Source organism: Culex quinquefasciatus, chromosome 2, assembly GCF_015732765.1.
Source record: "Culex quinquefasciatus strain JHB chromosome 2, VPISU_Cqui_1.0_pri_paternal, whole genome shotgun sequence".
NCBI lineage: Eukaryota > Metazoa > Arthropoda > Insecta > Diptera > Culicidae > Culex > Culex quinquefasciatus.
This window is the reverse complement of record NC_051862.1, coordinates 106,409,511-106,549,998: the sequence shown is the minus strand read 5'-3', so window position 1 is coordinate 106,549,998 and position 140,488 is coordinate 106,409,511. Positions and strand designations below refer to the sequence as shown.

The following is a 140,488-nucleotide window of genomic DNA, read 5'->3' as shown; positions in this document are numbered from 1 at the left end:
TTTAAATTTAAATTTTAAATTTAAATTTTAAATTTAAATTTAAATTCTTAAATTTAAATTTTAAATTTAAATTTTAAATTCTTAAATTCTTAAATTCTTAAATTCTTAAATTTAAATTTTAAATTCTTAAATTTAAATTTAAATTTAAATTTTAAATTTTAAATTTTAAATTTAAATTTAAATTCTTAAATTTTAAATTTTAAATTTAAATTTAAATTTAAATTCTTAAATTTAAATTTAAATTTAAATTCTTAAATTCTTAAATTCTTAAATTTAAATTCTTAAATTCTTAAATTTTAAATTTAAATTTTAAATTCTTAAATTTTAAATTTAAATTTAAATTTTAAATCTAAATTTAAATTTAAATTCTTAAATTTTAAATTCTAAATTTAAATTTTTAAATTTTAAATTCTTAAATTCTAAATTTAAATTTAAATTTAAATTTTAAATTCTTAAATTTTAAATTCTTAAATTTTAAATTTTAAATTCTTAAATTTAAATTTAAATTTTAAATTTTAAATTCTTAAATTTAAATTCTTAAATTTTAAATTTAAATTCTTAAATTCTTAAATTTAAATTCTTAAATTTAAATTTTTAAATTTTAAATTTAAATTCTTAAATTTTAAATTCTTAAATTTAAATTTAAATTCTTAAATTTAAATTCTTAAATTTAAATTTAAATTCTTAAATTTTAAATTCTTAAATTCTTAAATTTAAATTTTAAATTCTTAAATTCTTAAATTTTAAATTCTTAAATTTAAATTTTAAATTTTAAATTCTTAAATTCTTAAATTTTAAATTCTTAAATTCTTAAATTCTTAAATTTAAATTTAAATTCTTAAATTCTTAAATTTAAATTTTAAATTTTTAAATTTTAAATTTTAAATTTAAATTCTTAAATTTAAATTTTAAATTCTTAAATTTAAATTTTAAATTTAAATTTAAATTCTTAAATTTTAAATTTAAATTCTAAATTCTTAAATTCTTAAATTTTAAATTTAAATTCTTAAATTCTAAATTTAAATTTAAATTTTAAATTCTTAAATTCTTAAATTTAAATTTAAATTTAAATTTAAATTCTTAAATTTAAATTTAAATTTAAATTTAAATTTTAAATTTAAATTTAAATTTAAATTTAAATTTTAAATTCTTAAATTCTTAAATTCTTAAATTCTTAAATTCTTAAATTTAAATTCTTAAATTCTTAAATTTTAAATTTTAAATTTAAATTTAAATTCTTAAATTTAAATTTAAATTTAAATTTTTAAATTCTTAAATTTAAATTCTTAAATTCTTAAATCTTAAATTCTTAAATTCTAAATTCTTAAATCTTAAATTCTTAAATTCTTAAATTCTTAAATTTAAATTTTAAATTCTTAAATTCAAATTTTAAATTCTAAATTTTAAATTTAAATTTTAAATTCTTAAATTTAAATTTAAATTTAAATTTAAATTTTAAATTTTAAATTCTTAAATTCTTAAATTCTTAAATTTTAAATTCTTAAATTTCTTAAATTTAAATTTTAAATTTTAAATTTTAAATTCTTAAATTTAAATTTTAAATTCTTAAATTTTAAATTTAAATTTAAATTCTTAAATTTAAATTTTAAATTCTAAATTTAAATTCTTAAATTTTAAATTCTTAAATTTAAATTTAAATTCTTAAATTTTAAATTTAAATTCTTAAATTCTTAAATTCTTAAATTTAAATTTTAAATTCTTAAATTTTAAATTCTTAAATTTTAAATTCTTAAATTTTAAATTCTTAAATTTAAATTTTAAATTTAAATTTTAAATTCTAAATTTAAAATTTAAATTTAAATTTTAAATTCTTAAATTCTTAAATTCTTAAATTTTAAATTCTTAAATTTAAATTCTTAAATTCTTAAATTCTTAAATTCTTAAATTCTTAAATTTTAAATTCTTAAATTTAAATTTAAATTTTAAATTTTAAATTTAAATTTAAATTCTTAAATTCTTAAATTTAAATTTAAATTTAAATTCTTAAATTTAAATTTAAATTTAAATTCTTAAATTTTAAATTTAAATTTTAAATTTTAAATTTAAATTTTAAATTCTTAAATTCTTAAATTCTTAAATTCTTAAATTCTTAAATTCTTAAATTTTAAATTCTTAAATTTTAAATTCTTAAATTTTAAATTCTTAAATTCTTAAATTCTTAAATTTTAAATTTTAAATTCTTAAATTCTTAAATTTTAAATTTTAAATTTTAAATTTAAATTCTTAAATTCTTAAATTTTAAATTCTTAAATTTTAAATTCTTAAATTCTTAAATTCTTAAATTCTTAAATTCTTAAATTCTTAAATTTTAAATTTTAAATTCTTAAATTCTAAATTTAAATTTAAATTCTAAATTTTAAATTCATAAATTCTTAAATTCTTAAATTTAAATTCTTAAATTCTTAAATTCTTAAATTTAAATTCTTAAATTCTTAAATTTAAATTCTTAAATTCTTAAATTCTTAAATTCTTAAATTCTTAAATTCTTAAATTCTTAAATTCTTAAATTCTTAAATTCTTCAATTCTTAAATTCTTAAATTCTTAAATTCTTAAATTCTTAAATTCTTAAATTCTTAAATTCTTAAATTCCAGGGTTGTTACGGACGGCGCGGATCGCGCGGATGGCGCGTTTCGCGCGGATAGCGTGGATCCACTATGGGGTTTCAGGCGGTCATAAATCGAAAAACCGACATACTCTAATTATTTTTTTGGTATTTTTTTTTCGAAAATAAACATTCTAACTAAGACAAATCCGGAGTTTGAAAGTTGTAGGTTCAAAATTCATTGAATTGCAGACCTTCAAAGGCGAAAATGGTAAGAAAAAACATGTTTTTTGACAAAAAAAATGATTATTTTTCATAGTTGTACTGTGTAGCTGTTTATGTATTTTTTCCTGCATCATTATATATATTCAGAAAGGTAATTGATTAAACTTTTCAATGACATTTTACAAAACACACTTTTACAGGCTAAAAAAAATAATTAAAATCAAAAAACATGGATTTTTCTTCAAAATTTAGTTTTTTTTTCAACTTTGTTAATGGAGTACTTTTTTGTGTGCATTTGTGCGATCTGAAAATTTTGCAGCTTAAAATTTGAACCATGTCCTAACTTGTCTCCAAATTTCAAAGTGCACTTATGTGCACTTTTTGAGTTATGCCATTTTGAACATTTTGATTCATGCAAGAAAATTAATGATTTCGCGTATACGCTTGGCTAAAATCACATTATTTACCTGCGGAGGCAGAAATTACGTACCTGCTTTGTATGTTTAGAAATTGATTTGATATTCATGACTTTGTTGGTACTTAGGTACGTTTAATAAAATTAGAAATTCCTATTCTAAGTATTTTACAGAAACGATTCGTCGAATATTCATATCAGTTCGTTGTTGTGTTCTTTTGGCCGGGGGTCTTCAAAGAGAGGTGGATTTTAACTCAAGAAAAAGGGGAGGGAGATTGAACGTAAATCAGAAACTTTAACATAACGTCATGATTCGAAATCCGGACACTTAGTAGCATATCATTTTTGTTATAGCTGGAAAAAAACATGTAATAAGTTGGAAATGTAGAAATATCATCAGGATGTAGTATAAACAGTCAGTTTCAAGAAAATGCATTCAAAATATGTCTTTTCAAACAATTTTTCATCAGAATTTCAAAATTAAGATGACTTGTTGTGCTTCGAATCCCGGACACTGATAAAAGATGATTCGAAATCCGGACACATTTGCTTCGAATTCCGGACACTCGATTTTACTTATGAATCGCACAAATTTGGACTGAAATGTTAGTGAATGGCATTCTTTAGGTTTCAAATAAGCTGTTAACATCAAAACAATCGATAGTTTATATAAAAATTTGCTAGAATTTAAGGAAATCGTAACCATAAATTTCTGCTTTACCTTCCCGGTGCTTCGAACGCCTATGAAATATTTCAAGTGAAATGTTTCGCATTTTTGGTAAACTTATAATTTTATTGCATTTAATTGTTTTGGCATTAACTACAGCGTTCAAACAAACTTTAAATGAAAGTTGATGTTGGAGTTCATCAAATAACACAGTTTTGACATTCATAACGCGAACTTATATCCAAATAATTGATAAAACAAGATGAAGTGTCCGGGTTTCGAAGCGTCCGGGAATTCGAATCATGACGTTAGCATAAACCGCCATTCCGTGCATCAAATACACAGAGCAAGAAAAATTCACCACTTTAATGCATGTGGTCTCAAATATATGAAAAAATCGAAAATTAAACTTTTTTTTTGGAAAAATATCAAAATTCATTTGTCTTCATTTTACTAAGTACAAACAACACAAAAAAGTCACAAAAAAGCAAAAAAAATATTTTTGGCCGCTCGCTTATATGGAAATACCCCATAGTGTGTTGGTGCTTCTTCCGGATCGGTCTGGAGGAAGGTGCCGGTTGTTTACGGCCAGGAATCGTCGCAGATTTCGTGTCACCGTCGTCGTTTGTTTTGGTGAGTTTGTGTTGGTGCTTCTTCCGGGTCGGTCTGGAGGAAGGTGCCAGTGCGTTTGGGTGTTTACGTCGCAGATTCCGTGCCGCCGTCGACATTTGTATTGGTGAGTTTGTGTTGGTGCTTCTTCCGGATCGGTTTGGAGGAAGGTGCCGGGTGTTAACGTCCAGGAATCGTCGCAGATTCCGCGCCGCCGTCGTCGTTTATTTTGGTGAGTTTGTGTTGGTGCTTCTTCCGGATCGGTCTGGAGGAAGGTGCCGGTTGTTTACGGCCAGGAATCGTCGCAGATTTCGTGTCACCGTCGTCGTTTGTTTTGGTGAGTTTGTGTTGGTGCTTCTTCCGGGTCGGTCTGGAGGAAGGTGCCAGTGCGTTTGGGTGTTTACGTCGCAGATTCCGTGCCGCCGTCGACATTTGTATTGGTGAGTTTGTGTTGGTGCTTCTTCCGGATCGGTTTGGAGGAAGGTGCCGGTTGTTTACGGCCAGGAATCGTCGCAGATTTCGTGTCACCGTCGTCGTTTGTTTTGGTGAGTTTGTGTTGGTGCTTCTTCCGGGTCGGTCTGGAGGAAGGTGCCAGTGCGTTTGGGTGTTTACGTCGCAGATTCCGTGCTGCCGTCGACGTTTGTATTGGTGAGTTTGTGTTAGTGCTTCTTCCGGACTGGTTTGGAAGAAGAGTCCGGGTGTTTTGGCCACTTGCGCATCCAAGAATCCTTAAAAAGTGGTGCTTTTTTGGTTAAGTTTGGAGGAAGTTGCCTGTCGAGTTTTGGGGTTTGAACAGTTCACGAAGAATCTGATGTACGAACCATTTATTTCAGGATAGTTGGTTAGTCGGGATGGTTTGATTATCGTACTTATTCATCCAAAATATAATGAAAAATGGAATTTTTCAACAAACGTAAAAAAAAAAATAATAATAACTAATAAATTAAATAATTATGTTGGTTTATTTCAAATTTTTTGGACAATCTGAATCAATATGATAGAAGCTTCGAAACAATTTGTAAAGTTCTTCTGGCATATATTGATATTTGAACCATTATTTGTAATACATTATATAATTTTTTATTATTTTCATTGTATTGATTATACCCATATTCCATATATTTCAAACGCCTAACCCCCCAAAAAAAAATACTAACCCCTCTCACCTCCTCAAACCCCTTGCCAACCTCCTGTGGCCGAATGGTTAAGGGTTTCGCCTCATAAGCGGAAAGTCATGGGTTCTTCTCAGGGTGGCAGCCTTAGGTTTAAGTTCAGAGGTATAGCAGCAACCGTATGAGTATAAAACGGTTGCTTCACGTGCTCTTCTAGCATGCGATCGATCTTGGGATATTCCTTTGCGCCTCTTCCCAAAATACTTTCCTCGTGTATTCGCATGTAAATAATGCCCAGCCGATCGGTATTGCACTGCAGTCCAGTCGCATTGTCCAGATCAAAGCAAAGGGAACACCGCAAGAGTAGCACCGCAAAAAGACAATTGTCTTTACAAGACCCCGCGCGGCAAAATAATAGCTGCTGGGAAGAGCTTGAAAAATGACACGAAAAAATTGTCACCGCGGTTCTAGCGATACATAGCGCACAAGGCACAAGGAATGGAGTTTACAGCATCTGGATGAAACAGCACTTTTCCTCTCAATAGGAACTGTGTTATAGATCTGGAAATGCTTAACAACAGTAAAATGGGTAACACGATACAATAGTCCTTGTAATCAGGATTCCGTGTCTTAATACTCAAACAGAAAAAAAACCCCTCTCAAAAAAAATATCCCAGGGCCTTCATATATTTTATGGACTGGATGAGGGAGTCGTGGATCGCCTGGCCCAAGTCACATGAGTGTCATTGTCTATTTAATCATATCATAACAAATGGTTGGATAGAGAATGATAAGCTTTTAAGGTCCTTAAGATATAAGTCGGTTACTAACCGAACCGTCTCAGTTGAAACATACATACATACATACATACATACAAAACCAGAACTAATAAATTCCTAAAATATTTTTTTTTAATTCTCTGAGTGTTATCAAATTGGCTTGGTGAGAAGCATTCCTTGATGGCCCCTCTCGCGTAACACGCATCACTTTTCGGTTTCTGGATTGACACCGCAACAGTTAAGAGTCCTAATGACAATTTTAAATATCATTAAACATAATTATCAACTCAACTTTACAGCTCCTCAGAACAAACGACTCTTGGGAAATGCCAAAGCCAACGTGGAAAAAGCAGCCGCTATAACTGTGCAAAATTTGTTTATTCGGATCTAATCACCATTAGTCGACGTCTATTTCCACTTTTAGATAAGTTTTGTTTTCTTAAGAATATGACACTTTGTAAAAAAAACGTTTTTTTTTTTTTTTTGCAGGTGGATATTTCATGTGGGATAATATCTCAAGGATTTCAACTGGTGAAACTTCGTGTGGGAAGGTAGCTACTGCTTGCAGCATTTTTTTTTTGGTAAGTACACAGCAAAAAATCCGATGGTTAAATTGCAGGCACATCACCATTATGAAAAAAGTAATTTAACATTACACTTTGCATGTACATTTTTTGGAAACACAAAAAAGGTGCCACCTATGGGATTCAAACCCAACATTAACAGTATGGACTGGCGCCTTAGCCCGATCGCAATCAGACAGATGAAGAATTAAAAGGATAAAAGAATCTATGAGCTTGACATATCGGTCAAGTAGATTTCCCATACTGATGGGCTACATATGTCAGGGTGTAATATTACATAAAATTTCATAAAATAATGCAAAATATATTTTACAACCAGGCTTTTTACACGCAGTCAGATTAATACTTTTTTTGCTGTGTAAATTGTATGGTATCTTGTTTTCATTATTTCATTGAATTATCCTCCTATTTGGACTCAATATTGTACTGACGATGAATAACGTCTTACTCGAAGGTGCTGGGGTACCACTTCGCAGAAAACAGTGCTTCAGATTTCAAACGCTGATATTTCGGTCCAGACGAATCTAAAATGCACGTATTATGCATTCGGTTCAAATTTGTCAGAATTTTCCATCAAACTTCCTACAATCTTACAAATTTTTGTCCAACATTGTTCCCTTCTCTCTGCTTTAAGTGTTGAAACAATTCAGTTGGAATGCATACAATTTTAAAGCGAAGTTGGCTTTAAGCAAACACATAATTTAATATCTAGTTATATCAGTGCTTTCACTTTTTGTATATTATAAAAGAAATGGCTAAATCCTAAGTCGTACAATTTATGCAAAATTAATTTACTCTGGCTTAAATAATTTTCCGATTTCTGCTTCTCCAAATTTGTCGACTGCAAATCGTGAAAAAGGTTTGATTCCGCCTGACTTAGCAGCTCTGCTGAAATTATTTTCAATCTTGTGCAATGTTTAAAAACAAATAATTAATTGAATAATTATTGAATTCCAACGATATAACTTAAGGTAAAACGGGAAAGCAGCGCCATATTGATACCACGACTAGCATTTTTGGAAGCACCTTTAAAGAAAACACCGTAACTTAAACATGTTCTGTCTGTTGCAGACGCTAAATAGGTCGATAGCGAGCAACCTGTCGAGTTCAGACATTTATTAAAGTTGAACAAAAGTTGTCCAAGAACTGGCGTTCCGTCTAACCTTAAAGTAATATTTGCTAAAAAACCAACCCGGGTCCTTAGAGCGATCAAGCAGTTGGCCGCTAACTGATTGCCGCCCACAAAGTACCCTGAAAGTCATGAAAAAAATATTCGTTTGAATCATATGTTTTATTTACGTTCTCTGAAATGGATGACAGTTCAATACCTATGCTTCCACTTTCTCAGCCACAAATTACACATTTTTTAATGCAATAATACACATTCTTTCGTAAAATTCAACATTTTTGCGGTAAATTTCATCATTTTTTTAGGTAAATTTCATCATTATTTGAGGTAAATTTCATCATTTTCTGATGAAAATTCATCATTTTTTAAGGTAAAATTTATCATTTTTTTGCCACAATATCTGTCACCATTTCCTGATGAATATTACCATCATTTTTTTTTCTGTGTAGGAGTCCGAAGGCTTGAATGGGAAGGGCACCCAAACCTCTTTCTACTCCAAGGAACCTTCCACCCCAGGGTTCGAACTGACGACCTTTGGATTGCGAGTCCAACCGCCGCCAGCGATGCCACCGGAGCAGGCTTGGTTTGGTGTATTGTTTGTCTTTATAGCAGGGAGAGGACTCCCATACCTGGAACGACTTAACGGCCTAACAACAACCAATGCCGGGACCGACGTTTTACTTCCTCATCCGATAGAATGTTGGAGCAGATGGGAATCGAACCCAGAATCATCCGCTTACAAAGCGGACAGCGTAACCATTCGGCTAAGCCTGCTTCAATAAAACCTTAATTAAACTTGGTTGTGGCTAGTTGGTTTAAAAATGTTACTTGGGCCCAAGTAACATTTTAGGCTTTATGAAAGTTGTCACAACTGCTATAAAACCTATCAGCCAAAACCAACAAAAACCACGTAGTCGTAACAAACTCCGCAGAACCTCGATACACCCCACTTAAAACCCAAAAGGACCTCCGCAAAAGGTTGTTACGGCATATTTATAAAACCAACATAGGAGTTCAATGGTTGACTGCCAATGAGCTGCTTCTCCGTTATTGACAGATCAGCTGTAGTTAAACAATGAATCAAAAATGATCAGTGGGAGCCAACCATCCGCCCGGTCATGGAAATTTCTAGCAGAGTTGGTTCTGCTAGAACCCTGCTAGAATTATGCTAGCAGGCCTGCCGGAATCCTTTAAGAATTTTACCGAAAAATTCTCACAGAGCGAAATCTGTAAGAATTTTGTTAGAATTTTGCTAGAAAACTCTTACAGGGCGAAATCTGTCAGATTTGTGTTAGAATTTTGCTAGAATGTTCAAGCAGAAAAAATATCTGTCGAAAATGACGTCATTTTCGCAAACGTTTATCGTGTTTTCACCGGTCATCTTTCTTTCTTTCGGAGGTTTTTCTAAAAGACGGATGTTTTTTTTTTTTTTATTTCTCGTGCCACATTATTCTGGAACAAGGTAAGTTGATGAAAATGTGAAAAAGGTCTCTAAGAAACACCCAGCAACTGGAGAGTATAAAAGATTTCTAAGGTGACTAAAATAATTCAACGGATAATCCGGAAATAACACCGCAATACTCCAGTTTCTTAAGTTATGTTCTTCTACAAGGATTTTCGTGAAATTATTTAAAGGAACCGTCTTGGGCGCTTACTGAAAGAAATTTTACTTCCACCTCTTGGGAAACCTTGCAAAAACAAGTAACAAAATACTGTTTTTTTTTCTTTATTGTCACAGGTTTTCGATGGTGTTGCGTTGCAAGCAGGAAAATGGCCGGATTTCAACCCCAAATAGACTTCCCAGATATGAAGGCAGAATCAGGATTGCCTTCATTCGAGAAAACCAGATAGCGGAAAGTGATGAATACACCGCTACGAAGAGGAAAAATATGAAGCTGTGGTGTGATGAAATGATAAAAAATGAGTAGTGTAATCATACATATGGGTCATTCCTTCCCAAGTGACCACGCGTCCAACATCGACCTTCACCAAATCCGCTCAAATTTGGCATGGGGGTTGTTTTTGCCCCAAAAACAAAGAATCCAAAGTTTGGTGACATTTGGTCCACCCCCGCGCCCGTGGCACCCCCCTCTTTTTCTGAGATTTTTGAAAAACCTCATTTTTAAAATGCATTTTGCTAAGAGAAAAGTATACAAAAAGTGAACTTTTGGGTATGCATATTTGAAGATTTTTTGACGTAGAATCGAATGGCGTACTCAAAATTTACGTACAGTGTTGCCAGATATGAAAATTTTGCGCTTTAAGTTTTAAAATGCATTTTTAACCCATTGGACGAGCACTTACGGGAAAACTGACAATTGCATTCGATTGCTGAGAGTTTTTTACATTAAATTCAATCAAAACCTCAGGGTAAAATGAATATTTCTTGAGATATCACATTTTTAAGTTGGAAAGCTCTGTATTGCACAGCAAATTACTTAACCATCAATTTTCAACAGTACATTGCGTGAGAGCATAGTAGGCCTTGAAATTTGAATATTATTTTTTTCAATTTCTTAACGGAAGCAAGTGAATGTCCCAAAATTGAATTTATGTATGTATGTATTGTATGTATGTATGTATTTGTGTATGTATGTATTGTATGTATGCATTTGAACCCCCGTCTTGGCAGGACTTGGCGTGGTTCACGGATATAAGAAAATGGCAAAATGTTTAATTTCGAGCGCATCAACCGGAATTTTCTAGTTGAATGTCCCCAGAAGCTAGCCTGAAAATATGAGCTTATTTGGTTAGGGTTGGTGGGTCCAATTTTTACCTGAAGTTAGAATGGAACTTTAATTAATTTACTATGGGGAATTTTCACTTTTAACATCTTCTTCGACAAAGTTTCCCAAAACGCTATCAAATTTTCTTATTGTCAAAATTCTCAAAGATTTTGATCCGGGGAACAACTTTGTTGAACATCGCAAAGCGCTAGGAATTGATCTCAAAAATATATAGGTTGATTTTTTTGAGCTTGTATGTATGTATGTATGTATGTATGATCCCCATACCCGCAGGCAACTTGGTCCTGGAACACATGTGAGCGCTAGGTGAACAATTCGATCATCTTTTACTCCGTAATCTGTACACCCACGTGCATAAGTTTTTTTGCACGAATTTTAATGCTACAAATACCGGCGCATAGATCAAAATGGTTTCCCTCTTCCCGCCCCAAGCGCCGGAAATTTGTAGCGGATGTAGGGACACTTTGCATAGACGCCCTTGCTCCCATCACGTCACTGAGGGTATGGAGCGACGAGAAATTAATAAGCATGCCCCCCTAGTCGAACCTTCATTAGAGAAGCAGGCAATCCACAACTCACAGCGAACGACCAAGGGAACACCCTACCGCGTATATAGTAAGATTGGCGTGGTTGGTCTTTAATGAGTTGTAAATATGTTAGAATATATGAAGAGTTGCCTGAATTAAAATGGAAAGCTCTCACCAAGTGAAATAGTCTTCATGTTTTGTTGAACATCGAATCTTGCTAAAACTTAGTGCACCGAAAAAACTTCTGCAAACTTGTTTTCTTGAGTTGCTAAAATGGATAGAAAACAGCATCAAAAACAACAAAAAATAAAATAAAATGAAGCAGGAAGACATAGTTTTGCACATAATAAAGAATGAACATTTTGAGGAAATCAACATTTGGTACAAAAAAAAAATATATAAAAATATGACAGCATACTTAATTCCTAAGTAGAATAAACTGAAATACTTAAGCATCATCATCAAAAATTAATAAAATAATAAGATACAAAAAGGATATATTAATTTAAGCAAAATGAAGATTTTTTAGTCGTTCATTAGTACAAAGATGGATAGGAAAAGAAATTATTTACAAAAAGGAATAGCAAAAGTTTTCATAGTTTTATAATCAGAAACTTTGAACAGATTTTTTTTTTAAACCATAAAAATCATCAAACATAAAACACATTTAAAAAACCTCAATTAGTTCTTAAATTTTTGATGAATTCATCAAGCAGCATATAGTTTCTGAATTAATTACTCGGTGTATTTTTAATATTTATTTTTAATATAAAAAAACCAAATCGAAGTAATCATGATTTTCTCTACTGTCACTAATATTCTTAAATTTATATTGATTGTGTAAATATCATTTTTCAATTTAGAAAATCTATGCAATTAAAAAAAAGGCATATTTTTTGTGAAAGGGTGTAACTTGAACTTGTTCTTATTCATTTTAATCAACAATATTAAAAAAAAAACAGAACAAATTTTGAATTTAAGAATTATTTTCGTTTGAATTAAGTTTAATTTTCATTCATTAACGTCAATTCAATTCACTTAAGGATCATTGCACTTTTATTAAAATTCAAGCACAATGTTTTTGAGCAAAATAAAATTACATGAGAAAAGGAACAAACTCACCGGAAAGGTTCAACACATGCAATCCCAATTTTCAATTCTAGGGAGAAAAGAAGCAGATTTGGACTCCCTTTCTAGATTTTTTTCTTGATGATGCCAATGGAATTCCTACAATCCGAAGCGCTGCGATGGAGACGGGGTAGGGAATCTTGATCTTCCTGAGATCTTCTCGAACTTAAACCACAATTTCGTCAAATCCATGCATCTCCAGCACAACGAAGTCTTGATTCAGGAACAAATCCAGAATCCCAGAACAGGAACAATCACTTTCCGAAAACTGAACTATACAATTCAAGGAACGGGTTTTAAAACGCGGAAGGGCCAGATCTTTTTTAACCAAAAACACGAAAAAACTCAAAATTTTCAGAAATATGACGCGAGCTGAAAAATATACGTCTTTCTAGGTTGATTTTTTTGAGCTTGTTTTTAAATTTTGCCAAAAAAAACTCCAAAAAATCCTTCAGGTAAAAATTGGACCCACCAACCCTAACCAAATAAGCTCATATTTTCAGGCTAGCTTCTGGGGACATACAACTAGAAAATTCCGGTTGATGCGCTCGAAATTAAACATTTTGTCATTTTCTTATATCCGTGAACCACGCCAAGTCCTGCCAAGACGGGGGTTCAAATGCATACATACAATACATACATACACAAATACATACATACATACAATACATACATACATAAATTCAATTTTGGGACATTCACTTGCTTCCGTTAAGAAATTGAAAAATAATATTCAAATTTCAAGGCCTACTATGCTCTCACGCAATGTACTGTTGAAAATTGATGGTTAAGTAAAACATTTTGCTGTGCAATACAGAGCTTTCCAACTTAAAATGTGATATCTCAAGAAATATTCATTTTACCCTGAGGTTTTGATTGAATTTAATGTAAAAACTCTCAGCAATCGAATGCAATTGTCAGTTTTCCCGTAAGTGCTCGTCCAATGGGTTAAAAATGCATTTTAAAACTTAAAGCGCAAAATTTTCATATCTGGCAACACTGTACGTAAATTTTGAGTACGCCATTCGATTCTACGTCAAAAATCTTCAAATATGCATACCCAAAAGTTCACTTTTGTATACTTTTCTCTTAGCAAAATGCATTTTAAAATGAGGTTTTTCAAAAATCTCAGAAAAAGAGGGGGGTGCCACGGGCGCGGGGGTGGACCAAATGTCACCAAACTTTGGATTCTTTGTTTTTGGGGCAAAAACAACCCCCATGCCAAATTTGAGCGGGTTTGGTGAAGGTCGATGTTGGACGCGTGGTCACTTGGGAAGGAATGACCCATATTTATAAATAATAAAATATTGCACACTTTGCACCAAATTCTCTCCCTGTGCAAATCATAACTGCCCACAAAATATTGTGGTTTTTGAAATAAATCGAAATAACAGCGCGAGTGTTTTTCATCTCGCGAAGCAATTTTCTGTTGTTTCTTTTCTGAGTGTACCTCGAATGTCACACGCGAAACCAAAACAAAATTTCGCCGCGGCACCAAACTGAAATGTCGCCAGTTGAGCTGCGACAAGACTTGCGCCGCGTCTTACACGGAGCATGGAATCGATCACGAAAATCTACCGGAAATCGTTCTGCGAGCGTGGATTCGATCATCCGGATCTAGGTCGTGCGAGCTGTCAGTTATGGTCAAGGTACATAGAAAATTATGGTATGCCAGATATTGTAGTGATATCATGTAAATTCTATCATACTTTTTTATGTGTTTTAAAGGGGCTGAATTTATTAACTATGAATTTATTTATGGTCATATTAAAATGTTTTCAAAAAGTTGTTTTTTTCCTCCATCATTTCCAACTGATTGAATTTCGCAAAATTGAAACCACATTTAACGCAGATCACGGCCATCAAGAATCTGAAACAAATCCAGATTTGATTCACAAATTACAAAAGACTAAACAAAATTAAAATAACTCACAAAACAACGATTTTTTCAAATAATTTCTTTGGTTGGTTTAGAATTCTAGAGTTTTTTTTGATTAGGTCCTATAAACATATGAAAGACAATAGTTTATTGGTCCTTTTCAAAAAAAAACTCTGGAATTGTCAATCTGAAAAGCTCAAAGCTAACTCGAACCCGGTAAACACACGAAGCTTGACATATCAACAAAGCAACAAATCTGACAACTTCCAATTTATAAGTATAAAAATTCATTAAGAGGCTAATAAAATTTAAAAAATACGTTGAAAAAATATATTTTGATTTGAAAATCTGCCATACCATGAGCGTTTAAAGCCTTGAAACGCTGGTGCAATTTTGACAGTTTGAGCTGGTGTGAAAACGGCAACAGAGCTCGCACCACACAGATCCGGATGGACCATTTCATGATGTCTAGCTTGGGAGGACAATTACGGCGCTTTTGATTTTCAAATTGGTGGCTGGGTCTTCCTATTTTGACTCTATAGAGCTTATTCAATCGACACCCGCAACATCCCGCATCGGCAAAACTCTCCCACAACGAACCGGATTGAGGTCCCTCGACAATGAGGCCACTTATTTTTGTTTTATTCAGACGGAAATCCAACGGTAATCAGCAACTTAACCAAGACTTTTTCCCTTCTACGTCTTTTCCTGAAGTTGGAAACTGACTGAACTTCATAAATTACCCCAAATGAAACAGTTCTAGTGGTAGTAGAACTAAAAACCAAGATATTAAACAATTATTTAATCTAAAGCCACAGACAACGATGTGGGGCAACGATGTTTTTCGATCAGTTCGATGAACTGGTATGTAGTCCGTGAGAGAGAAAGAGTAAGAATGATTTTGTTTTTGATCGAAACTTCGGTGGTCATTCTGTCTCTTTTTTTCGTGGTTGCGAATTTTCGGGTGGAACTGTCAAACGAGTTTTTTTGGTTAGCAAACACTTTTTTTTGCATTTTCTGGTAAGTTTGGCAAAGGAATGTTTCAATTCCAATCGAAAAATCAATGTTTTCTGTGTTCGTTTCAGTATTCCGGAGAAAACGGTAGGAAAAGACCGGAACTGACCCTGGATCCGATCGCCTACAGAGGCTGCAGGACGAAGTGCGGATTTCTCCTGGTGCTTTCGGATCAAGAACTATGTCAAAGTCACGGCCGGAACCGGCGGCGGAATCTGACGATTCGAACCTGATCTAAGCGTTCTAAGTAGTTTAAGCCAGTTTAAATTTAACAATCTAATTTTAATGTAAGTGCACTTTTTTTGTCGTTTCAGTGCAGCAGGGGCTCCGACCAAGATACCGACTTTGACATAAACACCACGGTTCCAGCCGGGTGCGCACCAATGACGGCATGACCAGAGATTGGGGTGACAGGGAACCGGAATTGAGGCACGAGGCAGCGAAGAAAGTTTACTTGGTGCTGCCATTTCCTGAAGTAGCTTTTCTATGGCTTCCGGAGCAACAGGATGGTGGTTCCGGAGGAACTGGACACAGGAGACGTGACTCAGCTGTTGGGACAGCGTTGACATTGAGAGCAGCTTGAATCGACAAATGTTGTTATGATCGAAGGTGGCGGCAGGACGCCCTACCAGAACAGTTTACCGGTGTAGAGAAGCGTCCAGGTGACTAATGGCCGTGGCCGGTCCAGCAGACTGACAACCTATCAGCGTTGACCAACGGTAAATGATGAATTATTGATCTTTTATGATATGATCACAATTACTTATTTTTTGCTAACCTTTTCTTTCACAGAATTGTCCAGTTTTGGAATTCCTGTTCATGCATTCCGGCTTGTGTGGGATGGATTTGGCCTAGTACAACCCGATCGATACTTCGTTCCTGATCACCTGGACCACCTGGGAGGTGACCGAAAGGCAGCCGGAGGCAGAACTCAATGCTGCAGGAAAAAAAGTAAAAATGTCTCTTGAAGAAAACAAAAGTCGGCTCTTAATTAGTGTTCGGTCCCTTGATCCGGCCAATCCGCTGAACACGAAAGCGCAGAAACTTTTGGTGCAGCCAGATCAACACCGCAAGCAAATAGGAATAAAACGACTGTCACCATTCTACTACGTAGATCGAACGACCAGGGATGGGACGTCAAAAGTGACCGCAAAAAAAGTCCCGCTCAAAACTGACCCCACGAATAGTCCAAAAAATGAACAGGAAGTTGATCTCAACCCGGAACCGTTGGTCGCTCAGGAAAATGTTGAGGTTGCCCAGCTTTGAGGTTCCGGCGAGGATCGCCAAAAGTCGTATAATGTATAGTATCGTATAGTCAAGGATGATAAGACGACACGAGCAATGCTGAGCCGTAGGCGTTCCGGAAGCCGACCTGGACATTCACAAAAAGCGCAATCGCTTCAGTTTGAATTCGCCGCAAGGCAAGGCGGCGGAGGCAAATACGAGCCAGTAGCAGACCTGCAAGTCTGTGTTCTGAAGCGCACAAAACCTGTACCTGTACGCTCTGTAACCTGTCGACAAACTGACCTTGCCCGCGCGCCGGTGTAAAGTGGACGCACTTCCGGAACAGTTAACCGGTGTCGAAAAGCGTCCGGTTGACTGATGGCTGTGACCGGTCCAGCGGGCAGAGAAGTCACCAGTCTTGGCCAGCGGTAAATAATAAATTGAAAAAGCGGTAAATAATAAATGATAATACGATCACATTGCTTAATTTACCATTTTATTTCACAGTTTTTTTTAGTTGTGGCCCGGTTTAATCTGGAAATGGTTCGCTGGATGACCTTGACCTTGTACATGTCCTGAAATTGTCGATCAACTAGAATCTGCCGGCTACGAAATGTTCCAGTGTGGCCAACCTGCAGAAAACGACAAAGTTTCGTTTGGAGCGGTCAGTTGAACGCAAAAAGTTATTCCGCAAAAGTGACCGGTATCTTCGATGCTTAAGAAATGGTCACTGGGACCAAGACCGAAAACGATGATTGGATTGGACGGCGGAACAACAACGAACCGGACACTGGTGTGCGATTGGCTCGTAGGTGGCACAGCGTAGGACCAGTCGATAGCAGAGGAATCGGTACGGTCCACGATAGTGGCGAGATGGACACAAGCAATGCGTCGGCCACAAGGAGACCGGAAGCTGATCCGGCTGGCGTGAACATGCGCAAGATGAACGATCCATGCGGCCGACTCTAGTAGCGTCCCTGATGTCAGCGAATCCGTTGAGATGACTTCAAACACCAAAAATCAGGTAGCGGCCAATATGAGCTAGCAGTAGCCAAGCGAGTCAGTGTTCGGTATGAACGGTCCTAACAAGAACTAAGCGGTCCAAGGCCCTCAACAGCAGTAAGCTCCGTTACCGCCCCAGTCCCGTGCGCTGATGTCACAGTCCATGTGTTGTGGCAGCTGAGACGCAGGTGGAAGTTCCGGATCGCCACCGCTTCCGTCGGATGGTCTACCTTGGCCGGAACCAATAACGACGACCTGGAAAATGCGAACCAACAGTGTCGGCGGAAAAAATACCGAGTTTCAGCGGCAGCACGGCGGCACTAAACTTTTCGCCGACGAAGTCGGGTGGTAAATATCGTGACTCGTACAAACGAGGCTGTCGCGGACATCCTGAACAAACGCAACTTCCAAGGTTGGCCACCCGGCTGCAGCGAAACCAGCACCGGGATCACGACGACCATCGGCGGAACTCTTTGTCGGCACGGCTCTCGATGCATTCAGGTATTCCGACGCCTGAACAAGCAAATCCCAGCATAGCCACCATGGAACCGGTTACCGGTGCTGATCAAGAACGTCCGCAGTGGCTTGTCCAACTCGAAAAGAAGCTGCGCATGCTGCAGCCGTACTTCAGCCTCCGTTTGTTCCTTACGTTGATAATCAACCGGTCAACCTGGTGCGATAGATCGACCAGGCCATCGAAACGGAGATACCAAATAGGGCGTTGTTCTGTGAAACCGACCCCGCTGGACGTCGGTCCATCCAACGGTCCAGGAGCCAAGGAATCGTCGGTGTCGTTACGCAGAACAGCAAGGCTTCGTGCCTTGCAAAGTACTTCCGTTTCGCCCAAAGCGGCACCGGTCGCCTCCCGGCGCATGGCACCTTCTACGATAGTCGAGGATCTGATAAGGACAGAGGCGGTGCGTAATTAAGGAGTGCCGGAAGCCGATCTGTCCGACATCTACATTCTCGGCTGTCTTAACGGTATGGAGCACGAATAGTTTAAATCTGGGTCGACCCCAGAACAAACCCAGAATCGTTATCCGCGAGAACGATGCAAACCCGTCAGCATCCTCAAGACGGAAAATCCGGAACCATTCAGAACCAAAACTGGTCCGACAAATCAGTACGAGACAATCGTGCCAAAAAATGCCGACCAGCCACAATCTCCACCATCACTTGAACACCAGCAAGCCCACAAAGATTACTCCAACCACAGAAGAACCGGAACCCCGGCTTCAGGAAGAACCAGCCTCACCACCTGCAACACACAATTTTGTGCCGCTCAACGCACCTGCCTCCGTTCCAGATACTCCTCGATGTACAACTCAGTGGCTCGGAGAAGGAGAAGAACCACCATGGCATGGAAAAGGTACTTAGAAGGAAAATACTAATGTAAAATTCCTCCTCAAAATTGTTTTTTTTTTATTTCCACTCTTTCCAGAACCGAACCGAACTCCAACTCAGACGCCACGATACTGGTCTGAAACGTTGCCGCCCGTCCTCACCGGGACCACCTCGCATTAGGCGCAAAAGCAGTCTGCGGAATCGGTGTCACTGAAGGAAAGGAATCATTACTTCAAGGAGGACGAACACAACGGAACGCTCCAGCGGTCACTGGCATGATCTACTGCGATAAGGTGGACGAAAACTCTATTTCTGCAACGATCTCGAGCTGGTCTGCACCCAATCCGAGCAACGCCGCCACCGCAGGTGACAGCCAATCGGCCAACCACCAACGCTAGCGCCACAAATCGGTGGGGGAACTCTAGCAGCAACAGCTTTTGCAGTGCTCCAAGCCTGGCGGCAAACAGCCACACCGGACGACCACGTTCCTGCAGCGCCATTAAGTTCTCTCGGAACGACCGCTACGCGTTCTCTTTCTGGTCCAGATCAACCGGAACCTGTTCCGCTGTACCCAGAGCTTTTCCTCGAAGACCGTCCTGTCGCAGATAGGGCGGCAATGTTGGCAGAATTTGAATAATTCGCAAATGAGCACCAAAATGTTGTAGAGAAATTGCATGTGACCATTCGAAATATTAGTGCAGTTATTCTAATGTAGCTGATGAAAAATTTTAGGAAGAGAAGCCATGTTTAATAGCATTAATTTGTAGCCCGTTGATTCTCGAGTAGGAACCTCGCAATACAGAGCGCCAAGGTGGTGCGTTGAGCGGGCATGTTGATTTAATTTGATTGTTTGTGGCTCGCTGAGTAGGTTAGAGTCGAGTCAGTTGAAGGTTGGGTCGGCAAGGTGTAGTGAGGTTGCACAATCCTGACCTATGTTGGGTCGATTGTGATCAGACATCGTGCCGGAGGAATTGTCTTGTCAGGTGGAACTGGAGTTAAATTTCATACCGAAAAATTTGGATAAGGAAATTGCGTGTGTTTTTTTTGCGGGATTTGTTGACATATATATTGTAACTATTGGATTATGGAAACAAAAATGAGAATTGTCGATAGATTTTTCAAGCTATATTGCAAATGACACAGCACACAAGAATTTAACTACAGTTATCCTAGTTTCAGACGTGCACGCTCTGCCCTAGCACTTCAAATATAGCACTCACACCAAGTTCAAAGCATGCTGCTCTAGCCCAGTGCCAGTGCTATTATTTAGCACTCCCATTTAGCACTCATAGGATTTATTCCATTTTTAGGGGCTTTTTTTTTCAAGCAAATTTGATCACCGGCTGATTGGAATCTATTACAAATGTAACATACCTTTTTCCAGATTTTTCCATAACAATTAAATCTCACGGCACGGAATTGAAATTCAAATTCTATACCCATTCAAATGCCAGCCAGGCCACGTCCTTTTAGGTTTCCAAGGCACCTGGAACTGTTTTCGGGTACTTTGCAACGATTAGCTTCATTATTCTATGCAAACTGTTATTTTGATTCCTGGACAATAACCTGCGTTGATTAAAAATATTGTTACGCTTTTCACTAAAAGCAAAAAAAAAGTTTACCTTGAGGGGATCAGAACCATGGATCTTCTGCTTACATTCCTTGAACACAAGCACTGCACCAAATCTACAGATAAATGTGATTGTTGTTAGATCCATCACATTCTACACAATGATGACAGCAAATTTTAAATCAACTAATGAAAAATCAACTTGGTTAGCATTTTTGTTTGAGTGCCAGGGCGAGTGCTATGATTGAAAGCGCAGTGCTAACCGTTCAAATAGCACGCGTGCTAACCGCGTGCAGCGCCAATGCATGTCTGCCTCTTGGCTTGAACTATCAGTCGCATTCTAGGTCGCATTCAAAAAGTAAAATTCAATTTTTTTTGATTTTTTTTTTCATCAAAACATATTGCAAACAAGTACCGCGCGACGAAACGTCAAACGCCACTTTCCGTTTCTGTTACTTTTCAGCTGCGTACCGCTTAAGATAAATCTTTTCGTAACCCTTTCATTTGCCGTTTCTTGGGCGTTTTTTTTAAATGGAGATTTGCGTTCCTTCCGATCTGCATACCAGACTTATATTGAAAATTTTGAACTTTCTACGAATATTCTCCAACGCGAACTTTTAATCCAACGAACGATCTTTTTAAATCTTGAGTATTTTTCTTTGTGTGTAGGTTTTCCTTCAGTTCCCGCTTGGGGCCACAATCAGCGGGTTGTTCAACGGCGGCTGCTTCCGGGACTTTTCATCGAGTTTGTCCATACGGGAGATTTACTGAAAGATAATTAGGTTTAGAAGGAGTTTAGGATTTGGGATGATTGACTGCTTACCGGAACTACGGCGACCGTGAAGGAGAACTTGACCTTGTTAATTCCGCCGCTCTACTTTTTAGAGGAAGACGAGTTGCCTGGCTGCAGGAAGGACAGCCGAGCGATTGAAGAGGAGGATTGACGCGGTCACCCGGGGTGGTTCCGGTTGGTGGTGCTGGTAGCGATCTACGACGTCCGGGGCACATCTTCTTCTCGCACTCGAATTCTGGTGCGACGTGGAGATCAGCGGCATTACCAAGCGCAGCCTGTGACGCATCGTATCTCCAAGAATCGACTTGGCAGCTCGTCATCCGTTCGGCGTCGTATGCAGCATACGGTGCCGCCAAAGAGGAGCTCAGTCGGCAAAAGTAGTTCCCATCTTCAACGAGCAAGGTCGCAGCCAACGCGAATGGCTCCCTCATGCTGTGCATAATCCGCCTAGACCGCGGCCAGATCAAGGTAAAATCGAATCGTTCATTGATCATCTTCCGCCTTGGCCGGCTCCAACGCCCGCTTTCTGCTCTCCCGCCCAAACCTTCAACAAAATTGGAGGAGGGAGAGAGGATGTGCAATCGATTTCCAACGCAAAAAGTTTGCCCCGACATTTCGATGAGTGGAAACGTCCACTCACAACAACGAATCTGCGGTATCGTCGGTTCCAAGCTGCAGCCGCACCGTTTCCAGTATCTCCAACTGCGGAACAAGCTTCAGCACCCCGTGCGTATCCCCTGCCTCACAGCTTCAACAACAATCCACGTCATCATCAATTTTGTGTATGAGCGCGGTACGAGAGTGGTCAGAGTTTGGCCCGGTATCGGAACCGGATTAGGCGCGCACAACACAATAAAAGAACTTAGTTAGGAACTAAAACGTGTATTTACTACGACAGGCGAAATGGTAATGAATAACATAAACAATAGCACTGACAGATTGCGAGCATACATTTATGCGCTGTCACGCACCACAGGGTGATAGTCTGGCCAGCACTCGTGAGCCAGCGGCGTGCGAGGGGCGAGACACCTCGCACAATTCTTCTGTCCACAACATCTCCCCTCTTAAGTCAGCTGGCGGCTGTCAAGCGATCATGCGCTGGATGAGCGCCAAGGTGAGCGAACCAGCTGCGGAGTGACGGATGACTTCGACGAACTCGCTAGGAACCGTGAAGCCGGAGAAGATGTTGATGCTGACGTGAATAGTTGTTGAAGAAGCGATGCAGGGGACGCGCACGGAGTGTTGAAGCTTGCTCCGCTGTTGAAAATGCTGGAAACGATGCGGCTGCAGCTTGGAACCGACGATGCCGCAGAACATCTTGCTGGTTCAGTGGTGCCACACGATCGGGTTCAGCGCGGTTTCGTTGTTGTGAGCGGACGTCTCCACCCATCGAAATGGTGGGGCAAACTTTTTGCGTTCTCGTTGCGTTGTAAATCGATTGCACATCCTCTCTCCCTCCTCGAATTTTGTTGAAGATTTGCGTGGGAGAGCAGAACGCGGGCGTTAGAGGCGGCCAAGGCGGAAGATCAATGAACGTTTCGATTTTACCTTGATCTGGCCGCGGTCCACGGCTGATGATGCACAGCATGAGGGAGCCATTCGTGTTGGCTGCGACCTTGCTCGTTGAAGATGGGAACTGCTTTTGCCGACTGAGCTCCTCTTTGGCGGCACCGTATGCTGCATACGACGCCGGACGCATGACGAGCTGCCCCCGAGGCTGGCCGATGACGTCGACGGAAGTGCTGTTCTTCGCTATGGTCGACGCTGGAGCTTCGGTGATCTGGCAGCTGAACGGGTTCGCAGGCTTGGGCTGGAACCGCTGGCCGAAACTGTCCGCTCCGTCTTGCTTGGGGACATGGACGATGAATCGGCGATGGTGAACGTCGCTGGTGACGTCACTGATTGTCTCACCTGCTGATTGTGGACCGTCTTCGGAAGCTGCTGGGGCTCGCTTCGGCGATGCTGGAGCCTGGCTTACGGTCTGCTGCAAGGTGGAGATGCTGCTGGTAACGCTGCTGTGAGGTTCGCTTGGCTGGCACAGGTGACAGGACCCTTGGTCGCAGCGGGTGGACGGCATAACCTCAACTTGTTACTGTGGCTCGGGCACAGGCTGGATGATGGGAGAAGATGGCGCGGCCGCCATCGCGCTTTGCATGGCCGAAAGCGCTTGCTGAAACTGCAGTTGCTGCTGGATCAATTGCTTCATCAGCTGCGAGAAGCGGATCATCATTTCGCCAGAGGAGAGCTGGGATGGACTTGCTGCGGCGCCGGAGTGCTGGAGAGCTGTCCCCGGCAGATGAATCGACGGCGGTTTTGCTCCGAAGTGCCCCGAGCCGGCTGACAAGAATCCGCGCACCTGGTGTTGGTCGGGGGCGCCGTTGTATGGTGGCTGCTGCGGAACACGACCCGAGCCGACGGAAAACGGTCCGTCCATTGGCTGCTGCAGCTGGAGGTTCGCCTGGCCACCATGCGGAGAACCGATTGATCGCAAATTGACCGAATAAGAGCCCATTTTGTTTCGCTCCTCCTCGCGTGGATTGACTGGAGTGGAATGATTCCACTACAGTACCGGACTCGTCGCCACTTTTGTGTATGAGCGCGGTACGAGAGTGGTCAGAGTTTGGCCCGGTATCGGAACCGGATTAAGCGCGCACAACACAATAAAAGAACTTAGTTAGGAACTAAACCGTGTATTTACTACGACAGGCGAAATGGTAATGAATAACATAAACAATAGCACTGACAGATTGCGAGCATACATTTATGCGCTGTCACGCATCACAGGGTGACAGTCTGGCCAGCACTCGTGAGCCAGTGGCGTGCGAGGGGCGAGACACCTCGCACAATTCTTCTGTCCACAACAATCAACATTATCTCCGGCTTCACGGTTCCTAGCGAGTTCGTCGAAGTCATCCGTCACTCCGCAGCTGGTTCGCTCACCTTGGCGCTCATCCAGCGCATGATCGCTTGACAGGTTCGACTGCCGCCAGCTGACTTAAGAGGAGAGATGTTGTGAACAGAAGAATTGTGCGAGGTGTCTCGCCCCTCCACACCGCTGGCGCACGCGTGCTGGCCAGTCTATCACCCCGTGATGCGTGACAGCACATAAATGCATGCTCGCAATCTGTCATTGCTCTTGTTTATAAGTATCATTACCATTTCACCCTTCGTAATCAATGCACGTATTTGAGTACCTAACTAGTTCTTTTATTGTGTTGTGCGCGCCTAATCCGGTTCGATACCGGGCCAAACCCTGACCACTCTCGTACCGCACTCATACACTGAACTAACAAAAACCTTCTGCTCTTCTGCTTCGGTACAGCAGGATCGTCCACGGCAGGTGGATTGAATTCGTCCAGTTGGCAGAGGCAGCCGACCGACTGCGGGCCGGGAGCGGTCATCGATTGCATCTTCTGACCAATGTGGAATATCAATAACAGAGGAGGATTACTTTTCTCCTCCGTCTGGTTTTGCACCTTCCGGATTGTCTGGAAGAGGCAAAAACAAAGGGGAAAACTTCTTCCTGCAACATCCGAATTGTCTGGACGTTGCAAAATACATATGTTGGAGGAGGAAGTTTACTATTTGCTTCCGGACAATCCGGAAGGTGCAAAACCGACGGAGAAAAATAATCCGCAAGGTGCATAATTATTTTTGAACCTTTCAGACAACCCGAAACTAGATCCGGTAAGTTTTGAAAAGCATTTTACAAGACCTTACCTGTAACGAACTGGACTGGCCGCAAAACTTGGAAGACTGTGACAAAAATGACAAGTTCAATTTACTCTAATACCCCGTTCGCACGGGCGAGTTATAACCGGTTATAAGACCAAAAGTGGTTATAACTCTTAAAACCGGCTATAACTCTGGTTTTGCCCATTTTTTGAAATTAAATATGTCTTTATTGAACTTTCTTATAATAATTACATTTCTTTTAAATGCGAGGGGAATGTCACTCCGCGAGAACACAAAAACGCACGAAAACGAGCTCGAAAAGCATCAACGCTACTCATCGTACCGAGTTTTCACATAACGCCACCAGAAAGTAAGTTATCGCAAGTTAACGCGCGTTAAAGCGAGTTAAAGCGGTCAGCGTCTGCTCGATTTTCGAACCAAACCAAATCGATTTTGCAACCCTGCCCTCATTTTCGAGTAGTTTTTTTTCGGGTTTGGCAACCTGTTCTTTGTTTTGATTATTTTCCTGCAGTTTTCGTAAATAAACAGCAATCTGTGAGTTTCATTTTTTTTTGCCCGCTCGGTGGCGAAACCGCTGCAGGTCCCGAGTCCGAGGTACGAGGAGATGTTTGAACCGATGGCAGGTCCTGAGAATCCGGGTTTGACGGAGCAGATGCGGGAGCCGAAGAATATTCTTCAGGGTTTGTGGAGGCGGAACATATTAGTGACTTTCAATTTGAGAACCAGCGAAAGGCGGTCCACAGTTACTATGGGACGCGTTTGATCCGTTGGTGGAGGAAGGACCTAGTGGAGGTGGTGGGGCACGTGCAGGCCGCGTACGACACGAACGGGAAGACGGTGTTTGAATCTTCTATAGCGAATCGGGCGGGGGATAAGAGAAAAAGGTTGAAAATCGACGATCCGGAAGAAGTTGATGGAGTTTTTGGACTGTGAGGCGAGGACGAGGAACTTGTGTCGAGGCCGAGCGGGTTGTGATCGAAGAGATGATGGCCACGAAGCAGCGCCGGAACCGCATGACTGAGGATAAGCCGAACGAGTACATGCTGCACAACAAGGACTTGGAAACTATCTTGTGCGATCGTTTCTGCATCGCCGCACGATGTCGTAGTCAATCTGGGCCGATGTGGTGCCCCGAACAGTGCTTCCTGCTAGTGGCGGGAACGTCCGACGTCCGATTAGATCTTTGGGTGAGTAGAATCAACAAAATATAATGGGATAAGAAACCTCAAATTTTCTTCTCTTACAGTGGGGCACCTGCAGTAGCGACTTCGTCCAGGAGTATGAACGACATCTGGGCGCGGTAAACTCGATCACCTTCAACGACTAAAACCAGCTCTTGACGACCTCCGACGACGGCATGGCTTGGCGTCGGCAAAGTCTACATCTGTTTCACGAAAAGTACGAGCAGCTGAGTGCCTACGTAAGCTGGTCCGAATCCACCTGGAGGTTTTACTGGTTAAATTCTGGTTCTTTAGCAGACCAACAGTATCGCCGTGTGCTGATTCTTGAGTTTCTCTTGCTCCTCGCGGATACGAATAGTTTCGTGGAGGGAGGTCCACTGTTGAATCTGGACCGCGAGGACAGCATCGCCTATGCTGGCGGAGTTCTTCAAGGACGGGCAACTCCAAGCTGAACATTCCCGAGCCCGACCCCATCGAAGGGACTCTTCCGCGCGGTGCCCGAGCAGGGGTAAATAACACGGGAATACCAAATTTTGGTATTACTTGAGCAAATAACAGCGACCAAAATGTGCCCTTGGTTGCCCAGTAATAGATGGTAAAATACCATGAAATCATACCAAAGTCTTGTATGTGGAAGGGCACAACAATACCAAACCATGTTATTCCAAGGGTAAAATAATACCTCAAAATAAAACCATTTCAATACCAAGTTGAGGTCTTCTGAATTTTTGAACATTGCTTGAATACCAAAACTTGGTATTGCCATGGTTTAATTTTTAGGTATTCCCGCGCCCTTGGAAAATCATATTTTGGTATTCCTGTGGTCTTCCACATACATGATTTTGGTATGATTTGATGGTATTTTACCATCTATTACTGGGCAACCAAGATCACGTTTTGGTCGCTGATATTTGCACAAGTAATACCAAAATTTGGTATTTTCATACCGTTTTTAGTGCAGCAGTTGCAGTTAGTGAAAAAACGGAAATGATCCATATGCAACAGCCAAATCTACTCACCTGATGATTCCATGTTGTTCTTAGTGATATTCTTCACCACACCGAATGCATTTGTCATTGATGAACGGCCTGTGCATGAAGTTCTTGAAGATTCTGAAAAATAACAAGATTGAAAAATAAGTGTTATTAAAATGAAACTGGATTGAAATTAACCAAAATTCAATAATCTTTCGATTGACTCGTTTTTCAAAGTATTTGGTTTTTTTTCAAGTCATTTTAGCGCAAAATTTATTATCTTGTCCAAATTGGTAAAAAAATCCCATAGTTTCAGAGAAAATTGATAAAACATTGTAATACCAAAAGAATACCAAAATGTGCCATCCTGACTTAGAAAATTTTCCACAATTTCAAGTAATTTCTGTAGGGGGTATATCAAAAATGTTTAAAATCAAGTTTGAAATTTCCGGTTTTCAATGAAAGCATTCGCTTTGAGACATCATTTTAGTGCAAAATTAATTATTTTGTCAAAATTGGTCAAAATTTTCCCATAGTTTCAGAGGAATTTGATAAAACACTTTAATACCAAAATAATACCAAAATGTGCCATCCTGACTTAGAAAATTTTCCACAATTTCAAGTCATTTCTGTAGGGGGTATATCAAAAATGTTTAAAATCAAGTTTGAAATTTCCGGTTTTCAATGAAAGCATTCGCTTTGAGACATCATTTTAGTGCAAAATTAATTATTTTGTCAAAATTGGTCAAAATTTTCCTATAGTTTCAGAGGAATTTGATAAAACACTGTAATACCAAAAGAATACCAATATGTGGTGTTCGACCATTGACAAATTCTGCAATTTTGCAATATCAAAACAATACCTTTAATTGGTATGATAGCACATTTTGCTCTTGCATAATCCTTAAGACAAATTTTAAAGGGTCCAGGAATACCAAAATTTGGTATTGATACCAGAGAAAGGTATTATTACGCATTTCCCTTGTTATTTACCCATGCTCGGGTGAAGTGACCGGTTACGATTGGTTCAACATGATACCCAAAAAGATGAATCACCGACACAAGTCCTAAGGTCTGCAAAGTGCTGCTGCTGTTCCGTCTGCACCAGATCAACAACCACCATCTTCAAGCTGAACATGGCCACCAAGAAAATGCTGCGCATCGCCGATCCGTACTTCACTTACGGCTTCTTCTCACTCTAGTCGATCCGCGACCAGGTCTAAAAGCGTGACTCCGTCAAGCACCGACATTGCTGCATCACAATCAAGGCCAAGATCGAGCGCTGAACGCACTCAACCAGCTGGGCAGCATTCAGAGAAAGATCAACATTCGCGCACTGGTCCCACCCCGCGGCACATTTGTCCCGCAGCCTCCTTAGTTCGATATGATTTTGTACAATTAATTGAATAAAATCCTGTTTTTCTGTTGACACTGTTTATTTCACTTTACCTTAAGATTTATTTATGCATTTAGCTCAAGCAGGATTCACCGCCGCTGTTGGACGCAACTGCGACGGTCTCCGGAACAACGGGAGCCTGTGCCGGCTGCAGTCGATGCTGTCCTCCGAGCTGGGAAACGCGCCCCTATGCGTTGTAGTTGTTCACGGCCAGTCTCTCAATCATGCCGTCCTCTAGGTGAAGAAAAAACAATTTGAGCTAAAACTAAAGTAAGAATAGTGTTTGACTTACCAACACCATGTAGCAGGTCGACGGCTTTAGCTCTGAGAGATTCCGGCCGGCTCCGATTAACACAAAAACAGATGTTCGAACGCTTCGCCCTGATTTTCACAGCCAGCTCAAGGATCTCATTGGCCACTTTCTGGTTGCCACCACTGTTCTCCTCTGGCCTTTCGATTCCTGGCAAACACTTCGTGGCCGATCCTGGTCAATCCTTTTTGCAAACTCCCACACTGAAAAGGTGTCTCCACCACGAAATCGACGAAAGACCGATCCGTCTCGAATCGCTGGAACAGGAACCCTTCGCAGGCGCAGGAAACGGTTCCGACAGATGATCTGTCTCCATCAGTTTTGCTCTCCCCTGGTTCATCGTCGTACAGCTCCGTTGGCAGGCTCTTCGCACCCAACACCGGCCCGGTACACGCCCGTTTTCATTAATGGAACAGTCCCGAAGTTGCAATCTTTGAAGCCGAATATTGGTTCCTACTTTTAGGGACCAACTATCCGTCCGGTGACGGAGAAAAATTTAGCAAAACAAACTGCTCGATTAATTTGACAACGAGAACTGTCATTTGCTCTTGACAGTTCTCGCTGTCAAAAAAATCGAGCAGTGTGATGCGAGAACGCAAGAAAATTTAAGCCAAAAAGCAAGTTATCGCGGTTAACGCGCGTTAAAGCAAGTTAAAGCGGAAAGGTGAAAGTGAACGCTGAAAAGGTTTGAAAAGGAAGCTTTATCGCTCGGTTAGCGCAGAAGTGACGTCCTCCTCGTTTAAATGCTAAGTGCTATGGCCTAATGCTCTTCATCTTTGTTGTATTTTTCGTCTTATTATTAACTGATAACATTTATTTTATTTACTTCAAATTGTTTTACATTATTGCATTGAATCGAATACATTTGGGTAAAAAAGTAAAAAAAAAATCACTTTAACAACTAATCCTAACTTAAAACTAAAAAAATAAATTCATTGAAATATTCAAAATCATTAGAACAAGTAAACTACGAAATGTATTTTAAGATAAATGCTCCAAACGTTCTTACTTGTTCCTGGCGAGTTTTGCAACCACGCAGTGTTGTTGTCATCTCGATGAAAATGTTCAGAAGTTCTTGTGGTGAAAACAGGTCACTACTGCCTTCACCCGTTGATGCTGGTTGGTTTTCCCTCGGTTGCTGACTGAAGCCTGGAGGTGTTCAACGGCAATGGCTGCAGATTTGGAACCACTCGAACAGATCCTGCTCCTGGTAACGAATCAAAATCAAAATCAAATTATTCGCTCTACAGCATTGCCTTGGCGTTCTCGATTGCGAGATTCCTACTCGAAACTAGGTGTCCGAAGGCTTGATTGTTGAGGCAATTGCAAACCTCTTTTTACACCTTAGCTTCCATCCACCCCGGGATTCGAACTGACGACCGTTGGATTGTTAGTCAAACTGCCTACCAGCGACTCCACCGAGACATGACCCAGGGAGACGACTCCTACACCTGGACTGAGCTAACGACCTAACCTTTTTTAGGTTAGTCCGGGACCAACATTTACTTCCCTTCCGACGGAAGGCGTGATCAGACAAATCTCGTCTCGAAAAATGCCACCGGGACCGTCTGGGATCGAACCCAGGCCGCACTGGTCCCACCCCGCGGCACATTTGTCCCGCAGCCTCCTTAGTTCGATATGATTTTGTGCAATTAATTGAATAAAATCCTGTTTTTCTGTTGACACTGTTTATGGCGTGATCAGACAAATCTCGTCTCGAAAAATGCCACCGGGACCGTCTGGGATCGAACCCAGGCCGACTGGGTGAGAGGCAATCACGCTTACCCCTACACCACGGTCCCGCCAAAGCAGAAAAATCCACGTCCGTGTATGCTGGTGGTGTTTTGCGACTATTTGGTTGGTGCCTCGTCGTCGCTTGCTGCCGAATTTTTACAAACTCAGCTCGTTTTGGGCAGCTTCGATTCTTGGTAGAATGGTCGCCGCCGCAATTGAAGCATTTAGCTTCGATGTTCTCGTTGATTGTTTCGCATGCTTGAGTTTTGTGCTCACCTCCGCAGGTTGCACAACGACTCTTGATGAAACAGTTCCTTCCACCATGTCCAAACTGCAAGCAGTTCGAACATTGTGTCACGTCACGGTGCACTGGACGATAACGTTCCCAAGTCACGATGATGTTGAAAATCCTTTCTGGTAGGTAGCAGAATTTAGAGTCCATCAGCACACAAGCGAATGGAAGCTCGTAAAGCACCAGATTTGATAAATCCGGTCAGCCACTTTCGCACCGAATCCGATGACGATGTTTTCACAAAAATGGGTGGCAACTTTTCCCGTCGTTCAAATTCTTCCTTCTCGCTCACGTCCACAGGGAGGGTAGCGAACTGGTTTCCAGACGAATTTTGAGCGTCCTTGCTCAAACTGCCTGGCCTTGCAGGTAGCGCTTCGGCATTCTTTAGCTTCTTCAAATCTGCCGATCCTGCTGGTGAGGACCGCCTCTTTTTCTTGCCGTGAGGCATTTTTTGCACTTTTAAAGCACTTTTCAGGAGCTAATATTCAGGAGTACCTCACTGATCGGTGGTCCACAAGGGAGTGAGGTTTTGCCCATACAACGAGCTGTCAGATTAAAACTGGTTTTAAGAGTTATAACCAAGTTAAAACTGCTCGAAAAGGGAACTCGAGTACTTGAAAACTCATAGTAGCCTTTGGAAAAAATAGCAAAACTTTTGACATTGACAGGAATAAAACAACTTTTTTTTCTCTGTTTATTCGTAAAAATACGCCAGCGTATCGGAACCTATCGGAACGTCCCAATTCTATAGAGCGGACGGAGCGCCATGGCAAGGAACTTGGGATTGAAATAATTGGTTTGATTTATTTTAGTTTTTTGGTTAAGCTAATCAGTTTGATAGCATTTTTTTGATTCGATACGCACTTGCAGATTTTACCCTGGAATTTATCGATATAACTCGCGGATTCAGCGCAAATCCATTCTAGAGTCTGGTTGATTAACAAAACGTGGTGACCATTTCTGATTCCCAACAATGGCTAGCACCTGAAGCTTGAGGTCGGCGTTTCCTGGGGCGTCTCGCACGGTCCAATGACTTGAGGATTTGGCGCATCCTGGCGGAAACGACTGGGACCTCTGGCTCACGTGCTTTAGCGGGGCACGCTATGTACTCGATGCTTTACTGCTGTTGCTGGTGACTCACGCCGACGCCGACGCCGACGCAGACTACGATGCTGGCCGATACTCGCGATCACGTGTGCTGATCTGCTACGGTTGCTTCTGGGCAGGCTCTCAGGCCGCTTGGCACAAACGCTACACGTCTGCAGAACTCCTACGCTTAGGAGATTTGACGCGTCTCCTACGGACGACTCACCTGCCGATCTACGTCGGATTACTTGCCAATGATGCGGTTTGGAAACCAATGGCTCACGTGCGTTGGCGGGTACGCTACGGATTCGTGCGTCGAGCTATAGTTGCGGCTACATGTCGCGAGTCGATCGCCGGATAGGTTGGATGCTGACGAACGTCGATAGTGGTCCAGTGGCTCAAGATCGAAGACGAAGACCTCTACGGACAATACCACGTGGCCGTGGGGACGGCTCAGCGGACCGTCGATGCTGGTTTTGTTTCTCGTCGGCAATCGATTCCCGTGGCTCGGAGGAGATAGTGTCGCGTCCTACGGACTCTCTGCGGACCCTGGCGGACGTGCACGGTTCATTAGCTGGTCGGTTCTGATAGGCCAAGGCCAAGTTCTACTCGCAAGGTGCCCTGGTTGCTAAACACTAAGCGGAAAACTGAGAGAGTTTTGCCGGTTCATCAACCCAGAGAAGGATCACATTTTAACAACTCAGAGTAGGTACGTGGATTCCGGTACCTTGCAGCTGACGAAAGGCGCGGATTTTGTTTGCTGTCCTCTATCGCACCGTTCTGGCTGATTCCTACAAGGAAGAGCACAAGCAGAAGGAATCGGAGCGCGGAAATACTGCACAAGCGCAATAACTTAAGAAATAGCAGTTGGTGAGTTTAAAAAAATCGATTTTGCTTTGCAGTTTTTAATAAACAACACTTCAGATATTTGAACAAAAGCCCGTTCGAGAGGAGTTACGAATCGCACTCAAGTTACTCAGGCGCGCTCAAAGAAGCACCGCCGGAAGTGACCCGCCAAAAATGAAATAGCAAACGGAGCACCAACATCGGCATTATCGATCAGGTTCGAAATGACGACCCTGATTATATCACCCTGATTGAGGAGGATCTTATGGACTACAAACCGTGAAAATCGGTCAACTGTTCCTTTATATCGTTCAAATGTATGTTTGCCTCCGGTGACCGGTTCCCAGGTTCTCCGGTGGCCACATCCGAAGATCATATTTGGCAAATTCCTGAAACCACTCTTGCGACATATCAAACTTCATGTTTTTAAAAGATGAGTGTATAACTCATGTCCCCATCCAGAATCAAGAAGTTTGATACGTCGCATGACTAGTTTACGCTGTTTCCTATTGCGGTTCCGGATGTGGCCACCGGAGATCGGTGGAACCGGTTCCGATGGGTCCTATGGTAATTAATATTAATCTAGGATTGTTTTGCATGCCTATTCATGGTAGAAGAAAGCTTATCAGTTCACAATTGGATAAATCTGACACTTTTTCCAAAAATCCGGATCTTCCGGTGGCCTGTACTCCGGCCACCGGTGCGTGCAGTGCGATTTTTCATCGGATTATTGTTCCTGGTGCAAAAACGAAGCTTTTGGTGTATAGCAATCGATGGTTTGCGCGAAATCATGTTGCGGTAATTTTTTGGGTCCTTTTTTCCCACTGTGCATTGGAGGATGACGTCAGAACAGCAGCGTTCGAGTCGTTCTGCCCCTAGATTTGCCCCTAGATACTAGGTACTAAATAGCACCCTCAAGGATCTGTTTCTAAATAAGGTCTCCCGGTAGGGGTCGGGTCAATCGGCAGAAAACCGATCGGCAGAATGCCGAATGGCAGAATGCCAAATGGCAGAAAATCATATGGCAGAAAGGACAAATAGCAGAATAAGTCAAATGGCAGAATATTAAATGGCGGAAAAGGTCAATCAGCAGAAAATTAAAAGGCAGAAAATAAATTGGCAGAATAAGTCAAAGAGCCGAAAAATCAAAAGGCAGAAAAATCAAAAGGCAGAAAAATTAAAAAGCAGAATAGTTAAATGGCAGAACAGCCAAATGGCAGAATAATCAAATGGCAGAAAATTAATTAGCAGAAAATTAAATGGCAGAAAGTTGATCAGCAGAAAAATAAATAGCAGAAAATTAAATGGCAGAAAATTAAACGGCAGAATAGTTAGTTGGCAGAATAGTCAAATGGCAGAATAGTCAAATGGCAGAACAGCCAAATGGCAGAATAATCAAATGGCGGAATAATTAATTAGCAGAAGAGTTGAATGGCAGAATAGTTAAATGGCAGAATTTCAAATGGCAGAATAAATAATTCACAGGAAAGTTGAATGGCAGAATAGTCAAACGGCAGAATAGTCCAATGGCAGAACAGTCAAATGGCAGAATAGTCAAATGGCAGAATAGTCAAATGGCAGAATTCACTTGATTTAATATTAATAGTACGTTCGTTTAAAATGCCGGTGCGGCACTAAGTGCCGCACTCGTCGGTGCCAGTTTTGATTCAATCGAACGTCATTTGTCAGTGTGCGTGGAACTCGCATGAAACTGAAAAAATATCGAGTGCGGCACTAGAGTTTCAGTTCCAAGATGGCAGCGAAACTCGTGCGGAACTAGCGCGAGTTTTTCAAAGAAACACTTTGCTTATATTGTAACTTCAGTGTTTATTCAACATAAACAGTTTATCAAGTTTATCAAACAGTTCATGCAATAAAAGTAATAATTTTTAATAAATTGTACTGTTTAACATTTAGAGTCTTTTTGAATAGGTCCTTTAAACAAAAAAACTATGAACCGATGGAGGTTATGTTACACATGACCAGTCTGCCCAAGAACTATGCAAGAAGCATGTTGAAATGGTGGCAAATTTTCGATTCGGACAGTGCATGTGTTTAAATGGGGAGAAAGACCGCAATGTAGTAACGCCCCTTTCAAATGTTGCTCCAGCCAGCCCAGTCACGAAATATTCTAGCAGAGCTGGTTCTGCTAAAACCCTGCTAGAACGGTGGAGCATTTCTGCTAGAATGCTGTAAGAATTTCCAGCTTTGTTAGAACTGTGCTAGATCGTCGTAACTGGGAGATTTCTACCACTTGAAGCAGTGTATGCACTTGGTAAGAAACCAGTCAAGGGAAATTTCAAATGGGCTACAACAGCAGCGAAAGCAAGCCAGAGATGGTGTAGAAAACCCCCCAAAAAATCGCTTCGTTGTTCTGCTGTTCGTAAAAATGTTTTTTGACTCCTTTCCTTTTCGAGCTGCATACTGGCCCTGTGTCCTAAATAGTTCCTTAGTAACTTTTTTAAAATGGCGTAACCGAGGGGGACGTCACTCCGCGATAACACACTAAAACGCACAAAAACGAGCTCGAAAAGCATCAACGCTTCTCATCGTGCCGAGTTTTCACATAACGCCACCTTAAAGCAAGTTATCGCATGTTAACGCGCGTTAAAGCGAGTTAAAGCGGCCAGCGTCTGCTCGACTTTTGAACCAACCGAATCGATCTTGCAACCTTGCTGTCTTAAGTCGAGTAGTTTTTGATCGGGTTTGGCAACTCGGTATTTGTTTTGGTTTATTTTTCCTGCAGTTTCAGGAAAAATAAACAAAGCAATCTGCGAGTTTTATTTTCCCCCCTCGGTGACGAAATCGCTGCTGGTTTGTGCCGCTACGCTGGTGGTCCCCACGGAGCAGGTGAAATCGTCTCGTATTGTGGTGCAGATGCGGTCGCCGAAGAATATGCCGACAGGGTTTGTTGAGGTGAACGGGAACGGACGGGTGGACGACATGGAAGGGAAGACGGAAAATCTTCTGACTGCAAACTCAAGGAGAAGGTAAGATTTCGAGGGCAAGATTTTTTGAGCGGTCGAGTTTAGGATTTTAATTGTTACCGTCCCCCCAGTGTATCGCCGAAATGTTCGCCAAGCAGCTAACGAATTTCTTCAAGGGCTCGAGAACCATCGCCTTGGCCAGGGAACTGCTGATGCGGCTAAAGATCAGCAATGACGATGAGCGTAGCATAATCCGGGGGCGCGGCGGATTCGAAATGGACTCCGAGAGCGTTGAAACGCTGGACGAGGAAGAGGTGGACGTGGATACAGAATGCCTTCCGGTCCTGCCAAAAAATTCATCCGCGAACGTACGTGTAGCGCGACCTAACCGTAATAAGCAGCGACTGTCGGTCCGGAAGTTCAAGATTTCAAGTTCCTCAGCAGCTGTTCCACAGTGACAAGAACAAGAAGGAGGTGCTCAACGAACCAGGAAGAGTTAGCAGAATGGGAGGCAGGAGGAGGCTGAATGCGTCGCGGTTTGGAGATTCGGGACCAGCTGCAGGATTGCAACGAGTCGATCAAAAAGCTGACCGTGGAAAGTTCATGAAATCCATTCTGGAAGGGCAATCTGGAGTTGATCGAGTAGTATGAAATAAATCAAATAATATATTTAAATTTATGGTTTATTGTCTTCCGGAGGATCATCCTGCTCCACTTTTCGTTTCTTGGCGTGGGACTTGTGGAACTTGTTGACCCGGAGCACGGAATTGTCCCGCTTGAAGGCATATTCCGCACTATGATTGACGAGTGACTTGGCCAACAGGTGTTTATCGATGGATTCCTTCCACATATGGTCCATTATTACGTTGCACGTAGAACACATCAAATCTTTGCTGTCCAGATCGACGTGATGCGTCCCTTCCGGATTTTGCATGACCCACCTAAATGACACGAAACCCTCGTCGGTGTACTTTTCACCTCCTCCCCTTCTTCACGATCCTCGACCAACGAAAGTTGCTTCTTGATCTTCCCCGACGGCTTCGATTCTTCTTTTGTTTAGCGAGTGGAAGAACGACTTAACTCCTTGTTGGCCGCGATCAGCAGGTTCAGCAACGTGGCCGAGTTATTGATTTGTAACCGCGACGGTCTCTGGAACAACTGCGGCTTCTATTCTGTACCGGCTGCAGTCGAGCTGGCCGCGTTGCATGTTTCTATCGGCGATTTGTTGTTGTTGCCCGCGCCAGAAGCTTAATCACGCCGTTCTGTTGGACAGGTTTGAAATAACTAGAGTTAAAACTCGAGTAAGCCACTTCACGATCAAAACTCACCAACAGCAGGTTGCGAAGATCGGTTTGGTTAGCGGCTGCAGCTCAGATTAGCGGGCTTTTACAGGTGTCGGGCCAGGTGGTACGATTTTAAACGTTTCGTCAATGTTGATCTCCGCAATGCAAACTCCGGGATCCGTTTCTGCAGGTTGAACCTGTTGCCAAAGTCATCATCCAACAAGGTTGGCCGTTTCAAGTCTCTGAAACATGACCCTTGAAGGCAGCTGCAAATGTTTCCTGGTACACCGCTCCTTTTCTGGTTTAAACTTTTGTTTCTTTACGAAAAGTTGGCAGGAGATTTTATTTTTCAAGAAAAAGCAAAACAAACTGCTCGAATGATTTGACAACGAGATCTGTCATTTGCTGTTGACAGTTCTCGCTGTCAAAAAAATCGAGCAGTCTGATGCGTGAACGCAAGAAAAGGTAAAGCAAAAAGCGAGTTAACGCGGTTATCGCGCGTTAAAGCGGAAAAGCAAAAGTTAGCGCTGCAAAGGTATGAAAAGGAAGCTTTATCGCTCGGTCAACGCGAGAGTGACACCCCCCTCGGGCGTAACCATTAATGTAAACAAACAGTCTATCCCACTTGCTCTGGTGACAGTTATCGTTGTGTAAGAGTGAAATAGAGTTATCTACGTGCGTATGTATTGCGTATTTGAACACGAAGGGTTTTTAGGTTAAAATTTGTACCCACCAGCAAAAACAAAGTGTGCGTGAGATCGGGCTTAGAAAGCTTAGATTTTGTTTATACTATTTTCGAGTAGATCAATCGCCTGTAAAAACCAACCGGACCCTAAGATGAAAGTTTTCGTGAGTTGCGCGTATTCACCGACAGATGGCTAGTGGGCCTCGTCGGAGTCCGTCCATCAAATACGCAACTCAAAATTTGCATAGGAAACTTTTTTTTCGTAACGGCTTTTGCGGCACGCTCACTTGAACTGTTCTAGGCTAATATTTGAACGTGGCGTATTTCTAAACAAGTTTTTCAAGAAAATTGTTCCAGAATGCTTATTTTGTCATTTTAAACCAAAACAAAGCAAAAACTATATTTATTCAAACTATTCGCCATTTTCAAAAGTTTGGCTAGATAATATCGAAGGCCGCCATCTTAGGCCCACTGGGCCCACAAAACGGGGTACGCTCAGTTTGTATGGGAGCTGTCAACATGCTCCCGGGTTGGTAAAAACCAGCTGTTTACCACGTGCACCACCACAGCTGATTTTGACAAACGAATCATTCTACTCATCATTCTACGAATCATTTACACATCATTCTACAGTTTTTTTAAAGGGTCCTCTAAGCGATTGTGTTTCATATGTTTGTAGGAGAGTTGTTTACATTGCGTGCTCTTTTTTTTGTTTTTTGTTCTTCTCGGAACGACAAAAAACGACTTGCGACAAGATATTACGATCACGTGTGTGTGTGTGTGTGTGTGTGTGTGTGTGTGTGTGTTATTCTCTAAATGTTTCTGGTTCTTTCCTCTCCTACCTCAATCCATTTCCTACTCAACCACTCAAGAATCTACTAACGCGCCAACTGCTGCCGGATGACCGATTATGTTCCGGCGTGACGTGCACCAGGTCCGAATCCGATCACGGGAAACTGAACCAGCACCCCGCCGGTTCTAGAAACTGTTGTGGCCAGAATCTTACCGTTTCTTCCGGCACGTGATGATCTTCCGGATACCGGAGCGTTGGCCGATTCTTGCTGTCGGGTTACTTGCATGCACGGCCACTTCTGCGAGGCACTAACTTCAGGCGCAGCTCGATACCACGTACCGTCGTAAACTGTGAACTTTCCGACGAACTTGCCAACAACGATGCGCTGCGCTGACTTTGATAATCTAATTCTGTTAACTGTTTCTTCTGACGCAATGGCCAATCCAAGCACTTTTTTCCTCTTCTCCTCCCTCTCGTTCCGAAATCCGTCATGTTCCATCGTAGGTCTTGAGGTGACGTTCGAATTGGGGTGATTGGGGACGGGATCGAGTGCCTCTCACAGGCCGGGTATTAGGTAGGCGGGTGCGGAAACTTTATAGGCAGAAGTAAACAAATCCACTTTTTTTTATCTTCTTCCTTCTTCCTTTTCCTCTGACAGTTCAGCTGTCAACCTTCAACAGGGCTGTGCGCTATTCGCCTGTACTACCCAATTTCAAGTCCTAACAGGGGTTTTTTGAGAAGAACCAAACATGTTACCCTTTTTTTGCTTACGTACAGTGCAATTCAAAACAAAAACAAAATTACTCACTAAATCAACTGGCACGAGTAGGTTCGGAAGACGTTAAAACAGTTTCTTGAAGCTATTTAGACTTTGATTTTGCTGACTATTGTATTGAGCTAATAAAATCAATTTAAACTACATACTTTGTGCTCTCAACTATTCCGAAACTGTGAAACTGATTTACGATGCATAGTAAGTGAATATGGAAATGCCAAGAATGTGAATAAATACAGTGAAGTAATTAGTTTAGTGGTGTATTATATTTTTAGTGAATTCAAGAACAACAATGTTGTATAAAAGAAAAGAACAAAATGAGATTCAACATCGACCCATAAAGCAGCAACAACAGTCAAATCGCCTTCTCGGATTGGTCTTTGTGTTGATCATCACTGCCTGTAATCGCGACTGTCTCACTTCCCAAATGGCTGGCAACTGAGTTCAGGTACCTGAGTGGCTTCGAGAGCTTGTAGGTCGCACAAACTTGGCGTAGATTATGGTCTTTGTTTGCTTGTTTCGCTTTGCGGTTAGGTTGTAGAAAGGCTTGGGTCACCAGAACGCGACCTTCCGCAGATTTCTGCTCCAGCCTGAGAGCCTCAACAAGTTTCCATACACGGACCCGCTTAATGTTGATCAGTTTGGACATCCTGGAATGCCACGACTCATGATTGTTAGTCGTCCGTGGTATTCCCCTCATGACGTTGTCGTGCACACTCCACAACTCAGGATCGAATGTCGGACCGATGATACGGCTTCCGTCGCTCGCAGGCCTTCCCAACACGTACACGTGTTCTACGTATTGCATCCAGGGGAGCAGGGGCGCAGGAGTTACCTTCTTGAGTTCCGCGAAGGCTGTGGAGACAAACAAAAATTAGAAAATGCAAATATGGACGGCAAAATATTAATTTACCTGCCGGTATGTCGTTAGGTGGGAGGAAAGCAAGTGCCTGAACAAGCTTGAAGTGATGGTTTAAGACTCCTTTTCTGTCCGGCAGCTTGGCGCAACCCAATGCCACATACTTCCTGCGCAAGGATTGCGTTAGGTGGAAAAAGCATAAGCTGTGCTTGGCCTTGGGGAACGTCGTCCTAAAGCTGTTTACCATGCCGAGCTCGAAATCGGTCAGCACCTGTCTGGGTTGCAATTTAACGCGGTACTTGTCGGCGATGAAAAGAAGTTCTGTCAGTACGGCTGTATAAAGTTCCTGACTTTTACTCGTCATGAAGACGTATACTGCCGGCGTGGTCGTTTGGTGAAGAGGAGGGATACTGCCGTGGATGCTGAATAGCTGGGAAAGTAATGGAGAAACATTGAAAGTCCCGTCGGCGGTCCAAAATCGGGCTTCGGACAGTCCCTCGATGTCACTCTTCGTTGTGAAAATGTAAGCCCTGTCCCCAGTCGACGACTCTGCATATCCTTGATAAAATTTTTCCCCGTCGATCGACAGCTTGAGCGTTTCCGGCACTTCAAACTCCTCAATAGTTTTCGGGTCGGCCTCAGGAGCGGGCCGTGATCGCTTCACCAGCAATGTCTGGGCATTCTTCGAAACTCGAGTTTGAACACGGCTGGGAAACTTTGCTGCAACAGCTGCCAGGAGTTTCGCCGGAGGGTCCATGTTTACTTTCGTCATCTCTTTCACGGTGTTTCGAAGATCATGTTCCAGCACAGCATCCGGGTCAGGCAGATGTGTATGTTGCGGCAGTGTCGTGGCAACATGTCTATGTGTTCCATTGCAACGGGTGACCAGGCGCCCTGGACATTTGTACTGATCACCGCCGACGTGCTTGCGCATCCGGCACTCCCAATACACCTTATCTTTGACCTGAAATGAAACGTAAAACTGTTAAGTTAACAACGCTAATGCATACCCCGTACTAAGAATAGGCTTATATTTATATTTGCTTCTTATTTTTTCTTTAAAAACAAAGCTGAAATGTTTTTTTCTGTTAAACATTTTTCGTTTTTCGTTAAAAGGCACCTTAATTCGATAAACAACAACTTTACTTTACTTAAATGAACGTTATTTTATTTTACGGGAAATTAACGCCTTTCATCGTTTTTACATTTTTACACCTTCATTGAATTATTATTTTTGTAGATAACAGCCCTTATTGTTGAGTACTTTCGCCTCAAAACGTAATAATGCATGCAAAACATTTGTTCCAATATTAAGAAAATCAAAAATCTTTGGTAAACCCAAAGCCAAATATAGAGTTTCCTTTGAAAAGGAGCCCGGACAGAACGGTACAGTGGAATTGAATGTAGAAACAATGAATTAACAACGGAATTTTGATTTGGTGATTTTTCGGACTTAGCCAAATTTTGCTGATTTATGACTTACTTCGAAATTCGCTAAGTTCCAGTCTGAGTGTAAAAGAAAAAGTTTTGGTCGGCGAAGGAGACGGATTGGTCGAGATGGATCACAAACGGTCCTAGACGTCAACTGACAGCGCAAAGGGGAGAAGAAAAAGAGACGGATTGCATTTCGGTAAGTATAGTCGAAAATTACCATGGTTCCGGGTGTACCGGCCACGGAATCGACTCCGGAAGGATTCCTGCGCATAAGGGGCATGATGATTTTTGGCCGTCCGGGTGGTTTTTACCGGTTCACTAATCATCCGCAAGGCCAAAATGCATTCTCCCCTCTTGCGCAGGGAAGTCCTTCCGGATGGTCACAAAAACCATCCGCTAGGAGTTCCCAGCGCAAGTGGGATGATGCTTCTTGGTCTACCGGATCGTTTAGCTGGTTCCGTGACCATCCGGAAAGTGTTCCCTGCGCAAGAGGGAGGAGGTGTTTTTTGGCTTTCCGGATGGTTTTTGCCGATTCCTGTTCAAGAGGGAGAATACATTTGGCATTCCGGAAGGATTTTACTGGTTCTGTGACCTTCTGGAAGAAGCTCTCTGCGCAAGAGGGAGAATATTTTTGGCCTTCCGGATGGTTTTTGCTGATTCCGTGACCATCCAGAAGGAGTTTCCTGCGCAATAGGAAGGATGCCTTTTACCGGTTCCGTGGCCATTGAGGTATTGAGTTGGTCTCCTGGATGTTAATTTTTGTTGGGGAAAGCTGTTGTGTTAAATTTAATAAACATTAAACATACTTTTCTCCTACTTTTTCTTCATGCACAGCACCCTTTTATGGCACCTGGTGTTTAGAGCAGCGGCAGAAGTGGTACGATTGTGGCGGGGATTACGCCGTTGGTCATTCCTACGACGAAGTACGCTTCATGGACCGTGGAGAACACCGCTACCGTACACCCAGGACGGACAATCTCCGGAGGAAGAATACGACAACGACGGCGCAGCGGAAGGGTGACTACGTGCCAAGCGAATCGCGCCGGCTGCCGGTGCACGCCCTCACCAAGGAGCACTACACCGAGAACAAGCGGAACATCTTTAGGTTAGTGACATTATATATCTTCGTTGGTCGGTTTTTTTCATGTCCCTTTTGAAATTCTAGATTCCTCAAAGAAAAACGCAAACGCCAGGCCAAGGATGCCGTGATGTTCTGGATGACCTTTCCGGCGCGGAATCCCTGGATGAAGTTGAGTTTGATTCGTACCTGGATCGGCTGTGCGTGCCGGGAAGAAGCGGAAGAAAACGCCACCGATTTGGGCAACTAGAGTGACTTTATGAACGAGTCGGCGAATGCAAAGACGAGGCCGATCGTAAGCTAGACATGGGATTCGAGAGCCACCAGAAGAGTCGCAACGAGTGCTAATGATAACATTGTGAAAGAATTTGCTTTGAAATATATACTTATGTGTAAAATTAGGTACTTGTTTTTATTTATTCTTAGCAAAAATTAAACTTCATTATTGAACAGCATTTTTCATTGTGAAATTTACAGCAAAAATCGTTGTTAAAGCACTGTTGATCAACGTTTAAAATCGAGAAATTCAACATCAAAACAACAGCAAAATCCACTGTTTCTCATACAAAAAACGTTACTTAATCCACCTTTAGGTGGTTTGTGCCTTCCTCTCATTTATAGAGTAATTCCAACCCCCGTAAAGTGTCCACATGGTTTACGGATCTCCCTAACGTGACCGCAGCACCTAAGAGGTCCTAATAATAAAAATAAGTGATGAGTAAAAACAGACTACCTACAGACTTTTTGTCAAGATTATACAGACACCGCCTTTGAGGAAAATGGCATCCCTCTAGCGATCAGACCCGACAATTTGAGGTTATGTAAATTCAGACCATTTTTTAAACAGCTTGTAATTCTAGATAGGTAAGTCAGATCTTAAAAACTCTTAATCCACCTTAATCTATTGCAAATTGTGAAATTTATATGCAGCAGTTTTTTAAGCATAACTTTTGATGTGCTTTACTAAATCTTATAAATTTCAATAGGGACTTATGGGACCCCAAGACGAATCGAATGAAACCATCAAAATTGGCTCAGTCAGTGACAAGATACTCCAGTGACATTGATTCGGTACACATGTCTACATACAGCCAAACACACAGACATTTGCTCAGCTGATGATTCTGAGTCGATATGTATAAATGACGGTATGTCTGGAGGTCTAATTGGGTACTGAAGCCCTATGTCAATTTTTATGTACAACGATGAAAAACACGATTAAAAACCATTTCTGATCATTTTTTTTTTTTTCATTTTAATGCCAAATTTTTTTTTTTGACAAGACAACATTTTTTTGATGGATCAACTATGGTCCCCTTGGAACGAGCTGTCAAGTAGGAGCTTTTCCGTCAAGAAGAACCGCGAGGTTAATTTTTCAAAATTGATTTAAAAATCCAATTTAAACTCTTTGTGGTCGTACAATGGGTCATTGTACTCAGAAAAAGTAAGCTTTATCGCTGTAAACAATAATATCAGCAATCTATGCATCATTTTAGGACCCAATTAAAGAGTTCATTTTTCGAGTGATTTTATAGCCTTTCCTCAGTAAGGTGAGGAAGGTAAAAACATCGTTGTTATTACGCTTTACCACCCCACTTTTGACAATGTAAAACGTTGTTGATCAACATAATTCACTATTAAAACGATGTTAGTAGCAAACAATGTTGTTCTGTAACATCCACTGTCACCTTTTGTTCGGGAGGTGAACGGTCAACTTGAAAAAATGTGTAATGCACCGGTTCGAGGGATAATTCAGGTTTTGAGTGTAGCTTGTAAACAAAACATTCTGCCATACTTAAATTAGAGTTGGCTTTGAAGACTACACTGTAACTGAAAATCTTTGCTGAGTTCGTTTTCGCACTTTTTCATACGATTTTCAGTTCGACTGCGATTACACTTTTTGTGTAATCGCAGTCGAACTGAAAATCGGCAAAAACAACTCAGCAAAGTGCATTTTCAGTTACAGTGTAGCGAAAACCAAACCAAAATGGGTAAATAGAAATAATCATGTACCGATGTAAACAAATCGCGTTTTTTCGACTCCTGGATTTTTGTGAGGTTTAGAGATAAGAGATGAGGTATTTTGGCATATAAGTTCCGCAAAAACAAAACTGTCGGTATTTTTCTATTTCAGAATACCACGCAGCATAAGGTTAGAGTCTGGCGGAATTCGTCACTATTGTGCGCAGCTATCAAATGCCTTAAAAGGCACAGTTAACGCAATTTGTGATAAGTTGTAAATCGAGTTATAAAGAGAAATAAAATATAAAATTTGCTTTGCAAAACTCACCGCCTTATCCTTCACGTATAGGAAACCATTCAAGAACAGCATCGTCTTGCCGTGACTTGTTTTCAACACGACCGGAAGTGATGATTGGTTTGAGCGACGGCGCCGGGTTCGATCCGTACTTTCGGGTTCTCCGTTGTTCGATGCTTCACTCCCGGATTGTTCTATCGAGTGTGAGCTGCGGCGCTGGTCATTGCTTGGCGGTGTGCGGACTCCGTATTTCTCCCGTTCCAAGCTGTTGCTCTCTCCTCCAGAAGACCCTGTGGCCCCGTCATCATCAGAATCCGAAACGACGTTGATTCCACGGCCGGCGGAGGCCTTCTTCTGGCGGGCTTGTGCCACGTGGTTCTTGCTGTTCTGCTGTTGGCTGCTCTCTCCTCCAGAAGACCCTGTGGCCCCGTCTTCCGAAACGACGTTGATTCCAAGGCCGGCGGAGGCCTTCTTCTGGCGGGCTTGTGCCACGTGGTTCTTGTGGTTCTGCTGTTGGCTGCTCTCTCCTCCAGAAGACCCTGTGGCCCCGTCATCATCAGAATCCGGAACGGCGTTGATTCCACGGCCGGCGGAGGCCTTCTTCTGGCGGGCTTGTGCCACGTGGTTCTTGCTGTTCTGCTGTTGGCTGCTCTCTCCTCCAGAAGACCCTGTGGCCCCGTCTTCCGAAACGACGTTGATTCCAAGGCCGGCGGAGGCCTTCTTCTGGCGGGCTTGTGCCACGTGGTTCTTGTGGTTCTGCTGTTGGCTGCTCTCTCCTCCAGAAGACCCTGTGGCCCCGTCATCATCAGAATCCGGAACGGCGTTGATTCCACGGCCGGCGGAGGCCTTCTTCTGGCGGGCTTGTGCCACGCGGTTCCTGGACTTCTGCTGCTTGCTGCTCATTCCTCCAGATGATTCTGTGGCCCCGTCATCATCAGAATCCGAAACGGCGATGATTCTACGGTAGGCGGAGGCCTTCTTCTGGCGGTCTTTTGCCACGCGGTTCCTGGACTTCTGCTGCTTGCTGCTCATTCCTCCAGATGACTCTGTGGCCCCGTCATCATCAGAATCCGAAACGGCGATGATTCCACGGCCGGAAGTTTCGCGACCACTGTTCGCTTCCGGTTCCTCGTCACAGCCATAAGCAACAGCCTCCGGGGTGTGGCTTTCCGCTGCTGGTCTCTCCATGCTCCAGTTTCTTCTTGAAATGTGTTCGGAATTTCCGCTCTCTTCCGAACTCATTCTGGCGTGTCTTCGGTAGAAATTTTTGAACTTGAATGATTCTAAAAAAATCGCTAGCAAAAATGGCGCACTGTTCACAGTTGATAAAAGACAAAAGAAAGATGGTGCTCTTTGCACAATAGACTGGCAAAGGGAGCGTTCTTTGATTACGTAACACAGTATAGCAAAAATGGTGAACTGTTCACAGTTGATAAAGACAAAAGAAAGATGGTGCTCTTTGCACAATAGACTGGCAAAGGGAGCGTTCTTTGACTACGTAACACAGTATAGCAAAAATGTTGATAAGAGACAAAAGACAGATGGCGCTCATAGAGTTATCTAAGCCCAATCTCACGCACACTAGCTTACCATTTGTTTTTGCTGGCGGGTACAAATTTTAACCTAGAAATCCATCGTGTACGTACACGCAATACATGCACACGTAGATAACTCTATTACACAATCTACTGGCAAAGGAGCGTTCTTTGATATTGTAACACAGTTACGGGATCTGTTACGAAATGTTACGAAAATAGCCCTCTGAGTAATGTAACGACGAGAAAAGTGAAATGTACGTTTGAACATAAAAATCTATAAATTTAAAATTTATGAATTTAAGAATTTAAAATTTAAGAATTTAAGAATTTAAGAATTTAAGAATTTAAAATTTAAGAATTTAAATTTAAGAATTTAAGAATTTAAGAATTTAAGAATTTGAGAATTTAACAATTTAAGAATTTAAGAATTTAAATTTAAGAATTTAAAATTTAAATTTAAATTTAAAATTTAAATTTAAGAATTTAAGAATTTAAATTTAGAATTTAAAATTTAAGAATTTAAGAATTTAAATTTAAGAATTTAGAATTTAAATTTAAGAATTTAAATTTAGAATTTAAGAATTTAGAATTTAAGAATTTAAGAATTTAAAATTTAAAATTTAAATTTAAAATTTAAAATTTAAATTTAAGAATTTAAATTTAAGAATTTAAGAATTTAAGAATTTAAAATTTAAGAATTTAAGAATTTAAGAATTTAAAATTTAAGAATTTAAGAATTTAAGAATTTAAATTTAAAATTTAAATTTAAAATTTAAATTTAAAATTTAAAATTTAAGAATTTAAGAATTTAAAATTTAAATTTAAAATTTAGAATTTAAAATTTTAAATTCTTAAATTTTAAATTTAAATTATTCTTAAGAATTTAGAATTTAGAATTTAAATTAAAAATTCTTAGAATTAAATTCTTAAATTCTAAATTCTTAAATTTAAGAATTAAATTCTTAAATTAAGATTTAAATTTAAATTCTTAAGAATTCTTAAATTTAAGTTTAAATTTAAATTTAAATTTAAATTTAAATTTAAATTCTTAAATTTAGAATTCTTAAATTCTTAAATTAATTCTTAAATTTAAATTCTTAAATTTAAATTTAAATTCTTAAATTCTTAAATTCTTAAATTTTAAATTTAAATTCTTAATATAATTTAAATTTAAATTAAGTAAATTCTTAATTAAATATTAAATTCTAAATTCTTAAATTTAAATTCTTAAATTCTTAAATTATTAAATTCTTAAATTCTTAAATTCTTAAATTCTTAAATTCTTAAATTCTTAAATTCTTAAATTCTCAAATTTAAATTCTTAAATTCTTAAATTCTTAAATTCTTAAATTCTTAAATTCTTAAATTCTTAAATTCTTAAATTCTTAAATTCTTAAATTCTTAAATTCTTAAATTCTTAAATTCTTAAAAATTCTTAAATTCTTAAATTCTTAAATTCTTAAATTCTTAAATTCTTAAATTCTTAAATTCTTAAATTCTTAAATTCTTAAATTCTGAAATTCTTAAATTCTTAAATTCTTAAATTCTTAAATTCTTAAATTCTTAAATTCTTAAATTCTTAAATTCTTAAATTCTTAAATTCTTAAATTCTTAAATTCTTAAATTCTTAAATTCTTAAATTCTTAAATTCTTAAATTCTTAAATTCTTAAATTCTGAAATTCTGAAATTCTGAAATTCTTAAATTCTTAAATTCTGAAATTCTTAAGTTCTTAAATTCTTAAGTTCTTAAATTGTTAAATTCTCAAATTCTTAGATTCTTAAATTCTTAAATTCTGAAATTCTTAGATTCTTAAATTCTTAAATTCTTAAATTCTTAAATTCTTAAATTCTTAAATTCTTAAATTCTTAAATTCTTAAATTCTTAAATTCTTAAATTCTTAAATCCTTAAATTCTTAAATTCTTAAATTCTTAAATTCTTAAATTCTTAAATTCTTAAATTCTTAAATTCTTAAATTCTTAAATTCTTAAAGATTCTTAAATTCTTAAATTCTTAAATTCTTAAATTCTTAAATTCTTAAATTCTTAAATTCTTAAATTCTTAAATTCTTAAATTCTTAAATTCTTAAATTCTTAAATTCTTAAATTCTTAAATTCTTAAATTCTTAAATTCTTAAATTCTTAAATTCTTAAATTCTGAAATTCTGAAATTCCTAAATTCTTAAATTCTTAAATTCTTAAATTCTTAAATTCTTAAATTCATAAATTCTTAAATTCTTAAATTCTTAAATTCTTAAATTCTTAAATTCTTAAATTCTTAAATTCTTAAATTCTAGAATTCTTAAATTCTTAAATTCTTAAATTCTTATATTCTTAAATTCTTAAATTCTTAAATTCTTAAATTCTTAAATTCTAAAATTCTTAAATTCTTAAATTCTTAAATTCTTAAATTCTTAAATTCTTAAATTCTTAAATTCTTAAATTCTTAAATTCTTAAATTCTTAAATTCTTAAATTCTTAAATTCTTAAATTCTTAAATTCTTAAATTCTTAAATTCTTAAATTCTGAAATTCTTAAGTTCTTAAATTGTTAAATTCTCAAATTGGGTTCTAAGCCCTATGTCAATTTTTATGTACAACGGTAAAAAACACGATTAAAAACCATTTCTGATCACTTTTTTTCATTTTAATGCAAATTTTTTTTTTTGACTAGACAACATTTTTTCGATGGATCAACTATGGTCCCCTTGGAACAAGCTGTCAAGTAGGAGCTTTTCTGTCAAGAAGGACCGCGAGGTTAATTTTTCGAAATTGATTTAAAAATCCATTTTAAACTCTTTGTGGTGGTTTAAAGGGTCATTTTACTCAGAAAAAGTAAGCTTTATCGCTGTAAACAATAATATTAGCAATCTAAGCTTCATTTTAGGACCCAATTCTTAGATTCTTAAATTCTTAAATTCTTAAATTCTTAAATTCTTAAATTCTTAAATTCTTGAATTCTTAAATTCTTAAATTCTTAAATTCTTAAATTCTTAAATTCTTAAATTCTTAAATTCTTAAATTCTTAAATTCTTAAATTCTTAAATTCTTAAATTCTTAAATTCTTAAATTCTTAAATTCTTAAATTCTTAAATTCTTAAATTCTTAAATTCATAAATTCTTAAATTTATAGATTTTTTATGTTCAAACGTACATTTCACTTTTCTCGTCGTTACATTACTCAGAGGGCTATTTTCGTAACATTTCGTAACAGATCCCGTAACTGTGTTACAATATCAAAGAACTCCCTTTGCCAGTAGATTGTGTAATAGAGTTATCTACGTGTGCATGTATTGCGTGTACGTACACGATGGATTTCTAGGTTAAAATTTGTACCCGCCAGCAAAAACAAATGGTAAGCTAGTGTGCGTGAGATTGGGCTTAGATAACTCTATGAGCGCCATCTGTCTTTTGTCTCTTATCAACATTTTTGCTATACTGTGTTACGTAGTCAAAGAACGCTCCCTTTGCCAGTCTATTGTGCAAAGAGCACCATCTTTCTTTTGTCTTTTATCAACTGTGAACAGTTCACCATTTTTGCTATACTGTGTTACGTAATCAAAGAACGCTCCCTTTGCCAGTCTATTGTGCAAAGAGCACCATCTTTCTTTTGTCTTTTATCAACTGTGAACAGTGCGCCATTTTGCTAGCGATTTTTAGAATCATTCAAGTTCAAAAATTTCTACCGAAGACACGCCAGAATGAGTTCGGAAGAGGCGGAAATTCGAACACATTTCAAGAAGAAACTGGAGCATGGAGAGACCAGCAGCGGAAAGCCACACCCCGGAGGCTGTTGCTTATGGCTGTGACGAGGAACCGGAAGCGAACAGTGGTCGCGAAACTTCCGGCCGTGGAATCATCGCCGTTTCGGATTCTGATGATGACGGGGCCACAGAGTCATCTGGAGGAATGAGCAGCAAGCAGCAGAAGTCCAGGAACCGCGTGGCAAAAGACCGCCAGAAGAAGGCCTCCGCCTACCGTAGAATCATCGCCGTTTCGGATTCTGATGATGACGGGGCCACAGAATCATCTGGAGGAATGAGCAGCAAGCAGCAGAAGTCCAGGAACCGCGTGGCACAAGCCCGCCAGAAGAAGGCCTCCGCCGGCCGTGGAATCAACGCCGTTCCGGATTCTGATGATGACGGGGCCACAGGGTCTTCTGGAGGAGAGAGCAGCCAACAGCAGAACCACAAGAACCACGTGGCACAAGCCCGCCAGAAGAAGGCCTCCGCCGGCCTTGGAATCAACGTCGTTTCGGAAGACGGGGCCACAGGGTCTTCTGGAGGAGAGAGCAGCCAACAGCAGAACAGCAAGAACCACGTGGCACAAGCCCGCCAGAAGAAGGCCTCCGCCGGCCGTGGAATCAACGCCGTTCCGGATTCTGATGATGACGGGGCCACAGGGTCTTCTGGAGGAGAGCAGCCAACAGCAGAACCACAAGAACCACGTGGCACAAGCCCGCCAGAAGAAGGCCTCCGCCGGCCTTGGAATCAACGTCGTTTCGGAAGACGGGGCCACAGGGTCTTCTGGAGGAGAGAGCAGCCAACAGCAGAACCACAAGAACCACGTGGCACAAGCCCGCCAGAAGAAGGCCTCCGCCGGCCTTGGAATCAACGTCGTTTCGGAAGACGGGGCCACAGGGTCTTCTGGAGGAGAGAGCAGCCAACAGCAGAACAGCAAGAACCACAAGCCCGCCAGAAGAAGGCCTCCGCCGGCCGTGGAATCAACGTCGTTTCGGATTCTGATGATGACGGGGCCACAGGGTCTTCTGGAGGAGAGAGCAACAGCTTGGAACGGGAGAAATACGGAGTCCGCACACCGCCAAGCAATGACCAGCGCCGCAGCTCACACTCGATAGAACAATCCGGGAGTGAAGCATCGAACAACGGAGAACCCGAAAGTACGGATCGAACCCGGCGCCGTCGCTCAAACCAATCATCACTTCCGGTCGTGTTGAAAACAAGTCACGGCAAGACGATGCTGTTCTTGAATGGTTTCCTATACGTGAAGGATAAGGCGGTGAGTTTTGCAAAGCAAATTTTATATTTTATTTCTCTTTATAACTCGATTTACAACTTATCACAAATTGCGTTAACTGTGCCTTTTTAAGGCATTTGATAGCTGCGCACAATAGTGACGAATTCCGCCAGACTCTAACCTTATGCTGCGTGGTATTCTGAAATAGAAAAATACCGACAGTTTTGTTTTTTGCGGAACTTATATGCCAAAAATACCTCATCTCTTATCTCTAAACCTCACAAAAATCCAGGAGTCGAAAAAAAACGCGATTTGTTTACATCGGTACATGATTATTTCTATTTACCCATGGTTTGGTTTCGCTACACTGTAACTGAAAATCGCACTTTGCTGAGTTCGTTTCGCACTTTTCATACGATTTTCAGTTCGACTGCGATTACACAAAAGTGTAATCGCAGTCGAACTGAAAAAATCGTATGAAAAAGTGCGAAAACGAACTCAGCAAAGTGCGATTTTCAGTTACAGTGTAGTCTTCAAAGCCAACCAGCCGTCCCCTAACATGACAGTTTTCGTGAGTTGCGCGTATTCACCGACAGATGGCGAGTGAGCCTAGTCGGAGTCCGCCCAATAAATACGCAACTCAAAATTTGCATGGAAAACTTTTTTTTCGTAACGGCTTTCGCGGCCCGCTCACTTCAACTGTTCTAGACTAATATTTGAACGTGGCGTATCTCTAAACAAGTTTTTTAAGAAAATGATTCTAGACTGTATATTTTGTCGATTTAAACTGAAACAAGGCAAACACTTTATTTATTTAAACTATTCGCCATTTTCAAAAGTTTGGCTAGATAATATCGAAGGCCGCCATCTTAGGCCCACTGGGCCCACAAAAAGGGGTACGCTCAGTTTGTATGGGAGCTGTCAACATGCTCCCGGGCTGAAGCCAACTCTAATTTAAGTATGGCAGAATGTTTTGTTTACAAGCTACACTCAAAACCTGAATTATCCCTCGAACCGGTGCATTACACATTTTTTCAAGTTGACCGTTCACCTCCCGAACAAAAGGTGACAGTGGATGTTACAGAACAACATTGTTTGCTACTAACATCGTTTTAATAGTGAATTATGTTGATCAACAACGTTTTACATTGTCAAAAGTGGGGTGGTAAAGCGTAATAACAACGATGTTTTACCTTCCTCACCTTACTGAGGAAAGGCTATAAAATCACTCGAAAAATGAACTCTTTAATTGGGTCCTAAAATGATGCATAGATTGCTGATATTATTGTTTACAGCGATAAAGCTTACTTTTTCTGAGTACAATGACCCATTGTACGACCATAAAGAGTTTAAATTGGATTTTTAAATCAATTTTGAAAAATTAACCTCGCGGTTCTTCTTGACGGAAAAGCTCCTACTTGACAGCTCGTTCCAAGGGGACCATAGTTGATCCATCAAAAAAATGTTGTCTTGTCAAAAAAAAAAATTTGGCATTAAAATGAAAAAAAAATGATCAGAAATGGTTTTTAATCGTGTTTTTCATCGTTGTACATAAAAATTGACATAGGGCTTCAGTACCCAATTAGACCTCCAGACATACCGTCATTTATACATATCGACTCAGAATCATCAGCTGAGCAAATGTCTGTGTGTTTGGCTGTATGTAGACATGTGTACCGAATCAATGTCACTGGAGTATCTTGTCACTGACTGAGCCAATTTTGATGGTTTCATTCGATTCGTCTTGGGGTCCCATAAGTCCCTATTGAAATTTATAAGATTTAGTAAAGCACATCAAAAGTTATGCTTAAAAAACTGCTGCATATAAATTTCACAATTTGCAATAGATTAAGGTGGATTAAGAGTTTTTAAGATCTGACTTACCTATCTAGAATTACAAGCTGTTTAAAAATGGTCTGAATTTACATAACCTCAAATTGTCGGGTCTGATCGCTAGAGGATGCCATTTTCCTCAAAGGCGGTGTCTGTATAATCTTGACAAAAAGTCTGTAGGTAGTCTGTTTTTACTCATCACTTATTTTTATTATTAGGACCTCTTAGGTGCTGCGGTCACGTTAGGGAGATCCGTAAACCATGTGGACACTTTACGGGGTTGGAATTACTCTATAAATGAGAGGAAGGCACAAACCACCTAAAGGTGGATTAAGTAACGTTTTTGTATGAGAAACAGTGGATTTTGCTGTTGTTTTGATGTTGAATTTCTCGATTTTAAACGTTGATCAACAGTGCTTTAACAACGATTTTGCTGTAAATTTCACAATGAAAAATGCTGTTCAATAATGAAGTTTAATTTTTGCTAAGAATAAATAAAAACAAGTACCTAATTTTACACATAAGTATATATTTCAAAGCAAATTCTTTCACAATGTTATCATTAGCACTCGTTGCGACTCTTCTGGTGGCTCTCGAATCCCATGTCTAGCTTACGATCGGCCTCGTCTTTGCATTCGCCGACTCGTTCATAAAGTCACTCTAGTTGCCCAAATCGGTGGCGTTTTCTTCCGCTTCTTCCCGGCACGCACAGCCGATCCAGGTACGAATCAAACTCAACTTCATCCAGGGATTCCGCGCCGGAAAGGTCATCCAGAACATCACGGCATCCTTGGCCTGGCGTTTGCGTTTTCTTTGAGGAATCTAGAATTTCAAAAGGGACATGAAAAAACCGACCAACGAAGATATATAATGTCACTAACCTAAAGATGTTCCGCTTGTTCTCGGTGTAGTGCTCCTTGGTGAGGGCGTGCACCGGCAGCCGGCGCGATTCGCTTGGCACGTAGTCACCCTTCCGCTGCGCCGTCGTTGTCGTATTCTTCCTCCGGAGATTGTCCGTCCTGGGTGTACGGTAGCGGTGTTCTCCACGGTCCATGAAGCGTACTTCGTCGTAGGAATGACCAACGGCGTAATCCCCGCCACAATCGTACCACTTCTGCCGCTGCTCTAAACACCAGGTGCCATAAAAGGGTGCTGTGCATGAAGAAAAAGTAGGAGAAAAGTATGTTTAATGTTTATTAAATTTAACACAACAGCTTTCCCCAACAAAAATTAACATCCAGGAGACCAACTCAATACCTCAATGGCCACGGAACCGGTAAAAGGCATCCTTCCTATTGCGCAGGAAACTCCTTCTGGATGGTCACGGAATCAGCAAAAACCATCCGGAAGGCCAAAAATATTCTCCCTCTTGCGCAGAGAGCTTCTTCCAGAAGGTCACAGAACCAGTAAAATCCTTCCGGAATGCCAAATGTATTCTCCCTCTTGAACAGGAATCGGCAAAAACCATCCGGAAAGCCAAAAAACACCTCCTCCCTCTTGCGCAGGGAACACTTTCCGGATGGTCACGGAACCAGCTAAACGATCCGGTAGACCAAGAAGCATCATCCCACTTGCGCTGGGAACTCCTAGCGGATGGTTTTGTGACCATCCGGAAGGACTTCCTGCGCAAGAGGAGAATGCATTTTGGCCTTGCGGATGATTAGTGAACCGGTAAAAACCACCCGGACGGCCAAAATCATCATGCCCCTTATGCGCAGGAATCCTTCCGGAGTCGATTCCGTGGCCGGTACACCCGGAACCATGGTAATTTTCGACTATACTTACCGAAATGCAATCCGTCTCTTTTTCTTCTCCCCTTTGCGCTGTCAGTTGACGTCTAGGACCGTTTGTGATCCATCTCGACCAATCCGTCTCCTTCGCCGACCAAAACTTTTTCTTTTACACTCAGACTGGAACTTAGCGAATTTCGAAGTAAGTCATAAATCAGCAAAATTTGGCTAAGTCCGAAAAATCACCAAATCAAAATTCCGTTGTTAATTCATTGTTTCTACATTCAATTCCACTGTACCGTTCTGTCCGGGCTCCTTTTCAAAGGAAACTCTATATTTGGCTTTGGGTTTACCAAAGATTTTTGATTTTCTTAATATTGGAACAAATGTTTTGCATGCATTATTACGTTTTGAGGCGAAAGTACTCAACAATAAGGGCTGTTATCTACAAAAAAATAATAATTCAATGAAGGTGTAAAAAATGTAAAAACGATGAAAGGCGTTAATTTCCCGTAAAATAAAATAACGTTCATTTAAGTAAAGTAAAGTTGTTGTTTATCGAATTAAGGTGCCTTTTAACGAAAAACGAAAAATGTTTAACAGAAAAAAAAAACATTTCAGCTTTGTTTTTAAAGAAAAAATAAGAAGCAAATATAAATATAAGCCTATTCTTAGTACGGGGTATGCATTAGCGTTGTTAACTTAACAGTTTTACGTTTCATTTCAGGTCAAAGATAAGGTGTATTGGGAGTGCCGGATGCGCAAGCACGTCGGCGGTGATCAGTACAAATGTCCAGGGCGCCTGGTCACCCGTTGCAATGGAACACATAGACATGTTGCCACGACACTGCCGCAACATACACATCTGCCTGACCCGGATGCTGTGCTGGAACATGATCTTCGAAACACCGTGAAAGAGATGACGAAAGTAAACATGGACCCTCCGGCGAAACTCCTGGCAGCTGTTGCAGCAAAGTTTCCCAGCCGTGTTCAAACTCGAGTTTCGAAGAATGCCCAGACATTGCTGGTGAAGCGATCACGGCCCGCTCCTGAGGCCGACCCGAAAACTATTGAGGAGTTTGAAGTGCCGGAAACGCTCAAGCTGTCGATCGACGGGAAAAATTTTATCAAGGATATGCAGAGTCGTCGACTGGGGACAGGGCTTACATTTTCACAACGAAGAGTGACATCGAGGGACTGTCCGAAGCCCGATTTTGGACCGCCGACGGGACTTTCAATGTTTCTCCATTACTTTCCCAGCTATTCAGCATCCACGGCAGTATCCCTCCTCTTCACCAAACGACCACGCCGGCAGTATACGTCTTCATGACGAGTAAAAGTCAGGAACTTTATACAGCCGTACTGACAGAACTTCTTTTCATCGCCGACAAGTACCGCGTTAAATTGCAACCCAGACAGGTGCTGACCGATTTCGAGCTCGGCATGGTAAACAGCTTTAGGACGACGTTCCCCAAGGCCAAGCACAGCTTATGCTTTTTCCACCTAACGCAATCCTTGCGCAGGAAGTATGTGGCATTGGGTTGCGCCAAGCTGCCGGACAGAAAAGGAGTCTTAAACCATCACTTCAAGCTTGTTCAGGCACTTGCTTTCCTCCCACCTAACGACATACCGGCAGGTAAATTAATATTTTGCCGTCCATATTTGCATTTTCTAATTTTTGTTTGTCTCCACAGCCTTCGCGGAACTCAAGAAGGTAACTCCTGCGCCCCTGCTCCCTGGATGCAATACGTAGAACACGTGTACGTGTTGGGAAGGCCTGCGAGCGACGGAAGCCGTATCATCGGTCCGACATTCGATCCTGAGTTGTGGAGTGTGCACGACAACGTCATGAGGGAATACCACGGACGACTAACAATCATGAGTCGTGGCATTCCAGGATGTCCAAACTGATCAACATTAAGCGGGTCCGTGTATGGAAACTTGTTGAGGCTCTCAGGCTGGAGCAGAAATCTGCGGAAGGTCGCGTTCTGGTGACCCAAGCCTTTCTACAACCTAACCGCAAAGCGAAACAAGCAAACAAAGACCATAATCTACGCCAAGTTTGTGCGACCTACAAGCTCTCGAAGCCACTCAGGTACCTGAACTCAGTTGCCAGTCATTTGGGAAGTGAGACAGTCGCGATTACAGGCAGTGATGATCAACACAAAGACCAATCCGAGAAGGCGATTTGACTGTTGTTGCTGCTTTATGGGTCGATGTTGAATCTCATTTTGTTCTTTTCTTTTATACAACATTGTTGTTCTTGAATTCACTAAAAATATAATACACCACTAAACTAATTACTTCACTGTATTTATTCACATTCTTGGCATTTCCATATTCACTTACTATGCATCGTAAATCAGTTTCACAGTTTCGGAATAGTTGAGAGCACAAAGTATGTAGTTTAAATTGATTTTATTAGCTCAATACAATAGTCAGCAAAATCAAAGTCTAAATAGCTTCAAGAAACTGTTTTAACGTCTTCCGAACCTACTCGTGCCAGTTGATTTAGTGAGTAATTTTGTTTTTGTTTTGAATTGCACTGTACGTAAGCAAAAAAAGGGTAACATGTTTGGTTCTTCTCAAAAAACCCCTGTTAGGACTTGAAATTGGGTAGTACAGGCGAATAGCGCACAGCCCTGTTGAAGGTTGACAGCTGAACTGTCAGAGGAAAAGGAAGAAGGAAGAAGATAAAAAAAAGTGGATTTGTTTACTTCTGCCTATAAAGTTTCCGCACCCGCCTACCTAATACCCGGCCTGTGAGAGGCACTCGATCCCGTCCCCAATCACCCCAATTCGAACGTCACCTCAAGACCTACGATGGAACATGACGGATTTCGGAACGAGAGGGAGGAGAAGAGGAAAAAAAAAGTGCTTGGATTGGCCATTGCGTCAGAAGAAACAGTTAACAGAATTAGATTATCAAAGTCAGCGCAGCGCATCGTTGTTGGCAAGTTCGTCGGAAAGTTCACAGTTTACGACGGTACGTGGTATCGAGCTGCGCCTGAAGTTAGTGCCTCGCAGAAGTGGCCGTGCATGCAAGTAACCCGACAGCAAGAATCGGCCAACGCTCCGGTATCCGGAAGATCATCACGTGCCGGAAGAAACGGTAAGATTCTGGCCACAACAGTTTCTAGAACCGGCGGGGTGCTGGTTCAGTTTCCCGTGATCGGATTCGGACCTGGTGCACGTCACGCCGGAACATAATCGGTCATCCGGCAGCAGTTGGCGCGTTAGTAGATTCTTGAGTGGTTGAGTAGGAAATGGATTGAGGTAGGAGAGGAAAGAACCAGAAACATTTAGAGAATAACACACACACACACACACACACACACACACACACACACACACACACACGTGATCGTAATATCTTGTCGCAAGTCGTTTTTTGTCGTTCCGAGAAGAACAAAAAACAAAAAAAAGAGCACGCAATGTAAACAACTCTCCTACAAACATATGAAACACAATCGCTTAGAGGACCCTTTAAAAAAACTGTAGAATGATGTGTAAATGATTCGTAGAATGATGAGTAGAATGATTCGTTTGTCAAAATCAGCTGTGGTGGTGCACGTGGTAAACAGCTGGTTTTTACCAACCCGGGAGCATGTTGACAGCTCCCATACAAACTGAGCGTACCCCGTTTTGTGGGCCCAGTGGGCCTAAGATGGCGGCCTTCGATATTATCTAGCCAAACTTTTGAAAATGGCGAATAGTTTGAATAAATATAGTTTTTGCTTTGTTTTGGTTTAAAATGACAAAATAAGCATTCTGGAACAATTTTCTTGAAAAACTTGTTTAGAAATACGCCACGTTCAAATATTAGCCTAGAACAGTTCAAGTGAGCGTGCCGCAAAAGCCGTTACGAAAAAAAAGTTTCCTATGCAAATTTTGAGTTGCGTATTTGATGGACGGACTCCGACGAGGCCCACTAGCCATCTGTCGGTGAATACGCGCAACTCACGAAAACTTTCATCTTAGGGTCCGGTTGGTTTTTACAGGCGATTGATCTACTCGAAAATAGTATAAACAAAATCTAAGCTTTCTAAGCCCGATCTCACGCACACTTTGTTTTTGCTGGTGGGTACAAATTTTAACCTAAAAACCCTTCGTGTTCAAATACGCAATACATACGCACGTAGATAACTCTATTTCACTCTTACACAACGATAACTGTCACCAGAGCAAGTGGGATAGACTGTTTGTTTACATTAATGGTTACGCCCGAGGGGGGGTGTCACTCTCGCGTTGACCGAGCGATAAAGCTTCCTTTTCATACCTTTGCAGCGCTAACTTTTGCTTTTCCGCTTTAACGCGCGATAACCGCGTTAACTCGCTTTTTGCTTTACCTTTTCTTGCGTTCACGCATCAGACTGCTCGATTTTTTTTGACAGCGAGAACTGTCAACAGCAAATGACAGATCTCGTTGTCAAATCATTCGAGCAGTTTGTTTTGCTTTTTTTTTTCTTGAAAAATAAAATCTCCTGCCAACTTTTCGTAAAGAAACAAAAGTTTAAACCAGAAAAGGAGCGGTGTACCAGGAAACATTTGCAGCTGCCTTCAAGGGTCATGTTTCAGAGACTTGAAACGGCCAACCTTGTTGGATGATGACTTTGGCAACAGGTTCAACCTGCAGAAACGGATCCCGGAGTTTGCATTGCGGAGATCAACATTGACGAAACGTTTAAAATCGTACCACCTGGCCCGACACCTGTAAAAGCCCGCTAATCTGAGCTGCAGCCGCTAACCAAACCGATCTTCGCAACCTGCTGTTGGTGAGTTTTGATCGTGAAGTGGCTTACTCGAGTTTTAACTCTAGTTATTTCAAACCTGTCCAACAGAACGGCGTGATTAAGCTTCTGGCGCGGGCAACAACAACAAATCGCCGATAGAAACATGCAACGCGGCCAGCTCGACTGCAGCCGGTACAGAATAGAAGCCGCAGTTGTTCCAGAGACCGTCGCGGTTACAAATCAATAACTCGGCCACGTTGCTGAACCTGCTGATCGCGGCCAACAAGGAGTTAAGTCGTTCTTCCACTCGCTAAACAAAAGAAGAATCGAAGCCGTCGGGGAAGATCAAGAAGCAACTTTCGTTGGTCGAGGATCGTGAAGAAGGGAGGAGGTGAAAAGTACACCGACGAGGGTTTCGTGTCATTTAGGTGGGTCATGCAAAATCCGGAAGGGACGCATCACGTCGATCTGGACAGCAAAGATTTGATGTGTTCTACGTGCAACGTAATAATGGACCATATGTGGAAGGAATCCATCGATAAACACCTGTTGGCCAAGTCACTCGTCAATCATAGTGCGGAATATGCCTTCAAGCGGGACAATTCCGTGCTCCGGGTCAACAAGTTCCACAAGTCCCACGCCAAGAAACGAAAAGTGGAGCAGGATGATCCTCCGGAAGACAATAAACCATAAATTTAAATATATTATTTGATTTATTTCATACTACTCGATCAACTCCAGATTGCCCTTCCAGAATGGATTTCATGAACTTTCCACGGTCAGCTTTTTGATCGACTCGTTGCAATCCTGCAGCTGGTCCCGAATCTCCAAACCGCGACGCATTCAGCCTCCTCCTGCCTCCCATTCTGCTAACTCTTCCTGGTTCGTTGAGCACCTCCTTCTTGTTCTTGTCACTGTGGAACAGCTGCTGAGGAACTTGAAATCTTGAACTTCCGGACCGACAGTCGCTGCTTATTACGGTTAGGTCGCGCTACACGTACGTTCGCGGATGATTTTTTTGGCAGGACCGGAAGGCATTCTGTATCCACGTCCACCTCTTCCTCGTCCAGCGTTTCAACGCTCTCGGAGTCCATTTCGAATCCGCCGCGCCCCCGGATTATGCTACGCTCATCGTCATTGCTGATCTTTAGCCGCATCAGCAGTTCCCTGGCCAAGGCGATGGTTCTCGAGCCCTTGAAGAAATTCGTTAGCTGCTTGGCGAACATTTCGGCGATACACTGGGGGGACGGTAACAATTAAAATCCTAAACTCGACCGCTCAAAAAAATCTTGCCCTCGAAATCTTACCTTCTCCTTGAGTTTGCAGTCAGAAGATTTTCCGTCTTCCCTTCCATGTCGTCCACCCGTCCGTTCCCGTTCACCTCAACAAACCCTGTCGGCATATTCTTCGGCGACCGCATCTGCACCACAAAACGAGACGATTTCACCTGCTCCGTGGGGACCACCAGCGTAGCGGCACAAACCAGCAGCGATTTCGTCACCGAGGGGGGAAAATAAAACTCGCAGATTGCTTTGTTTATTTTTCCTGAAACTGCAGGAAAAATAAACCAAAACAAATACCGAGTTGCCAAACCCGATCAAAAACTACTCGACTTAAGACAGCAAGGTTGCAAGATCGATTCGGTTGGTTCAAAGTCGAGCAGACGCTGGCCGCTTTAACTCGCTTTAACGCGCGTTAACATGCGATAACTTGCTTTAAGGTGGCGTTATGTGAAAACTCGGCACGATGAGAAGCGTTGATGCTTTTCGAGCTCGTTTTTGTGCGTTTTAGTGTGTTATCGCGGAGTGACGTCCCCCTCGGTTACGCCATTTTAAAAAGTTACTAAGGAACTATTTAGGACACAGGGCCAGTATGCAGCTCGAAAAGGAAAGGAGTCAAAAAACATTTTTACGAACAGCAGAACAACGAAGCGATTTTTTGGGGGGTTTTCTACACCATCTCTGGCTTGCTTTCGCTGCTGTTGTAGCCCATTTGAAATTTTCCTTGACTGGTTTCTTACCAAGTGCATACACTGCTTCAAGTGGTAGAAATCTCCCAGTTACGACGATCTAGCACAGTTCTAACAAAGCTGGAAATTCTTACAGCATTCTAGCAGAAATGCTCCACCGTTCTAGCAGGGTTTTAGCAGAACCAGCTCTGCTAGAATATTTCGTGACTGGGCTGGCTGGAGCAACATTTGAAAGGGGCGTTACTACATTGCGGTCTTTCTCCCAATTTAAACACATGCACTGTCCGAATCGAAAATTTGCCACCATTTCAACATGCTTCTTGCATAGTTCTTGGGCAGACTGGTCATGTGTAACATAACCTCCATCGGTTCATAGTTTTTTTTTTGTTTAAAGGACCTATTCAAAAAGACTCTAAATGTTAAACAGTACAATTTATTAAAAATTATTACTTTTATTGCATGAACTGTTTGATAAACTTGATAAACTGTTTATGTTGAATAAACACTGAAGTTACAATATAAGCAAAGTGTTTCTTTGAAAAAACTCGCGCTAGTTCCGCACGAGTTTCGCTGCCATCTTGGAACTGAAACTCTAGTGCCGCACTCGATATTTTTTCAGTTTCATGCGAGTTCCACGCACACTGACAAATGACGTTCGATTGAATCAAAACTGGCACCGACGAGTGCGGCACTTAGTGCCGCACCGGCATTTTAAACGAACGTACTATTAATATTAAATCAAGTGAATTCTGCCATTTGACTATTCTGCCATTTGACTATTCTGCCATTTGACTGTTCTGCCATTGGACTATTCTGCCGTTTGACTATTCTGCCATTCAACTTTCCTGTGAATTATTTATTCTGCCATTTGAAATTCTGCCATTTAACTATTCTGCCATTCAACTCTTCTGCTAATTAATTATTCCGCCATTTGATTATTCTGCCATTTGGCTGTTCTGCCATTTGACTATTCTGCCATTTGACTATTCTGCCAACTAACTATTCTGCCGTTTAATTTTCTGCCATTTAATTTTCTGCTATTTATTTTTTCTGCTGATCAACTTTCTGCCATTTAATTTTCTGCTAATTAATTTTCTGCCATTTGATTATTCTGCCATTTGGCTGTTCTGCCATTTAACTATTCTGCTTTTTAATTTTTCTGCCTGTTGGTTTTTCTGCCTTTTGATTTTTCGGCTTCTTAATTTTCTGCTCATTGACCCTTTCTGCCGATTGACCTTTTCTGCCATATTATATTCTGCCATTTGACCTTTTCTGCCATTTATCATTCGGCCATTTATTTTTCTGCCGATTGAAATTTCTGCCATTTGGCATTCTGCCATTCGGCATTCTGCCGTTCGGTTTTCTGCCGATTGACCCGACCCCCTCCCGGTACGTCCAAGGTTGGCCAAAAGCACTGCCTGCCAGCGCCGACCGTGACCTCAAGAGGTTCCACAACCAAAGCGACTCGCTCATGACCCTGCAAGGGTGCATCCTGTTCTGCTACCGTTTCATGGTACCTTCTGACCTACACAAGCAACGTCTTGAACAACTCCACCAAGGCCACTCTGGAATCGACGGCGTGAAAGCTTTGGCTCACATTTATGTGTACTGACCTTCGCTGATTACATGCGAACGTGTCCACACTGTGCCGCTGCTGCCAAGGCACCGGCACACGCCCCTCTGGTTTTCTGGCCAAAATCAACATGTCCATGTCGACTACGCCGAACTGATCGACGGCGAGTACTTTCTGCTGGTCTTACTCCAAGTGGCGCCGGATTATAAGCTTTGCAACGATTACCATCCTTGAAGCTTGTTCGCAAATCTGAAGAGGCTGGTATCGGATAACGGAATCCACTTTACCGAGTTCGCGTAGTTCTGCGTCAAGAACGATAACAGCCACGTCACCACTGCCCCGTTTCACCCCAAGTTCAACGGTCAGGCAGAACGTTTTGTCGATAAACACGTTCATGTGCGCAGATCTGAATGATCCGGCTTCAACGTGATTTCTTCAAAAGTAAAATCCCAGTTGGTGATCAACTTTGAACCTCCGGAGTCAGCAGACCAACTCCAACCGGCCGACAATCTAAAGCTCAGTCAAAATACATTGAACTTATAAAAAATAAATTTTAATGTACCTACCATCCTACCCTAACCCGGGAGCAAAAAACCCAAAAAAAAATCTGGCCCTCATGGTTCACCGGAAAGAGTGGCCATGATGGTCAAGAAATCCGCATCACCGAAAAATATAGAAAATAAATGACAACACAGAACATTCAAAGCCTTCTATGAACTGTAAAAATAGTTAAAACCGTTAAAACCACTCGCGCCCGTGCGAACGTTTCGGTTTTAACTTGGTTATAACTTATAACCATTTCATTAAAACCGGCTATAACTCGCCCGTGCCAACGGGGTATAACTTCAGTTCAGCATTTGAGCTTTCCCACTCAGCGCGTTCCGTTTGAATTCCGTTTAGAATTCCGCTTGAGCGAAAAAAGTTCGATTCGAATTCTAAACAGTGTTCGTTTTAGATTCTAAACCGCATTCCGTTTCAAACGCAACAACCGGTTCCGTTTGAGTTTTCGCCGCAAATCGGTTCAAGCGGAATTCAAACGGAATCGAAACGGAATTGACGGGTTGGTTTTGACAGCTTCTTCTTCTTCTTCTTCTTGTTTTTGCTTTCTGGTTTCTTTTTTGTTTTGGTTGAACCGTAATTCAACAATAATTAAAAATCTAATGGTTTTTGTTTCAAGCGCTTTTTATATAATTTTTTAACAAAATTAAGACTCCCCACTCCACTCCACCGTGAATCCCCATTTTTTTAATTTTTAAAAATTCACATCTTTTACAAAACAAAATTTACAATTCATAAGGCCTAGAAGTGTAACCGATGCTGCAATCGATACCGCACCCGTGAGCAACCGAATCGCCGACGTCAGCTGGCCGCGTCGTCGTGAATTATGCCGGATAGCACACGCTGAGGATCGTGGAATCTCTGAACGCCGCGTTCCTCTTAGCCTTACTCGGCAGTTTTCTAAAAATCATGAAAATATTCCTCAGAACTTGAGGGGGATTGATAACCACAAATTACTCACCGAACTTCATCCGTAGAAAATGGGTCGCCCCTTTTCATCGAATCTGTTAGAAGAGCGGACTCCTTTGCAATTGCCGGTGCCATGTCGACGTCGTTTGTGGCCGCCGAGTTACCGCCGTCTGTTTGTTTGGTCCACACGCGGATGATCGTGGCCGTTCGTCTCCGATTTTTTGTGATCGTCGACTCCCTCAGTGGGTGCGGACACATGTTGATGTCGCAATAGTATTTTTGCAAGCGGACTCTTTGAAATTTCCGAAAAAAAAACTGTTTAAAAACTATTCTGACTGCGTTCGCGAAAAATTTCAGGATAAAACACGTTTGACTTGGCTTTGTATAAGGTCGCCTCACTCACACACCCAAAGAAAACCCGTTTCGGCGAAATGTCACCGAAGTTCTGTCATACACCAGCAGATGTCGCCCTGGTGCAAAAATGGCTCAAACGGAATTGAAGCGGAGTCCATCCGGAGATTCCGTTTAGAATATTTCGAAGCAATTTTCGAAGCGGAATTCGAAGCGGAATGAACCCGTCAAGCGGAGAACGGTTTGATTGGGTTCGTTTGAGTGAAAAATCCACTCATACCCAGTCACGACGTTCTAGCAGGATTCTAGCAGAGTTCTCACAGAGCTGGATATTCTTACAGCATTCTAGCAGAAATGTTCCACCGTTCTAGCAGGATTCTGGCAGAACCGACAATCTAAAGCTCAGTCAAAATACATTGAACTTATAAAAAATAAATTTTAATGTACCTACCATCCTACCCTAACCCGGGAGCAAAAAACCCAAAAAAAAATCTGGCCCTCATGGTTCACCGGAAAGAGTGGCCATGATGGTCAAGAAATCCGCATCACCGAAAAATATAGAAAATAAATGACAACACAGAACATTCAAAGCCTTCTATGAACTGTAAAAATAGTTAAAACCGTTAAAACCACTCGCGCCCGTGCGAACGTTTCGGTTTTAACTTGGTTATAACTTATAACCATTTCATTAAAACCGGCTATAACTCGCCCGTGCCAACGGGTATAACTTCAGTTCAGCATTTGAGCTTTCCCACTCAGCGCGTTCCGTTTGAATTCCGTTTAGAATTCCGCTTGAGCGAAAAAAGTTCGATTCGAATTCTAAACAGTGTTCGTTTTAGATTCTAAACCGCATTCCGTTTCAAACGCAACAACCGGTTCCGTTTGAGTTTTCGCCGCAAATCGGTTCAAGCGGAATTCAAACGGAATCGAAACGGAATTGACGGGTTGGTTTTGACAGCTTCTTCTTCTTCTTCTTCTTGTTTTTGCTTTCTGGTTTCTTTTTTGTTTTGGTTGAACCGTAATTCAACAATAATTAAAAATCTAATGGTTTTTGTTTCAAGCGCTTTTTATATAATTTTTAACAAAATTAAGACTCCCACTCCACTCCACCGTGAATCCCCATTTTTTTAATTTTTAAAAATTCACATCTTTTACAAAACAAAATTTACAATTCATAAGGCCTAGAAGTGTAACCGATGCTGCAATCGATACCGCACCCGTGAGCAACCGAATCGCCGACGTCAGCTGGCCGCGTCGTCGTGAATTATGCCGGATAGCACACGCTGAGGATCGTGGAATCTCTGAACGCCGCGTTCCTCTTAGCCTTACTCGGCAGTTTTCTAAAAATCATGAAAAATATTCCTCAGAACTTGAGGGGGGATTGATAACCACAAATTACTCACCGAACTTCATCCGTAGAAAATGGGTCGCCCCTTTTCATCGAATCTGTTAGAAGAGCGGACTCCTTTGCAATTGCCGGTGCCATGTCGACGTCGTTTGTGGCCGCCGAGTTACCGCCGTCTGTTTGTTTGGTCCACACGCGGATGATCGTGGCCGTTCGTCTCCGATTTTTTGTGATCGTCGACTCCCTCAGTGGGTGCGGACACATGTTGATGTCGCAATAGTATTTTTGCAAGCGGACTCTTTGAAATTTCCGAAAAAAAAACTGTTTAAAAACTATTCTGACTGCGTTCGCGAAAAATTTCAGGATAAAACACGTTTGACTTGGCTTTGTATAAGGTCGCCTCACTCACACACCCAAAGAAAACCCGTTTCGGCGAAATGTCACCGAAGTTCTGTCATACACCAGCAGATGTCGCCCTGGTGCAAAAATGGCTCAAACGGAATTGAAGCGGAGTCCATCCGGAGATTCCGTTTAGAATATTTCGAAGCAATTTTCGAAGCGGAATTCGAAGCGGAATGAACCCGTCAAGCGGAGAACGGTTTGATTGGGTTCGTTTGAGTGAAAAATCCACTCATACCCAGTCACGACGTTCTAGCAGGATTCTAGCAGAGTTCTCACAGAGCTGGATATTCTTACAGCATTCTAGCAGAAATGTTCCACCGTTCTAGCAGGATTCTGGCAGAACCAGCTCTGCTAGAATATTTCGTGACTGGGTAATCAAGTCCAGAAAACCACACGCTTACCAAATCGTACTCGCGCATCTTGCGGTTGTCCTCGGCCGAGGTCACATCCAGCTCCAGGCTTCGGCGGCTCGAACGGGCCATGACACGAGATCGGCCCGCAGTGACAGTGCCGGAACACCTTCACCGTGTGGTCCATGCTACAGGTCATGACGGTTTCGCCGGCCACCTCCCGACACGTCTCCGGCATCTGGGGGCCCTGCTGGTGAAACTTCAGGATGCAGCGCAGCTCCTCCTCCGAGGCGTGATGAACGCTGGTCGGACCGTTCGGCTGCTGGAACATGCTTAAGCTACCCGCCGAACCGGTGCAAATGTGCGCTGGAAATTTTGGAAGATGTTAAAATGATCCTTGGACAATTGAGTTGATAAAACTTACTGCGCCGGTACGCGGACGTAAATCCCCAGTCGATCTGCCGACCCTGAGTCTACGTTTCGAACCGCAGGAAGTCGATGCGGCCGCTGAGCCGGGCCGCCACAACCTTGTCCCCAGTCAGCTTGATGTTGGTGACCCCGTTGTTGGGGTGTGCTCCGTCTCGTAGATGCCCTGAAACAAACGCACCTCAGTTAGCTGCCAACACGACTTGAGATCTACGAGCTTACCTTCAAGTTGCCGGTGGTGCCGTCCCAGAACTCGAGCCGCCCGTCGGCGCACCCGATCACGATGAGATTATCCAGAAAGTCCAGACACCAGATCGGCGAGGTTTGGTAGGATTTCTTGCGCGCCGTACTGCTGCTAGGTCGTTGGAACGTTTCTTCGTTGCGGTTTTGTCGCAGCTGCACGGTGGTCGCATCGTGTTTAGACCGGAAGACGAGAGGAAGCGGTTTCGGAGCTCCGCTCACAATCCGGCATTGCTGAGTCGTTTCTGTGAGTTCGCCGGATCGCTGGTAAACACCTTCACGTACTGTGCCTGTGCCGCAAAGTCAAAGAGGGACGGATCCTTGCCGGATTTCGGTTCTTGGCTTTGTTTGGACTGGTGAAGTTGAACTGAAGCTTCTTTTTCAGGCTGTAGGCCTGTAGGTTCGGGGTAGATTTCCTGCATTCTGGTGATGTTCGTGTTGGAAGGTTTGCCTTTGATCAGCACAGGTCCCGTTGGCGATCGTTGGCCCTCCTTGCGTTGCATGTCAAAGTAGTTGTTACGGTGGATTTCCGCCATCAGTTCGCCATTCGTCACGTCCCAAATTTTAAAGTGACCTTGTAAACAGGAACTGTTCCCTGACGCGGTGGTTGTTGACCTGGATGGCAACGCCTTCCAAGACGCGATGTTGCTAATTTGGTTCCTGCTCGTTTTCACTGTCCGCGGTCCAGCTGGCTCGCTACTCGGCGTAGTTCCGGGTGCACATACAGCGGTACAGCATCACCAACAGTTACGTGACCATGGTGCGGTGCGACTCGTTCCGTTGACCAGCTTGCCGCCGAACTGTGAGGGGTTGAAAATTTTAGGTTTTATTTTGTGGAAGTTTATGATGGCGACTCACCCCAAAGCACGTTCCCGTTGGTCGCTTCAACCACTTGGGTGGTCGCTTCAGATCGTTGCAGGTGAACTGCGGCTGTCCTGCGAACGGGTGAACCGGCTCGTGCCCGATGCTGTCCATTCCGGGGAACGTGTCTAGATTGTGTGCGGTAGATGTTTTTTCCGGGATTGTCCGAGTTGACCTGAAAACAAAAGGTTAGTTACAGATAAGCTTTATCAAGAATAAGTTTCACCAGTTTGAGGGTTGTCTAATCCGGAACGCGTACTTGGTAGGGACGAGGGATCCATCGCAGCTGGTGATAAAATTAATACGAAAGGACGGGACGGTTCAGCGAACCCCGTCGCAAACCTGTGATGCGGCGATGTTGTCGTTCGGGCCTGTCTGGCCCAAGGCACATTCATGCTGGAATCGAAAAGATCTTCGGGAAGTGAGTCTTGCAGAGTATTCGTATTTTTCTGAAATATTCTGAAATAAAAGTCAAACTTAGTTTAAACCATAAAAATCCATCCAACGCCTATCCGATAGCTCTTCCCATCTTTGCCGAAACCTGTCCACCGTTGGAAAGAATTCTCTTGCTAAACCGGCGGAAGGCAATTCATCCACCGGTGGACGGATTCCTCTTGAAAACCCTTGTCCAGTAATCCGTCCGCCGGTGGACGGAACCTTTTCGCCAACTTCGGCTGGTAATCCGTCCACCGGCAGACGGATTCCTCTAGCAAAACCACGGCACCGGTGGACGGAACCTTTTCGCCAACATTGGCAGGTAATCCGTCCACCGGCAGACGGATTCCTCTAGCAAAACCTTGTGCCAAGGGGCAGGAAACTCCAAGTATAATTAGTCAATTTAAGTATACTTACGTTATTTTAATATACTTGTTAATATACTAACGAAATTCGAATCACGAGACCACCTTAACTTTACGCTTCTTGGCTTTGACAGTTCGGTTCGTTCGTTTGCTTGCCTGTGTTTATGTTTACGTTGAGCACGAGGCTGAGCATTAAAATTTTCATGAGGTGGCAGTTTTTTAGTTTAGTTTATCATACATTTAAAGCTGAAAATTGAATAAAAACGACATGGTTCACATGATAGAACCACCATTCGATCACCCAGCTGTAGCCAGACAGCATATCCCCTTTTTTTAAAGTCCGAAAAGGGCAATTCCTCGGCCTGTGACCTATAGGTACTAAATCGCAGCAGCTTTTTGCCTCGCGGGTTCCGGGTCAAGTTAATCGAGAATTTATTCTAGAATGTTTCCAAAACCCTTGAAGAAATTTGGCACAACCCGCCGGTTCTGTCGTTTCTTCTATTTGGCAGAAACCTCATCCGACTCGTCCAAATACGATCAAAAACTTGATCCCAAACCTCCCAGCTCCAAAAAACGGTCGTGTAAAGATCCTTCATCTTTTTTACAAATACTTTGTCCCAAAAGTAAGGTCCCCTACTTCAGTAACCCACGACGGATTCCTCCTTATAATGTACTCTAAGCTCTCCTCTCGGCAGCACCAAACTGGCCTGCCGGTCCATTGAGTGATCAATCGCTTCATGCATAATTCCGTGCAACTGGTGCAATCTTCTGCACCAAACTCATTCCCGCAACGGGTCCGCACAGTCCCCGTATCCGCGCATAATCTGCGATAATATCATTGAAAAATATCAAAGTGTAATCGCCAAAAGCCCCCTCCAAGCCAACGAAAGTCACCACTCCGGGAGAGCTTTGAAACCGGATGTAAGTTTGGCGCTGCCCTGAAGAATAAGAGGGGATTTTCGATTAATTTATTCCAGAATGATTCTCAAGCCCTGGAGGAACTATTTCTCAACTTGCCGGTTCCGTCGATTTGTTGGTTAGGTTTGGCAGAAACCAAAATAAACAAAAAAAAAGTTGTGACATTTCTAGACGTCACCCCGACGTTTTTTTAAAAGATGATTCATGTTAGGGTGGAAGAGCGTAAGTATACTAACATTATTTAAGTATACTTATTAATATACTTAGGTAAAGTTCTAAGAGTTTCCAGCCCCTTGCCTTGTGCCGTGTTCCGTCCACCGGTGGACGGAACCTTTTCGCCATTATTGGAAGGCAATCCGTCCACCGGCGGACGGATTCCTCTTGCAAAACCTTGTCCAGTAATCCGTCCGCCGGTGGACGGAACCTTTTCGCCAACTTCGGCTGGTAATCCGTCCACCGGCAGACGGATTCCTCTAGCAAAACCTTGTGCCGTGTTCCGTCCACCGGTGGACGGAACCTTTTCGCCATTTTTGGAAGGCAATCCGTCCACCGGTGGACGGATTCCTCTTGCAAAACCTTGTGCCGTGATCCGTCCACCGGTGGACGGAACCTTTTCGCCAACATTGGCAGGTAATCCGTCCACCGATGGACGGATTCCTCTTGCGTCATTGGCAGGTAATCCGTCCACCGGCGGACGGATTCCTCTTGTAAAACCTTTTCTCCAGCATTGGCAGGCAATCCGTCTACCGGCGGACGGATTCCTCTTGCAAAACCTTTTCGCCAACATCGGTAGGTAATCCGTCCACCGGTGGACAGATTCCTCTTGCAAAACCTTGTCCAGTACCAGTCCAGACCGACCCTTTTCGCCACAAAAAATCCGTCCGTTTTACTTACCTGAAATCCAACTCCTAACTCCGGAGCACAAAAAATAACTAAACAAAAACATTTAGGACGAAACGTTTCAAACGAATTTCAAAAAATTCGCTAAGTCCAAAATCGCACTTTTGGGAGTTCGCTTAACTGAACTCGGTTTTTGGTAATTTTCACAGTTTTTCGAGTTCGCGAAATCACACTTTTTTGAGTTCGTTTAACCCTTTCAGGCCTGAATTTTCAAAAAAATATTTTTTTAGTCAATGATGGGAAAATGATTCTTATGACCATACGAAAATTATAGGCTAGTTTTGAAAATTTTGATATTTGGGTCATATATGACCCATCAGGCTCAAAAGGGTTAAGCGAACTGTCAAAAGTGCGATTTCTGAACTCCCAAAAGTGCGATTTTCAGTAACCGTGCACTAATTTTCAGTTCGAGATCTAAACTTGATTTTGAGTGAATTTGAACTTGATTTTGAGTATCTCCAGCTGACTGTGTATCAGTCGTTTTGAACACGCGCTCGATTCAATCCTTAACTTGCCAAAAACATTGCGATGATTGAAGGATATGTGAGTACTGAAACCTGTTTTTTTTGTGTCAATTTTATATGAATCAGTTAATTTTAGCAAAAAAAGTCATCTAAGCTGCCACGAATGAGTTCAAAAAATCGAGTGGCAAAAAAAAACAGTCTAACTAAAAGTAAAAGAATGGCGTCCAATAAGCTTGAAAAAGAATACGAGTCACATCAGGATGCGTTTAACCGCCAGGAATCATTGAAACCGCTTCTCCCTATAAAAACAAAGACTGGACAATTGATAAGTCGTCAGTCAGACTTTGTACAAGTGCACAAGTCCGAAGATGTACTTCCAGAACCGAAAATTAACCATGAAATTAATGATACGACTTCGGCGATATGCACAGCAATAGGGTTTGCAGATATGCTGCAAAAACGGGAAGAAATTATTGAGCGTCAAAAATTTTTGATTGGTGTTACGTGTACGTCCATCCAAGAAAATCCGGAAACAAAGATTGAGAAATTAGCAATTTTAATGGATCTAGTCTCTGATAAGTTGCAAAATGGCGAAAAAAATGCCCTGGTTATCAGAAAACTTGCTCTCATATCAATCGCAGAGCTGTTCAAAGATATTATACCAGAATACAAACTGGGTATCTTAGATGCAAGTGTCCACAAGATGAAAAAAACAACTATCACCAGAGTAAACTTTGAAAACAAACTACTCAAGCATTTCCAGTGCTATTTAGTTTACTGTGAAAGCATCTCCAAGTCATTGCTCAAAACCACTAAAAAAATCGTACCCTCGGAAGAATGTCAACTAGCTGAAATTTCCGTGAATTGCATGTGTAATCTCTTGGTCGCACATCCTTATTTCAACTACAGCATCAATATTGTTCAAATTCTTGCTGCTCTATTGAACAGCGATTCATTGAGTGTTCGAATGTGTGTATACAACTGTTTTGTAACTATTTTCAAGAAGGATAATCGTTTTGACATAAGTTTACATGTAAGTATTGCACACTGCACCAAATTCTCCCCCTGTGCTAATCATAACTGCACACAAAATATTTGCACACCGAAAATCAAACCCCTTGAGGAAGGCCCAACCACCTAAAGGTGGATTAAGTAACGTTTTTGATTTTATTGCGTTTATTCATTTGAATAGATGTTTATCAGTCCTATAAATTATCATCACTATAATCTAAGCTTGTTTTGTATCTTTATTTATTAACTATTTTCTAATTTTACATCTAATGGATGTATTCTGATTTTATTTTTATTTTTTGACATCCAGCATCTCATTTTTATTCTTTAAAATACGCGTACGTAAGAGAATGATTTACTATTGATTCTGGATTTTTGTAAAATATATTCTCTTTTACTGTCTATTGTTTTCAATTTTCACTCTTTTTTCAAACAAGTGAGGTTCGAGCCCTTACTAAATTTATGGAATGGTTAAAGGATTAACACAAATATTACTATTGTACTTTTGGTAAACTTTTATAACATGCTTAGGACCAAAAACTGTCACAAAACACCGCGACAAAAGAAATAGCAACATATAAACACGACTCAACACTAGGAAAGATTTCAGGAGAAAACAATACACAGTAAAATAACAACTAGTTTTTGAATTCAAACTAAACATAAATGTTTTTGCTTTAATGAAAGTTAATAGGCACACTTTGAATGGTTAGGCGCTTATACTTACATCGCTTACCACCCCCATGCCTGGCACGAACACTCAAAGCGTGTTCTAGCGTGTTGCTCGTACTGACTCAGAGCAAGTGTGAGATGTAGGTGTAAGAGCAGTGTTCGTCAGGAACCTAGTGCATAAGATCGGTGAAGGCCCGTTCTTACACTGAAAATTGCGAATTGCGAATATTACATAATTCACAATTTTATAATTTCCTAATTTTTTGAAGAAATTCTCAATTTTGTTCATTAATAATAATTTTAGAGTTTTGTTTATAAATTCTTTAAACATATGAAACACAATAGCTTACAGGTCATTTATAAAAAACTCTGGAATTGTTGTTTAAAGTTTTTGAATCAACATTTTTAATCTATTTAATTTTATTTTTTGAATTTTTATATTTTTCTTTTTCCCCCCAAAGAACCTCAAGTGCGCACACCGCCAAACGCGCTCATACCGAACTGTCAACTTTTCTTGGGGGTCACGGAAAGAACACGCATCATTTCTTGGCCGCGTTCCTTCCAATCTGCATACCGTACTTATTTCTGAGTGCAACGACTTGTTGTGTTGAACGGCAGGGTTGCGAATGAGCTAGCGCTCACGGAAGGAATGCTCGCTCCAGCTGAAGTGTGAGTTTTTATCAGGTAGCTCGTGTACCGGATGACAACGAGACCGCTTCAAATCCCGATACCATCAGTCAACTGTTTGCAGAGAAATTTTCAAGAATGTTCATCAATGAATCCCTTTCACCGCACGAGGTCGCAGCCGCCACAGAAAATGTGCCACCCTGCGGCAACGTTCTGGACCGACTCGTACTCGACGACCAACGAATCATGAACGCAGCTGCCAGATTGAAATCAACCTCATCAGTAGGACCTGATGGAATCCCCTCTAGTATCCTGAAAAAGTGCATCCACTACGATTCCTGTTCCAGCACTCTCTCGACAAAGGGGTTTTTCCGGACCTGTGGAAAACTGCTTTCATGTTTCCAGTCTATAAAAAGGGAAACAAACGTGACATCGACAACTACCGGGGGATCTCGGCGCTTTGCGCCGTCTCCAAACTGTTCGAGCTCGCTGTGCTCGACCTGGTGTTTTTTCACTGCAAGCAACAAATCTGCGCTGAGCAACATGGCTTCATGCCGGGACGTTCGACTACATCGAACTTGCTGACCTTCACCACCTTCCTGACCAAGGGGCTAGCTAGTCGAAGCCAAAACCGACGTAATCTATACTGATCTCTCCGCAGCCTTCGACAGGCTCAACCATGACATCGCGATTGCTAAGCTCGAAAAACTAGGGTTTAGTGGCAGTTTGCTCGGTTGGTTTCAGTCCTATCTTTCCAGACGAACAATCAGTGTGAAGATCGGCGAATGCGTCTCGCTGCTATTCCTCGCCTACTCCGGTGTAGCGCAAGGAAGTCACTTGGGGCCTCTTATATTCTTGCTCTACTTTAACGATAGCAATGTTGTACTGGATGGATCAAGACTCGCTTATGCCGACGATTTGAAGATCTTCCGGTACGTGAACTCAACGCATGACGCTGAACTACTTCAACAGCAGCTGGACAAATTCGCTGACTGGTGTGCCACTAACCGCATGACCTTAAATCCTCTGAAGTGTTCCGTTATATCGTTCACCAGGAAGCTCAGGCCGATCACGCACAACTACACGCTCCTCGGAACAACCGTCCCGCGGGTCGAATGCATAAACGATCTCGGAGTGATGCTAGACGCGAAGCTCACGTACAAGAATCACGTCGCATACATCGTTGCAAAAGCCTCAAGACTGCTTGGTTTCATATTTCGTGCGACCAAAAAGTTCACCGACGTCTACTGCCTGAAGTCATTGTACTGCGGCCTCGTCCGGTCAACCCTGGAATACAGTTCCGTGGTGTGGAATCCCTGGTACCAGAATAGCTCGGAGAGATCGAGGCGTGCAGCGGCGATTCATTCGTTTCGCACTCCGCTTGCTTCCATGGAGAGACCCCACCGTCTCCCAAGCTACGAAAGCAGATGTCAGCTTATCCATCTGGACTCTTTGGCTGTTCGTCGCAACGCCGCACGTGTAACCGCTGTTGCCGACCTGCTCACATCAAGGATTGATTGCCCCTCCCTACTCGGTGAGCTGAATCTGCAAGCTAGATCTCGTGTGCTGCGCGAAGGTGCCTTCTTCCGAATCCCACTTGAAGCTGCCAACTACAGTGCACACGGCTCCATCATCGGATTTCAACGGACCTTCAATCGAGTAGCCTCAATTTTTGATTTTAATGTGTCACGTGATGTTTTGAAAAAGCAATTTTTGGAGTTTTTTAGATATAATTAAATTATTATTGTGTAACATAGTCACAGTATCATTGGGGTCATTGGTGGCCTGTTGATACTTAACAAACAAACAAAAATGACTTTTTATTAATGGTTGCTCATTCTGACCCGCACGCTGGAAAGGTAGTCAACAAACTGTTTCGGTACATAAAATATATATTTTAATCAACCAAGCACATAACATTGAATCGAACTTACATACCATACCAATTAGCTTAGAACACCATACGCGGTGCCCGTGCTGTATCAAGAAGATTGTTCCATGTTGCTCGGTTCTGGGCTGCAGCTCGCCAGTCCCCTAGGTTGCAGATCTTTCTTAGCTCCGCCTCGATCTGATTTCCCCATCGTGCACGCTGTGCTCCTGCTCTTCGGCCTGTGCCGCCATCCGGTCGCGCGCGGTCAAAGAGCATCCTGACAGGATGGTCTTCGTCCATCCTCGCGACATGGCCGGCCCACCTGAGCCTCCCGATTCTCGCCAGGGTGACGATTGTCGGTTCTCCCAGCAGCGCGTGCAGTTCGTGGTTCATGCGCCTTCGCCACTCGTTCTGAGCTGTACTCGTTCGGGCTCGTTCGTCCTCTTGCCGCAGCGTCCAGGTCTCATGGCCATAGAGGGCAACCGGTCTAATCAGTGTCTTGTACAGGGTCAGCTTCGTGGCGCGTTGCACTCGATGAGATGTCAAGGTTTTCCGTAATCCAAAGTAGGCGCGATTCGCGGAGTGGATACGAGTCCGGATCTCTAAGCTGATGTCGTTGTCGGCCGTTACCAGCGATCCCAAGTACACGAATTCGCTTATCTCCTCCAGCACATCGCCATCCACAGTTAAAGGGGTGAGTCTTGGGGGGTCAACGTCCTTTGAGCCCCTCCCTTTCATGTACTTTGTTTTCGTCGTATTCATGGCCAATCCAATTCGTCTTGCTTGCGTCTTTAAGGCTGTGTAACCCCTTTTCACCGTCTCTAGGTCTCTCGCTATAATGTCAATGTCGTCCGCATAAGCAAGGAGTTGTACTGTCCTGTTGCAAATCGTGCCTCTCGTGTCTTGACCCGCTCTTCGCACAACTCCCTCAAGTCCGATGTTAAACAGCACATTGGATAAGCCGTCACCTTGTCGTAAACCTTGGTGCGATTGGAAGGGATCAACTAGCTCCCCTGCCACTCGCACGTGACACATCACACGATCCAAGGTAGCCTTGATCAGCCGAGTCAGTTTGTCTGGAAATCCGTTCTCGTGCATGATCTGCCATAGCTGTTCGCGGTCGACTGTATCGTAAGCTGCCTTGAAATCGATGAAGATGTGATGTGTGGGCACGTTGTACTCACGGCATTTCTCAAGGATCTGCCGGAGCGAGAAAATTTGGTCCGTGGTGGCCCGAGCGCCAGTGAACCCCGCTTGATAGGGGCCCACGAACCTCCGTGCGTACGGTGTCAGCAGACGGCAGAGGATCTGGGAGAAGATTTTATAGGCCGCGTTGATAAGCGTGATGCCGCGGTAGTTGCCGCAGTCCAGCTTATCGCCCTTTTTGTAGATGGGACACACGACACCATCCATCCATTCTTCTGGTAGTTTCTCCTCCCTCCAGATCTTAGAAATCACCAAGTGGATTGCCCTCGCCAACTGCTCTCCTCCATATTTGAAGAGCTCACCGGGTAACCGATCTTTACCGGCGGCCCTGTTGTTCTTCAGCTGCCTGATCTCCTTCTTCACCGTCTCCAGATCAGGTGCCGGGAACTGTTGGTCAGCAGCGGGCGGTCCAAGTTGGGCTTCAAAGCCGTCTCCATGCGCTACATCGCCATTGAGGTGCTCGTTGAAGAACTGCTGCCACCTGTTCAACAACTCGCCTTTGTCCATAAGAAGGTTTCCCTCGGCGTCCCGACAAGTGTTGGCTTGCGGCGCATAGCCTTTGCGGGACCGGTTTACCTTCTCGTAGAACTTTCGCGTCTCGTTCTACCGGAATAGCTGCTCCATTTCAGCGCGATCGCGATCTTCTTATTTGGCATGTGACTTGGTGAATTTCTCTGCTGTTTCAGCGCTTGGTATCTGACACGTTTTCATGGTTGCGAAGCTGCTGTATCGGGAAGAATGTGCTCCCGTACCACCATACCGCATGAGGCTGCGAGTTGATGCACCGCTGGCCGTTGTCGTTCGTGACGGTGTGTAGGCTGTTCGGCTCGATCACCGGCTTGTACATCTCCTCCCTTCCTATGCGGGCGTTCATATCTCCGATGACGATCTTGACGTCCCTCTGCGGGCAGTTGTCGAACTTCTGCTCCAGCTTCGCGTAGAACGCTTCCTTCTTGGCATCGGATAATTCCTCGTGTGGGTAATGTACGTTGAAGATGTGATAGTTGAAGAAACGGCCTTTAATCCCCAACCTACACATCCGGTCGCCGATCGGCTCCCAATCTATCACACGACTCCGCATCTTGCCCAACACTATGAAGCCGTTTCCCAGCTTGTTTTCGGCTCCGCCGCTCTGGTACATGGTGAGCTCCAAAGCATCATCCTCCCACATCTTCGCTCCCTTCCAGCACATCTCCTGCAGTGCTACAACATCGAAGTTGCGGGGTTTGAGCTCGTTCAACAGAGCGTACTCATACCCATCGAATAGCGATCTGCAGTTCCATGTTCCGAGTTTCCAATCGGTGTCCTTTTCGTGCCTAGGTCTGTGCCGTTTGTTCCGGATCCTTATTCCTTCTTGATTGTTCGTAATGTTGTTATTTTCGGTATGCAGCCGGATTGGGGCTGCGATACCTAGTCTCGGGGTGGGGCTGCCACCTTGAAGCTACCGAGACCCAGCTCCGGTTTTCTCTCGACACCGTAACGGGGGCCTTTCTCACGAGGCCTAACGGCATAGCTAAACCCTCCGAAGAGGATGGAGCCCCCCTTCCCTGTCAGCATACTACCATAGTTCCCACCGGGGTTAGTTACCCGATCTCTCCAATGGTTACTAGTATCCCGGCTAGCGCCGCGGGGAAGCCAGTGTATCGGAGTTGCTGGCATGAGGCTAATGGACCGCTTGGTGGGTCTATTTTATTCCTGCGGTACTCGAAGTACCTATGGTACGCCATGTCCAGTCATTCGCCACCCGAACTTACCACAGCATAAATCTTCTTGAATTAATTCATTGTTTTGTAAGTTTTTCTAAGGTTTTTAGTCATTTTGGTTGACGCGCTCATACCCTTCCCCCAGCAATTGTCTCTGCTTACCTTAACTATTATTAAGGTTAGGCCGATTAATTCGAAAGTACCCAGTCAACTCAATCGGAATTCAATTCGAATCGTTTACGTATTCCGTTTCAAACGCAACAACCGATTCCGTGTACGTATCGGTTGTTGCGTTTGAAACGGAATACGTAAATGATTCGAATTGAATTCCGTTTCAGAATTCCGATTGAGTTAACGGGGTATTTATAATTTCAACTCTGAGGTAGGTCTCCAATATAATTTGACCCTTGCGAATCCAATTTATTATTCAAAAACATAGGTTATGAAAATAAGCACTTCCAATCTGTCGTTGACGGCGCTAGCCGGGATACTAGTAACCATTGGAGAAATCGGGTAACCAATCCCGGTGGGAACTATGGTAGTATGCTGACAGGGAAGGGGGGCTCCATCCTCTTCGGAGGGTTTAGCTATGCCGTTAGGCCTCGTGAGAAAGGCCCCCGTTACGGTGTCGAGAGAAAACCGGAGCTGGGTCTCGGTAGCTTCAAGGTGACAACCCCACCCCGAGACTAGGTATCGCAGCCCCAATCCGGCTGCATACCGAAAATAACAACATTACGAACAATCAAGAAGGAATAAGGATCCGGAACAAACGGCATAAACCTAGGCACGAAAAGGACACCGATTGGAAAAACATCGGGCGTTTCGATGGGTACGAGTACGCTCTGATGAACGAGCTCAAACCCGCAACTTCGATGTTGTAGCACTGCAGGAGATGTGCTGGAAGGAGCGAAGATGTGGGAGGATGATGCTTTGGAGCTCACCATGTACCAGAGCGGCGGAGCCGAAAACAAGCTGGGAGGCTTCATAGAGTTGGGCAAGATGCGGAGTCATGATTGAGCCGATCGACGACAGGATGTGTTGAGGATTAAAGGCCGTTTCTTTAACTATTACATCTTCAACATACATTGCCCACACGAGGAATCATCCGATGCCGAGAAGGAAGCGTTCTACGCGCTGGAGAGCGAGAGGATCGATCAGATACGCCCGCATAGGAAGGGAGGAGATGTACAAGCCGGTGATCGGACCGAACAGCCTGCACACAGCCTCCCGCTGTATGGTGGTACGGAGCACATTCTTCCCCCGGAAAGACATCCACAAAGTCACCTGGACATCGCCTAACCAACGAACAAAAACACAAATCGACCACGTCCTCATCGACGGCCGATTCTTCTCGGACATACGGAACATCCGCACGCTGTCCGCGGACCACTACCTGGTGGGTGCAAGCATGCACTCAAAACTGTCGACGACGGAGCCGGCTCCCACCGCCGTTCAACACCGAGCGGCTGCAGGACACGGCTTCGGCTCAGCACTACGTGCAGCAGCTGGAAGCGAGCCTGCCAACGGAGGAGGAACTCGGCGCTGCCTCGCTCAACGATGGATGGAGCAGAATATGCTCATCGGCAGTGTCGCTGAAGCGTCCGGTAGCAGCGGGCTGCGAGGAGTGCCAGCGACGACGAGAAGAAAGCGGTGATGCTGAGCTGAGAGCTGCAACTGATGAGCGACCAGACAAACAAGCGCTGAAACAGCAGACGGTCTTCAAGCTGAAGATCGCGATCGCGCCGAAATGGAGCAGCTGTTCCGGCAGAACGAGACGCGAAAGTTCGAGAAGGTAAACCGGTCCCGCAAAGGCTATGCGCCGCAACATCCGGAGGCCTTCTTATGGACAAAGGCGAGTTGTTGAACAGGTGGCAGCGAGCACCTCAACGGCGATGTAGCGCATGGAGACGGCTTTGAAGCCCAACTTGGACCGCCCGCTGCTGACCAACAGTTCCCGGCACCTGATCGGTGAAGAAGGAGATCAGGCTGCAAAGCTGAGGCCGGTGGGGCTCTTCAAATATGGAGGAGAGGTTGGCGAGCAATCCACTTGGTGATTTCTAAGATCTACAGAAGAATGGATGGATGGTGTCGTGTGTCCCATCTACAAAGGGCGATAAGCTGGACTGCGGCAACTACCGCGGCATCACGCTGCGATAAAATCTTCTCCCAGATCCTCTGCCGTCTGCTGACACCGTACGCACGGAGGTTCGTATCAAGCGGGGTTTACTGGCGCTCGGCCACCACGGACCAAATTTTCTCGCTCCGGCAGATCCTCGATGCCGTGAGTACAATGCACCCACATCTTCATCGATTTCAAGGCAGCTTACGATACAGACCGCGAACAGCTATGGCAGATCATGCACGAGAACGGATTTCCGGACAAACTGACTCGGCTGATCAAGGCTACCTTGGATCGTGTGATGTGTCACGTGCGAGTGGCAGGGGAGCTAGCGGACCCCTTCCAATCGCACCAAGGTTTACGACAAGGAGACGGCTTATCCAATGCGCTGTTTAACATCGGACTTGAGGGAGTTGTGCGAAGAGCGGGTCTAACGAGAGGCACGATTTGCAACAGGACAGTCCAACTCCTTGCTTATGCAGACGACATTGACATTATAGCGAGAGACCTAGAGACGGTGAAAAGGGGTTACACAGCCTTAAAGACGCAAGCAAGACGAATTGGATTGGCCAAGAATACGACGAAAACAAAGTACATGAAAGCTCAAGGACGTTGTGACTCACCCAGCTGTGGATGGCGATGTGCTGGAGGAGGTCGTGTGCGTCATGAGCTTAGATCGGACTCGTATCCACTCCGCGATCGCGCCTACTTTGGATTACGGAAAACCTTGACATCTCATCGCGCCACGAAGCTGACCCTGTACAAGACACTGATTAGACCGGTTGCCCTCTATGGCCATGAGACCTGGACGCTGCGGCAAGAGGACGAACGAGCCCGAACGAGTACAGCTCAGAACGAGTGGCGAAGGCGCATGAACCACGAACTGCACGCGCTGCTGGGAGAACCGACAATCGTCACCCTGGCGAGAATCGGGAGGCTCAGGTGGGCCGGCCATGTCGCGAGGATGGACGAAGACCATCCTGTCAGGATGCTCTTTGACCGCGCGCGACCGGTGGCACAGGCCGAAGAGCAGGAGCACAGCGTTCACGATGGGGTAATCAGATCGAGGCGGACCTAAGAAAGATCTGCAACCTAGGAGACTGGCGAGCTGCAGCCCAGAACCGAGCAACATGGAACAACCTTCTTGATACAGCACGGGCACCGCGTATGGTGTTCTAAGCTGATTGGTATGGTATGTATGAAGTGTTCTTTTGTTGTGCGAAGTGCGAGGAATACTGTGACGTCAGTCACTCGGAAGATCTGAATCGAAACGCCGTGAGCAACAGTTTGTAATTGTTGTTGTCTTCCTTTTGCCTCGGAAAAAGGTTTTAGAACGAACGTGTTCCGCGGTCGGAACTGAAACGCATCGCTGCTAAACAGAAGGTTTGAGTAGAGTACGTTATCCATTAGTGGACCCCTTTCCTATAGTGGACCCTCTGAAGGGTTTTTGATGAAAAATTCAATAAAATCACAATTTCAACCGTGTTGTTGTCTTCGAATCTTTTATTTGGCATGTTCAGCATCATTTAAAACAATGTTGACTGACATTGAATTGTCCTTTTAACCAAAATAAGTGTTTTGAATTCGACATCTGAAATCAGCCATGGCCTCTAGCAAAAGTTTCTCTTAAACATACAATAAATGCTTGTTGTTATCAACCTAAACGCATTTTTTTTTTTCAATTATGAGTATAAATATAGATGTTTTCATGTTAAAAGTACCAAAAATGCTGAAGCCGTTAGAATTTATAATTAATCAAAACTATAGTTAATTGTAGTTTACTGAAGCATCATAATTGCAGTTTTAAATGATACTTTATAATGATAAATCAATAACAAAACTATTTTTTTTAAATAAACATGCGTGGTTTTATCAGCAACTGTTAACAAATCTATTGTTTAGTTTCGGTCAACCATTTATGTAAATAATATCGAAAAAATTGCATCAAAATTACTTTTTTTAAATTATTTTTATGTTTACAGTGATTTTCTCTGATCTTTTTCGGAAATAAATGTGTTTAAATGTCTGTTAGATTTTGTTGTTGTTTGAAGCCAAATTTGTTAACAAAACATATTTGTTTATGATGAAAAGTGAGAAAAATCCATCTTTTATTCATTATATCTATCATAAGACCTACACCATGCATCAAAACATCAAATATCGGTAAAATTTGGTATAAAAATAACAGTTTGCCTATAGTGGACCCGGGTCCACAATCGGATTATGGACCCGGGTCCACTATAGGAAAAGGGGTCCATAACAGGCAAAAAAAACTTTTTTTTCAATTGGCTATTTTTCTGCTCAAAAACAAATAACTGATGAAACAAATAGTCAAAATTGTTCAAAAGACTTCAGATTTCATTGTTTTGTACAAATGGTTATGAAAAAGTGCTTAAAATATTGAAAATTTGTGAAAAATGTGCTTCGGCTCTACTAGGGGGTCCACTAATGGTTAAAATACCCTAGCACTGTCCGGAGAACGAAGAAAGTGATCCGGAACGTGTGATCGCGACGGAATTAGCCCGAAGGCGTTTCGTTTTGAAGAAGAACGCTCCCCATCGTCGTCGCCACCCCCCAGTTAACTCAATCGGAATTCTGAAACGGAATTCAATTCGAATCGTTTACATATTCCGTTTCAAACGCAACAACCGATACGTACACGGTACGTAAACGATTCGAATTGAATTCCGTTTCAGAATTCCGATTGAGTTGACTGGGCCTCACCGGCGCCGCCCGGAGTGAAGGCAGGTGCCAAGCAGAGTGCTGACAGGAAGATGCAAAGAAAGGCAGCACAAGAGATGCCAGCGCACAGACGGATGATTGGTGTGAGTGAGGTCTGGAGAGTGCATCAGCGGAAAGTACACAGGCAGAAGAACGACAAGTGGATCATGGTACGTCGACTCCGACGTCGCGCCGATTATACTGAGATCACTGATTGATGTCTGGCCGAGGGTGAAACCGGCTATCTCGGTGTTGGAGCGCAACCCCGGAGAGAACGAGCTGTGGAGCGAGGCGTTGGACGAGTACGAAGAGAATTATTGAAATCGCATTTTTTGCTCCTATCCGAAACGTCCGGTTGCCGCGAAAGAACTACAATCCACTCCTTGAAGGCCAACACAACCAATATATAAAAAAAACAAGCTAATCCCGACAAACTTCGTCTTGTCATTTTTTCACTTCTTGACGTTTTTAGCCTCCTGTGATCAAAATTTGATTTTACGCAACTTTTCCCATACAATATGCAGATCTTCCGGAATCGGTTCCGGAGTGGCCAAAGTTGTTACTCTTTAGCGTAAGAACCTTCCTTGGGCTTATACGAACCCAACGCAGCAAAGAGCCCTCCAATCCGACTTTCCGTTATCAACTGATGCGCGTTCGAACAAAACCGTCGAAATTTTTTATATATATAGATGTTCCTAAGTAGTGTTTCCATGACATGCAGCGCCTTAAGCAAAAAATCTAACTAGGATTGAAAAACATAAACTTTCTCAAAAACGGAAAACGATTCGTTTTGCGATACTTCCAAAGTGAGTGCTCCGTGAGTGAAAATTGGGCGCGAGCGTGGGGCAAACGCGAGCTGAAAAATCGGAACAAACGTGAGCGCGGGCAAACGTGAACTAGCTCGCGCAGCGCTCCTCCTCACGAATGAGCAAAAAATAAGGTGGCGTTTTTTTTAAATTATTTTTTTTTACTTTTTTTAATTTTTTTAATTCTTTAATTTTTTTTTTATTTTTTATTTTTTTTACTATAATACAAAGTTGAAAAATACTCTAAAACATTATTAGGTTATAAGAATTACGAAATTGTGAATTGATTATTTACTTATAAAAACTAATTGAATTGAAATTGAATTGATTTTTTTCTAAATTAAAAAAAAAATAATGAACTTATTAAAATATTTTTTTTTTATTTTCCGTACTTAATTCGATTTGATTTTCCGTACATAATTCCATTTGATGCGGTAGCAAACAGGCTGAAAACCGGGTAGGAAAGTGAAATCCCGAAGAACTGAGAGCAAATTTCCTACCGCGACAGGTGGGGTATCCTACCGCGACAGGTGGGGTAGACGTCGGGTGCAAATTTGATGCGATTTTTGCTACCAGCGCTGAAGATGCACACGTCACTAGAAAAACAATTTGTTGCTTTGGCACCAAATCCGTGTTGCCGTCGGAGGTTTGGATGGTGATGTTGGCCATTTCGCCAAGTAATATTTTTACATACTTTATATTGTTCTTTATTAAATAAACAAAAAAAATGTGTTCACCCACCGACATCAATTTTCGTCAATCAAAACAAGATGGAGGAATTACAACAACCCAGTCAACTCAGTCGGAATTCTGAAATGGAATTCAATTCGAATCGTTTACGTATTCCGTTTCAAACGCAACAACCGGTACGTACACGGAATCGGTTGAAAACGGAACGAATTGCATTCCGTTTCAGAATTCCGATTGAGTAAACTGGGAAACTTGGCTTACACACTGATCGAGTCATACCGAAATAGGCTCGACAGAAAAAGGCGGAGAGAAAAAGCGCGGCGAGAGTGGAAATCGCTCGGTTCGATTTATTGGGAAGGCAGACAAAAATCAAAATACGAGCGTAACCTGTCAAAGCAAGGCTGTATACACTGAGCAAAAAACCCACGGTTTATCGAAGTGTTCTACACATGATCTGACCCTGCTGTACAGAGCACTCAAATATCAATAGCAAAACACTTGAATTTTGGGCACCAAAATATACTGTCAATTCAATAGCAAAACACTTGAATTTGACGTGTTGCGTCACATGAAATACAATATTATATTTATTGGTTTTAAATAGCTTTTCTTTCTATAATCAATGCATGTTTGCATGTCCCTGGGCTTTGTCATAATGAGTGTCATAGGTTTGATGCTTGTTTGGCAAAGAGTATGATTTGATTCGATGTGGAATTAAAATCGAAGTGTTCAGTATATTGCTGAAGCTTCCATTTTTACACATGGACACCACTTCATGCTGCGAGAACCCACTTTGGCGTAGTCTCAGGGCTTAATCGATGGCCGGTAAGCTGTCATCGAGACAAGGAGGTTCTCTGATAGTGGAAATATCACATTTGTACAATGAACCGCTACATATGTGATTTTCCCTATCTTAATGTGGGTGTTAGGTTAGGATGCGGGTTTACAAAAATAGTGTTTGTAGAATTTAGGACTTTAACTATAAATATCAACTTTTTATACTTTGCCTTTAGTTATTTAGGGACAAAATTAGTAACAGTGAATTTAGTAATTCTATCAGAATCGGTGATTTTCATTCAAGTAGCATAAAAACCATTCTGATTTGTCAAAATTTCCATAGAGTCTCGATCAATCAATAGTGAAATGATATCGGACTAAATTCGTTGATCTGTTGAACTAACGGTTGTCGGATTATGATTGTATCGACCATTGTTGCGAATCGAGGATCTACTGGAATTCTGACGAACAAATGGTCGTCTCTTTTTCAATTCACGACTTGTAAAATATCAACTGTTATTTTTTTGTTTTTAAAAAGAAGCCAGACAGGTTTTAAAAGAAACGTTTTTTTATTAATAATTAAAATGTCGGGAATTAAGATAAGAGTAGCTTTCGGATAGATTGCTTTAAATCTTGTATTCAATTCAAGTTAGGTAGTTATCCGCAAATGAATATTTGGACTTATATGAATAATTGAACATTTTGGACTTATAAATAACACACAACTGTGCATTTATTCTAGAGTCAGATCCATACAGCGTCAGTGTTTATTTGGTCGAAGTGTACTAATTCATTGGCAGATCTGATTCTAGTTGTAATGTACGACAAGACTACTGACGGACGTGACAGGACGAGGGCTCAGTTTAGAGGTTTCGACATCAACGATGTGCGACTGGATCACCCTCCCAAAAAAAAAAAAAAAAAAAATCAATGCATGTTTGCATGTAAAAGAAATGGATTTCGATTTTTTTTAAATAAAGAAGATGTTGCGCAATTAATTTTTTTGGCTGCTTTTATTTTCTAACTTCAAGAACAACTTGGTGTGTAAAAATTTTGTAATTTTTTTCATCCGGTTGTCCCGACACCACCACTGCTTCCTGGGAGGTTCCTCAGCGTCGGCGAGTGAAGCACCGGTGCCGGCGGAGATGGAGGCCACTGCAGAATCTTCTTGTTGATGCGGAATTCTCTTTGGTAGAACCGCGGTGGTTCCATCGACTCAAACTGTGCCTTGACCATCCGAATGACGCATAGCTTGGCCCCTGCATCCGAATCTTGCTTCTCACTGGCACCGCTTCCTGGTACGGCATCTGCAGCTCTTTCGCATCCTTCCTGTGAATCATACAAAATAAATCCAAAAATCAAAACAAAACCCCACAACAAAAATTCTCTCTCCACTCACCAAATAGTCCGGAAAGGAACTTTATCACAAAAGTTGGCTTCTATCCGGGAATCCGGGAGACCAAGCCCTTCCGCTGGCCATACGGAGCCCGAGCCCGAGGACGCAGTCTTGTGGCGATGCTCATCTTCACGGTCACAATCCGGGCAGGCAATTTACTGGACTGGAACATAGCGGCAGCGAACTCACGCGGTCTGCGAAAAACGAACACACCGGACGGCCAAAACTTTCAAATGAGGAAACAAAGCAAAGCCTCATGAAGCTGTCGCGAACCTGCATTTCAAATCAAAACAAGATCAATTTCAAGTGTTTTCCTCATCACTTTGAATAGTTCAACACAGTGGGGCAAATTCATGAGCAAAACACTTGTAATTTTTGAGCCACCCGAATGAAAATAAGGTGTCAAAAAATACCAAAAAGTCAATCGCCAAAACACTTGAATTTAATAATGGATTGGATTGAAATTGAAACACAAACAAATTAGATCTAAGATGCGGCTTAATTGAATCATTCAAGTGTTTGGGCACTTGGAAAAAAAGGGTGGCGTATTTTCAGTGTATCATAGGTACTCGCGATCTTGATTTACATAAGTGTGAGTGCATCACTCCGTGCCACGAAAACAAAAACGAACGAACAATGGACTGTGCCAGGAAAACCAAAACATAAACAAAGTCAGCTTCCATCGGAGTGAGAGAGTCGGTGATAGCGATTTTGACAACCGCACTACTACACACTCAATCGCGAGTACCTTACACTGAAAATACGCCACCTTTTTTATTCAAGTGCCCAAACACATGAATTACTGAATAAAGCCACATCATAGATCTTATTGGTTTGTGTTTCAACATCAATCCAAATCACTATCACCCTGGGCATGAGTAGAGATCTCAACGCCGTTAGCAATGTTGGCTTAAAAATAAAATTCATTGGATAATATCACCCTCCCCCCAGCCAACATTTTTGCCATGCAGGCCCGCTAACACTGTGTCTAGGTAACACCTAGCTAGGAGCGATCAGTGGACAAACACAAGAGGTGATCCCAGGGTCGATTAGGAGTTCATGAAGCAAATTAGTCGTCTCCCACCCCTTTTCAATTGAAAAATGAACTCTGAAACCAGCGTCTACTCACAACAACAGAAACCGAGGCCTCTTCTAGGCATTGTAGGGTCTAAATTACTGTTTGCCATACAATTTTGAAATCAATGTTTAGAGTATTTAGGATAATTATTTTCAACATTACAATATTTATCTGTTTGTTATCTCCACATAACTTTCTATAACAGGTTTTAAAAAAATACTTTCTGTTGTTACCTAAGCCTTTTGCTTGTTCAACAGACAATTTAGAAATGATAGGTGTTAAGCGGAATTAAGCTAGACCATTTAGAAATTTAAAAGTGCATTTAGGTTTAGGCACACTTATTTTGCCCATTAGCTTCAGTTTTGTTTTTATTATTATTTAGAGAAGATTTGTAGGGTTTATTTCTTCCTAATGAGTTCTTCGTTCCTTAGAAATTAGGAGAAAAAAGATACTGCCGCCACCTTTGCTTAATATTTGCCCAGCCTCATCAGCGGAGCTGGTCAAAGGATGACCAAGTCAAACTCGTTACTGACCAATTCCGACATCTACTGGGGGGTCGTCCTCTTAAAAGCTAAGTAACAAATCAGTAAGGTAATCGTATTACAGGCCTGCCTATTATGGTCATGTTGAATACGATTAACTACAACACTAACCATTTAAACTTTCAGCAAACAAGACTTATGACGGACGTGACAAGACTAGGGTCTGTTAAGCTGTTAAACATTGTTTTCTGTTGTTTTCTTTGCTTCTGGCAATTAATTTCATAAAAACCATTCTGATTTGTCAAAATTTCCATAGAGTCTCGATCAATCAATAGTGAAATGATATCGGACTAAATTCGTTGATCTGTTGAACTAACGGTTGTCGGATTATGATTGTATCGACCATTGTTGCGAATCGAGGATCTACTGGAATTCTGACATCAAATGGTCGTCTCTTTTTCAATTCATGAACTGTTAATCTATTTTTTTGTTTTTGTTTTTTTAAAGAAGCCAGACAGGTTTTTAAAGAAACGTTCTAGATTTTTTGGCTATTAATTAAAATGTCGGGGATTTGAGATAAGAGTAGCTTTCGGATAGGTTACTTTAAATCGTGTATTCAATTCAAGTTAGGTAGTTATCCGCAAATGAATATTTGGACTTATATGAATAATTGAACATTTTGGACTTATGTCAGTCAGATCCATACAGCGTCAGTGTTTATTTGGTCGAAGTGTACTAATTCATTGGCAGATCTGGTTCTAGTTGTAATGTACGACAAGACTACTGACGGACGTGACAGGACGAGGGCCCAGTTTAGAGGTTTCGACCCAAAAAAAAAAAAAAAAAAAAAAAAAAAAAACAATAATCCAAATCACTATCAAATGCAAGTGTTTGGGCGATTAACTTTTTGTTATTTTTGACACGTTATTGTCATTCGGGTGGCTCAAGATTTTCAAGTGTTTTGCTCATGAATTTGTCTTGAACTATTCAAAGTCAACGTGATTTTCCACTTGAATTTAATATGTTTCACTGATTGATTTTAGCGCGACTTTTATCGATGGGTTGAAGCGAGGCTCGAACGAGTAGCACAAAAAAACTCTCCCGTTTTCAACTGGCCAGTAGGCGCAGTGGTAGCGTGCACGACTAGCAAGCGAGAACCTGTATATCGCTTGTACGTACTATTATTTTTCAACACCATTTAAAATTCAAGTGTTTGGCTATTGGAATTATTTCATTGCCAATCACCGCAATTTCAAGTGTTTTGCGATTGATATTTGAGCAAAGAGAACAGATGTATGTCATTGAACAAACAGCATTGAAAAACGTGTGTTAAAATTTAAATCAAAATACGTTGAAAAGAGCTCCTTCCGAAGTGCGTATACCGCTTAACTCAATCGGAATTGTGAAACGGAATTCAATTAGAATCGTTCGTGTTTGCGTACTTATTACTTTTTCTACCTTACTAACTTTAGCCAATATTCTAATTTCTGTTCGTACGCAATACAATTCTTAAATGACTTCTTATGATACCAAATCAATAATATCAAGAAATATCTGACTGATTTTTTGCGTGTTTTGTGTTTTATTTTTAAAATTAGATTGTACGCAGTATCAATCGAATAGTGAAAAGAAATGGTTTGAATGTTCATCCGGAAACAATATCCTGTCTTAAATGTTTACCGATAATTGGAACCGACATAGATTCGGAAGCTGCCAGAGAGAAAAAACTTAAAACGTTAGAAACCCACAAATCTCGCATTATTAATCTGTCCAAAAAGGAACGCAAACGGAAGAAAAAATTAATGCAATTGGAAAATGAACTATTCGAAACAAGGGCGGATGAGAACAAGATGCTTCTAACAAAGAAAAAATCCGATCTCGTCAAGTTGGTGTTTACCATACTGTTTCGAGTTCTTAAAGTTACGCCGGTTTCAAAACTATTAAGCGCTGCTTTAGAAACCCTTTCAAGGTATGTAAATGAAATTAATTTTCGATCATATAAAATTCATGGAGATTTTTTTTAGGTTTGCTCACGCCATCAACATCGATTTTTTTTCTGATTTGGTTGAAATTTTGAACAGTCTATTGAATAGCAAAAAACTAGGGTATAGAGAGGAACTGCATTGTATTCAGGCAGTTTTTGCAATTTTAAAAGGACAAGGCGAAATTATGAACATCGATCCGGTTCGGTTCTATTCACATCTCTACAAAAATCTGCTGACAATACATGCTGGTAAGTGGTTTTTCTTCTATAAGCACCTTTCGTCCCGTGTTTTGGGATACTAGTCGCTTACGTCATGCAGGTGGCGGCTTCCGTCAGTATCCAAGTTCGGAGTCGTCAAATTGTTGCCATGCGCGATCCGATTGGCAACCTTCAAAATTCAACGGCGCTAAGTATTGCAGTTCCTGCAGCCAATCTTGCAAAGCCGACATCAGGTGCCGTCTCCAATTGCTCCAACAAGCTGGTGTCATCCTACTGTGGAACCGCACTATCTACAATTAATAAACTTGATTAAAAACCTTCAAGCACCGGATTCAACATGTCTGCCCACCTGACTGCCGGTGTCGGAACAAGGAAAAGTTGCAGGCGGCTTTTTCAGTTCACTTGGCCGGACTGGGTTTCATTCCACCGGTGTCGTGACAACCGGTCAGCAGTAGGGTGCCAACCGTATTGCCCACAGGATGGAAAAAGACTGGAAGATGCAAGAAAACCGGTACTGAGTGGAGTTAAAACTTCCGGAACGCTGTGAAGAGGCTTGCCACCTACGGGCGGTTCAACATTCCAGGCTTTGGCCATGTTCTCGTTCACATCCTTCACCGTGATGTTGGCCAGCCTGGTTCAAGGGATTGGACTTGACGCGTGGATTCATCAGAACGATGTCCCGCTTAATGTCGAACCATTACTCGTCCAAGGCTCATCTTTACCGTATCAACATGAGTGATACGAACATATGCGACTGTGGGCAGGGTTATCACGACATCGACCATCTCGTATGGGCGTGTCCGGATCACCATGTTCACAGAATTAAGTTGAAAGATACCCTCAGGGCCCGAGGAAGACCACCAGAAATCCCGATGCCAGACGCGTTATCTCAACTAGACCTTGATGTTCTTTATCCGATCTATCAGTTCCTCTTAGATTCCAAAGTATCCATTTAGTTTTTCTTCAGTTAGTTTACCTTCAGTTAGATTTCCTTCAGTTAGTGTAACTCGCCTTCACACAAAGCCGTCGTTTCTGGTTTGCACCGGAAGCAAAGCAAGACACCGAGTTGCGGCTGAGGACAAAAGCAAAGGCCAGCAGAGCCAACCAACACAGTATGGGGTATTTCCATATAAACGAGCGGCCAAAAATATTTTTTTGCTTTTTTGTGACTTTTTTGTGTTGTTTGTACTTTGTATAATGAAAACAAATGAATTTTGACATTTTTCCAAAAAAAAAAAAAGTTTAATTTTCGATTTTTTCATATATTTGAGGCCACATGCATTAAAGTGGTGAATTTTAATATTCTTGCTCTGTCTATTTGATGCCGGTTTATGCTATGTTAAAGTTTCTGATTTCCGTCCAATCTCCCTCCCCTTCTTCTAAGGTAAAATCCACCTGTCTTTGGCATAACTCAAAAAGTGCACATAAGTGCACTTTGAAATTTGGAGACAAGATAGGACATGGTTCAAATTTTAAGCTACAAAATTTTCAGATCGCACAAATGCACACAAAAAAAGTACTCCATTAACAAAGTTGAAAAAAAACTAAATTTTGAATAAAAATCCATCTTTTTTGATTTTTATTATTTTTTTTAGCCTGTAAAAGTGTGTTTTGTAAAATGTTATTGAAAAGTTGAATCAATTACCTTTCTGAATATATATAAGGATGCAGGAAAAAATACATGAATAGCTACACAGTACAACTATGAAAAATAATCATTTTTTTGTCAAAAAACATGTTTTTTCTTACCATTTTCGCCTTTGAAGGTCTGCAATTCAGTGAATTCTGATCCTACAACTTTCAAACTCCGGATTTTTCTTAGTTAGAATGTTTATTTTCGAAAAAAAATACCAAAAAAATAATTAGAGTATGTCGGTTTTTCGATTTATGGCCGCCTGAAACCCCATAGTGCAACACCCCTACACAATCCCCCTTCCCTTCCCACGCCTTGTCTTTAACATCAATCCCTTCCCTACTAACACTGAGTAGGCCGCGAGTAATCGCCTCCCCTCCCACTAACATTTACACTCAAGTTCCTCTGTAATTACTATTAGCATTAAGAACAATGTACCGTAAACCGGGGTGACATTGATAGGATTTTAATTTATTTTTGGAATATTTTCCAACTGGTAAGGGTTTTCTCAAGACTTTTATTTTTAAAACATGTACTAGGGTAGGCCACACAAGGTCCATGCACTATTTTTGAAAAAAGGTTTTTTCAATAGTGGTTATACAAATAGTTGCGTTGAAAATTCTTATTTTGAATACCGGGGTGACTTTGATAATCATAGTTTTTGTTGTTAAAATCAGGTTAAAAGTGTTAAATGTTATTTTTACGTCGAACGTACCATTGCTAAGGTTGCTGATATAGTTTTTAACAAAAAAAATCAATGTTTATATTATGTTAACTATGCTTATAAGCTTTAAACAAAATACATATAAATTTTAGATAAAATTGTTAAAAAGTCTGAATTTTGCCTGCAATTTGTTAAAAATAGTTTTGTTTATAAAATTATCGATTCATATTGCATTTTAAACAGAATTTGAAGCACGAATCAAAAGTTTTCACATTTGAATGAAATTTGTTCAACTGAAAGTGCCTATAAATATGAAGATTTTGCTAAACTATGTTACAAAACCACATGATATTTATTATTTACAAACTCCGTTTTCATTCTCCTAGTGGAAAATTGTCCGAAGAATCCGAAAATGCATTCCGTTTTCCGATTTGAAATCATGTTCATTGAGAAAATTATGACACTTTGAGAATTTGAAAATAATGCTATTTATCAACGTTTTCTTAATTAACTTTTTAAACTTTTCAAATTTTAATGAAAACTTCTTCTAGAATTACATTGAACCTTTCTCTACCCCGGTCAGTATGATTCCATACAATTTCGTACGTATCTTATTTGTACTCTTCATTTTGCGAAAAAATCTCAAACCTATCAAAGTCACCCCGTTTTATGGTAATTACAAAAGCCGACTCGAACCTAACCAGGTCCCAGTACCGAAAAGGACCTAATAACAATAATTTTATGAAGAAAAAAAAATCTATACAGCGTCAGTGTTTATTTGGTCGAAGTGTAATAATTCATTGGCAGATCTGGTTCTAGTTGTAATGTACGACAAGATTACTGACGGACGTGACAGGACGAGGGTCCAGTTTAGAGGATTCGACATCAACGAGGTGCGGCAGGATCACCCTCCCAAAAAAATATTTGATTCATGCACTGCTTTTGGTGCATTTTTAAAGCTTTTGACGCTTGGCGTTTAAATTAATTTAAATATATCCCCCAAAATTTTCATAAAAAAAATTAACGAATATTAACAATTTTCGGTTGCAAGTGTCAAACGATCGCAGTTGGCCTTAAAGCGGTAAACGCACTTCGGAAGGAATCGGTCAAGAAAAATTTCAAATGGGCAGCAGCGGCAGCGAAAGCAAGCCAGATAGGGTGAAGAAAAGCCCCAAGAAATCGTTCCCTCTCCTTTGTTCTGCTATTCGTAAAGCTGTTTCTTGACCCCCTTCCTTCTGATCTGCGTACTAGCCTTAAACAACACTGAGCAAAACTTACACAGCTTAACGAAGTGTTCTACACATGATCTGACCCTGCTGTACAGAGCACTCAGAAATCAATCGCAAAACACTTGAATTTTGGGCACCTAAAGATGCTGTCAATTCAATAGCACAACACTTGAATTTGATGTGTTGTGTCACATGGAAAACCATGTTATGTCTATTGGTTTTAAATGATTTTTCCTTCCATAATCAATGCATGTTTGTATGTAATAGAAATGGATTTCGGTTTATTTAAATAAGAGAAGAAGTTGCGTCATGAAATTATTTTGACAGCTTTTATTTGCTTGTCAAAAATGGAACATTCTTTTTGTTGTTAAATTGTCTCTTCTTCCGGTTGTCCCTGCTTTTAGGATCGTCCTCCTGGTCAGGTTCGGGTTGTTCGCCACCACCGCTTTCTGCGGAGATGGAGGCCCCCGGGGAACGTTCTTGTTGATTCGGAACCGCGGTTGGTTCCAACGAATCAAACTGTGCCTTGACCATCCGAAAGACGCATTGCTTGGCCCCTGGGTGGAATGTATCGAATCCTGCTTCTCACCGCTTCTTGTCCTCACCGACACCGATTCTCCAGCGCCCGGCGGGTGTTTTCCTTAATTTCATCAAACGCTTCTGGTACGGCATCTGCAGCTCAATCGCATCCTTCCTGCAATTCACACAACAAACCAAGATGTTTGATACCCATATTGCCCAAAATCGTATGGTTCGGTACTCCAGCCAGCCACTCCAGGTTGTGGCCAATACTGTCAAAATGGCCATTTTCATCACCAGTATCAAAATCCATGATGTTTGATACCCATATTGTTCAGTCTCGTATGGCCTTCCATCGGAACACCCCTGAGAGTTCTGGCCACTCCGGGTCTTGTGACCAGAATATTCCGGCTGGCCTGCCTCCGCTTGGGTTGCTCCTTGCTCCAGGCCAGCTGCTTTTCGGCCAACTGCTTCTGGGCCATTTGCTTCCAGGTCCAAGTTGTTGTTTACTCCTCGGCGTCCAGCGATAGAATGATTTTGTAACTTTCCCTTTGTTACAACCCGCTCAGTCGCACAAAACTCCCCAAGAACACCCAGGGTCGGCAAAGAGGGAAAAGACCACTTCTACGTTTTCCTGGCACGTTAATTGGAGAATCTGTCCTAACAACCTACTCCCTACGCTATCTAACCGGACTTACTTGGGTGGTGTCAGTGTATGGGCCCGTTGATCAGGTACTCTCGGCGTCGCTCGTGGACATCGGGATCTGGTGCATTCCCTGACGCGTGGGTGGTCGGATCTCGTCCACGCTCCGTCCCGTCCTTGACCTGGGACTTCTCGTTGCCTGCCGTCTCCTCCTCGTTGGAAAGGCCTTTTGTTTAGTGTTCACCGTCTTCGACCGGAGTCGCACAGACTGAATATCTTAAAAACTAACATAGAATTAAACAGTCAAAAAACATAAAAATATCACATCGCATCAAAGAGCTAGAATTTTACGTTTGAAACGTTCTCTGGTCATGCTAGGCTCGTACTCGTCAGATACGGAGTTGAAAATTCGGCAGCAGCGGTCAATTGGTCGGTTGTATCCATATAGAGTACGATGAAAGGGAATCATCAGGAGGGGCTCTTTCAGCGTCCGCGCTGATCTATGCACCGTGATTTCTTGATTTGCGGGCAATCGATGCGACCGGTCAGAACATCGAAGACGAACATCCGTTGAAGAATGGTTCGCCGCTTTTCTAGTGACACCATTTCCAGCAAGGTGCATCTGTCGCTGTAGCTCGACCGCCAAACGCCGTTCCTCCAAGGCAGACGGCGAAGGGCATAAAGAGTGAAACGGCGCTGAACTTTCTCCAAGCGATCACGTTGATTAGCGTGGTGCGGCGCCCACACCTGCACAGCGTACTCCAAGATGCTTCGAATCATGGTGATATAAAGCGTTTTAAGGGCATTGATGTTCTCGAACTCAGCAGTGTTGCGACGCAGAAATCCAAGCAACGCGAACGCTTTAGCTGTTGTGGAAGAGACATGCTCCGAGAAGCTCAGCTTGCGGTCGATCAGCAGACCGAGATCCCTGATTGAGCAGACGCGGTCCATTTCGTGGCGGTCGAAGGTGTAATCGTACCGAATTGGAGTGGGTGATCTGGTGAAGATGATGCTTTTACATTTGCTGGGGTTCACCTTCATTCCGTGGAGATTACACCACTCCTGAATCGCTTCGATGTCCTGTTGAAGAGCGACGCAATCAATGGTGGAAGCCACAGTACGGAAGATCTTCAAGTCATCAGCATACAGCAGTTTTTGAGACTGCAATCTTTGACATTGAACGTTCCCGAGCGGTTTAGGCATGTAGAGTCAAAACAGATCAGTAAACTTCACTTATTTGTATATTACACTTTTTAAAAATTACATTACTCAACTTTTTGTTGCTAATTTCATTAGGACCTTCGTCGAGCCAATTCTCTACGTTGAAGCCAGACTTGTCCTCCAGACCTCTTCGCCGAGCCATTCCAGACCCCGAACTCCTAAGTTCCGGGTGGACTCTTCACAGCGGCTAAGTCCCGACGGACTCTTCACGGCGGCTAAGTCTCGGATGGACTTCTCAATCGGCTAAGTCTCGGCTGACTTCTCAAACGGCTAAGTCCCGACGGACTCTTCACGGCGGACTGCGGCCTCCACCGCTAAGTCCGGCTGGACTGGGGCCTCTGCTACTGGTGGCTGCTGGCGGGTCTGTGGCTGGTCTGGGGCGTTTTCTGGAACTGGAACTGGACTGGAACAAGAACTGGAACTAACTGGAACTAACTGACGGGAACTGACTGAACCTCCTCAAGAATTATGGGTTTTTATAGTCAGTCCCCGAAACTCTACTAAATTTTGTTTTGCTTAAAGTGGTCCGTTTCGATGAGAAGCATCGATGAACCTCATGAATTAAATTATGCAGACCTCTGCAATTCTTCATGACTTTCCGTATGGTGTCATGAGTACACCTCAAAATCGGAAGTCATGAGTTCGAACCCTTGTCGTGAAACTTTAAATTGTGTTATTGGATTATCAAAATTATGTTCCTCAAACATTCTCAAAAATGTAGGTCAATAATGAGAAGGTCGAATTGCCAAACATGCCAATGAATTTGGTTAAGCCACACCCTCAATTTCCCCTGTGTAATAACATCGCACATTCATAATTGAAAGCTTAACCATTTTTTGATTGCCTAACATTGGCGAAATTTAATAAAGGGCTTTTCAGGTGAGGATGACTCATGATCCACACCTGTACATAAGCTTAATTATTTGTCGCGCAACGCGAGTCGACGGGTAAAATTATTTATGCTTGCGTAAGCGCGCATGGTCAGAACTGTGGTGAGGTTCGAAAAATGGACAAATTTAATGATTTAAATTTGAGGTCGCTGCAACATATGTCGTTGACGAAGAGAATGAAGATCAGCGGTCTCATATGGCTTCCTTGGGGGACTCCAGATGGAATCGGGAAATTCCTCGATTGTACGCCACCGAGACGGACGTAGCCAAACCGTCCCGAAAGGTACGAACGGATCCATGCTGTCAGCCACCTTGGGAACCCCAGCCGGTCTAGCTTAGCGATAATAAGCGTGTGGGGTACCTTGTCGAACGCGCTTTGGCGAAGTCGAAGTAGATCGCGTCAGTTTGCTTGAACTTTTCGAGGTTTTCATTCAGTGCGCTGATGTATGCCATCAGGTTGGATACCGTGGACTGTTTTTTGACATAACCGTGCTGGAACTCGGAAATTACTACGTGGGCGGCAGAGTACATCCCTCGTGTATAAGCACCTCGAAAACTTTGGGCAGGCAGGACAGGATGGAGATTGGCCTGTAGTATTCAGCAGCCGTAGTACTACCGGTTTTGTGAATGGGTGTGATAGCTGCAAGTTTCCATTCGTCAGGAAAAGTTCCTTCAGACAGAGAGCGGTTGAAAATTACGCTGACTGGTTTAGCTAAATGCACAGATAGCCGTTTGATGAAGGAAGGTGGGAGCCGATCAGGACCGGCACCTTTCGATGGATCGACAGCGTCCAGAGCGGATTTTACGTCTGCTTGTGAGAATTCTGGTTGAGCATGTGCGTGAGTTGAAGCACGGGTGCGTTTTTCTGACCGGTCCGTCGATTTTTCTCGAAAACCCGCGGTAGTGTCCGTGAACTGCCGTCGGAACGCATAGTGAACCGTTTGCACCTGAAAGTGAGCCCGGTGATCGCGATTAATTCAGGAATTTCGGCTCCTAATCTGCGTTCCGCGCGGGTCAGAACACAAAAAAATCGCCGCAGAAGAGTCAGTGCAAGTGCGATGCGGTCATCGTCGTCGTCGTGTACTGTGTTTTGTGTGTTGTGAAAAAGAAGCCGCGTGAAGTACTTTTGTGTCGTGTGTCGTCACCTTTGCTGGACAAGCCGAGGCAGAGGAAGGGAATACGCAGAAGACACCAAGAACAGGGTTGTATCCTGAGTGCGAAAAAAAAGTTGTGAAGGTTTTTTTTTTGGAAAAAAAATCAAATAAATAAACAGTACGAGAGGTCCACCGCGCACAAGCAAGTAAAGCACCTGCTTCCAGCACAACCTCCGAGACAAGTACACCTGGAGATCACCGCAAGGAACGGAATCACAAATCGACCACGTTGTAATCGACGGTAGATACTTTTCCGACATCGTCGACGTCAGGACCTATCGCGGCGCCAACGTCGACTCGGACCACTATCTGGTGATATTGAAAATGCGCCAACGACTTTCCCTTGCGAAAAGTGTGTGTGTGTGTGTGCGTCGCACGTTGTTATTGCATCTCGATACAGCTCCGCGAAAGTGAACCTAGAACCACCGAATTACCGTTCCTTCGTGGCCGAAAGTACGTTTAACCAACGCCGAAGTGCGTCGCGAACCGGCATCGCGTGTTATAATTGACCCGCAATCGATGGCCGGGCAATAAAAGTGAATTTATTTTTGCCATCCATCGTCGTCGTCGCGGGGCAGACAAGCAGAACAAAGGGCTAAGTGTGGTGTAGCAACAAGACCAGTGGCAGTGCAGTTGTGTCGATTGCGTATACGCACACTAATTGAAACCGCGCGCGGTGTGCCGAGTGTGCAATTTTTGAAAAAAGGAAACGGGCAAAAAGTTTTAAACTTTTTTGCAAAAAAATAAAATAAATTTTAATATTGTGAAATATGGTGCTAATAGTGAAACGCTTTTACACAGGTTCACTCGTGGCCTTTGCCGTGTCCGGTTCGCGTCTTTTTGCGTCTTCAAATTTTGTACTTTTCAATGTGTATTTGGTGCGATATGGATTGTTTTTCGGGTTTATTTTGTTCGGCTACCCCCGGGCAGTTGTTGTGTGACGGGGTTTTGTGAAATTTCCGTACGTGGAGGCTGAAATATGTTGATTTTGTGACGAATAATTTCGACATTTTTTCCAATCCGGTGGCGTCTTCGCTTCGTTACGGGCAGTTGAGTGTGTTGGTGCGCAGAGATAAACTTTGTCGTGTCGGAAACAGAGAGAACTGAGAAATCGCTTTGTTCATTCCATGGCCGTTAATGTATTGGTGCAACAAGTGGAGTGCGTGAGTGAAGGTTCTCTAGCAATGGAAGATGGCAGCTTTGTGGGGTGATGTTGGGGTGATCGCAAATTGAGCTCCCGGTGAGTTTGTTCCTGCATTTACATGAGAGTGAGAGCGTGTGCAGAAGAGAGAGAGAGAGTCTGTGTGCTTCAGTGGAGTGGCATTGCTAGTGTGTGTATCGTCGTCATCATCATCGTCATCTTTTTTGGCAGAGTGTGGCTGGTAGACCGAGAAAGTGGATGTGTTGGCGTGTCTGCTGCAAATATTCTCGGTGAGTTCGCTCTATGTTGAGCACACACAGGTATCCGATACCCAACGCTCAGAGACGCAAATGTGTGGGTTTCGTTGAAAGTAGGGATTGAGCTTTTAGAGATCGGTGTTGCCTGCTCAGATTATTTTTTTTTCTTTTTCTTTCCGTTCAATCGTTTTCGTCTGGAAGCAAAACGGTTACCACGAATGGCTAAGCTCGATTTTTATTATATTTATTTAAAAATTGATAAATATGCTGATTAAGCCCATTACCCTAAAAAGATAAAAGTTTAACTAAGAATGTATTTTGAATCGGTCGTTTTAAATTACCTTCTAATTCTTACATTTAAATAAAACAAAAAAATAAATCATAAATTTTCACTCCGCATCACTGTAAAAGTTTAAAATTATGATTCCAATAATGCGTTAAATCATTTTTATCCTCGAATTTCGTTTAAACACATAATAATTTAAATGAAAATTTTAACTTATCTTTACTCTTACAGTCGATAGCTTGAGTTTAATAGCAGATATGTTAAAACTGTGTTTAATCAGCATTGCCTTTTCCGGAGAAAATTATTGGTTTAGTAATACAACAGTCAATTTATTCACGCACGGCTTCGTCGCGTCTGCCGTTGCTTTAAAAAGAATATCTATAATTCATGCATCTTTGACACTGTACAATTTGTACTGTTTAATAATTAAAACAAACTAACTCTGCTTGATTCGCCCGTAATACCTTTCGAGGTATATCCTAGGGTTCTACCTCTTCTACTAACATTGAGTCCAAAACCACCCTACAAACATCTATACCACTAAGGTGACGTAGGGATCCTTGCGCACTTTAGATAGGTGTTTACTAACATTCCTTCCGCTCCCCAAAGGATAGCTTGGACCCGGCGAGGACCCCCTTATGCCCTGGGCTGTATTACACACTCATCAAAAGATGAAGACATGGTATCTCCCGTGTTGGATTATTGTTCCGGATGAGGGTCTAACACAACCACACCAAACAGTGGGATAAGCGTTGTGGAGCCATCCGTGGATAGGGCGTCCTAAAATGCTAATGCTAATGCTAATGCTAATAGTGAAACGCTTTTACACACACAGTAGAAGACGTCCTCTTCCGGATATGAAGACCGTTAGGCTTCGAGATAAAAGCCCCGTTACGGTGTCGTGAGAAAACCGGAGCTAAGTCTCGGTAGCTCGTAGGTGGTTCTCCACCCCGAGACTAAGTAGCGCAGCCCTGATAAGGCTGCCTACCGAAAAAGGGGATCGCGAATGGCAAGAAGGCTAGAAATCCGGAACAAACGGCAGAAGCCCATAGAAAAGCAGACCACCGATTGGCGACTCGGCTCTTGGAACTGCAGGTCTTTAAATTTCTTGGGTTTCGAATTCGCCTTAGCGAAGGAGTTGCAACCTCGCAACTTCGATGTTGTGGCACTGCAGGAGGTGTGCTTGGAGGAGGAGCAGGTGCTCGACTGGCCAGGTCGGCAGACCAATTCCCGTTTTTTCCTGAGCGTTGGCAAGGACAAGAAGCTGGGTACCGGCTTTATCGTGCGGGGCAAGATGCAGGATCGCGTGTTCGGCTTCACGGCGATCAGCGAGCGGATGTGTAAGTTGCGGATAAGAGGCCGTTTCTTCAACTACAGCATCATCAACGTGCACTGTCCCCACGAAGAAAAGACCGATGACGAGAAGGAAGCATTCTACTCGACGCTGGAGGAGGTGTACGACGGCTGTCCGCGACAGGATGTTAAGATCATAATTGGGGACATGAACGCTCGGTTCGGAAGGGAGGCCCAGAAAGTCTACATGCGGTCACTAACGACAACGGCCAACGCTGCATCGACTTCGCAGTCTCCCGTGGAATGGTGGTCAGGAGCACCTATTTTCCTCGAAAGGACATCCACAAAGCCACCTGGACATCACCAGACCAACGGACCTTATCGCAAATCGATCACGTCCTGATTGACGGCCGGTTCTTCTCGGACGTAACGCACGTGCGCACCTTTCGCGGTGCGAATATTGACTCGGACCACTACCTAGTTGGAGTTGACATGCGCTCAAAGCTGTCGATGGTGTACAACCAACGCCGAAGCCGGCGGGCCCACAGTTACGCGCAGCAGCTTGAAGCGAATCTGCCAGTTAGCGCTCTTCTTCCGAGCTGTACAGACGTTTTTTCTGCTACCGCGTCAAGAAAGCCAATCGCATACTATTCCTCAAAACCTTTTTTTTTACGCACGCCGAGTAAGTTCGCAACCGCGGCATTCGATTTCGCCATGGCGAAACGAGAAAACACTTTCCGGATCGACTACTCGAACATTTCGCGAAAACCGAGTGGAAACGAGCTGCACGAGTTCCTTTACAAGGAAATTGGTCTGAAAGAAGAAGACGTCCTACGACTGCAGTGTAGCCGAAGCTTGGGATGTGCCTTTGTCAAGGTCAAAAGCCTTGAACTTGCTCAACAAACTGTTGAGCAGCACGACAACATGCACGAGATTGAAGTCGACGACAAGTCATATCGACTACGCTTCATGATGGAGGATGGAACGAAGGAAGTGAAGCTCTACGATCTATCCGAAGGCACCTCCGAGGACAAAATCATCGAGTTCCTGAAGCAGTATGGTGAAGTCCTCTCGATCCGTGAACAAATGTGGGGCGATCAAGCACGCTACAAAGTCTCCACTGGGATACGGATTGTGAAGATGATGGTCCAAAAGAACATCGATTCTTTCGTGACAATCGACGGAGAAAAAACTGCCGTTTCCTACTATGGTCAGCGGCAAACATGCAAACATTGTCTTGAAACTGTCCACAACGGTATCACCTGCGTGCAGAACAAACAACTCCAGGTGCAAATAACGTATGCTGATGCGGATAAGCAGCCTGGCCTCAAGAAATCTGCACCGAAACCTGCTAAACAAAAGGCTAAGACAAAGGGCACTGGAGACTCTCCACTGGTCTTTAAAACGGTAGCACAAACATCTTCAAACTCGACCCCGGTGAACACCAACACCACCTCAACAGTCACTCCAAATTCACAGCCTGTGTCTCAGCCTGGAGGCAGTGGAATGCAACCTCCACAGCAGCCGCTGAGCGTCACAAAGCTGGGCTCGGGATTAGGAGGAAACACAAGAGAAAAACGCACGGATGGCAACGATACGGACGGCTCGACAAACTCGAGCTCCAGCAGGCGCTCGCTGCGAAATATCAACAAAAAGAAGAAATACAACGACACGAATGACCTGGACGACTTGCTGGGGGAGAACTAAATCCTCTTCACTAGTTACATTATTGCCACAATAAACATCAACACGATAACGAACACAACAAAGATTGACGCACTTAACACATTTATACACATGGTGCATGCAGACATTATTTGTCTCCAAGAAGTGGAAAACGAAGAACTAACACTACCAGGGTACAATATTGTGTTCAACGTTGATCACAGTCGACGAGGAACCGCCATCGCACTCAAAGATTTCATCAAGTTCACACATGTAGAGAAGAGCCTGGATAGTCGCATGATCACACTACGCGTGCTGAATACAACGATCGCAAACGTATACGCACCGTCCGGTACGGCAATGAGAGCAGAGAGGGAGAGATTTTTTAACACTACTCTAGCCTACACAGAAAAAAATATGTAAATTTACACAGCATGTAATTACTGTTTCTTATGTAAACTCACTCAATGTAATGTTGAAATATGATGTAAAGAGTAAAAAGTCATGGAAATTGCTCCAATGTAAATCTAAATCTAATGTAAATCATGAATATAATGGAAACGTTGAGCATGGAAACTTAAATCTGATGAATATCTACCCGTGTTCGGCTTCCTGTAAATTCCTATTTAATGTAAATCATATATCCAATGTATTTCTGCCAAACGTTGACTTCAAAACTACCCGAACTAAAAATAGTTATATCTGGTTCTCTTTCTATCGCTCTCATACTTCGCTGGCCCACTGCCTGAGCCTCGACCTGAACAAGTTGATGCTTTTGCCGCTCGTTTATAAAATGCGAAGATGGCTCAGTCGGCAGCGGGTAGCAGCAGTAACACCGAACATCCTACCCGTCGTCCGTTCGATTCCAGTCCAGCGTTATTCCACTTGGCCGTCGACGAGAAAGCGTCCCCTACCTGCGAAACAACTTTTTAAAATCAGAATTTCCTTTTGCTGCCCGCTTCAATCATTTTAAAATAGAACATAGGCCACACCCTTTTCCTACTGCAATCCAAGTCGAGCTTCTCATTCCCATTGGCTAATTAGAATTAGTTGATTTGAACTAATGTAAATTCCAAAAGTAATGTAAATTTTCAAAACTAATGTAAATTTCCAATGAATCTAATGTAAATTTTCGATGAACCTAATGTAAATATACATCATTTATCATGATACCTTTTGGTACATGATAAATAATGTTAATTTACAGGAATATTTTTTTCTGTGTATGTATTAGTTTAAGATATCTTGTATCATTGGAGTTTGTAAACTTGTTGATGCGTTAAGATGAGGTGGTTTTTATGCCTTCTTGAGAATGTGTCTGACACAGCTCAAGGGGGCTTTTTGCCCACCATAATAAAAAAAATGAAATGAAATGAAATAAACTACACAGAAAAAAATATGTGAATTTACTCGACACGGAAAAAATGAATCACATGTAAACTCAGTTGATGTAAACTTGAGATTCGACGTAAACGGTTGAATCACACGTAAAATCATGTTTTTACGTATAATTTGTTGCAAATTTACATCAAATTGAATATAAATTTAAATGTTTAATGACGTGCAAAAGTGTTACATCATAAACGATGTAACATTCGGAAATATTTTTTTGTGTGTACCCGGGACCGTGGTGTAGGGGTAAGCGTGGTTGCCTCTCACCCAGTCGGCCTGGGTTCGATCCCAGAAGGTCCCGGTGGCAAATTTTGAGACGAGATTTGTTTTATCACTCCTTCCGTCGGACATGGAAGTAAATGTTGGTCCCGGTCTAACTTAGAGGTTAGGTCGTTAGCTCAGTCCAGGTGTAGGAGTCGTCTCCCTGAGTCCTGCCTCGGTGGAGTCGCTGGTAGGCAGTTGGACTAACAATCCAAAGGTCGTCAGTTCGAATCCCGGGGTGTTATTTATCAAAAATATCTTATTTTTCAAAAGTAATTCTGGTTCCTCGGTTGATGAGTCTATGATTGCGCAAAGTAACAACCGTCATGTAACGAGAAATGCACGGGAATGGATTTATCTTGCTATTGAATAAAAACCTCGAACAGTGCTGAACACGAGTAAATTATTTTATAATTATTTTATGGATCAAAAGAGTATCAAGCCACGTATGCAAACAGAAATGCATAATCTTCAATGGGACTTAATTTTCGAAAATCTTGATAAAACAATTATATCATCTGATACAAAAACGTACCTTTTCTCACTTTAAAATCGTTAACATCCGAAAAGCACAAGGTCTCGAAACTAGAATAACAAATGGTAAACTACGCGAAATATGTTAAATAAAAACCTCTTTAAAACGAAAAAAAATCAAGTAATCTGCAAAAAAAAATGTTGCGTTAATTTTTTGTTTCTAATCTGTTTGTTTTTTCTTCTCAAATATTTTGTTTGGGATATTATTCAAATGTCCGCCATTACGGGGTTTGTCTTCCGGTACCCCCTGAGACCGCTCGTGGTACCCCAAGGGGTACATGTACCCCAGGTTGAGAACCGCTGTAGAACCTTTAAGCTATTGTGTTTTATATGTGTATACTGCCGTTCTACGCATAATTGTCCCATGTCATTTTTGGACGATTTTGACTTTTTAACATTTTTATGTTTAGTCTGTCGTATACTTTAAGAAATACACATAAAATCTGGTACTTTGTTCGGAAACTCATTGAAAACAACATCCAGTCTGTTTGTCCCATCGTCAAACTTCTACGCATAATTGTCTCACCAAGTATTTTCTCATACGAAATCAATAGATTTATGAAGCATTATGTCGTTTTTACCTGTTGTTTAGCAAGAGTATCATAAAAGAGTGATAAACTGCTAACTGGGGTGATTAGGGACACACAGGGCGAATAGGAACCCACGGGACAATTATGCGTAGAAACACAGAAATCGATCGAAAAATTTCAATCGCGTTTTTCTCAGTTGCACTTTTTCAAACATGGGACAATTATGCGTAGAACGGCAGTATATGACCTTTAAAAAAACTCTGGATATGCACAATATTATTTTCCCCATACAAAGCTGGCTCTGTTCGCTGCACACAGAGCTAAGCTCTTCTATACCAAAAATGCTGAAATTTCTATGACTCAATGTCACCCCTAATGACGTTACTCGACTCAGCGAATCGCTCCTCCCCCCGTATTGTTCTGAATTTTTGGTCCACACCATTGTTTGACAACAACGAACTATAAATAAACACCTATGAGGCTAAATAATAGTAGCCTTTCTATTCTATACCAATATTTATCCAATCATGACTATTGCGAGTTGATCTGACTGTAAAAATATGTTGTAAATAAAATAATTATTTTTAATTATGTTGTAATTTTTATATAGGGATAAAAAATATGTTTTATCTTTCAGGAAACAATCAGGAGGACTTCCCAGCTATTCTTTCGACATTAGACAGCGTTCTCTTGAATAGGCGAAAGGATATTACGTATCAACGATACTTAGCGTTTCTCAAACGTATTGCTATGCTGACGTTGCAACTACTGCACTTTGGATCGCTTGGATGCTTAGGTGTTATAAAATCAGCAATGGCACTTAATGGCACACTTGATGTTATATTAGATACCGAAACAATTACAGGTTCAGGAAATTATAATCCTGAACTGGATGAACCGGATTACAGTTGCGCTAATTGTAGTAACTTGTACGAGTTATCGGCTCTCCACAGACACTATCATCCATGCGTTCGACGTTTGTCTACCAACATTGCCAATGGTACACCAAGCACTGGGCCTGGATCTCTACCCGTGGATCTAGCGAAAATGTAAAAATAAATTATTGAGTACACGTTTCCGAAGACTAATCTTTTTTTTTTTAGGTCCGCTATTGAATTATACAATAACTTTGACAGTTCCAAAATGGTGTTCAGCCCATCTATACCGTGTCCGAATATTTCTGTGTAATAATTATAATTTTGTTTATTTGAAGAACCATAAAGTAAAATAAAGATCAATCATGTATGTTTTTGACACAGTGAATCGCAATTCTGTGAACTTGATGGTTGCTATCAAAGATACACACAGAGAAATGCTCTTTAAGGGCATCTCCACCGCAGAGATCTAATTGCGTGGCAAACCTATCGGTTCTAAATAAACAACTTTTTCGTTAGTTCTGGCATCAAATAAAACAGTCGTTTTTGTTTACCTCGTGACGAAAATAAGCATCATAAAAAAGACGTACATTTGCCGAAGAAAAGCGAATCATAACAAAGCATGATAGTAGGGTGATATGGACGTTGGTGATTACAAAAGAAGTTATGTTTGTTTTTCTAAAATATAATAGCTCTATTCCCGTACTGCAGAATTCTGCAATTCTGCACGAAATCGGCAGCAGGGCGTTCCCGTACTTTTCAGCAACAAAAGTAACTTTTCTCCCAGGCAGAACTTCTGCAATTAGAGAGGTTGAAGTTGCAGCAAAACCGTTCCCGTACTTTTCTGCAAGCTATCTCTTCTCTTTCTACACTGAGCAAAACTTACACAGCTCAACGAAGTGTTCTACACATGATCTGGCCTTGCTGTACAGAACACTCAAATATCAATCGCAAAACACTTGAAATTTCGGTGATTGGCCGTGAAATAATGTCAATAGCCAAGCACTTGAATTTTAAATGGGGTTGAAAAATAAAAGTACGTACAACACTGAAAATACGCCACACTTTTTATTCAAGTGCCCAAACACATGAATGATTGAATAAAGCCACATCATAGATCTAATTGGTTTGTTTTTCCACATCAATCCAAATCACTATCAAATGCAAGTGTTAGGACGATTAACTTTTTGGTATTTTCGACACGTTATTGTTATTTGGGTGGCTCAAGCTTTTCAAGTGTTTTGCTCATGAATTTGTCCCACTGTCTTGAACTATTCAAAGTGATTAGGAAAACACTTGAAATTGATCTTAAGATCAACACAAAACAACTACTATTCAAAGTGAACGTGATTTTCCACTTCAATTTAATGTGTTTCACTGATTGATTTTAGCGCGACCTTTATCGATAACTAGAAGCGAGGCTAGAACGAGTAGCACAAAAAACTCTCCCGTTTTCAACTGGCCGGCCGGCGCAGTCGTAGCGTGCACGACTAGCAAGCGAGAACCTGTATATCACTTGTACGTACTATTATTTTTCAACACCATTTAAAATTCAAGTGTTTGGCTATTGAAATTATTTCATGGCCAATCACCGCAATTTCGAGTGTTTTGCGATTGGTATTTAAGTGTTCTCTACTGCAGGGTCAGATCATGTGCGAAACACTTCAATGCGCTGTGTGAGTTTTGCTCAGTGAAGCGATATAAAGGTTCTCGCTTGCTATACACTGAAAGAAAGGCACATAGTAATGTCACATGTTTTACACATGAATCTGCCCCATTCGACTTCGCATGTGAATGTCATGTGTAAATCACATAGAAATTTTTCATTGCGGAACCGGTAAATTCAAGTGAAATTCTCATCGAAATGAAATGAAAAACATGTGAGATTCACATGTAATCACACATGATTATCACATGAAATTCTTTTGAAAATCAAATGGATAACACGTCACAAAATGCGTTTTTTTTTTCAGCAGGTTAAAATATTTAATCAAAACAGAAATCTTTTTCAAAATGAGTATTTTATTTATCATATTGTATTGTATTTTAATAACTATAACACAACAAAATCACATCTCGGCAATGCCGGCCGGATCGCACTAACACAAAAAAAATCAACAACAATTTCCTTGCTTTGCCGCATCGCCTCTTGCTGTTCCTCCGTCACTGGTCAATGGCCACCGGATTTTCCTCCGAGCCCTTTTTGGACACTTTGCGCGCTCGAAACTTTATCAAAATTCGATCCACTGCGGTCTTGATACTCTAGAACTCGATTTCCTGAAAACATAAAGAAAAACTTTTTAGCTAAGCATTTTTTTTTATTATAATGAAAATGCTTACCGTGTTAAAAACAATTCCTCATGAAGTTTGTTTGTAAAATCTTAATTTTTGCCAATTTAAATTTTTTGGCCTTGAGACGAGCTCCGCAAGTGCCTTTCTCCTTCTCGCCATCTTGCTTAATGAATTTCCGAGAAAAACTGCCCACTTGACTTTCAAATTCAAAACATACAGTTTTAACGTGGTTTCCACTTCACTATCATGGGAAAAGACTGATGGGGCCAATCCAAGAGAAATTCACTTGAATCCAATGTGAATACCATGCGATAAAAGAATGAAAAGGTTTTGGCTAGCAATCAGCTGGTTTCAAATGATCATCACGTCCATGTGACATGTAAATCATGTTAGGATCAAAGGAAAAGCATGCTGAATTACCGTGTTTACATTTCGAGCATCTCACGTGAAAAAACATTTGAATTTACTATGTCAGTTTCTTTCAGTGTACCCAAAACAGGCACTATTCAAAGTCAACGTGATTATCCACATGAATTTAACGTGTTTCACTGATTGATTTTAGAGCGACTTTCATCGAAGGCTAGCAGCTAGACTAGAACCAATAGCACAACCCAAGTAACCATCCAGCACTAAGAAAAATCATAAGTAAGCTGTTTCTCAGCATTGAACAGCAGAATAGTCATAAAACAGCTAATATTAGAACAATTTAGCTCTAAAACAACTGCTCTGGTAGAAGCCGAAATCCAGCTGATTTGATGCTGCTACTGGCAACACTGATGTATTTTTTCCCATTTATCTGGCAACTCAGTTGCAGTGTGAAAGAGAGGAATGAAGAAAAGCAAACTTCTTGCTCTCTCTTTCTCAAGCTCTTTCTTGTAATCAAAACAAACCGGCTGTGGAAAAAAAACTTATTTGATGACGAGCGGCGAATTGGAATGTATTTTTTCAGCTTTTCAACTGACAACTGGGGAAGGAATGGATTTAAAGCAATGAAATTTTTGTAGGGAAAACAGGTAAGAGGAATTTCACCGTTCCCGAGGTGCAGAATCACCAACAAGACCCTACGTTGAGTCTTTTTATATGGAGAGGATCAGGTTAAATTCAACGACGTAGCAACAGTGGAAACAGGAGCGGCCGCGAACCAACGGGGGGCTGGAGCAGGTGGTGCAGCGGTCTCGGCAAGTTCGATTTGAGGACCAGACCAATAAAATTGCCCATGAATGGTTCTTCATGGAAAATTAATAATAATATTAATATATCCACGGCTACAGGTGGCACAAATTTAGACAATCATGATTTCGAGACCATTCTTAGGGGAAGCAGCAGTAATTGAAACAGTCCAATCAAGCATTTCAAACATTTCCCAAATAGGCGTGACAACACGAGCGCAGGAACCATCAGTAAGCATCGAAGACCACTTCTGGTATCTGGCATCACATCCCCAACAAAGCAATTTCAATCAAATAAATCAAATTCTCCGCTCAGTCAGCTGAGTCGGTAAAGTGATAAACAAACTAAAAATAGAGTTGAGAGAAGAGTGTGAGAGAGCAATATTTTTGCCTCTCCCAACATTGTTGACATTTTGCAGGGGTGGAACAACAACAGTAGGGGCCAGCTGGAAATCAGAAATATAAAGTCCAAAATCAGCTGCAAATCAGCTGCAAAAGCGCTTTTGATGCAAATGTCAAAACACTTTAGCATTAGCTCGCAGCTGTAAAAGCGCTTTTAGTGCTGAACAGTGATTTGTTTTAGTGCTGGATGGTTACTTGGGAAAAAACTCTCCCGTCTTCAACTGGCCGGCCGGCGCAGTGGTAGCGTGCACGACTAGCAAGCGAGAACCTGTATATCGCTTGTACGTACTTTTATTTTTCAACACCATTTAAAATTCAAGTGTTTGGCTATTGACATTATTTCATGGCCAATCACCGAAATTTCAAGTGTTTTGCGATTGATATTTGAGTGTTACAGTAGGGCCAGATCATGTGTAGAACACTTCGTTGAGCTGTGTAAGTTTTGCTCAGTGTAGCAAGCGAGAACCTTTATATCGCTTCACTGAGCAATGTTGAAACACAAACCATTTAAATCTATGATGTGGCTTTATTCAATCAATCAAGTGTTTGGGCACTTGAATAAAACGTATGACGTTTTAACGTTGAAAAAAAAAAAGAAAATTGACGGATTTTTTGAGTAGTTTTATTAATGTCTGTTTAGTGTTAATATTTAAACCTGACAATAAAAACCCGATTTAATCGGCAGAATGAGCCTGTGTGGACATTCCATTTGGATTGAAAGTTCCGTTAACTAAAACGGCACATATTCAAGAGTATCAGAAGTGAAATTAAATTTTGTGATTAATTCACCTTTGGAGTGCTACTGCTAATATAAGTGTGTTAAGAATCGAAGAAAGTTGGGACAGGAAGATTAAAAAAATTGCAGTTTTGGTGTGCATCATTTTTCTATTGTGAAAGCTTTCAAAACGTGTGCTTTGTCGCCACTGTTGAAGGTCAACTGTTTTGAATGCAGTTGCATATGACGGGTCTGAGTTACACGACAGCGAGTGAGACAGCACGACAAGTTGTTGGACCTGTCACTATGATCATCAGGACTTCAGCTGAAATTTGGTGAGATCTTTCCAAAACAAACGAATAACAAAAATCTGCCTACTAAATACGCGCTGATGTCTCGTCCACGGATAAGAAATCGGAAGTTCTAATTACGTTTGAATCCGATTGATGCAAACGTTCTTTAGGGCGGGGCTTTTCGATTCAAGCTGAAGTACCTCGCGCACGGCTAGCCTGCGTAGTGTGCGGGTCACCAAAGCTCGGCAGAGCTAACACCCTCCAAATGCCTATGCGAGTTATTTGCATGTAAAGAATATTAATCTAAAATATATGGAAACAACTCAATTTGTAAGAAAGGACCGCATGGTTCCGTTTGGTTGGTTGCACACTTGCACACACACACTTGCACACACACACACACACTCACACACACACACACACACACACACACACACACACACACACACACACACACACACACACACACACACACACACACACACACACACACGTGAACCTTGGGGACAGGTGAGGGTCCCTGCGGAGCTTAGCTGCCAGCTACCGGGCGGGTTGCAGTTGGCGGATAGCTGTCGGCGATTGCATACATTCATTGCATCGCCCCCGGACCAGCAGCGGGAGGATGTCTAGGACGTGGCGGAATTGAACAAGGGCTCTGTTTAATTTCTTCGAAAAAACCACATGGGTCCGTAAACACCTCTGTCAAGCGATCGAACGCCGCTATAAGCGTTTTAGCCCAAAACCTCACCAAACCCCGAATCCAAGATGTGACGCGACCCGTGTCGAGGGATGCATTGCTGGGGGGGTTCAACAAATTCCCAGTCGATAACGGAGCCTGTGGGGCACAGGGGCGAACCCCACATGTAATTTGCCCTTACTGCGTCACGGCAGGGCACTGGCGCAGCGGACCGTATTTCCCTAGCGACTCGTGGGATTCAAAATGAAGACAAGTGAAACAAACCAACAAAAGGGTCCCGATGCGCCCCAAGCATCGGAAAACACGGAGGTAGAAGAGGACGCAAACGTCGAAATGGCAGGAGGCGAGTCAAACGGCGGCGACACAGCAGGCGGAGTGGCGAGCGCGTTCCGTGGAAGCGGGAAGGTGTTGAGATCCCCAGTGTTGAACCAGGCGGCTGCTTCGAGTCAGCAGATAGGAGTAATTGGAGAGGAGACTCCCAAGTCATCCTTGTTGAACTTCGCCGGCAGTACCCCTCAGGACGGAGTCCTGCTCGGAAGGACCGCGTTGCAGGAGGTCAGAAGGAGGGTCAACGAACTCTTTGATTTCATCAAGGACAAAAACAACGTCCACACCAGAATCAAGCAGATGGTGAACGGAGTCAAGGCAGCCATGAATGCCGCAGAGCGCGAAAACAGCTCGCTGGTGGTGACGCGTAATTCACTGAAGCTCAGAGCTGAAAGAGCCGAAGAAACGCTGAACGCAAAACTGGAGGAGGAAGCGCTACGGGAGAAAGAACCGAAAACGCCGCCCGGCCCAAGCACAAAAAGGGACAGGGAAACGCCTGGAGAGGAGGAGGACGCAAAGAAGCAGAAGCAGGGGAATGGAGACAGTCCGGACCCAGCGAAGGAGCCAGAACCAGACCCAGGGAAGGAGAAGAAATGGGAGAAGGTCAAGAAAAGAAGCGGAAGAAAAAGGGAAGCAGAACGAGGACACCCAAAAACCCAAGTTTCGCAGGGAGCGTAACAAAGGCGAGGCTTTGGTGGTCGAGGTGAAGGAAGGTGTTTCGTACGCAGACCTCCTCCGGAAAGTACGAACCGATCCGGAACTCAAGGAGCTTGGCGAGAACGTGGTTAAAACCAGGCGCACACAGACCGGAGCGATGCTTTTTGAGCTGAAGAATGATCCCGCGGTCAAGAGCTCAGCTTTTAAATCCCTCGTCGAGAAAGCCGTAGGCTGCGAGTCGAAGGTAAGGGCGCTATCGCCGGAGACAACGATTGAGTGCAGGAACCTGGACGAGATCACGACGGAGGAAGAGCTGGAAGATGCGCTGATCGTTCTTCTGGATGACCGTACGACACCGATGGCAATCCGGTTGAGGAAAGCCTACGGCAGCACGCAAATTGCGTCGATCCGACTTTCGACGCCTTCGGCGTCTAAGCTGCTGGAAGTCGGCAAGGTCAAAGTAGGGTGGTCGGTGTGCCCACTGAGGCCTGTTCCTCGAGTGACCCAGCAGATGACGAGGTGTTTCCGCTGTATGGGTTTCGGCCACCAGGCGAGAAATTGCGACGGTCCCGATCGAACCAACAGTTGCAGAAGATGTGGTAGAGAAGGCCACATGGCAAGAGACTGCAAAAATAAGCCGAAGTGCGTGCTCTGTAAAGAAGGCGATGGCAATAGCCATGCGACGGGTGGCTCTAATTGCCCGGTGTACAGGAAGCTGGCCTCGGGCAAAAAGTAATGGAGGTGTCCCAGGTGAACCTCAATCACTGCGACACTGCACAGCAACTGCTGTGGCAGTCGACCGCGGAGACGGGGTGTGACGTAGCAATCATTGCAGAACCGTACCGAGTTCCACACGACAACGGAAACTGGGTCGCGGATACAGCAAGAATGGCGGCAATACACGTGATGGGGCGGTACCCCATACAGGAAGTGGTCTCGAGGGCGTTTGAAGGATTCGTGATCGCCAAAGTAAACGGAACCTTCTTCTGTAGCTGCTATGCTCCCCCCAAGATGGACCTTGGAGCAGTTTCAGCAGATGCTGGATTGTCTGACCGACGAACTGATCGGACGAAACCCGATCGTTATCGGAGGTGACTTCAACGCGTGGGCGGTCGAGTGGGGTAGTAGGTGCACCAATGCTAGGGGGCATAGCCTAATGGAAGCTCTGGCTAAGCTAGACGTTAGGCTGGCGAATCGCGGAACCAGCAGTACCTTCCGCAAAGACGGTCGTGAGTCCATTATCGACGTTACGTTCTGTAGCCCGCGGCTGGCGGCCGACATGAACTGGAGGGTGAGTGAGGACTATACCCATAGCGATCACCAAGCGATCCGGTACAGCATCGGGAGACGAGCCCTGTACCAGATAGGAGCAGCCGGTCCTACGGAAGGAAATGGAAGCTGCAGTACTTCGACGAGGGTCTCTTCGTGGAAGCGCTCCATTGGTGTGATGGTCCCCAAGACTTGAGTGCCGACGTGCTAACAGCACAACTGGTGACAGCATGCGACACAACAATGCCGCGGAGACTGGAGCCAAGGAACTGTCGTCGTCCAGCTTACTGGTGGAATGAAGAACTCGGTACCCTTCGGGCAAGTTGCCTCAGCGCCAGAAGACGAGTCCAGAGAGCAAGATCCGAAGCAACTAGACGCTCAAGAAAGCGATCAAATGCAGCAAGACAAACTGCTTCAAGGAGTTATGCCAAGACGCTGATGCAAACCCTTGGGGGAGCGCATATCGTGTCGCGATGGCGAAGATCAGAGGCCCATCGATGGTGGCTGAAACGTGTCCCGACAAGCTGAAGGTCATTGTGGAAGGGCTCTTTCCAAGACATGACCCAACGACATGGCCTCCTACACCGTACAACGACGAAGGGGGTAGCAACGCCGAAGGTCATCTGATCACCAACGAAGAACTTGTGGCAGTAGCGAAGAGATTGAAGGTGAAGAAAGCTCCCGGCCCGGATGGAATCCCGAATTTCGCCCTGAAATCGGCGGTTCAAGCATTCCCGGACAGGTTTCGAACAGTACTGCAGAAATGCCTGGACGAAGGACACTTCCCCGACCCGTGGAAGGTTCAAAAGCTCGTGTTGCTGCCAAAGCCAGGCAAACCACCGGGGGACCCATCATCGTATAGGCCTATATGTTTGCTGGACACCCTCGGAAAGCTTCTGGAACGGATCATCCTTAACCGGCTGACCAAGTACACGGAGAGCGAGCATGGCTTAGCAGCGAGGCAGTTCGGCTTCCGTAAAGGGAGATCCACGGTGGACGCCATCCGGAAAGTGGTCGAGAAAGCCGACGAAGCGCGGAGGAAAAAACGCAGGGGGAACCGCTGCTGCGCAATAGCCACGATTGACGTCAAGAACGCGTTCAACAGTGCGAGCTGGGCGGCCATAGCAGCAGCGCTGCACAAAATGAAGGTGCCTGACTATTTGTGCATGATCTTGAAGAGCTACTTCGAGAACCGCGTGCTGGTCTACGACACTGCCGATGGACAAAAACCGTTGTTGTTACCGCGGGAGTTCCGCAGGGATCCATTCTGGGTTCAGCACTGTGGAACGGAATGTATGACGGAGTGTTGACACTGGGGCTACCCAACGGCGTAGAGATTGTTGGCTTTGCAGACGACATAGTGCTGACGGTAACCGGCGAAAATGTCGAGGAGGTCGAAGTGCTGGCTATGGAGGCAATCGCAATGATCGAGAACTGGATGCTCGAGGTGAAGCTGCGGATCGCTCACCACAAGACGGAGATGATACTGGTTAGTAACCACAAAAAGGTGCAGCAGGCCCAGATACACGTTGGAGAACTCGTCGTGCACTCGAAGAGAGCGCTCAAGTACCTCGGGGTGATGGTGGATGACCGGCTGAACTTCAACAGCCACGTCGATTACGCCTGCGAGAAGGCGGCTAAGGCGATCATGGCACTGTCGAGGATTATGCCGAACAACGCTGGACCCAAGAGCAGTAGGCGCCGCCTCTTGGCAAGTGTCGCGACGTCCATACTTAGGTACGGCGGACCGGTATGGTGGACGGCGCTGGGGACGAAGCGAAATCGAGCGCTACTCGACTGAACGCAGAGACTGATGGCCATGCGGGTTGCAAGCGCGTACAGGACCATTTCGTCGGAAGCAGTTGGCGTCATAGCCGGAATGATCCCCATCGGCATCACACTGGAGGAGGACACCGTGCGCTACACCCGGAGAGGCACGAGAGGTATCCGGGAAGCTGCGAAAGCCGAATCGCTGGCAAGGTGGCAACGTGAGTGGGACACCACGGAGAAAGGCAGATGGACGCATCGGCTTATCCCGTCCGTATCCACGTGGGTGAGCAGAAGGCATGGAGAGGTCACCTTCCACCTCACACAGTTCCTGTCGGGCCATGGCTGCTTCAGGAAGTACCTGCACAGGTTCGGACATGCAGAGTCTCCTCTCTGTCCGGACTGCGTCGATTGCGAGGAAACACCGGAGCACGTGGTGTTCAGCTGCCCTCGCTTCGAGGCAGCGCGAAGCGAAATGCTGGCCATTATAGGAGCAGACACCAGCCCGGATAATGTGGTGCGAAGAATGTGCAGCGACATCGACAAGTGGAATGCGGTCGTCGGAGCGGTGACGCAGATCACTTCGGCTCTCCAGCGGAAATGGAGAGACGACCAGAGGAGGAACGACTAGAAGCCTAGTCGAAAACCCACGAGTGTGGCTGTGAAGGAGAGCACGTTATGATGGTCGGCTCTACCAAATCGGTACACGTCTCGATGGTCACAGGAGTTGAGAACCCACGAGTGTGGCTGTGAAGGAGAGCACGTTATGACGGTTGGCTCTACCAAATCGGTACACGTCTCGATGGTCCAAGGAGAGGGCTGCATATGACTAACCGATCAAAAGCAACGCGATTCTTGGGCGCGGTTAAACCCTCGCATGGACTCATATGTATGTAGAACAGGAAATGGTTCTAGCACCCGGCATGGATCCTGTAAGTAGACTAGTGCAGAAAATGCAACGCCTCCCCGAAGTTATACTGAAAGGTGGTCCTGGGGAAAAGGGCACGGCGTTCAAGGACTGGTTTAGTGGGTCGGGAAAACTCTTTTTGTTTTCCCAACCCCACACTACCTGAGAAATGAATTCTCAGGTGTCTGATAGCAGATTCCGACCTTGTAAAAAAAAAAAAAAAAACACACACACACACACACACACACACACATCGAAAAACACGGAGGTAGAAGAGGACGCAAACGTCGAAATGGCAGGAGGCGAGTCAAACGGCGGCGACACAGCAGGCGGAGTGGTGAGCGCGTTCCGTGGAAGCGGGAAGGTGTTGAGATCCCCAGTGTTGAACCAGGCGGCTGCTTCGAGTCAGCAGATAGGAGTAATTGGAGAGGAGACTCCCAAGTCATCCTTGTTGAACTTCGCCGGCAGTACCCCTCAGGACGGAGTCCTGCTCGGAAGGACCGCGTTGCAGGAGGTCAGAAGGAGGGTTAACGAACTCTTTGATTTCATCAAGGACAAAAACAACGTCCACACCAGAATCAAGCAGATGGTGAATGGAGTCAAGGCAGCCATGAATGCCGCAGAGCGCGAAAACAGCTGCTGGAAGCCGGCAAGGTCAAAGTAGGGTGGTCGGTGTGCCCACTGAGGCCTGTTCCTCGAGTGACCCAGCAGATGACGAGGTGTTTCCGCTGTATGGGTTTCGGCCACCAGGCGAGAAATTGCGACGGCCCCGATCGAACCAACAGTTGCAGAAGATGTGGTAGAGAAGGCCACATGGCAAGAGACTGCAAAAATAAGCCGAAGTGCGTGCTCTGTAAAGAAGGCGATGGCAATAGCCATGCGACGGGTGGCTTTAATTGCCCGGTGTACAAGAAGCTGGCCTCGGGCAAAAGTAATGGAGGTGTCCCAGGTGAACCTCAATCACTGCGACACTGCACAGCAACTGCTGTGGCAGTCGACCGCGGAGACGGGGTGTGACGTGGCAATTATTGCAGAACCGTACCGAGTTCCACACGACAACGGAAACTGGGCCGCGGATACAGCAAGAATGGCGGCGATACACGTGATGGGGCGGTACCCCATACAGGAAGTGGTCTCGAGGGCGTTTGAAGGATTCGTGATCGCCAAAGTAAACGGAACCTTCTTCTGTAGCTGCTATGCTCCCCAAGATGGACCTTGGAGCAGTTTCAGCAGATGCTGGATAGTCTGACCGATGAACTGATCGGACGAAGCCCGATCGTTATCGGAGGTGACTTCAACGCGTGGGCGGTCGAGTGGGGTAGCAGATGCACCAATGCTAGGGGGCATAGCCTAATGGAAGCTCTGGCTAAACTAGACGTTAGGCTGGCGAATCGCGGAACCAGCAGTACCTTCCGCAAAGACGGTCGTGAGTCCATTATCGACGTTACGTTCTGTAGTCCGCGGCTGGCGGCCGATATGAACTGGAGGGTGAGTGAGGACTATACCCATAGCGATCACCAAGCGATCCGGTACAGCATCGGGAGACGAGCCCCTGTACCAGATAGGAGCAGCCGGTCCTACGGAAGGAAATGGAAGCTGCAGTACTTCGACGAGGGTCTCTTCGTGGAAGCGCTCCATTGGTGTGATGGTCCCCAAGACTTGAGTGCCGACGTGCTAACAGCACAACTGGTGACAGCATGCGACACAACCATGCCGCGGAGACTGGAGCCAAGGAACTGTCGTCGTCCAGCTTACTGGTGGAATGAAGAACTCGGTACCCTTCGGGCAAGTTGCCTCAGCGCCAGAAGACGAGTCCAGAGAGCAAGATCCGAAGCAACTAGAGAGGAGCGCAGAGAGGAGTACCGGTATGCAAAGGCCGCGCTCAAGAAAGCGATGAAATGCAGCAAGACAAACTGCTTCAAGGAGTTATGCCAAGACGCTGATGCAAACCCTTGGGGGAGCGCATATCTTGTCGCGATGGCGAAGATCAGAGGCCCATCGATGGTGGCTGAAACGTGTCCCGACAAGCTGAAGGTCATTGTGGAAGGGCTCTTCCCAAGACATGACCCAACGACATGGCCTCCTACACCGTACAACGACGAAGGGGGTAGCAACGCCGAAGGTCATCTGATCACCAACGAAGAACTTGTGGCAGTAGCGAAGAGATTGAAGGTGAAGAAAGCTCCCGGCACTTGAGTTTTAAATGGGGTTGAAAAATAAAAGTACGTACAACACTGAAAATACGCCACACTTTTTATTCAAGTGCCCAAACACATGAATGATTAAATAAAGCCACATCATAGATCTAATTGGATTGTTTTTCCACATCAATCCAAATCACTATCAAATGCAAGTGTTTGGGCGATTAACTTTTTGGTATTTTCGACACGTTATTGTTATTTGGATGGCTCAAGCTTTTCAAGTGTTTTGCTCATGAATTTGTCCCACTTGAACTATTCAAAGTGATTAGGAAAACACTTGAAATTGATCTTAAGATCAACACAAAACAACTACTATTCAAAGTGAACGTGATTTTCCACTTCAATTTAATGTGTTTCACTGATTGATTTTAGCGCGACCTTTATCGATAACTAGAAGCGAGGCTAGAACGAGTAGCACAAAAAACTCTCCCGTTTTCAACTGGCCGGCCGGCGCAGTCGTAGAGTGCACGACTAGCAAGCGAGAACCTGTATATCGCTTGTACGTACTATTATTTTTCAACACCATTTAAAATTCAAGTGTTTGGCTATTGAAATTATTTCATGGCCAATCACCGCAATTTCGAGTGTTTTGCGATTGGTATTTAAGTGTTCTCTACTGCAGGGTCAGATCATGTGCGAAACACTTCAATGCGCTGTGTGAGTTTTGCTCAGTGAAGCGATATAAAGGTTCTCGCTTGCTATACCCAAAACAGGCACTATTCAAAGTCAACGTGATTATCCACATGAATTTAACGTGTTTCACTGATTGATTTTAGAGCGACTTTCATCGAAGGCTAGAAGCTAGACTAGAACCAATAGCACAAAAAACTCTCCCGTCTTCAACTGGCCGGCCGGCAAAGTGGTAGCGTGCACGACTAGCAAACGAGAACCTGTATATCGCTTGTACGTACTTTTATTTTTCAACACCATTTAAAATTCAAGTGTTTGGCTATTGACATTATTTCATGGCCAATCACCGAAATTTCAAGTGTTTTGCGATTGATATTTGAGTGTTACAGTAGGGCCAGATCATGTGTAGAACACTTCGTTGAGCTGTGTAAGTTTTGCTCAGTGTAGCAAGCGAGAACCTTTATATCGCTTCACTGAGCAATGTTGAAACACAAACCATTTAAATCTATGATGTGGCTTTATTCAATCAATCAAGTGTTTGGGCACTTGAATAAAACGTGTGGCGTATTTTCAGTGTATAATAAACGTTGAAAAAAATTAAGAAAATTGACGGATTTTTTGAGTAGTTTTATTAATGTCTGTTTAGTGTTAATATTTAAACCTGACAATAAAAACCCGATTTAATCGGCAGAATCTGTGTGGTGCGAGCTCTGTTTCACACCAGCTCAAACTGTCAAAATTGCACCAGCGTTTCAAGGCTTTAAACGTTCATGGTATGGCAGATTTTCAAATCAAAATATATTTTTTCAACGTATTTTTTAAATTTTATTAGCCTCTTATTGAATTTTTATACTTTTAAATTGGAAGTTGTCAGATTTTTTGTTTTGTTGATATGTCAAGCTTCGTGTGTTTACCGGGTTCGAGTTAGCTTTGAGCTTTTCAGATTGACAATTCTAAACCGACCAAAGAAATTATTTGAAAAAATCGTTGTTTTGTGAGTTATTTTAATTTTGTTTAGTCTTTTGTAATTTGTGAATCAAATCTGGATTTGTTTCAGATTCTTGATGGCCGTGATCTGCGTTAAATGTGGTTTCAAATTTGCGAAATTCAATCAGTTGGAAATGATGGAGAAAAAAAACAACTTTTTGAAAACATTTTAATATGACCATAAATAAATTCATAGTTAATAAATTCAGCCCCTTTAAAACACATAAAAAAGTATGATAGAATTTACATGATATCACTACAATATCTGGCATACCATAATTTTCTATGTACCTTGACCATAACTGACAGCGCACGACCTAGACCAAAATGAAGTAAATCAGAGTGAAATTTAACTTGACAATAATCATACAAATATCTATGTTCTTACTGAAAAAACAATAAAAATCTGAAATTTTGAAATCCAACCAAAAAACAAATTCAAAAATGGGAAAAAAACAAACATTTCAGAAATTTTAAATAACAAAGAAAATTTCAACAAAAATCTGAAATTTGGAAAATCAAAATTAAAAATATGCAGAATTGAATACTAATTTTAATTTTTAACGTTTTTATAAATTCCATGGATCAAAAATGTTAAAATTCGAATCGAATGTACAAGTCGAAATTCCAAAAGTTTTAAAAATCGGAAATATAAAAATTCGTAAATACAAATTTACGAAAACATCGAAATTATAACAATCAAAAACTCAATTTCTTCCAAAATTAAAAAATCTAGAATGAAAATTTAAGAATAATTTTTTTTTAAATAAGAAATTTAAAAAAATTAAGAATTTAAGAATTTAAGAATTTAAGAATTTAAGAATTTAAGAATTTAAGAATTTAAGAATTTAAGAATTTAAGAATTTAAGAATTTAAGAATTTAAGAATTTAAAATTTAAGAATTTAAGAATTTAAGAATTTAAGAATTTAAGAATTTAAGAATTTAAGAATTTAAGAATTTAAGAATTTAAGAATTTAAGAATTTAAGAATTTAAGAATTTAAGAATTTAAGAATTTAAGAATTTAAGAATTTAAGAATTTAAGAATTTAAGAATTTAAGAATTTAAGAATTTAAGAATTTAAGAATTTAAGAATTTAAGAATTTAAGAATTTAAGAATTTAAGAATTTAAGAATTTAAGGCGAAAGGCAAAGCCGCGGGACCGGCTAGTTGGCGCGAAAAATCTCATAGGTTACTGCGATGCGCGCGCGCCACGTGCTCTCGTTTTGAATGCTGGCGTGGCTCAGTTACTGTTCGCACGAACTGCGTGCAGTGGAAAGTATTGTAATCAGCATGAAAATAAAGAAATAAATATTTTTTCAAAACAAATATTTTTTTAAATAATTTCAAGCAGTGTGTTTGGTGTTAGTAAAGCGTAAACGGGTTTTTCGAAATATGAAAAAATAATCATTTTGAATTGATAGTTTTTGTGAACTATATCGAACTGCCAGTATTTTATTTATTTTTATTTGTTGTACAAATATTGTTTTGGCAAATATTTTAGTAAGGTTTGATTTACAAAAACATTGATAAGCATGATTCGAATGTAAGTAAAATGACTGCATATCGTTATTTCGATTTACAGTAACTCAAAACAAACACACACTCAGCCTCACGAAACATGTCAATACTTCGAATAATAATTGCTAAATCAACTGACCTAGTGTAAAATACATTTTAAAACACTTTTTTCATTCAAATGTAGTAATTTGAAATTGTGTATGTGTTGAGCGACATAAACATCAAAATATATTTTGAACAGTGCCTTACCGAGTGATGAAGACGAGTCAAATAATTAAAAAAATTGAGAAATGTTATACAAAAACATCATTCCCTGACATAAACATTTTTCTATTATCTCTAATAAAATACATTGTACGCTTTCAATATCATCAAAATGATGAATTAAATGAATTTCAAAGTCAATTTTGTTGCTTGGAATAAGCAAACATAATTTTCTATATTTTTTTTTATTAGACGCCCGTTGGGGCAATATCAACTTCAAAGTCAAGAAAAATGTTCTGAGAAAAACAGGAAACCCATATTTTTTCAAATGGCAAATGAAATGAATAACATCAATTTATTCAATTTGTATTACAAAATCAATGTAAGTTCATCTAATTGCTAGAAATTTATTATAAAAAGAAGCTTAACCGTGGGAGCGACAAAGGAACGACAAAGTCAACTAAATTAAAAAAAAATGCTAATGTCAAGATAACTTTCAAATAATTTGAAATGACGGGTTTCATTATTCATTCCTCCTTTTTTCATAGTAAAATAATTTAATTGAATTCGTAATCTGGTTTATGAAAAAATTTAAATAATTTTATTTTTCCTTTAACAAAAATATGGGTTACAAAAATAATTGCATGCAAAATATTGCATTCATCTTAACGAACGCAACGTAAACGGTAGGGTGCGTTAAATCGATAATGGCATTTTGAGTCTGTTCCTGATCAAACTTGTAATCAGAATTTATTGTTTCATATCCCTGAAGTATAAATTCGAAATATCAAGTAAAATTTGAAATTGATAAAAAAAACTCTCTGCGATGGCAGTTTGGGTTAGCTTCCTGATAAAACTAGTGATCAGAATTGAGTGTTTTATAACTCTGAAATATAAATTCAAATTTTGCCAAATTACAAAGTGAAATTTCAAAATGTTAAAAAATCTTGGAACGTTAGTTCTTCCTATAAATTATTAAATAATTTTGAAAACTTTCGGTGATGGCAGTTTGGGTAAGTTCCTGGTGATCAGAATGTATTTTTTAATATCTCTAAAGTATAAATTCAAATTTTGCTAAATTACCTAGTGAAATTTAAAATAGATTTAAAAAATCTTAGAAGGTTAGTCATTTCTAGTAAATTATTTAAAAAATATCAAAAACGCTCTGCGCTGGCAGTATGAGTCAGCTCCTGGGCAAACTAGTATTCAAAATTTTTTTTTATATCTCTGAAATATTATTTAAAATTGTCCCAAATTACTAAGCAAAATTGAAAATTGATAAAAAAAGTCTTAGAATGTTAGTCATTTCTAGTAAATTATTGAATAATTTTAAAAACTCTCTGCGATGACTGTCTAAGTCAGTTCCTGGTAAAACTCGTGATCAGAATTTATTGTTTTATATTTGTAAAGTATAAATTCAAATTTTGCTAAATTACATAGTGAAATTTAAAATTGATAAAAAATCTTGAGAGGTCAGATATTTCTAGTAAATTATTAAATAATTTTAAAAACTCTGTGTGATGGAAGTCGGAGTTTGTTCCAGGTCAAACTGGTGATCAGAAATTATTGTTTTATATCCCTGAAAAATAAATTAAAAGTTGCCAAATTGAGAAATGAAACTAAAAATTAATAAAAAAAATCTTTGAAGGTTAGTCACGTATAGTAAATTATTTAATAATTTATAAAAAAACTCTCTGCGAAGGCGAGTCAGTTCCTAGTCAAACTAGTATTCAAAATTTATTGTTTTATATCTATGCAGCATAAATTATAATTTTGTCAAATTACCTTGTGAAATTTAACATTGATTAATAATTTACTCGAAATGACTAACCTTCTAAGATTTTGTTTTATCAATTTTAAATTTCACTATGTTATTCAACAAAATTTGAATTTATACTTTATAGATATAAAACAATAAATTCTGATCACTAGTTATACCAGGAACTGACTCAGACTTCCATCGCAGAGAGTTTTTGAAATTATTTAATAATTTACTCGAAATTACTAATCTTCTAAGATCAATTTATCAATTTTAAAATTTCACTATGTAATTTAGCAAAATTTGAATTTATATTTTATAGATATAAAACAATAAATTCTGATCACTAGTTATACCAGGAACTGATTCAGACTGCCATCGCAGAGAGTTTTTGAAATTATTTAATAATTTACTAGAAGTGACTAACCTTCTCAGATCTTTTTTATTAATTTTAAAATTCATTCCTCAATTTGGTAAATTTTAATTTATGCTTCAGGGATATAAAACAATAATTTCTGATCACTAGTTTGACCAGGAACAAACTCAGACTTCCATCGCAGAGAGTTTTTGAAATTTTTAATAATTGACTCGAAATGACTAACCTTCTAAGATCAATTTATCAATTATAAAATTTCACTATGTAATTTAGCAAAATTTGAATTTATATTTTATAGATATAAAACAATAAATTCTGATCACTAATTATACCAGGAACTGACTCAGACTGCCATCGCAGAGAGTTTTTGAAATTATTTAATAATTTACTCGGAATAACTAACCTTCACTATGTTATTTAGCAAAATTTGAATTTATATTTTATAGATATAAAACAATAAATTCTGATCACTAGTTATGCCAGGAACTGATTCAGACTGCCATCGCAGAGAGTTTTTGAAATTATTTAATAATTTACTAGAAGTGACTAACCTTCTCAGATCTTTTTTATTAATTTTAAGTTTCATTCCTCAATTTGGTAAATTTTAATTTATGCTTCAGGGATATAAAACAATAATTTCTGATCACTAGTTTGACCAGGAACAAACTCAGACTTTCATCGCAGAGAGTTTTTGAAATTATTTAATAATTTACTCGAAATGACTAACCTTCTGAGATCAATTTATCAATTATAAAATTTCACTATGTAATTTAGCAAAATTTGAATTTATATTTTATAGATATAAAACAATAAATTCTGATCACTAGTTATACCAGGAACTGATTCAGACTGCCATCGCAGAGAGTTTTTGAAATTATTTAATAATTTACTAGAAGTGACTAACCTTCTCAGATCTTTTTTATTAATTTTAAAATTCATTCCTCAATTTGGTAAATTTTAATTTATGCTTCAGGGATATAAAACAATAATTTCTGATCACTAGTTTGACCAGGAACAAACTCAGACTTCCATCGCAGAGAGTTTTTGAAATTTTTAATAATTGACTCGAAACGACTAACCTTCTAAGATCAATTTATCAATTATAAAATTAATAAATTAATTAATTAATTAATTTTTTTTTTTAGAAAAAATGGTAAAAAACACACACAAAAATTGGCCTCCCGACTAAGAAAACCATTTTACCAAATTCCACTTCGAAAGTTTCAATTCCAATTCAAGCATGATATTTTTGGATTATGCAACACCGACGAACAGCCTATTTCTCCATACAAACTTTAGAGAAAATCTAATCAGTTCTGTCTGAATATTTTCGAAAAATCAATTCAAAGTTTATGCTTCCTTCTTGATGAGACTGTGCATGATTTTTTTTTTCAATTTTTGTAGGTCATTGTTAGCTATTGTGTTTCATATGTTTATAGGACCTAATCAAAAAAAATCTAGAAATTCTGATCACCTACATGACAAAAACTGAATCAGAATCTCATGCCAGACGTTTCTTTAAACCAATCAATTATTAATTATAAATAAAGAGTTTCTAAGATTTTAGATATTAATAAATTTGACATGGCCGTATGCCGATTTGTTAATTTTTACTTCTGGGCTGTAGAAATACAAATATCGATTACTAACATAACCAGTAACTGTATCAATCTCCCATCCCGGTCTTACCAGTTTATAAATTTATACTTCTGAGACAATATGATAATAACAAATTGTCTGATGTGTGCTACCTTGTGAGATAGACCATTTTGGTCAAAAATTAGTTATTGATAACGTTTTGTTATAATTAACAAACTCTACAAGATGCTATAACCCGATTTAGGATATTCGCTTCCGTCTTGCTATCTTGTAACACGTCATACAAATTGTTGGAAAATGTAGAAATTATTTATTGTTTTTCACAAATTTACATTAAACACATTTTTAAATGCAATGTAATCGTTTATTATTGAAAATATACTGATAAAGTCGGTTAAACTCTTGATTTAAGCTTATTTTAGTTTGTTTGGGAAATCTGTGCACACTTGTGACACGTAGTTCCTTTTTACTTTCAAGGCCCACTTGGTCGTTGTCACAAGATAGCACACAATAGACGAATTTTGATTAGTAACATCAACCAGGAGCTGAATCAGTCTTCCATCTCAGAAGGATTTTTTTAAATTAAATTTTAATTTTAAACCAGGGGTGACCAAAGCATGGCCCGCGAGGTGATATTTTGTGGCCCGCGGACCCATTTTGAATGATCATGTAAAATGGCCCGTTGGCCACTTGTAAAGTGATTTAATACTTTTTCAAAATTAAGGTTTATTTTAAACTTTTGTAAGCTAATCTTTTTTAATTGTTTGTTAATAAAAAAAACTTATGATTTATCAATATTTTGATCCCCACTTTAGGATACAAATAATTTTTTTAAAATATTTTATGATTAAAACAATTTTACACGTTTCAATGTGAGCGAAACTAGTAAATATCGTTAAAATTTTCAGCAATTTTTTTAAGAAATATTAAAAAAACGTTCAAGTTTTACTTAGGCAGAATTCTGTAATAGTTGCAAAAATGTAAGTTTTCTTTATTAACACTGGAACGCCCAACGCATGTCCAACTTACACGGACGCCCAAGCCTCCCAAAAAAGTTGGAACGGTAACTTCAACTCGCTGGTTCTCGGGCATAACTCAACCAATCTGGACGATTCTTGTTTCCAGGGATTTGTAAGAATGTCTAGATAATCCTAAAATTTTGCAGAACTTGATTTGAACAAATCTGTTAGTTCTGCGACCGAAAACATCGTTCCAACTTTTTCAAAAATACTGCCTCCGCGGAATTTTTGGCGATTTTTTTTTACACGCGAAAAAAAAGTTGGAACGATGTTTTTGATCGCAAAAATTACAAATTTGATCAAATTGGGTTCTGCAAAGTTCTAGGATCATCTAGACATCCTAACAAATCACTGGAAAAAAGAATCATCTTGATTGTGTGAGTTATGCCCGAGAACCAGCGAGTTGAAGTTACCGTTCCAACTTTTTTGGAGCCTTGGGCGTTGGAATGTTAATTATATATTCTTTATTAAGTGCAAAGTCATAATGACACTTTTATGAACTGACCCTGAAACATACATTGCACTTCCTTCGTGATTCGAACTCATTACAGTTAGATAACGAATCTGATTGACTACCAATTGATTTAGGCAGACAAAATGTGGAAATCGGAGGATCAAGTTTTTTGCAAATATTTTACAAAGCTTTCGTCGATCAACCCACCCTTTCACCATTATTTAAAAAAATGGCTCAAAAACCAGGAGCAAAAATATATTTTCAAAAAACTTCAAAACTTCAAAACAAAAAGAAATTTAAGTGCAATTAGCTGAAATTTATTAAATATGCATTCCTTTGCATTTAGAATCATTTGAGCATGTTTGGGTTTATTAAAAAAAAATGAATTTTAGTTCATTTTCGATTAAAATAATAAATGTATTTTTTGCTCAAATGTTTTTTTTTTGTCCAATCTTTTTTTTGAGAAAAATGATTGCAGTTTAACTATACGGAAGCTTAAAACATTCTCTAAAAAAAAATTCATTGAATTGTTGAAATTCTGGCTCTCAACGATTTTTCATTAGCCACACTTAATTTATTCATAAAATTACGCCTTCAGATGAATTGTTCAATAAGTAATGTAACCATTTTTGAAATATAAAAACAAAACTTTGTTTTTTTAACACAGGTACATTCAGCTAAAAACTTTTTTTCAAATACCTGAAACAATAAAATCAACGATCCCAGAAGGTCCCACGACTCGCCTTTCGTCGGACGGGGAAGTAAATGAAAATGTTTCTAGGACATTTCTTGCTTACTTTTTCAAAAGGTCCTATGTACATTTGAAACCCACAGCGCATTGGTTGTTTTGAAAAAGTAATCATGGCTTTCATGTGCAGGAACTGACTTAGATCGTACCTCAGAAGGATTTAGGAATTTTTTTATAAATTATTTTATATATTTAATTTTACTCTATTTTTTATTTCACGTTGCCTTACGCCAAATTGTGAATTTATATTCTAGGGATATAGAACTACAAATCTTATCGCTTTCATGTGCAGGAACTGAATCTGGCTTGTATCCAGGTAGGATTTCTGAATTATTATATAATTTATTATAAATAATTAATAATAATTTAGATAATTGTATATAAATTTTTATAATTAATTTCTTTTGAATTTCTTCCTTATGTCAAGTTGTAAAGGTATATTTCAGGGCTATAGAACTAAAAATTCTGATAAGCAGGAACTGAATTAGTCTTCCATCCCAGAAGAGTTTTTTAATTATTTCATTATTTATTTCAACAGAACGAAATTTCCTTGATTTCGCCCCTTTAAAAAGTTTTTATTTTATTATTTATTTAAGAAAAAGCTAATTTTCTAGAAATTTTGATAATAAGATATTTGACATGGCCTAATGCCAATTTATAAATTTATACTTCTTGTATATAGAATAAAAAAATCATATTACTAACTTGAACTGGATTGGAATCAGACTCCCATCCCAGAGGGATTTTTTTATCAATAATTTATTTTTTGGACAGTTTTTAACTGGATTTTTTTTTGTTGGTTAACCCGTATAGGCCTGGGTGAAACTGAAATCATTGAAATGACCATAACTCATCCAATTTGCATACTTCTTTTTTAATTGGACTCGTTAGAATGTCTATTTTTCGAAAATAAGCCGGAAACCCCAAACATTTTCTGGTGCGTCAACTGGGTAAAAAAAGGCGATTTAGGAGTCCCGCAAAAATTTTAAACAGCAATCGCAAAAATTTTAAACAGCAATCAAGTTATATTCGTTGTTCCACCAGACAGTGCTGGCCATGCATTCTGGACCACCGAAGATCTTCCGGATTGGGCGGGTAGGTCTCCAACCCCGGGGAAACTGGTCATCCATGAACCCCAGAACCACTTTTGGACCGATCTGGCCACTTTGGGACCGGTTCCCGGTACTCCTGTGAAACCCGAAATATGACAAATTATGGGCATATTATGGACCCAGTCATTTGGGTGTCAAAGTTCATCATTTTCAAATGGTAGGTCATCCATGAACCCCACTTTACGATCTGGCTACTTTGGGACCGGTTCCCCGGGCAGACGGTAATAACTCAATTCATGCTATTTCAATAACAAATACTGTTAAAATAACAAAAATTGTTATGGAATATTCATGCAAAATCCATTTTCGCATAAGAGTTTAATAACAGTTTATGTTATCATATCAAAATTTGTTATTGGTCTGATATTGGTTGAAAGCCAAAACAACTTGGGAATAACATTTTTTGTTATGGAAGAATAACTTCAACTGTTATTGGGATGATCGGATTAGTTGTTAAAATAACAAAAAATAATAACAAAGATTTGTTCGAAGAATAACCAAGAATGTTATTAGTCTGTTATTACAATAACAATTCAATAACAAAAAAATCATAACAGCGAATAACAAATCTTGTTATAAATAACATAAAATGTTATTGGCCCAGTATTTTCAAATATCAAAAAATGTTATTCCCACGTTATTTCCGTCTGCTCGGGTCCTGGTTCTCCGGTGAAACCAGGGATATGGCAAATAACGGGATTATTTCAGAACAATTCTGGACCCAGCAATTTGGGTGTCGAAGTTCATAATTTTCAAAATCTAGCTCATCCAGGAACCCCAAAATCATTTTTGACCGATCTGGCCACTTTGGGTTCTTGAAAATTTTATGCAATTCGAAATATAACTAATGACGCGTTATTTTTATATTAATTTTCGACAAGGCAATATAGGTGCCTAAGTCCTATATTTTGAAAATGATAAACTTTGACTCCCAAATGGCTGGGTCCATAATAATCACATAATTTGCCATATTTCGGGTTTCACCGGTGTACCGGGAACCGGTTCCAAAGTGGTCAGATCGGTCCAAAAGAGGTCTTGGGGTTCATGGATGTCCTATATTTTGAAAATGATAAACTTTGACTCCCAAATTGCTGGGTGCAAAATAATCACACGATTTGCCATATTCCGGGTTTTACCGAAGTACCGGGAACCGGTTCCAAAGTGGCCAGATCGGTCCAAAAAAGGTCTTGGGGTTCATGGATGACCAACCTTTTGAAAATGATTACAAGCTTCTTATCCCATGCTTTTTCATCCAAAGCGCTTAGAAAAATCATAACCATTTATTTGGCTGGCCGCACCACATGCGCAAAACATTTTAAAAAATATACTATACAATATACTACATCATAATCTATCAAAAGAAACAAAAACGAAAAAAAATAATTTATTAATTTATCATCAAACTTCTCCCACCGCGCAACATCAGTAAAGTCACGCATGGCTTGAACAACAACACTCCTGCTGACCAGCGAGGTGCGCTGCCGGCGGGCGGCTGTGAACGCGCGTTGGAGGCAGGCCATGAGATGCGCGCACACACAAACAAACAAACACCAAAAATGATGCAAATTTTCAAAAGTTTGCATTTGTCTAGGAGAGTTTCTCAAAACCTATTCATCCTAGAGATTTGGTCCCAAAGAACAAAATGTAGAGGATGAGTTGCTCGAATTTCGTATGTCGTAAAAAAGGTACCTTTTCTAACAACTATTAGGAGATATTTTGAGTCAAAGTTGTCAAAGAGAGTTTCCCGGCATTACAAAAAAATTTCAAAAACTTTTTTAGTGCAAAATGTTCAGCAAAGAGTACTTGAATTTTGCATGTAATAAGATTTGAGAAAAAACCTTACCATGTTCGAAAATCCCCCACATTTACTTGCACCTTAAGAATTTAAGAATTTAAGAATTTAAGAATTTAAGAATTTAAGAATTTAAGAATTTAAGAATTTAAGAATTTAAGAATTTAAGAATTTAAGAATTTAAGAATTTAAGAATTTAAGAATTTAAGAATTTAAGAATTTAAGAATTTAAGAATTTAAGAATTTAAATTTAAGATTTAAATTTAAAATTTAAGAATTTAAGAATTTAAATTTAAGAATTTAAGAATTTAAGAATTTAAATTTAAGAATTTAAGAATTTAAAATTTAAGAATTTAAATTTAAGAATTTAAAATTTAAAATTTAAGAATTTAAGAATTTAAGAATTTAAGAATTTAAGAATTTAAGAATTTAAAATTTAAGAATTTAAGAATTTAAGAATTTAAGAATTTAAAATTTAAGAATTTAAGAATTTAAGAATTTAAGAATTTAAGAATTTAAGAATTTAAGATTTAAGAATTTAAGAATTTAAGAATTTAAGAATTTAAGAATTTAAATTTAAGAATTTAAGAATTTAAGAATTTAAGAATTTAAGAATTTAAAATTTAAAATTTAAGAATTTAAATTTAAGAATTTAAGAATTTAAATTTAAGATTTAAATTTAAGAATTTAAGAATTTAAGAATTTAAGAATTTAAAATTTAAGAATTTAAGAATTTAAAATTTAAGAATTTAAATTTAAGAATTTAAGAATTTAAGAATTTAAGAATTTAAGAATTTAAGAATTTAAGAATTTAAGAATTTAAATTTAAATTTAAATTTAAGAATTTAAGAATTTAAGAATTTAAATTTAAGAATTTAAGAATTTAAGAATTTAAGAATTTAAATTTAAGAATTTAAGAATTTAAGAATTTAAGAATTTAAGAATTTAAGAATTTAAAATTTAAATTTAAGAATTTAAGAATTTAAGAATTTAAGAATTTAAGAATTTAAATTTAAGAATTTAAGAATTTAAATTTAAGAATTTAAATTTAAATTTAAATTTAAGAATTTAAGAATTTAAATTTAAGAATTTAAGAATTTAAGAATTTAAGAATTTAAGAATTTAAAATTTAAGAATTTAAATTTAAATTTAAGAATTTAAGAATTTAAGAATTTAAGAATTTAAATTTAAGAATTTAAAATTTAAATTTAAGCATTTAAGAATTTAAATTTAAAATTTAAGCATTTAAGAATTTAAATTTAAGAATTTAAGCATTTAAATTTAAGATTTAAGAATTTAAGAATTTAAGAATTTAAGAATTTAAATTTAAGAATTTAAAATTTAAGAATCTAAGAATTTAAGAATTTAAGAATTTAAATTTAAGAATTTAAAATTTAAATTTAAAATTTAAGAATTTAAATTTAAGATTTAAGAATTTAAGATTTTAAATTTAAAATTTAAATTTAAGAATTTAAGAATTTAAGAATTTAAAATTTAAGAATTTAAAATTTAAATTTAAGAATTTAAGAATTTAAATTTAAGAATTTAAATTTAAGAATTTAAGAATTTAAATTTAAGAATTTAAGAATTTAAATTTAAGAATTTAAGAATTTAAGAATTTAAGAATTTAAGAATTTAAAATTTAAGAATTTAAATTTAAAATTTAAGAATTTAAGAATTTAAATTTAAGAATTTAAATTTAAGAATTTAAATTTAAGAATTTAAATTTAAATTTAAATTTAAGAATTAAGAATTTAAGAATTTAAGAATTTAAAATTTAAGAATTTAAGAATTTAAATTTAAGATTTAAGAATTTAAATTTAAGAATTTAAGAATTTAAATTTAAGAATTTAAATTTAAGAATTTAAATTTAAGAATTTAAGAATTTAAAATTTAAGAATTTAAATTTAAATTTAAATTTAAGAATTTAAGAATTTAAGAATTTAAGAATTTAAAATTTAAATTTAAATTTAAAATTTAAGAATTTAAGAATTTAAGAATTTAAATTTAAAATTTAAGAATTTAAATTTAAGAATTTAAGAATTTAAATTTAAGATTTAAGAATTTAAGAATTTAAGATTTAAGAATTTAAGAATTTAAATTTAAGAATTTAAAATTTAAAAAATTTAAATTTAAATTTAAGAATTTAAATTTAAGAATTTAAATTTAAGAATTTAAAATTTAAGAATTTAAAATTTAAATTTAAAATTTAAGAATTTAAGAATTTAAGAATTTAAATTTAAATTTAAGAATTTAAATTTAAATTTAAGAATTTAAAATTTAAATTTAAGAATTTAGAATTTAAATTTAAAAATTTAAAATTTAAATTTAAATTTAAGAATTTAAATTTAAGATTTAAATTTAAGAATTTAAGAATTTAAATTTAAGATTTAAGAATTTAAATTTAAGAATTTAAATTTAAGAATTTAAGAATTTAAGAATTTAAGAATTTAAGAATTTAAGAATTTAAGAATTTAAGAATTTAAGAATTTAAGAATTTAAGAATTTAAGAATTTAAGAATTTAAGAGGGGATCGAAGTAATCTGGGAGCGTGAACAGACGTTTATTTTTCCGCTGTCATATTTTTGGAATTTGATTTTTTTAAAACGTTCGATTTCAATTTTTTAACCGGAGTTCCTGTACAAATTTAATGGTGGTAGCGGTTGAGGTAGTGTCAGTGGAACACCAAACCCAGATTTCAACTTCTCGTCGGCTTGATGCTCTTCATGGGGGTGACGATTACACGAACAAGAAGGCAGGATTAGCAACAGCTGGAGCACTTTATGGAGTGGTCATCATGCTCCTATTCCAATATACAAATCCGGCCAGCAGTAGCAGACTAAATGCATCGTGTGGTGATGAGTACCAACTTGCGGCGTCCGATGCCTTTGCTGCCGGTCGAGCAGTACCAGGATTGCTGCTGGAAGAACTGAAACCTTGTTTGTTGCTGCCCGTTACTTTGCTGTAATCCTCTTCAAGTCCAGAAGTCTTAGAAGAATTACGATTCAAGTGGCACCCTGCTGGAGCTGTTGAACCTTGATTTGGTGAGATCTATCCATTTTATCTATCATTATTTGATTGATGTTTTTCCCTTATTTTACATAATATTCTATTGATCAAATGATATATCCATTATCCCTTTCCCACCTTCCCTTTCTCCTATCCTAATTTCCTCCATCTGCCCCCTCCCCCTTCCCTAAACATTATTATCTGCCAAATTTACACTTACACACCACACCACAACTGATTCGGAGCGTTTGGTACGGTATGTCCACGCATCCTTCCTCCCCTGATGATTCTGTGAAATGTGATCCGTTCACAGAATCTGTCTCTGCGGTTAATGCAACGCAGTAGGCCTGGCCGCTTTAATTTTTGCTATACATTTTCGGGGTAACTCGGATGTACTGTAATCATTAATATTGACAAGAAAGGACTTGAGGCGTAATCTTACCACAAGTTCTTCCAGGATGCTTTCTTCGGACTGGCTGCGCTTGTGTTCGATTAGATTAGATTAGATTTAAAATTTAAGAATTTAAGAATTTAAGAATTTAAGAATTTAAGAATTTAAGAATTTAAAATTTAAAATTTAAGAATTTAAGAATTTAAGAATTTAAATTTAAGAATTTAAGAATTTAAGAATTTAAAATTTAAAATTTAAATTTAAGAATTTAAATTTAAGAATTTAAGAATTTAAGAATTTAAATTTAAGAATTTAAGAATTTAAATTTAAGAATTTAAGAATTTAAGAATTTAAGAATTTAAGAATTTAAGAATTTAAATTTAAGAATTTAAGAATTTAAGAATTTAAAATTTAAGAATTTAAGAATTTAAAATTTAAGAATTTAAAATTTAAATTTAAGAATTTAAAATTTAAAATTTAAGAATTTAAATTTAAGAATTTAAGAATTTAAATTTAAATTTAAATTTAAGAATTTAAATTTAAGAATTTAAGAATTTAAATTTAAGAATTTAAATTTAAGAATTTAAGAATTTAAGAATTTAAGAATTTAAGAATTTAAATTTAAAATTTAAGAATTTAAGAATTTAAAATTTAAGAATTTAAGAATTTAAGAATTTAAGAATTTAAGAATTTAAGAATTTAAGAATTTAAGAATTTAAATTTAAGAATTTAAGAATTTAAAATTTAAAATTTAAGAATTTAAATTTAAGAATTTAAGAATTTAAATTTAAGAATTTAAGAATTTAAGAATTTAAGAATTTAAGAATTTAAGAATTTAAAATTTAAGAATTTAAATTTAAATTTAAGAATTTAAGAATTTAAATTTAAGATTTAAATTTAAGAATTTAAGAATTTAAATTTAAGAATTTAAATTTAAGAATTTAAGAATTTAAGAATTTAAGAATTTAAATTTAAATTTAAAATTTAAGAATTTAAGAATTTAAGAATTTAAATTTAAAATTTAAATTTAAGAATTTAAGAATTTAAGAATTTAAAATTTAAGAATTTAAATTTAAGAATTTAAGAATTTAAGAATTTAAGAATTTAAGAATTTAAATTTAAGAATTTAAATTTAAGAATTTAAGAATTTAAATTTAAGAATTTAAGAATTTAAGAATTTAAGAATTTAAAAATTTAAGAATTTAAGAATTTAAGAATTTAAAATTTAAGAATTTAAATTTAAGAATTTAAGAATTTAAATTTAAGAATTTAAGAATTTAAAATTTAAGAATTTAAGAATTTAAGAATTTAAGAATTTAAATTTAAATTTAAGAATTTAAATTTAAGAATTTAAGAATTTAAGAATTTAAGAATTTAAGAATTTAAGAATTTAAAATTTAAATTTAAGAATTTAAGAATTTAAATTTAAGAATTTAAGAATTTAAGAATTTAAATTTAAGAATTTAAAATTTAAGAATTTAAGAATTTAAGAATTTAAGAATTTAAGAATTTAAGAATTTAAGAATTTAAGAATTTAGGAATTTAAGAATTTAAGAATTTAAGAATTTAAGAATTTAAGAATTTAAGAATTTAAGAATTTAAGAATTTAAGAATTTAAGAATTTAAGAGAGCGAGTTGAGCCACGGGCGAGAGAAGACGTCTTTACAGAATCGGTCTCGGGGCTGCGTGTTTTTTTAAATGTTTTTTTTCGGGTTTCATTCGACTTTGCTGTGGCTGTTGGAAGAAATAACTTGTGCTTCGACGAAAAAGTTGGGTTTTGTAGTGAAAGTGTCATTGTGCGTGAATTTGCCGTTTTTTTTGGGAAAAGGTGGAGGCGTCGTAGAGCACAGGTCCACGACAATTATTCGGCCGTAGCCGGATTTTAGCGGTGTTTCCTGAGCTGTTTCAGATCTGGCTGGAAGGAAGGGGCTGTGAAGTGTGGGGAAATTAATGTGCTTAGTGGTGATAACGTAGAATGGATGCTAGATTTTGTAATTTTGTGAAATTCATTCAAAAATCCAAGATGGCAGCCTTGATAGGAAAAAAGTCGAACGGCCCGAAGAAACGAAGAGCGTGAGAGCAAGAGCATTCAAAGAGAGAGGGAAAGCACTAAAAGAGAGGGAACCGTTCGATCTGTAGGCTGAGTGGTGTGAGAGTGTAAAATGCTCGCAGAAGAGAAAATAAGAGAAGCGAAAAAGGTGAGAGAGGCTGAGAAATCTTTGGCGAAGAGGAACAAAAACCGGAGAGCAAAAGAGAAATCGAGAGCGTATTTGGAATGGTTGGCAAGGGGGCAAGATGAAAGCCAGCCATTCAGCATGGGATTAAGTGTGATTGAGATGACACAGACAATCGGAAGTAGTTTTGGTCTCAATATATTGAATATTGTACAATTAACGGGCTGGTTTGGTTTGTTCATGTGATTTGAGTGGAAAACAAGTAGATTTTGCGCGTGTGGATTTTCGAAGGCGACTGAGTTTGTTTGAAGAAAAGTTAAGTTCATAGGGGGAGGGCGGTTTTCTGCTTAAAGCACCGACACAGGGTTGAAGTGCCCCACGAAAGTCGACGTCGCTGTCATCTTCATCGCTGCAATTTGGTGAGTTCGTTTCATGCTTTTGTCTTTTTGTAATTTTTCATTTCATTTTCGTTGTATCGCTGTTTAGATTCGATTGTGAGAAGTGGGACCTCGCGGTTACTTTGCATCGTGTTTTTCGGAGCCTTTTATTTGATATTTTATTTTTCAGTCCTTCTTTTATCATCGTTGATCGGAAGGCACGCCGCCGGTTTAGTTCGTTTAAGTTATTGTTTTAATTTCATCACAATCGTTTACGCGGTGTCCTGTTTTCTTTTTGTTCAAATTCGTTGATCGTAATAATTTGAGTTGGAAAAGAGTCGCGCGATTGAAAAGTTTTTTTGTCGGCTTCGTTTCGGGCGCGTTTTTGGAGGTGAAATGGGATAATTGCGGGAGAGGAAGAATCCCGAATAATCATGCTGACATTTAGGATACACCTTTAGCGCGCGTTTTTTGAATTTTTTGATTCGATTACCTCGCGGTTACTCTGCAACGTGTTTTTTCGGAGCTTTTGTTTTTTGATTTTTTGTCATAAGTCCTTCTTTTATCATCGTTGATTTGAAGGCACGCTGCCTTTTTAGTTCGTTTAAGTTATTGTTTTAATTTCATTACAATCGCTTACGTGGTGTCCTGTTTTCTTTTCTATCGATTTGATGAAGAGTAGCGTCATTTATTACTATTTTTTGAAATCTGCTCGCGTTATCTAAATTGTACAAACAGTAAAGTCCAGCCCATAGCACTACTGCTCGGTTGGCACGCGTTCGATTAAAAAACTTTTTAAATAATCAATTATTTATCTTTCCGCAGCCGGCTGCCTAAGATTTAAAATTTTCAACCGATAAACAAAATGCTCATGGTCACATCACTGCCACTCGTGAATCCTGACCTCATACCCATCTACTAACCCCCTCAAAACTCATGTGATACTTTGTCGGAGAAGCAGTCGATTGGGCGGTCTCTATCACTCAAGTATCGGACTAACATTCCCATCCACTTCCCCGTGACCAAAGATACCTAATTTAAAAAGATAGACAACTCCCAAAATCTGGGAACAACGCTCAATCATCAAAACCGCAGAGCCATCTGGTGGGCTGACATCTAATTTGTCGAGCTTTTGAATGCCCGTACACGCACACAGTGAAACAAAATATGCGCGCACGCACACAGTCAAACACGGTAGTGATGTTGTTTTTCTTTCATCTCTTTCGCACTGTTTTGACCAAATTTTGACAGAGCGAGGAAAACATTCAGCGAAATGGCGAGCAAGTTTTGGAATTTCATGATTATTATTTAAGTTTAGATAAAATTGAACACCGGGCGGGTTTGGGCACAGTGGAAAAATCAATTCAATCAAAGATACTTAATGCAAAGCAGTTTTCATGGCAAACCAATCCATAACAAACCTGGATCCAGCCAAAGACGAAGGAAAATGCTCTGCTGGTAAATTCTTCCAGATAGAAACTGTCACAGGCTCCCAGGGACAAAAGCAACAAACAGTTAGTGCCTTTTTGAAGTCTTCGAAGGAAACGCTACACGAGGACGTGGTAGAGTTAGAGAACAAAGGAGTCCTCAAGACGAGTTAATTGATAGGTTTACAAGCAGAACTATTTTCAGGTGATCCGGTAAGACCGGATTGGCCAACAATCGGACGTAGGTCAGACGGGTGTTACGGCAATATTTGTATTTTTAACGATATTTAAATCAATATTTTGGACTGTCTCAAAGCATCAAAGCAAAATATAATCACGAGTTTTCTTACAAAATAAGTTATCACTTAAAATTATATTCTCGTCACAAATTGATTCATTTACTACAGTCAAACAGTGCAGATCAATACGTAAAAACAACAAAAATGTACGCTAACTGATTGATTTGCTAAAATAAAAATTCAAAACAAAAGCGCTACGCTGCAGCAAAATACATCCATCTCGTGCGGGTGGCGCAAAGCTTAATGTTGGTGAGCAGCAGCAAGCTTTTTCGTTTCTTGTGTTTCTTCTCTTCGCTGTGCTGAAACTTTATTTTTTTCTCTCGCTCTCCCACCATCGCTTTAAAGCTTATTGTTTGAATATTTTCCCGTTCGCATCGGAGTGGCGCTAGTGTTTTGATGCCTGAAATTTGACGGAGTTGACGGCATGTGCCGTGACTCTACCACTGGTCGTGGCAGGCGCCGGTATTGATCAGCATGATAGGGGCCTTTGAGAAGTTGCGAAGCGAGGAAAGATAGCACCCACTCATCTTCCACGGCTCGTGGATGTAACTTCTGGAGGTCCTGGTCAATAAC

At 40.7% G+C, this 140,488-nt stretch overlaps 11 protein-coding genes and 3 long non-coding RNA genes across 16 annotated transcripts; 5 read left to right on the top strand and 9 right to left on the bottom strand.

The window, feature by feature from the left end:
* Positions 1-21,348: 21,348 nt before the first annotated feature.
* Positions 21,349-39,427, bottom strand: LOC119766173. The gene is made up of 2 exons (XM_038250587.1): positions 38,730-39,427; positions 21,349-21,548 (listed from the first exon to the last, which is right to left on the bottom strand). Exons 1-2 carry the CDS (start codon positions 39,013-39,015, stop codon positions 21,349-21,351), a joined length of 486 nt encoding a protein of 161 aa, XP_038106515.1. The 5' UTR covers positions 39,016-39,427.
* On the bottom strand, positions 28,582-29,219 carry LOC119767387. Its single transcript, XR_005277484.1, has 2 exons — positions 28,853-29,219; positions 28,582-28,794 (listed from the first exon to the last, which is right to left on the bottom strand). It is a non-coding gene; the product is annotated as an uncharacterized LOC119767387 (long non-coding RNA).
* On the top strand, positions 35,407-36,349 carry LOC119767377. Its single transcript, XM_038255848.1, has 2 exons — positions 35,407-35,818; positions 35,887-36,349. Exon 2 carries the CDS (start codon positions 35,899-35,901, stop codon positions 36,211-36,213), a length of 315 nt encoding a protein of 104 aa, XP_038111776.1. The 5' UTR covers positions 35,407-35,818; positions 35,887-35,898; the 3' UTR covers positions 36,214-36,349.
* Positions 39,428-39,638: 211 nt separating the features above from the next.
* Positions 39,639-41,864, bottom strand: LOC6049581. The gene is made up of 3 exons (XM_001866274.2): positions 41,802-41,864; positions 40,205-41,114; positions 39,639-40,146 (listed from the first exon to the last, which is right to left on the bottom strand). Exons 1-3 carry the CDS (start codon positions 41,862-41,864, stop codon positions 39,647-39,649), a joined length of 1,473 nt encoding a protein of 490 aa, XP_001866309.2. The 3' UTR covers positions 39,639-39,646.
* On the top strand, positions 41,681-42,991 carry LOC119767375. The gene is made up of 3 exons (XM_038255846.1): positions 41,681-41,780; positions 42,419-42,689; positions 42,750-42,991. The coding sequence occupies exons 2-3, from the start codon at positions 42,517-42,519 to the stop codon at positions 42,910-42,912; spliced, it is 336 nt and encodes a 111-aa protein (XP_038111774.1). The 5' UTR covers positions 41,681-41,780; positions 42,419-42,516; the 3' UTR covers positions 42,913-42,991.
* A 1,965-nt stretch (positions 42,992-44,956) lies between these two features.
* Positions 44,957-46,161, bottom strand: LOC119766172 (bone sialoprotein 2-like). Its single transcript, XM_038250585.1, has 2 exons — positions 45,072-46,161; positions 44,957-44,961 (listed from the first exon to the last, which is right to left on the bottom strand). The coding sequence occupies exons 1-2, from the start codon at positions 46,159-46,161 to the stop codon at positions 44,957-44,959; spliced, it is 1,095 nt and encodes a 364-aa protein (XP_038106513.1).
* Positions 46,162-50,208: 4,047 nt separating this feature from the next.
* On the top strand, positions 50,209-51,313 carry LOC119766171 (translation initiation factor IF-2-like). The gene is made up of 2 exons (XM_038250584.1): positions 50,209-50,799; positions 50,858-51,313. The coding sequence occupies exons 1-2, from the start codon at positions 50,209-50,211 to the stop codon at positions 51,311-51,313; spliced, it is 1,047 nt and encodes a 348-aa protein (XP_038106512.1).
* A 170-nt stretch (positions 51,314-51,483) lies between these two features.
* LOC119767385 lies at positions 51,484-51,779 on the bottom strand. The gene is made up of 2 exons (XR_005277482.1): positions 51,690-51,779; positions 51,484-51,631 (listed from the first exon to the last, which is right to left on the bottom strand). It is a non-coding gene; the product is annotated as an uncharacterized LOC119767385 (long non-coding RNA).
* Positions 51,780-56,153: 4,374 nt separating this feature from the next.
* Positions 56,154-56,748, top strand: LOC119766170. Its single transcript, XM_038250583.1, has 2 exons — positions 56,154-56,631; positions 56,690-56,748. The coding sequence occupies exons 1-2, from the start codon at positions 56,322-56,324 to the stop codon at positions 56,746-56,748; spliced, it is 369 nt and encodes a 122-aa protein (XP_038106511.1). The 5' UTR covers positions 56,154-56,321.
* Positions 56,749-60,503: 3,755 nt separating this feature from the next.
* LOC119767376 lies at positions 60,504-61,162 on the bottom strand. The gene is made up of 2 exons (XM_038255847.1): positions 61,036-61,162; positions 60,504-60,966 (listed from the first exon to the last, which is right to left on the bottom strand). Exon 2 carries the CDS (start codon positions 60,952-60,954, stop codon positions 60,640-60,642), a length of 315 nt encoding a protein of 104 aa, XP_038111775.1. The 5' UTR covers positions 60,955-60,966; positions 61,036-61,162; the 3' UTR covers positions 60,504-60,639.
* A 6,048-nt stretch (positions 61,163-67,210) lies between these two features.
* Positions 67,211-68,436, bottom strand: LOC6047601. Its single transcript, XM_038250582.1, has 3 exons — positions 67,834-68,436; positions 67,610-67,777; positions 67,211-67,551 (listed from the first exon to the last, which is right to left on the bottom strand). Exon 3 carries the CDS (start codon positions 67,514-67,516, stop codon positions 67,211-67,213), a length of 306 nt encoding a protein of 101 aa, XP_038106510.1. The 5' UTR covers positions 67,517-67,551; positions 67,610-67,777; positions 67,834-68,436.
* Positions 68,437-68,451: 15 nt separating this feature from the next.
* Positions 68,452-71,445, bottom strand: LOC119767379 (protein transport protein Sec31A-like). 2 transcript variants are annotated; one of them, XM_038255852.1, is made up of 3 exons: positions 71,325-71,445; positions 68,710-68,887; positions 68,452-68,651 (listed from the first exon to the last, which is right to left on the bottom strand). In XM_038255852.1, the coding sequence occupies exons 2-3, from the start codon at positions 68,824-68,826 to the stop codon at positions 68,589-68,591; spliced, it is 180 nt and encodes a 59-aa protein (XP_038111780.1). In that variant the 5' UTR covers positions 68,827-68,887; positions 71,325-71,445; the 3' UTR covers positions 68,452-68,588. The 2 variants fall into 2 exon arrangements, with proteins under 2 accessions (XP_038111780.1, XP_038111779.1); XM_038255851.1 differs by lacking the exon at positions 71,325-71,445 and having other exon boundaries at positions 68,710-69,367.
* Positions 71,446-71,736: 291 nt separating this feature from the next.
* On the top strand, positions 71,737-107,879 carry LOC6047603 (nucleolar complex protein 3 homolog). Of its 2 annotated transcripts, XM_038255839.1 has the most exons (6): positions 71,737-71,873; positions 71,931-72,827; positions 90,551-90,921; positions 90,977-91,185; positions 107,105-107,516; positions 107,571-107,879. In XM_038255839.1, the coding sequence occupies exons 1-6, from the start codon at positions 71,859-71,861 to the stop codon at positions 107,653-107,655; spliced, it is 1,989 nt and encodes a 662-aa protein (XP_038111767.1). In that variant the 5' UTR covers positions 71,737-71,858; the 3' UTR covers positions 107,656-107,879. The 2 variants fall into 2 exon arrangements, with proteins under 2 accessions (XP_038111767.1, XP_038111768.1); XM_038255840.1 differs by lacking the exons at positions 90,551-90,921; positions 90,977-91,185; positions 107,571-107,879 and having other exon boundaries at positions 107,105-107,222.
* On the bottom strand, positions 86,995-88,030 carry LOC119767382. Its single transcript, XR_005277479.1, has 2 exons — positions 87,396-88,030; positions 86,995-87,325 (listed from the first exon to the last, which is right to left on the bottom strand). It is a non-coding gene; the product is annotated as an uncharacterized LOC119767382 (long non-coding RNA).
* Positions 107,880-140,488: the final 32,609 nt, after the last annotated feature.

Coding starts and splice junctions, on each gene's coding strand:
- LOC119767379 (XM_038255852.1), bottom strand. CDS start 68,826: ATGGACAGCATCGGGCACGAGCCGGTTCACCCGTTCGCAGGACAGCCG. Junction 68,652..68,709: donor CAACGGGAACGTGCTTTGGG/GTGAGTCGCCAT, acceptor AACCCCTCACAG/TTCGGCGGCAAGCTGGTCAA.
- LOC119767377 (XM_038255848.1), top strand. CDS start 35,899: ATGTTCGCCAAGCAGCTAACGAATTTCTTCAAGGGCTCGAGAACCATC.
- LOC119767375 (XM_038255846.1), top strand. CDS start 42,517: ATGGACCGTGGAGAACACCGCTACCGTACACCCAGGACGGACAATCTC. Junction 42,690..42,749: donor AACAAGCGGAACATCTTTAG/GTTAGTGACATT, acceptor TTGAAATTCTAG/ATTCCTCAAAGAAAAACGCA.
- LOC119766170 (XM_038250583.1), top strand. CDS start 56,322: ATGACGAGTAAAAGTCAGGAACTTTATACAGCCGTACTGACAGAACTT. Junction 56,632..56,689: donor ACCTAACGACATACCGGCAG/GTAAATTAATAT, acceptor TTGTCTCCACAG/CCTTCGCGGAACTCAAGAAG.
- LOC119766173 (XM_038250587.1), bottom strand. CDS start 39,015: ATGGAACATGACGGATTTCGGAACGAGAGGGAGGAGAAGAGGAAAAAA. Junction 21,549..38,729: donor ATCACGTGCCGGAAGAAACG/GTAAGATTCTGG, acceptor ACGTCGCACCAG/AATTCGAGTGCGAGAAGAAG.
- LOC119766172 (XM_038250585.1), bottom strand. CDS start 46,161: ATGAGTTCGGAAGAGAGCGGAAATTCCGAACACATTTCAAGAAGAAAC.
- LOC6047601 (XM_038250582.1), bottom strand. CDS start 67,516: ATGTTCCAGCAGCCGAACGGTCCGACCAGCGTTCATCACGCCTCGGAG.
- LOC119767376 (XM_038255847.1), bottom strand. CDS start 60,954: ATGTTCGCCAAGCAGCTAACGAATTTCTTCAAGGGCTCGAGAACCATC.
- LOC6047603 (XM_038255839.1), top strand. Junction 91,186..107,104: donor TCTGCTGACAATACATGCTG/GTAAGTGGTTTT, acceptor TTTATCTTTCAG/GAAACAATCAGGAGGACTTC. Junction 107,517..107,570: donor CCCGTGGATCTAGCGAAAAT/GTAAAAATAAAT, acceptor TTTTTTTTTTAG/GTCCGCTATTGAATTATACA.
- LOC6049581 (XM_001866274.2), bottom strand. CDS start 41,864: ATGCCCCTTATGCGCAGGAATCCTTCCGGAGTCGATTCCGTGGCCGGT. Junction 41,115..41,801: donor CCGGTACACCCGGAACCATG/GTAATTTTCGAC, acceptor GTTTCATTTCAG/GTCAAAGATAAGGTGTATTG. Junction 40,147..40,204: donor ACCTAACGACATACCGGCAG/GTAAATTAATAT, acceptor TTGTCTCCACAG/CCTTCGCGGAACTCAAGAAG.
- LOC119766171 (XM_038250584.1), top strand. CDS start 50,209: ATGGAGAGACCAGCAGCGGAAAGCCACACCCCGGAGGCTGTTGCTTAT. Junction 50,800..50,857: donor CACAAGCCCGCCAGAAGAAG/GCCTCCGCCGGC, acceptor ACGGGGCCACAG/GGTCTTCTGGAGGAGAGCAG.